Here is a 144,179-nt window from a genome sequence, read left to right on the forward strand (position 1 = left end):
CGGCCAGTCTCGGTCTCAGTCTTCAACAGACCTGAAGCCAGAAGTGAGCAGCAGGTGAGCCTCTTTTCAAACCAAAATGAAACCCTGTGACCGTAACATTGCTCACAATTCTGTGCTTAAGTTTGTGAACCTTTTGCCACTTGCCCCTTTTTGTGATAAGGCCACTTGTTCATAAGGTTTGTTTTTCAACACCTCAGTAACCCTTATTTTATTTTCAGTTGTATTTATCCTGAACACCAGACCATTTTGAATCCTTGTCTGGTGAAATACTAACGTGACCATTTCCACAGGTCCCTTCAGGACTCTCCAGTGTGACCACTTTATCCGCCTTCAATATTTTTCTGTGTAACATGGAATTTAAATTTGGGAGCACCAGTGTGCGAAGAGAAATTAAGGGTTTTTAGCTTTATTACCTGAGATTTTTCATAGTGCTCCTACATTTCTGTGTGCCTAGATTTTTAAACTTGAGGGATGGGTGTTTATACGATCTACACCTGTCAGGTTGTCTCGGTTCCATGTCATTCTCAAGCTTCTCTATGTTCTGATTTTGACTGCTCTGCCCCTGCATCTTCCCCAGACCCTATTGCCTGTTGGTGAGGCCACTCTTCTAACCCGGGGGTTCCAGACCAGCGCTGTCTCCAGAGACATCGACACGGCTGCCAAGTTCATCGGTGCTGGAGCCGCCACAGTGGGAGTGGCTGGATCAGGGGCTGGAATTGGAACTGTGTTCGGCAGCTTGATCATCGGCTATGCCAGGTAACTGATGAACGAAAAGGAGTTCAACCCTTTGTGGGAGTGAGCAGATTCAGAAGCAAAACTTGATGAAAAAGAATAGTTGTGATTATGTGGGTGGTAGAAATGCTAACGTTTTACCGCAAGAGTATTGATGTGTGTGTGTGTGTGAGCCTGTTCATATAATTAACAATTTGCTACTGGTGCTGTCGTCCAGCCAAAGCTTAACTTCCAGTCCTCGTTCTCTTGTTGACAGGAACCCCTCCCTGAAGCAGCAGCTCTTCTCCTATGCCATCCTGGGCTTTGCTTTGTCCGAGGCCATGGGGCTCTTCTGTCTCATGGTGGCGTTCCTCATCCTGTTCGCTATGTAATTTAGTCACACCCTGTTCCCATCCCTGCCCCGTCACCTTTCTCCCAGGGAATCGAAGCTCATGAGGCCGTGGCACCGCCATTCCAAACAAAATCTACGACTACAAATCCTGCCTTTTTTATGTTCCCCTTTTTTCTTTTTTTCCAGAGGTTTTACGTAAGAGCTCACTTTGGTTTAGACGGTCTGTCTGAATAAATGGTTGGGATAACTAAACTTGTCAGTCTTTATTTTCAGTGTTTGGATGCTGGACTTCAAGATGGGGAAACTAAAAGTACTAGTTACATTATCACATTGAATGCAATATAAGCCAAATGTACTAGTACAGGGATGTGGAATTTCTTAGCAATTAAGTCTGGGTCTCAACTTGCTGTTGTGTATTCTATTAATTCTAACTCAAGGTGCAATTTCATAATGTAGATGTGTGTCAGATGTGACCCAATTCAGCCCATGTCAGCAAAGCATTTTTAGATTGGTAAATTATTCTAGGGACCAGCTATGTAAACATGTTCGCATCGCCGACCGGGGTGGGGCCCAGTTGATCATCAATTATCATAAACTCAGCAAAAAGAGAGGTCAACTGTTCAGTTAAAGCAAACTTAACCTGTAAATATTTGTATGAACATAAGATTCAACAACTGAGACAAACTGAACAAGTTCCACAGACATGTGACTAACAGAAATGGAATGAGTCCCTGAGCAAAGAGGGGGTCAAAGTAACAGTATCTGGTGTGGCCACTAGCTGCATTAAGTTCTGCAGTGCATCTCATTGTCTGCACCAGATTTGCCAGTTCTTGCTGTGAGATGTTATCCCGCTCCTCCACAGTGGCACTTGTAAGTTCCTGGACATTTCTAGGGGGGAATGGCCCTAGCCCTCACCCTCCAATCCAACAGATCCCAGATGTGCTCAATGGGTTTGAGATCCAGGCTCTTCGCTGGCCATTACAGAACACTGACATGCCTGGCTTGCAGGAAATCACGCACAGAACGAGCAGTACGGCTGGTAGCATTGTCATGCTGGAGGGTCATGTCAGGATGAGCCTGCAGTAAGGGAACCACATGAGGGAGGAGGATGTCTACCCTGTAATGCAAAGTGTTGAGATTGAGCTTGTCACTGCAGGCAGTCAGATGATGCGGTGACCCTCTGCCCCAGACCACGACGGACCCTCCACCTCCAAATCGATCCCGCTCCAGAGTACAGGCCTTGGTGTAATGCTCATTCCTACGACGATAAACGTGAATCCGACCTTCACCCCTGGTGAGACACAACCGCGACTGGTCAGTGAAGAGCACTTTTGCCAGTCCTGTCTGGTCCAGCGACAGTGAATTTGTACCCATAGATGCTGTTGCCTGTCTGAGGACCTGCCTTACAACAGGCCTACAAGCCCTCAGTCCAGCCTATTGCGAACAGTCTGAGAACTGTGATGGAGGGATTGTGCGTTCCTGGTGTAACTCGGGCAGTTGTTGCCATCCTGTCCCGCAGGTTTGATGTTCGGCTGTACCGATCCTGTGCAGGTGTTACACGTGATCTGCCACTGTGAGGACGATCAGCTGTCCGTCCTGCAGCGCTGCCTTAGGCGTCTCACAGTACGGACGTTGCAATTTATTGCCCTGGCCACATCTGCATGCCTCCTTGCAGCATGCCTAAGGCACGTTCACGCAGATGAGCAGGGACCCTGGGCATCATTCTTTTGGTGTTTCTCAGGCTGTAGAAAGGCCTCTTTAGTGTCCTAGGTTTTCAGAACTGACCTTAATTGCCTACCGTCTAAGCTGTTTAGTGTCTTAACAGCTGTTCCACAGGTGAATGTTAATTAATTGTTTATGGTTCATTGAACAAGTGTGTGAAATTGTTTAAATCCTTTACAATGAAGATCTGAAGTTTGGATTTTTACAAATTTATTTTTGAAAGACGGTCTTGATGGGTTTTTTTGGTGAGTTTAACTTTAAGCATTTGTCTCCACCCTATGGCAATGTGTAGAATTTCAGAAAATAACTTTTGTCTGCGCTGTCAGACACGAGTCATTGCGGCCCCTCGTGATGAGGTCTTTTTTTTTTTGTGGCCCCCGCCCCAATTAAAGTTGTCCATCCCTTTTAGTTTATACAGTGTAAAGAACATTAAACACCTTCCTAATGAGTTTTACCCGCAGGACGGCCTGAATTTGTCAGGGCATCGACTAGGTGTCAAGTGTTTTGGCCCATGTTGATGCCAATGCTTCCCACAGTTGGCTGGATGATCTTTGGGTGGTGGTGGACCATTCTTGATACACATGGGGAAACTGAGTGTGGAAAAACCCAGTAATGTTGCAAACACACACAAACCGGTGCGCCTGGCACCTACCATACCCCGTTCAAAGGCACTTAAATCTTTTGTCTTGCCCATTTATCCTCAATGGCACAGTCTTGAGGCTTTCGTCTATTTAACATGTCACCTTTGATCTACACTGAAGTGGATTTAACAGGACATGGAGAGGTTTCATCTGGTCAGTCGGTCATAGAAAAAGCATGCTTTGTACATTTGGTGTATATTCAATGTATTATGTCTGCACAAAATGTTGATATACAGGATTGTGTGCCACAATTACTTTGGACTTGATTCAAAAGCTGATTTGGGAAATTATCAGTTTTCCTAAGAGTCTTTGCAAGTTTAACTTCCCGCAGTCTAGTGGTCAACGATGCAATCCCTCAGACATTTTGAGTTGGAAGAGGATAGAATGGGGGACGCAAGGAATCAAAGGACTTCATCCTTGGTGTAGTCACGGACTATAGGTACTTCCCACTGACACCTGACCTGTCAATTGCTTTTGAATGCATGAGGGGGAGCCAATGGGCACACTTTGGAGGGAGAATAGGAATTCAGCACGGAAGTCAGCGTTGTTTCTGGACAACTATGGGTGAACCACATCTTTGAGCACTTGAAATTAAGTAAATTTTGAATTGGCTGTACACGCCCCTCATTTATTTGGACGGTGAAGCTGAAATGTTTTTCGCTTTATATTGGATTTGAGATCAAATGTTTCATATGCGGCAACAATCCAGAATTACACTTTTATTTAAGGATATCACCGTTTCGATTTAAGCCTTTAACTAGTGTTTGCAGTTTTTTGGTGGTTTCGGATTATGATGTGCCCCATAGAAATGAATGGTAAATGTATTGTCACTTTTATTGTAAATAAGAATAGAATATGCTTCTGAACACTTCTACATTCATGCGGATGCTGCCATGATTAAAGTTAATACATTGTGAAAGATTTGAGGTTAGCATGTTTAGGGCTATGATCTGTGTGCTTAACTTTCTCATTCGTTATTCATGATTATCAGTAATCACGGTAGTATCCACATTAATGCATTATTTACCATTTAATTTCTGGCATAATCCAAAGAACTGCAAATGCATCGAAATGTAGTCACAAGCTTGATTTAGTCATTGCGTGCTAGGAATATGACACAATACTAAACTTTTTGACTACTTTAATACATTAAGTGAGTTTTCCAAATACTAAATGACACCTTCAAATGGTGGTACTGGATGCATAAAGTGCTTTCATATTCTAAACGGTAAAACATGTCTGACAATACCCTCAAATAAAATGTGACGTCATGTACTGTTGCCTGATAAAACATTTGAGCTCAAATCCAGAATGCTGGAGTATAGCGCCAAATTCAAAGTTGTAGCTTCACGGTCCACATAAATACGGAGGGGAGTAGTTTTATTCGCTAGGTCAGTAGTTCCCAATTTATTTTGAACTGTGGCACAATTTGACGGGCTATAAAATTCTGACGCACTTAAATGTCCCTGTAAATGTTTTTAGTGGTAATGACCTCATCGAATTCATACTGCAATGATCGATTTTCTGTGACAAACATTTGTTTATAGATTAAGGTTTTATTACAAATAGTTTCATAGTTTTTGATAGTTCCTTACTCATGGTTCATTTGTGTGTAGCCCTTAACTGCATCTCACCAATCTGGGCGAGATTTATTTAAATGTTTAGCTCAGTTAATGTAGGTCTTTAGTTTTGAACGGTTTGGGCTACAGAGTGGTTTTCTGCATTTTAAAGGCGCAACCACAGACAAAGTAATGCTCCGTTTGTTTCTATGGCAGCCGCTGTTCTATAGCTTAGCCCAGCCATATTAAGAAATGTTTCTGACTTAACCTAATCAGACTTGCCTGTACTGGTTTTTACAGACAAAGTACAATTATACAAATGACTGCTCGTGGTGCGCACCCCTCAAATACAAATGTAACAACCCTCTGAGCACACTGGAAACGGCGTTCTAAGGCACTGCTTCTCAGTGCAAGAGGCGTCACTACAGTCCCTGGTTCGATTTTAAAGCTGTATCTCATCCGGCTGTGATTCGGAGTCCCATAGGGCGGCGCACAATTGACCCAGCATCGTCCGGGTTTGGCCAGGGTAGGCAGTCATTGTAAATAAGAATTTGTTCTTTACTGACTTGAAAGGTTACACACACACAACCATACATATGTAGCCATTTAATGTATTGTGACCATTTAATGTATATGTGGCTACTTTGAGATTTCCACCTTTTTTAATGGGGTGAATGTTCTCTAATCGGGTGTGGACGCAGAGTGGAACTACAATGCTGAAGATCGCCGCCAGGTGGCAGTAAATGTATTCTGTGTTGTGGAGAGGACGTGGTTATTGAAAACCGAAGAAAAAAGCTAAGCGATAAACAGGCTGAAACCGCAAACTGTGTTGGTTGACTGGTAAAACTGAGAATGTGACGGGTAATATATTATAGCATGGATTTTTCGACGGACAGTTTGTAAGTTCTTAAGACATAGCTAAACACGATTAGCTACTTTTGGAGGTGAGAAGAAAGGCATACAATGCCGTGGGAGCGCCTTTTGTCATCTTCGGCTCTCCTTGCTCTTCCTCATTTACCGACTGCGTGAGGACGGACTCAAAACAAGAAACTACTGTATCGATAACTGAAGCTAGCTATAACCTGAACACGTGCTAATTTACAATGGCGGATAGCGTAGGAGAGGTTGCTAATGGTGAAATTGGGTTAGGTGTTGGTAGTCAGGGAAATGGAGCTCCGCTGTTACCGAGTTTGGGTAATTCTCTGCCGGGCCACTCGACGAGTGGAGCTAACCCTGCCTCGCCATCCCCAGCAGCGGCTGCGGAGACTGGCCTAGCCGTCATGGCCCCTGGAGCCGCAACTACCTCAACCATGGGGACTGGGAGCGGGTTTGGAGGTGCAGGTGCTCTTAGCGCGGTAGTGGGCTCTGCCATTCCAATACCCACCTACTCGGCCACCAATGCTCTGCCGGGCGGTATCGGTTTGGGGGTGGCCGGAGCGGGCCTCTTGTCCCAGATTCACGCAACGTCCTGGGACCCAACACTAAGTACCGACTGGGACAACGAGAAGACGTCCCAGCAATGCATTCTCCGAATCAAAAGGTAATAATTTGAGTATGCAGATATACACTGGTGGGCTTGCCTGTTACAACATATGGGATGTGGCTCCAACTTCAATGCTGTCTGAAAACGAAAGAACCACACCACACGTGTATTTCTGTGAATATAAACGCGACTTTTCTACAAACACCAGTGTTGCACTACTGTGTTTATATAGCTAGACGTAGTCTTTGATCGTGACTCTCAATTCCTTGACCATACACATGAGTCATTGGACGAAAGGCGTCTTCTGTATTGGAGTTTTGTTTAAGAGCCCTGACACTCAATCTGAACGTTAACACTCGTCGCTTGCAGTACGGTTTTGGAAGCACCTTTCATATCAGGGGGAAATAATTTTCACATTTAAAAAAATAATTGATACACCTTCATAGGGTTAGTGTTCCCACACGTCCATATCGCCATGTTACAGTGATTGTTTAATCTAGCATGTTCCGAACACCTGTGTCTAAGCATAACTCGGAAAGTGTAGCAGAAGTGTAGTTTCGTTGGATGGAGGCACCCATAACTGTATGGATCTCTTTCTTTTTTTAAAGGATTATTTCCCGTTGGTGAAAGATAGGGGCGGTATGTTTCGAAAGCCCTGTCGCAAACGATGATTAATTACGTTTCTAAACGTTAAAACAGCGTCAGGATTGTAGTTCAAAATATGTAGTTTTGGGCGACGCTAACAGCTGAAAACTAGGGAGAAGGCAGCATGCCGCCTAGAGTTGGAGAGCTAGGACTGACAGGATTTGTGAAGAGCAGAGTCAACGACCTCTGCATAATCAAAACGGTTGCTTTGTGAGGTGTAAATTCCAGCTGAAAAGTACCAGAGGCCTGCCTTTGGTTCCAAGCGAGAGCGGGTCCATCAGAGCTATGACCCAGTGAGACACTGATGCTGGCCCGCATAGATGGGAAAGAAAAGTTTGAGCCTTTTTGGTGAAACACGGGGGTAATCCTGTAGGGCACATTTTCCTAAGAAAATGTTTACTTAGGCTACTAGTTAGGCCAATAGTTTGTATTAATTGGTCAGAGTTACTGATATCATGTGTTAATCCATTTGCGTACGATGTGACTCAGTAATTAATATAATGACCTTATGAAACATAAGAACACAACGTTGTCAACATTACATTGTTGACATAAAAGGTGCCCCGAGTGCCAGTCTGCTTGTGCTTTCATGGGCGGCAGGTAGCCTAGTGGTTAGAGCGTTGGACTAGTAACCGAATGGTTGCAAGATCGAATCCCCGAGCAGATGAGGTAAAAACGTATGTCGTTCTGCCCCATGAACGAGGCAGTTCCTAGGCCGTCATTGAAAATAACAATTTGTTCTTAACTGACTTGTCTAGTTAAATGAAGGTTAAACATAAAAAAAAAAAAAAATGTTATTCCAAGTTGGCAAGAGCACAAACAGACCTGGGATCAGGCTACTATCCTTGTATTTGCATATTTTCTTAAGTTTCTCTTCTTACTCTTTCCTCAGGGATATAATGTCCATCTACAAGGAGCCTCCCCCGGGTATGTTTGTAGTTCCTGACCCTCACGACATGACTAAGGTAAAGCTCACAGACTTCCAGAACCTAGGTCCACGGGGTCTGTCCAGACCACCTTACTGTTGTACATTGAGCTAGCCAGGCGCCTTCCCCCAACAACTCCTATCCCTGGCTCAAGTTGTGGTTGGGAGGATCCTTCTTGAAAGAAAGTTAACATAATTTAGTCAGGCCACAATTTACTTAAGTATTTATCAGGTAATTTACCCTGGTTTGTCTTCCAAATTATAACACAGACTCAATGTTTGTACTAAGTCAAAAGAAAAATGAAATTGGACTTACTAAACAAAATAATACAGTCTTGAAGAACTGTTGCTGTGGCAAGAGGAACAACAGCCATCTTGGAATTTATCTTCTGCACAACTATTATGAGGATTATGGCAACCATGCGAATTATGGAGATATTCAACGCATCGACACCCTCCCTATATATTAGTCCTGACTCTAGTCTTCCCTCCTCAGATCCATGCCCTCATCACAGGACCCTTCGACACGCCCTACGAGGGAGGCTTCTTCCTCTTTCTGTTCCGCTGCCCCCCGGACTACCCCATCCACCCCCCACGGGTCAAGCTCATCACCACTGGCCAAAACACTGTGCGCTTCAACCCCAACTTTTACCGCAACGGCAAAGTATGCCTCAGCATCCTCGGGTAAGCCAGGGTCCTGCAGCTCAGGGGAAACCTGCTGCACCTGAGCAACCCATACTTCTATGCCCAGTTCCCTTTCTAGCTAGGGGATGGGGAGAATAGGGGTTGAAATGGGACAAGGCATTCATAAGTCTACCTATTAAACCCAGGCCCATAGAATAGCATCTCTTACAAATTATATACTTGGGACACTGTGTAATGAGACCTGCAATCAATATCATGATTCCACCTAATTACACACACGAGCATGGAAAACCAGCAGACAGTTGTGCCCAATAGTTGCAAGTCAGTCTGTATTATTAATGCCTGACCTGGTCTGACCACAACTGTAAGGGGTAGATTCAGTTAGAGGCCATTCTTTGGCTGAACATGCTTATTTATGGCAGCTCTCTATGTAGAGACGCAGATAATTTCTTGCATGTCAGCACTTCTTCCCAGACTTGGTCCAGATCTCCCCCTCACTGTCTGTGTGGGTGACTTTGGCCCAGAGGATGTGATGCCATCATTCTCCTGCTTTAAATAGAATATATTTGTATTTTTCTTGGAATAACGTTGTTTTCTTGGAATAACGTTGTTGTGTAGGACTTGGACAGGGCCAGCATGGAGCCCGGCCCAAAGCATCTCCTCAGTTCTGATCTCCATCCAGTCTCTGATGACTGAGAACCCTTACCACAATGAGCCAGGCTTTGAACAGGTAAGCCTATAGCCCACTGGTAAGTTGGCCTCTAATTTAGCTGGCAAGCCAAACCACAATCCCCAGAATGCAGTTTAAATCCTACAGCCTTATGGGGAATGTGGTTCACTGAAGAAATGCACCCATTTTGATCAACAAAGCTACTGTTCTTTTGGCATATATTACGTCACAATATCATAACTGTCTGACTTACAGAAGTCTTCAGCCGGTGTTCTATTTGTCTATTTAGCCCGTTTGCCATTTCTTCCCCATTTGTAGAAGTTTGTGTAAACGTGTGTGTGAAAAGCGTTTTTTCTGTCAACAGCTACAGACTGACCATACCAGTGTGGAATGTGTCACTTTTTGTGTCTTGAGAATTGTCCCCTTTACACCTGCTCCCTCTGACACTCCCTTTGCCAGGAGAGACACCCAGGGGACAGCAAGAACTACAATGAATGCATCCGCCATGAGACCATGCGCGTGGCTGTATGTGACATGCTGGATGGGAAGGTGCCCTGTCCAGAAGCCCTGTGGTGAGTTCGTCTTGGATTGTTCACTCCAAAATAAAAGTTTGAGGCCCTTTTGAAAACTCAAAAGTGGACTGATGTCGAGATGAGTCAATGTTCCACGGCATTTATTGTCTAGATCCAGCTACAATGGCTTCAGAAAGTATTCGCACACCTTGACTTTTTCCACATTTTGTTGTTACAGCCTGAGTTTAAAATGATTACATTGTCATTTTGTCTCTGATATACACACAAAACCCCTTAATGTCAAAGTGCAATTATGTTTTTAGAAATTAATAACAAATGAAAAGCTGACATGTTTTGAGTCTAAGTATTCAACCCCTTTTGTTATGGTAAGCCTAAATAACTTCAGGAGTAAGAATTCGCTTAATAAGTCAGATAATAAGTTAATAAGTTGAATGGACTGTGCAATAATTGTTTTCACATGATTGATGACACAGATGCTAAGCTACAGGACTGTTTTGCTAGCACAGACTGGAATATTTTCCTGGATTCTTCTGATGACATTGAAGAGTACACCACATCAGTTACTGGCTTCATCAATAAGTTAATCGATGATGTCATCCCCACAGTGACCGTACATGCATACCCCAACCAGAAGCCATGGATTACAGGCAACATCCTCACAGAGCTAAAGGGTAGAGCTGCCACTTTCAAGGAGCGGGCCTCTAACCTGGACACTAATAAGAAATCCTGCTATGCCCTCCGATGAACTGTCAAACAGGCAATACAGGACTAAGATTGAATCGTACTTCACCGGCTCTGAAGCTTGTCTGATGTGGCAGGGCTTGCAAACTATTACGGACTACTAAGGGAAGCACTGCCGCAAGCTGCCCAGTGACACGAGCCTACCAGACGAGCTGAATAACTTCTATACTTGCTTTGAGGCAAGCAACACTGAAGCATGTATGAGAGCATCAGCTGTTCCGGATGACTGTGATCATCCTCTCCGTAGCAGATGTAAGACCTTTAAACAGGTCAACATTCACAAGGCTGCAGGCCCAGATGGATTACAAGGACTTGTACTCTGAGCATGCGCTGATCAACTGGCATGTCTTCATTGACATTTTCAACCTGTCCCTGACCATGTCTGTAATAACATGTTTCAAGTCCCTGTACCCAGGGACTCCAAGGTAACCTGCCTAAATGACTCCCGACCCATAGCACTCAACGTCTGTAGCCATGAAGTACTTTGAAAGGCTGGTCATGGCTCACAACACCTTTATCCCAGAAACCCTAGACCCACTCCAATTTGCATACCACCCCAACAGAGCACGCCCCCATTCTGATCGACAGGGCTGTAGTGGAGCAGGTTGAGAGCTTCAAGTTCCTTGGTGTCCACATCACCAACATACTATCATGGTCCAAACACACTGTCCAAAGACAGTCGTGAAGATGGCACCACAGTGCCTCTTCCCCCTCAGGAAATTGAAAAAATTTGCCATGGGTCCTCAGATCTTCAAAATGTTAGACAGCTGCACCATCGAGAGCATCCTGCCCGGTTACATTACTGCCTGGTATGGCAACTGCTCGGCCCCCGACCACAAGGCACTACAGAGGGTAGTGTGTACGGCCCAGTACATCACAGGGGCCACGCTTCCTACCATCCAGGACCTCTATACCAGGCGGTGTCGGTGGAAGGCCCTAGAAATTGTCAGACTCCAGCCACCCATGTCATATACTTCTCTCTGCTACTGCACGACAATGTCATGTCTTTGGCTATGCCGGAAGAAGTGATATGACATGCTATTCTATAAAATCATTTCTCTGTAATTAATATCACCTGATTGAGCTAATCATGTTAATGTAATTAACTAGAGAGTTGGGGCACCGCGAAAGAGTATTTATAGAGCTGTTATCTTCCGAATAAACTCTTAAGGACCTAGTAATATTTTACATCAATAGCAGTCAATATTAATCGTCACCTTAATTCGGTCTCATCTGAAAGTTGTAAATTCTTGGTAATCTTCACGAACCCTGGCCAACAAGTTGAATCAGCAATACAAAATTGGGTTTAATTATTTATTTACTAAATACCTAACTAATCACACAGAATTACACACAATTAATTATAACTTCATTACGTCATAAAGTAAAACGTCCCTAGCGGGCGGAACAGATATGACAGCTTGTTACACAAAAGGGTCTGGGTTTGAGTGAAAGAGCGGGAAGACTGAGGAACAAAGGGCGACGCTGTGCTATCGTAAATACAGTATCTTATGTATTCTAAATTACCGCACATTTGGAAAAGGAAAATGCAATAAATATTTACTCTGAGCTGCGCTTCAGTAGGCGGTAGTTGGAAGGGCGTGTTTGAAAAGTTTTATAGCCCATGTCCCTTCACAGGGGCGGGCCACTGATTGAGCAGAGCCCTAACCTTATGAAAACGCATTTTAGAAGCTAAAATCACATTTCTCCCATCACGAATAATTTCATGTTCAAACATTTAAATTGAATAACAATTCCATGTGAATCCGATAACTGTGTAGACTTTCCACTGTAGAGTTTCATCTTATCATTGATTGTGTTACTTACTTGCTATATTGTATTTACTTTGCCACCATGGCTTTTTTTGCCTTTACCTCCCTTACCTCACATCATTTGCTCACATTGTATATAGACCCATTTTTCTACTGTATTATTGATAGTATGTTTATTTTACTCAATGTGTAACTCTGTTGTTTGTGTCGAACTGCTTTGCTTTATCTTGGCCAGGTCGCAATTGTAAATGAGAACTTGTTCTCAACTAGCCTACCAGGTGAAATAAAGAAATGGATGAATGTCTCAGATGACAACCGAACTGACATCATATTCATTAAGAACCATTGGTCAGATTACCAGAATATAGTTAATTTCCCCCCACCTTCTGATGTTCCCAGAATCTCTATTTTAACCCAGGGGTTTTCAAATGTAACATCAGTAGGGTAGAGAGAGGAAAAAGGGGGGAAGAGGTATTTATGACTGTCATAAACCCACCCCCAGGCCAACCTCATGACAACCAGCTGTACTGGAGTGCCACATCTAACAGCTTCTCCCTCCCCCCCCCCCCCCCCCAAGCCATAAGACTCCTGAACAGCTAATCAAATGGCTACCCGGACTATTTGCATTGTTCCCCCCACCCCCATTTTTACGCTGCCTCAAAAAGGGCACCTATTGGTAGGTGTGTATAAATAATTTTAAAAAACAAACATTGAATATGCCTTTTGAATGGGGTAGTTATTAATGACACTTTGGATGGTGTATCGATACACCCAGTCACTACAATGATACAGGCATCCTAGCTCGGTTGACTGAGAAGAAGGAAACCCCTTAGGGAGTTCATCACCATGAGGCCAATGGTGATTTTAAAGCAGTTGGCGTTAAATGGCTGTGATATGAAAAAAAACTGAGGATGAATCAACAACATTGTAGTTACTCCACAATGCTAACCTAAATGATGGAATGAGAAGAAGCAAGCCTGTACATAATAAAAATATTCCCAAACATGCGTCCTGTTTGCATAAGGCACTAAAGTAATACTGCATACAAAGCATTATGTTTGGGGAAAATTCAACACAACACATCACTGAGTACCACTTCATATTTTCAAGCATGGTGGTGGCTGCATCATGTTATGTGTATGCTAAACGCAGGTGAAATCCTAGAGGGAAAACCTTGTTAATTCTCCTTTCCAACAGACACTGGGAGACAAATAGACCTTTCTGCAGGATAATAACCTAAAATGCCAGGCCAAATGTACACGAGTTACTTACCAAGATTACATTGTGTGTTCCTGAGTGGCCTAGTTGCAGTTTTGACTTAAATTGTCTAGAGAATCTATGGCAAGACTTGCAAATGGCTGTCTAACTTGACAGAGCTTGAAGAATTTAAAAAAGAATAATGGGAAATATTGTACAATCCAGGTTTTCCAAGCTCTTCGACTTACCCAGACACTCACAGCAATAATCGATGCCAAAGGTGACTAACGTGTTGACTCGGGGGATTGAATACTTATCTAATCAAAAAATAGTTTTATTTTCCATTAATATTTAGAATTTTGTGTAGATTGTGCTCAAAAATGAAAATGTAATCCATTTCAATCCCACTTTGTAGCACAACAAAATGTGGGAAAAGTCAAGAGGTGTGAATACTTTCTGAAGGGACTGTATATGCCTGAACTCCAAATTAAGGCTACAGGCCACGTCTAATCTCCTTATTGTACATGAGGCATATTGTTGACCCTTAACAGATTGGATTACAAGAGACATGTTCAAAGCCACTGACCCACAATGCATTTTTAGAACGAACACCACTTTCAATGGCGAGTCATTTTATTTGGTAGTCGTTTTAGCACTTGTTGTTGGTGGTTAATTAACCTCATGGATGTTCCTGTGTTGCAGGAGTGTGATGGAGAAATCATTCCTGGAGTACTATGACTTCTACGAGGGGGTCTGCAAAGAGAGACTACACCAACAGGGACAGAACATGCAGGTATTGCCAGAGACCTCATTCTCGCTGTGTCTCTCTCTGTGTGTGTACATGTTTATTCTATGCTCATTGGAGAAGCAGAACACACGGGTAATAATGCATCACACATCCTGATGACTAATGCACTGCACCTTCCCTGGGGTTAGAGCAGGGGTCCCAAACTAGGTCCTCGGGACCCCTAGGGGTGCACGTTTTTTTGATTATTGCCCTAGCACTACACAGCTGACTCAAATAATCAACTAATCATCAAGCTTTGATTATTTGAACACAAAACTACCTCCAACTTCCTTCATAATGAAGGCAGAAACATAATGATATCCACGAGCAGTAGCAGTGCGTGTAACAGTTACATGGTCAAGCAAGTTAATGTTTCCAACATTTTTGGACTACTAAACAACTATTGATTTAGAACCACAGTTACCGCAAGTCGCAAAGAAAACAGGAGCTGCCTCCACTGTACCACCACCATTTCAACATCATCAAATCACCCATGCTTAGTCTAATACGGTGACAACTAAAATATACCAAAAACAATATAAAATCATGTGGCTGTCCATGGTTCTGATTTTGTGGACGTGCAAGTAGAAAAAAAATATATTGACTCACCCGCCAATGCCATCCTCTCTCATGTTGATGATCACTCTGTCATACAGTACACGCTTTTATTTTTTTGTTGTCCTAGACTACCTGGCTAAAATGCTTGCTTGCTCGCTAGCTTAACTTCCTTTCGTAGGCAATGTTAGCCTTCTACTTATTGAACTCTCAGGCCAGGGGCACAACAATATATGGTTAATTAATGGTTGGATTAGAATCACTGTTATAATCATTGGCCAGTAAGGAGAATTAAGTAAAACCACAAGTCCAAATCCCTATCTCCATCCATGGCTAATTTAGGAAAGGCACGATTTTTGCTAGCTAGCCACCGGAGGAGCACAACAAATGTAATTTCAGTTGTTTCTATCAGTGATGTGTGCTGTTGATGGGATTTGATAGAAGTTCTGCAAAATGCAAACTGGCTTCCATTGACACTTTTTTTGTTGGTCTGCCAGGACCATTCACAATTGAGCTCACTCAGTTTAGCTTAACCTTTTAAAACTAGGGGGCGCTATTTTAATTTTTGGATGAAAAATGTTCCCGTTTTAACTTCTTGTGACTCCAAACCCGTATCCGGGAGTGTAATTATAGCCTCAAGCTCATTACCATAACACAATGTTTCCTATTCATGAAAATCACAAATGAAATGAAACAAATATATTGAAACACAAGCTTAACCTTTTGTTAACACTGTCATCTCAGATTTTCAAAATATGCTTTAACCAAAGCTACACAAGCATTTGTGTAAGAGTATTGATAGCCTAGCATAGCATTAAGCCTAGCATTCAGCAGGCAACATTTTCACAAAAACAAAAGCATTCAAATAAAATAATTTACCTTTGAAGAACTTTGGATGTTTTCAATGACGAGACTCTCAGATAGCAAATGTTCATTTTTTTCCCAAAATATTATTTGTGTAAGAGAAATAGCTCAGTTTTGTTCATCACGTTTGGCAAAGAAAAAAACCAGAAAATGCAGTCAACACAACGCCAAACTTTTTTCCAAATGATCTCCATAATATCGACAGAAACATGGCAAACGTTGTTTAGAATCAATCCTCAAGCTGTTTTTCACATATCTAATCGATGAAAAATCATTCCTGGCAGTCGGTTTCTCATCAGAGGCAAACGGAAAAATACTGCAGCTGGAGATTACGCTGGGTTTTTTCTGTAACATCAGTTCTGTTGCACTCACAGACAATATCTTTTCAGTTTTGGAAACGTCAGTGTTTTCTTTCCAAAGCTGTCAATTATATGCATAGTCGAGCATCTTTTCGTGACAAAATATCTTGTTTAATGCTGATTGGCTATCTTATACTTTTTATTTTATTTATTATTTTATCAAGGGAGGCCAAATGCTCACTGGCTTCCCTTGCATTCAATGCTACGGACTGCAACAATGTCATACTATTTTGGACCAGACAGCATACAGAGACAGAGGGGTGCTGTTTTGCTCGCTCATGCTTTCTCCGGTGAGGTACATTGCGCCTCTTGTGAATTTTTCAGATGTCCCAATCGCACTCCACACTGCCCTTTTCCACCTGGACAAAAGGAACACCTAGGTGAGAATGCTGTTCATTGACTACAGCTTATTGCTAAACACCATAGTGCCCACAAAGCCCATCACTAAGCTAAGGACACTGGAACCTAACACCGCCCTCTGCAACTGGATCCTGGATTTCCTGATGGGCTGCCCACAGGTGGTAAGTGTAAGCAACAACACATCTGCCACGCTGATCCTCAACATGGTGGCCCCTCAGGGGTGCGTGCTCAGTCCCCTCCTGTACTCCCTGTTCAGCCACGACTGCTTGGCCAAGCACAACTCCAACACCATTAAGTTTTCTGACAACACAACGGTGGTAGGCCTGATCACCGAAAATGATGAGACAGCCTTTAGGAAGGTCGTCAGAGACCTGGCAGTGTGGTGCCAGGACAACAACCTCTCCCTCAACGTGAGCAAGACAAAGGAGATGATCGTGGACTACAGGATGAGGAGGGCCGAACAGGCCCCCATTGACGAGGCTGTAGTAGAGTGGGTCGAGAGTTTCTTGTTGCACCATTGAGAGCTTCCTGACCGGTTGCATCACCGCCTGGTATGGCAACTGCTCGGCATCCGGAACCCGTAACACGGAACCCAAACCGGCTGCGCGCGTGCGCCATCGTGCATCAATTTATTTTGTCCACCCGCACCAAACGCGATCACGACACACAGGTTAAAATATCAAAACAAACTCTGAACCAATTACATTGATTTGGGGACAGGTCGAAAAGCATTAAATATGTATGGCAATTTAGCTTGCTAGCTTTTACATGCTAGCTGATTTGTCCTAGTTAGCTAGCTTGCTGTTACTAGCTAATTTGTCCTGGGATGTAAACATTGAGTTATTTTACCTGAAATGCACAAGGTCCTCTACTCTGACAATTAATTATTAATCCACACATAAACGGTCAACCGAATCGTTTCTAGTCATCTCTCCTCCTTCCAGGCTTTTTCATCTTTGAACTTATATGGTGATTGGCATCTGAACTTTCATAGTATTACCACGACGACTGGCAAAAGTTTTTATTTTAATCACCCACGTGGGTATAACCAATGAGGAGATGGCACGTGGGTACCTGCTTCTATAAACCAATGAGGAGATGGGAGAGGCAGGACTTGCAGTGCGATCTGCGTCAAAAATAGGAACGACTTCTATTTTAGCCCTTGGCAACGCAGACGCTCGTCGGCGCACGCAAGCAGTGTGGGTGCAATAATTGAATAACGTTAATTTCTACATTTATTTTGCATCACGCACGCGACGTGTCCGTTCTGGTCAGCATGTAAGGTGCTACAGAGGGTGGTGTGTACAGCCCAGTACATCACTGGGGCCAAGCTTCCTGCCATCCAGGACCAATATATAATATATAGGCGGTGTAAGAGGAAGGCCAAAATAATTGTCAAAGACCCCAGTCACCCAAGTCATAGACTGTTCTCTCTACTACCGCACGGCAAGCAGTACCGGAGCGCCAAGTCTAGGTTCAAAAGGTTCCTTAACAGCTTCTACCCCCCCCCCCACCCCCCCCCCCCTGCTGAACTATTAATCAAATGGCCACCCTGACTTTATTTGTCATGTGCACCGAATACAGCAGGTGTAGACCTCTAACCAGTAGTGCAAAAAAAGGCATTAGGTGAACAATGGGTAAGTAAAGAATTAAAACCAGTGAAAAACCGTAGCGAGACTATAAAAGTAGCTAGGCTACATACAGACACCGGTTAGTCAGGCTGATTGAGGTAGTATGTAGATGTGGTTAGTGTCTATGCATATATGATGGAACAGCGAGTAGCAGTAGCGTAAAGAGGGGTTGGGGGAAGGGCACACAATGCGGTTAGCCAATGTGCAGGAGCACTTTTTGGTTGGCCCAATTGAGGTAGTATGTACATGAATGTATAGTTAAAGGGACTGCAAATATGATAAACAGAGTAGCAGCAGCATAAAAGAGGGGTTGGGGGGTGTGCACAATGCAAATAGTCCGGGTAGCCATTTGATTACCTGTTCAGGAATCTTATGGCTTGGGGGTAAAAACTGTTGAGAAGCCTTTTTGTCCTAGACTTGGCACTCTGGTACCACTTGCCATGCAGTAGTAGAGAGACAGTCTATGACTGTGGTGGCTGGGGTCTTTGACCTTTTTTTGGGCCTTCCTCTGACACCGCCTGGTATAGAGACCCTGGATGGCAGGCAGCTTAGCCCCAGTGATTTACTGGGCCGTACGCACTGCCCTCCAGCGCCCTGCGGTCGGAGGCCGAGCACTTCCCGTACCAGGCAGTGATGCAACTTGATGCTCTTGATGTTGCAGCTGAAGAACCTTTTGAGGATCTCAGGACCCATGCCAAATATTTTTAGTTTCCTGAGTAACACTGCTATTACTCACTGTTTATTATCTATGCATAGTCACTTTACCCCTATCTACATGTACAAATTACCTCGACTAATCTGTACCGCTGCACATTGATTCTGTACGGGTGCCCACTGTACAGCCTCATTGTTATTTTATTGTTACTTACTTTTTTCTCTTAACTATTTTATTAACTGTATTGTTGGTTAAGGGCTTGAAAGTAAGCGTTTCATTGGTACCTGTTGTATTTGGCGCATGTGGCAAATAAAATTTGATTTGAAGGAGATTTATGAAACACAAACAAGATATTAATATTTTTCTTGGTCAATTATTTTGGGAAGCCTGGCCTCCATGACTGCATGCCACAAGTTCATTTGACTCTTCATTGCCAAAGTAATTTGTCCCGGTTTATTTACAGACGGTTCTCTCTACACATGTATAAATACATTATTTGTACACTTATACAAAATAAATTTAAACAACACAGTATATACTTCTCCCACATGCTTTAAACCTCCACCACAGTGGAAAATATGAGATGTTGAAATATGAGCTGCATATCCCACACTCTTTCTCTCCTTACATACGTCAAGGACCCTTTTGGAGAGAAGAGGGGTCGCTTCGATTACCAGGGCCTACTGGCACGCTTGAGTGCCACCCAGAGGCGCATACGGGAGAAGTGCCCACCGGAGGACAACGATGAGCACTCGGACTCGGACACCAGCTCCTCAGGCACAGACCCAGATAGCCAGGGCAGCTCCCAGCCTTAGCCACCAGATGGTGCCACACTACCTATATTTTTCTGTTTCTCCCTTTCTGTTTTTGCAGGATGGTTTTGGCACAAGCGAGATGTTGGAGGGGGGGAAAGGCTTGATATCAGGAAGCACTTATGATACAAAGGCAGGGGATAGCTAATGACTGTTTTGATTGGTTCTTTTTCCTTCCCCAGCAATCATAAGTGCCTTTTGATTTATTTGTTTTTATTTTTCCAACTGTTGTAAGTAAACAATGCTTGTGTTGGGAGAGTTTGGCTTGTAGAAATGGACACTAGTTGTTTTGAAAGCAATTTGTCATATTCTGCCTTTAGTTGTCTTTTGTTTTCCCACACCTGATTGGATTAGGAAGTGGAGGGGAAATCTGAGATTGCCCATTCTCAATATTCAGTCAGTACAACCACATCGATCGTATAAATCAGATCACCAACTTCTGTTCTTTCATACATCGGTACATACATCTCAGACTATCCACTTCTAAAGTCACATTGTCTCTTGTGATCTTTCCTTAATCGGAACAGTACTTAATACAATTATGAACAGTCATAATTACGTTATGAATTCATAATGAATTGCATTTGTTTAAAAAAATAATTTAAACTCCACTAATGCCTAGTACAAAATATGTACAGTTGTGGCCAAATATGTAGGCACCTTTGCACTTTACAGTGGAACAGATTGTACTAGTGGTTAAAGCTTTGAGGCCAGTAATTGAAAGGTTGCTGGATCGAATCCCCGAGCTGACAAGGTAAAAATCTGTCACCCCCCCCCCCCCCCCCCCCCACCTCTCTGATTCAGAGGGGTTGGGTTAAATGGGGGACACACATCTCAGTTGTACAACTGACAAGGTATCCCCTTTTCCCTTTAATATTTCTTATTTTCAAAACTGGTTGGGTGGCTATTTTTTACCCTGTAGGCACTTGCAATTTATAAGTGAGGAAAAATTACACATCACTTGCCTCCAACCAAATGTATTAGAATTCCAATAATGTCACCAAGGCCATATTTTGACTTAAATCAAAATGTCAGTTTTGATAAAAACATGTCTTGGTCCTGTGCAGATGTAAATCAAACAAATATAGGTGTGAACTTATTTGATAAGAAAATAGTGAATCGTTCAAGGGTGCCAATATATTTGTCTGTATATGTATATGTGCGCACAGCGAGAGATTTTATTATGGTCTGTGGGCAGTGTGTTCAAATAATTTTCTGTTGACTGAATGCTAAAGCCTGCATGGGAAGTTTTTTTTTTCTTTTTTCTCCCCTATGCATGACAACACTGCTCTCTGAATCAATGTTTGATGTGTATGATTATCATTGAGCTATAGTGTTGTGGGTTAAACTTTCAAGATATGTTTTTTTTTCTCTGATGCTAAAATGCTGTTAGAGACTAATAGGAATGCCAAGAAAGCCAGATTTGTCATTTGACCTGTCCCATTAAACCAATGCAACGTTTTCCATTGCATTTTTCATTGGAAGGCAGTGGACTGGTGCCTCTTCAGCTCCATTTAGCAGAGTCGGCCGTTAGACCTCCATGGTGTCACCTTTTCAGTCATCTGAAAGCCACGGGAAATGTTTTATGATGGTAACAAGAAATACCGGACACCTGCTTCAAGGCTGTGTGAACTTTCTTTCTTTTCGAGTTTTCGCCTGCGATGGGTTTGTGTAGATTGGTTTGTAGAATGATCTTATGTTGGTTTTGGCCATTTTTAAGCGCTAAAATGTTTTACGTTGGCTTACATATATGGTGTCAGAAGTGCGTTCCACAGGTTGACACAGTCTAAGGTACACGTTCTATATAAACCTAACCTGGCAGTAAGATTGACAACACAAACGGAAAATGGACTTCAGGTGACCAAGGAGGATGAAAAAATGTTTTTTACGGTAAACCGAATGACCCGTTAGAACCAGTGGTCTTGTCTGCTGTAAGGGGTAGATCTTATTTTTTCATATTGATGTGGAGTTGTTATTCTTGCTTTGAAAGACATAAAGTCAGATCCCCTTTTGAGACTTCTGCCCGAGCCACAATCGTTTGTCTCTTGAATCGTCCCCCTTCAAAGTGTCACGAAACTTTGCCTATCAGCCAGTGCAGCTCACCAATAACCTCTGAGGCCTCAAAGGCTCTTCATCTTTCTGGTTTTATCAAAACTGCTTAAACGCCTCTACTGTGTCACTTGGTTTGTAATCCTATCTAGCAAGGTGCAAAGAATTATACATTTGTCTTCAGTTCTTATTGCATTTTGAAACTACGCACTCAGGATACAACAAAACCTCTTGCTTTGTAATGGACTGTCTGGACCACAATATACTGTCTAATTGAGGGGGCCAGCTCCAGTGAAGATTGGCACCCAAAACAGGACCGGACCACACCCTTTTTCTTTTCCTTCTCATGGACATGTTTTTCTATTCCCTCCCATCTGGGTGCATTTCTGCTCAGTTCTCTCAGTCGATTGGGACTTCCTCTCACAGGAAATAATGTTGGATTTAATAAATCTCATGTTTGAGATAATACTGCTAACTTTGTTTGTGAAGTTTGAAAAAAAAAATGTATGAATCTACTGCAAATGAAACTATTCAAGCAAATATCCTACTGGCCAGCTCCACTGCAAATGAGTAGGTGTGAGATGACACTTCATGCTAAATATAGCGACCAGTCAGTTTGAAGCCTTGTTATGGTTTGGTGTGTATATTCCTGTATCATTCTGATGGGACCCTTCTATTGTGTCCCTTGTCTGATGGTTTGCGCCCCCAACCCAGAGTATCGATCGGAATCCCTTTTACTAAGGCATCCTCAATTGATAATGGTATTTGCATCTAGGTGTTTTCAGGAAGTGAAGTATGTAAAGTGTAGAAACTTCTAGAATAAATGTTGTCAAGGCCATGGGCATAATTTAAAAAAATAATTAAAAAGGGAGAACTCATCGATCTCAATGAGATAAGTAACATTTGTATTGAGGCCCATTGCGTTAGATGTCTCTATCTCCTAACCTTCAATCTATGTCATTTTTTTATGAGATGAGAGTGATACTAAAATATACTGCATCTTTTCCTCAAGATTGAATTAGAACTTGGGATGGTGTAGAGTAGACCACATTGCTTCTTAGCTAGCTACCAGCAATGTACAGCGCTGCTAAAACTAGCTGCCACATAGAGCTGTTGCTCTCAGGGTTTCCCCAACACGGTCCTGCCCCCCCCCCCCCTCCCCCCCCCCCCCCCCCCCCCTCCCTTGGTGCACATCATGTTTTTTGCCCTAGCACTACACAGCTGATTTAAATAACCAACTCATCAAGCTTTGATTATTTGAATCAGCTGTGTAGTGCTATGGCAAAAAAAAAACAATACGTGTCCCCAGGACCATGTTTGGGGAGACCCTGGCCTAGCAGTACATTCCCACAGGGGCGCTCAACACTCTAATGGCCATTCATTCTCAGTCAAGGGTAAGTGAATGGTTTACACTTTTTGAGTTGATAGAAGATGTGGGACCCATTTTAGGCCTTGACTCAACGTTCCAGGCCAAGGCATTAGTCCCAGGACGTTCACCGCCAAGTTTATGCAAGACTATTTTCATCTGACTTCATCTCTGTTTTCATTATATTGTGTATGTAAAAAAAATATATATAATAAAATATACCAATGGCTATTTTAATCTGTGGCATTCTGTTTCAGTGCAAGTGTTATATTGTTAATAGTGTCAATTTTATAGGCATTCAGTTGAGGGCTTCAGCCCAGCCACCTTTGTGTTGGTAATGCCAAGGAGGACTAAGGACCATAAACCCCATATATTATCAGTTCCAAGATTATTGGCACTATTGATAAAGATTAGCAAAAAAGACTGTATAAAATACATAATACCAATACTGAGCTATATTTTATGCTAAAAAATTGGGAAATTATATTTTATATTGATACGATTTCTCAGGTAAAGAGACTTTGTTTAACAATATCTTTTTCTATCAAAAACATAGGGGTAAAAATTATTGGCACCCCTGTTTCCAATACCTTTCAGTACCTCACCTTGCCAGGATAAAAAGGCACTGAGCCTTTTTCTAAAATGTTTTATGAGATTGGAGGGATTTTATACAGAATCTTTCCAGATCCTTGGTATCTTTCATCTGCGCTTATGCACTGACCTCTGGAGATTGAGAAGGCCATTGCAAAATGTTGAATTTTGTGGTCAATTAACAATTTCTTTGTGGATTTTGATTGGTGCTTGTGGTTATTGTCTTTGCTGGAAGATCCACTTTTAAGTCAAGTTTCAGCCTCCCGGCAGAGGCAACCTTGCCTGGCTAGCCAACCACATTGCTCTGGGCCAACGCCTAGCCACGCCCACAAATGTTTCGCGATCATAAAGCAGAGGAAGAAATCAGTTTGAGTCGTCAGGCAAGAGTGCCTTCGCCAGGAGATTGAAACTTGGCCGCAAGTGGATCTTCCAGCAACACAATAACCCCAAGCACACAAATTCCACAAATCAATTGTTAATTGACTACAAAATCTTAATTGTGCCATGGCCATCTTAGTCTCCGGACTTGAACACCATTGAAAACGTGTGGTGTGAATTAAAGAGGGCAGTCCACATGAGCAGAAGGATATCAATGATCTGGAAAGATTCTGTATGGAAGAATGGTCTAAACTCCCTCCCAATGTGTTCTCTAATCTCATAAAACATTGTTTTAAAGGCTCAGTGCCGTTATCCTTGAGTGAGGTGAGGTATTGAAAGGTACTGAAAACAGTATTACTTGTTAAACATCTCTTTTATCTGAGCATTTGTATTAGTATAAGCTAAAATAATATATTATTTTTTTTGCATACAAAATACAGTAGCTCGGTTTATTTTATGCAGTCTTTTTTGCTAATCTTCATCAAGGTTGCCAATCACCCCCGCCCCCCCCCCCCCCCACAGTTTTATCATTGCAATATGATACAAAACGTGACTGCGGTGTGCTTTAGGATCATGCTGACACCTCCGACGAGCGGTTGGGTAGGCTGTTTGGAGTGTTTTTCCGACTGGATAAAATAATTATTATTTTTATGTTCCCCCCCACCACTAATAAAACCAAGGTTGCGGCCCTGCTTGGCATTAGAAATGCAACAGTGACTGTTTGCCTAGAACCCCTGACAGTGCTAAACCTAAATTACACCACTCTTTAACTTCCCTTTGTATATCAATACACCGGAATTACATTAATCTATGCCACATGTGAGACTTACTTGACTAAGATAAGAGCATTCCATCATGTGAGATAAGGGACTACTGGAACAATGTTGAAATGTTGGCTATTCTGAGGGTGACCTGCTTTGGACTAGGTTAAACTTTTTATGGATGCATCATTTTCTTTCTCAGACTTTGGGCAATGTCGTGTGCTTGTCAGGCACAGGCAGTAAGGCTTTCATCTGTAAGAGTTTGACAGATTTTATTGATTTAATTTATTGATTCATTCTAATTATGTTTTTCTTTGTAGTTATATTAACAGTTTAAACGAGGGTGAAAACATTTAATTCAGAGAAAAAAATAGGACTATTGATCTCAATTATTGATGAAACTATATAGAAAGCCACAACTTCATGATGAAACATTTGTGATTTATATGCTACTATCTTCAGCGGGGACATTAGTTGGTGACAGCTTAATGTGAGACAATTCTCTCCAGTTGTCTCTATTGTTCTATAGGCCTATATAATTGATACATTTTAAAACGACTTTTTGACATACGTTTTATAGAGTATTCTTGTTCAATATTCCCAATGTTGGTTTAGTAAACGCTCCTACTTACTATCTGACGGTCCAAATAGCTTCATTCTATCGACCCTCCCTCAAACACAGCCTATGATTGAGATGGGCGGGACACGCTTTCTTTCAACTCAACAGGTAGCTAGCTGCATCCCAACCGACAACAATTTAGAGAATTGGTATGAAAGAATTTAGTCATTTTTAATACAGGGAGCCAGTATGTTTTTGTCATTTCGAAATTGTACAAGATTCAATATGACTGATGGTTTTCCAAAGCATAACTTCGAGGTAAATATTCCGTTTAAAATTCAACACACTTGACATATGAATAATTACAAAACCTCTCAAGAGATTTGATCAGTTACTACATCGAAAAAAACAACTAACTATATGGAGCATATTTGTTGTTTTTGTCGATGTTTTTGTAACTGATCAAGTCTCTTGAGAGGTTTTGTAATTATTCATATGTCAAGTGTGTTGAATTTTAAACGGAATATTTACTGCAAAAAGTAATCGTTAAGTTAGTAGGCAGTAGGCAGTCTTGACACCCATTCAGTCTATCGTAACCTATATAATTCATATTATTTGTATCCTATTTTTCATATTATTATCATTATTATTACTACACAATTTATACAATAGAAAATCATGGAAAATAAAGGTGTATTCAATGACATGTTCACATTTACACCTGGAAAGCTATTTCATATAATGTTTTGCCATTGTGACGGTCTGATTTCGTTTAAGGTGAGCGTTGATTTGTAATTATATGCCTTTTCGAGAGCTTTTCGTTTGTGCTTTCAGTAGAACTTTTGATGAGAAATCCGAAGAATTGTTCTATCGCTCCAAAACACGAGTTAACAATTTTATTACACAATAATTAACGATGACTCAAACAAGATTCTGCATAATAGCTTCAAACAAATTGAAGACATTTAACAGTTAAAAAGACAAAGGGATTTAGTTCACTACAGTTCATTCTTAAATTTGTTGTCAAATGTTCCCGTGAAAATAAGCTAACATCATTGCAGTCACCAGGCATGCCTCTTGTCATGTTTGATCAAATACAGGCTGCTTCGACATGCTGAATAAATCCTAGTTTGGCTTTAGCCAGCATATGTAACAATGTAGCCTATATGTGCATGCATTTTATATATTTGATTTTATATTGTTTGGTAGGTTATTGTATTTAAAATGTTTACTTCGCCTCAGAAGCCTGCATTCAGTATAAAAAAAAATATCTTAATTTGAAAATAAAGTGTAGCATTCTATGATTATTTTATAATTTCCCTTACAGGCCTGTTAGCGGATTACAGTTTAATGAAGGATAATACAACATAAAAACTCATGTTCATGGTGGGAACATACATGAACCATTTTAGTTCATGTATGTGCACATGCGATGCGTTATCTCAACGTGTCCACTTGGTGGGAGTAGCTACGAGCAGAACAATCTTGGTGGGTGAAACGTCTAGGACCACCTCTTAATCAATCATTCTTCTGAACACAGAACTGTTTTATGTTCTCTCACAGGTCTTCTGTAGCAATTGATTAGTGAACGAAATCTTGGGCAGATGTACTGATATTGCTAGATACTATGACAAACCAACACTAAGTTATTGATGAAGTAGCAATCAAAATCACATGCACTAAAATCCTAAATCAAAACTATTTGTGATTTTCAGTTAAATATTTCAGAAAGTTCCAAATTGATTGAAAGTAACTATTGCAATTAGGCTACCTAAAACTTGGGGATAATAACTGAACACTGTTTATTTATTTTAATATTCGTTCCTGGAATAACTCAGTATCATCTTCAGCGGTATATTTTTTTCCGTTCCTGTTGGCGCTTTTCTCGTCGGAAATAACTTCGCTCTCTCCCCTCCCCTCCCTTCCCCTCCCCTCCCCTCCATTTTGAGCATTGACTGAAACAACAGAAACTATCGTATCAGAGAACGACACATGAGCCATTTCTGAACAAGTCAATGGTAAGAATTACTAAGATTTTCAATAAGTACATTTTTTAAACGTTTCATTTACTTTATTTGGACGCGGGTCTGTTTCGTAACCTGTTTCGTAGCCTTTGAGCAAACGTATTCATTTCTAACTTGTCTTTCTTCCTAAAAGATCATATAACAATGTTTTGATCACTGACTAACATCTCTCATAGAGAAAACAATAACCTCAAATAATGTTTTGATATTTATAAATTATGTAAGAATTTATTTGGTGAATAGTAATATCCAGTATATAACCTATAAAGTCTCGAACATTATTATTTTGAATACAATTCAATTACAAAATACATCCCTTAATGTTTCAAAACACTTTTTTAGTAACTGTTTATCTGCCAAAGTTTTTTTTCTTTCTGAAATTAACAGAATTATAAAGTATTATAAATAAGTATTTGTTTTTCTGTATTTTTGTTACAAACATGGGCCAAGTTGACTTGAAATGGTTTTGGAGTTTTTACAGTTTTTCCTGTCATGAAATTGAGGTTGACTTAAACGTTTTCACAAAAATTTGGTTGTAAATGTTTTATAGCCTACGAATCAATGTGTCAAGCAGGAAGCTTTACCTTCATAATGTTGTTGTTGTTATTGTTGTTCAACTTCTGTCTGAATTTACTGTGAACTTCTTGCACTTACTTGCCTAAATATGTGCATTGCAAAATATATACACTACCGGTCAAAAGTTTTAGAACACCTACTCATTCAAGGGTGTTTCTTTATTTTTGACTATTTTCTACATCTTAAAATAATACTGAAGACATTTAAATTGCCACCCTTTGCCTTGATGACAGCTTTGCACACTCTTGGTATTCTCTCAACCAGCTTCATGAGGTAGTCACCTGGAATGCATTTCATTAACAGGTGTGCCTTCTTAAAAGTTAATTTATGGAATTTCTTTCCTTAATGCGCGTTTGAACCAATCAGTTGTGTTGTGACAGCCCCATTTGGTAAAAGACAAAGTCCATATTATGGCAAGAACAGCTCAAATAATCAAAGACAAACAACAGTCCATCTTTACTTTTAAACATGAAGGTCAGTCAATACAGAACATTTCAAGAACTTTGTAAGTTTCTTCAAGTGCAGTTGAAAAACCATCAAGTGCTATGATGAAACTGTCTCTCATGAGGACCGCCACAGAATGGAAGACTCAGAGTTACCTCTGCTGCAGAGGATACGTTCATTAGAGTTACCAGCCTAAGAAATTGCAGCCCAAATAAATGCTTCACAGAGTTCAAGTAACAGACACATCTCAACTGTTCAGAGGAGACTGTGTGAATCAGACCTTCATGTTCGAATTGCTACAAAGAAACCACTAGTAAAGGACACCAATAAGAAGAAGAGACTTGCTTGGCCCAAGAAACATGAGCAATGAACATAAGACCAGTGGAAATTTGTCCTTTGCTCTGGAGTCCAAATTGGAGATTATTGGTTCCAGCCGCCGTGTATTTGTGAGACGCGGTGTGGGTGAACGAATGATCCCTGCATGTGTATTTCCCACCGTAAAGCATGGAGGATAAGGTGTAATGGTGTGGGGGTGCTTTGCTCGTGACACTGTCTGTGATTTATTTAGAATTCAAGGCGCACTTAACCAGCATGGCTACCACAGCATTCTGCAGCGATATGCCATCCCATCTGGTTTGAGCTTAGTTGGACTATCATTTGTTTTTCAACAGGACAATGACTCAGCACACCTCCAGTCTGTGTAAGGGCGATTTTACCAAGAAGGTGAGTGGTGAAGTGCTGCATAAGATGACCTGGCCTCCACAATCCCCTGACCTCAACCAAATTGAGATGGTTTGGGATGAGTCGGACTGCAGAGTGAAGGAAAAGCAGCCAACAAGTGCTCAGCATATGTGGGAACTCCCTTGAATGAAAACCCTTGAATGAGTAGGTGTTCTAAAACTTTTGACCGGTAGTATTAGTTTTATGTTTTAGTGCCACAAATGCTGTATCAAGTAAGACAAACTTTTGAGCAATTGTGTTTATACACCCACGCCTGTTTCCGGCTAATTGAAGAACAGGAATGTATACCCTTTTAGCCATAACTACTTTGTAACATTACAAGTTTGGTTCAAGATTTTAAAGCTGATTACTTTTTAGGACAGTATTCTCACTTCCAGTTTGATTTGATTTATCGTGTTACATTCAATTTGGGGGGGGGGGGGGGGGGGGGGGATGCCATGTACTAAATCTGGCTACATTCTCACTTAACCCTGTAATTCCCTAAATGGGTAGAAAGGTAAGTCAGCTTGGAAATGTAAACTGCACTAGAAATGTTGTTGAAAGCCCACTACCATGTATTCATATTACATTCATGTCGCCAACCTTTACTTTAGGAAGTGTGTAGTACCACACAACCTCAGAAGTAAGAGTGACTGACAACCAGAAGGAAAACACAAACAAGAAACAACACTTAACAAACAGCACCCTGACCCACTGATATCCTATACAAGCCTCTGAAAAGGTAGCACACTTTAGGACTCTTAACGAGTCCTACTGTTCCCTGAGATAAGTACATCTAGATTAGGATGGGGGTCCTCAATATAACACATTATGTCATATCTATGCAGGCAGCAGAATGGCACCCTATTCCCTATACAGTACACTACTTTTGGCCAGGACCTATATGGCTCTGGTCAAAAGTAGTGCACTATGTGGGAATATTTGGGACATAGCCCAAGACTGTGATGCCAACTGAGAGAGATGAACATCCTCAATACCTTGTGCAGATCGAACCAATTCACAGACATAGACTGTCTAAACTACCTTTGGAATCCTTAGTCGTATGTATCTATCGTAGTTGAGAGCGTATATGAAAATCCAGGGTTACAATGCCAGTAAGAATGAAGAATGAAGTTTTCTTTTTTTCTTGGAATATTTTGGCTGTGTAGGCAATGCCATCATGCAAACACTCCACCTCCAAAGTCAGTCAGTCAACCTACTGGTATCATAAACAGCCATCACTCTGATGGTAGATATGGCACATTCTCATTGGATGTTTCATGTATCTTCTCCAAAGGTGGAAATGATAAATACAAGATGATGTGTTCTGTGACAATATTGGATAGATGCAGAATCAATATGTTCTCCCCTCAGGTGTTCTGCCTAAATTGCACACAATACTGTACATTCTAAAATGTAATACCATGTTTGCAGTATGCCACTAACCTTCCGGCTCTTGATTGTATCTTGCATGTCAACAATAGTCCCTCGTGGCTATTTACAATAATGCTTCATTCACTATGTTCACTACACGTCTCTTTTCTCCGTCTAGGTATCAATCTCTTGTTACGATTATGCCACTTAAACAAAAGTGTAGAACAAACTCTGAAGACAAACTGACAAACAGTTTTGGGCGGCCGTCCGGTATTGCCTTTTAGGTAGAGAGGCAGCAATGTAGCCTAGTGTCGTTGTTGGCATGCAGTCTCATCTTCATTGAGAAAATTGCATTGGAGTTCTCTTGAGCTGTGTTTTTGTTATTTTTTTAAAACTCAGTAGTAAACCATTTTTACATTTGATCCTTTATTTAACTAGGCAAGTCAGTTAAGAATAAATTCTTATTTACAATGACGGCCTACCGGGAAACAGTGGGTTAACTGCCCTGCTCAGGGGCAGAACAACAGATTTTTACCTTGTCAGCTTGGGGACATGATCCAGATACCTTTTAGTTACTGGCCCAATGCTCTAACCACTAGGCTACCTGCTACCTGCCACCGCAAAAGTACACGTTATATTTTGAATGCTCAGGCAAACAGCAATATGGTCGCTGCCGCTGCTTTTAGTGGCCCGACATTATAGATATTATTACAACTATCACTTTACTGGAATTGCTCATAACTAAACTATTCTATCATTCTTCCAAACCTTATCTTTGTTAACTTCATCACATCTTCTTTCCCTTCATTTTCATTAACTACTACTATCACCTTGTGTTTTGATGCCTCTGAAAACGGTACTTTGAACTGTTTTATGCAGAGGTTATGCAGTGGTAATAAAAAGTACTAAGTTGTCATACTTGAGTAAAAGTAAAGATACCTTAATAGAAAATGACTCGAGTAAAAGAGAAAGTCACCCAGTAAAATAGTACTTGAGTAGAATTATTAACGATCTGGTTTTAAATGTACTTAAGTTCAGTGGTGGGAAAAGTACTCAATAGTCATTTTTGAGTAAAAAAAATAAAAGTAAATGCTGTACATCAAATTTCTTAAAATAAGCATACCAGATGGCACACTTTTCTTTTTTTTTTTTTTTTAATTTACGGACAGCCAGGGGCACACTCCAACACTCACTTTGTGTCTAGTGAGTCCACCAGATCAGAGGCAGTAGGGATGACATGTTATATATCGATAGGGGCATGAATTGGACCATATCGCTGTTTTGTCTGAGCATTCGAAATGTAACTAATGCGCAGACATTTGTTACATTCCTTTGTGTGTCAGGGAATATGTATGGGAATAGAAAGTACATATTTTCTTTAGGAATGTAGTGGAGTAAAAGTTAGTCGTGAAAAAATATATAACTACTAAAGAAAAGTAGAGAGACCCCAAAAAACGACTTAAGTATTTTTACTTAAGAACTTTACACCACTGAGGTTATGTTATGTGAGCCCAAAGGTTTATGCTGTAGCTTATGAAGCTATATTTTCATTAAATGTAACAAGAAAAAGAGAGAACATCTTGGTAAATAGAATATCACCAACACCATTTAACCATTGAATAGAAACATAATTAAATGGAAACATTATTACTCGTGTACCATTGATGCCATTATACCAGTGTAAGAGTGGGAACTCGGTAAGACCTTGTACGATTGCTGAACTCCATACAGCCTGACCCACTGAGTATATTTCATGCAGCTTCGGTTTTAGTTCCCTCCTTAGATGTCTGTATCACTCAGATATCAAATGGAGAATACAGAGAAATCAGCAGTGTTCATAGAAAGGGGTTGAGAGTACATCACTTTTCAAGACAGGTGGAGTGACAAGGATAAAGTTAGTTCAGGTTAGAAACTAGCTGCCATGTTAGATCTATACAGATCTATACTTTGTTTCATCTCCATTGCTCCATCAATGTTGCTCAAGGTGTTATTTCCACCCACAAAGTTATCCCCACAAATATGTTGTGTGTTAGGCACTGTAACTTGTAAATGGGAGTCTCACCCTTTAACTCAACAATATTACGTTTGTGTTGCAAATTCACAGGGACTTGATATTCTGAGGGTATTCCACCATGATTTTTTGAGGATGGTACACCTAATCATTCCATGGTATTTTGAGGGTATAGCAGCCAACCTAACTAGTGGCTCTATTTTTTTTTTTAAAGCAGTCTGGTGTTCCATCAGGCAAAAGGTGGTGAGACCCTATTCTTCTACTTCTGCATTCCCGCCCAATATAACCCCTGCTTATCCTAACCTCTTGACCTCTTTCTTTGCACCTCCCCCAACAACATACACACACAACCACCACTACCAGTGAAGAAGGGGAGGTGAGCTGATTTGGTGAAAGTCAAAGTAGGAAGTGGGTGTTTTTTTGTCTTTTGGTTTGCACAGCATGTCCATAACTCTCCCATATGTGTAGTTTTTAACCCACAATGTAAACAGCAACCCACACACCACCCTTCGAATTCCATATATACAGTACCAGTCAAAAGTATGGACACACTGATTCAAGGGTTTTTCTTTATTTGTACTATTTTCTACATTGTAGAAACATAGTGAAGACATTAAAACTATGAAATAACACACATGGAATCATGTAGTAACCAAAAAAGTTATTCAAAGTGGCCACCCTTTGCCTTGATGACAGCTTTGCACACTCTTAGGATTCTCTCAACCAGCTTCATGAGTAATGCTTTTTCAACAGTCTTGAAGGAGTTCTCACATATGCTGAGCACTTGTTGGCTGCTTTTCCTTCACTCTGTGGTCCAAGCCATCCCAATTGAGTTGAGGTCAGGGTGATTGTGGAGGCCAGGTCATCTGATGCAGCACCATCCCGCTCCCTCTTGGTCAAATAGCCCTTACACAGCCTGGAGGTGTGTTTTGGGTCATTGTCCTGTTGAAAAACAAATGATAGCCCCTCTAAGTGAAAACCAGGTGGGATGGTGTATTGCTGCAGAATGCTTTGCTAGACATGTTGATTAAGTATGCCTTGAATTCTATATAAATCACAGACAGTTTCACCAGCTAAGCACCCCCACACCATCACACCTCCTCCTCCATGCTTCAATGTGGGAAACACAAATGCTGAGATCATCCGTTCACCTACTCTGCGTCTCACAAAGATATGCCGGTTGGAACCAAAAATTGCAAATTGACACATAGATGTGGTGAAATGTGTTGTTTTTACAGGATCAGCCATGGAACAAATTAGGGTTAAGGGCCTTGCTCAAGGGCACATCTACAGATTTTTTTCACCTTGTTGGTTCAAATATTCAAACCAGATACTTTTCGGTTACTGGCCCAACCCTCTAACTGCTAGGCTACCTGCTGTTGTTACACAGACATTCATGTTGCTGGTAGACCAGTGAGCTAGCAAAGAAGAAGAATGAGGCTTTGGAACACACAACAATGGACGCCCTTATGATGTGCCATCAGACATCAACTGACATAACTGTTTTTGTACGTGGAAAAACCTTTCATTGGGGTGCCAGAGTTAGTAATCGGCAGTGCATAGCACTGATTGAACAGCATTCTCTGTTGTTACCTCTATAACAAAGTTATCGTCAGTGTCCCCCTCACTCATATAGCAGCAGAGAGATGGTTGAAAAGCACAAATAGGGGATTCTGTACATCAAAAGCACCAGTGCTCCTGTATCCTAGATGCCGCCTCCTGCAGTTGTGCACTTGAGCAAGGCACTTACCCCCTTAACTACTATGGCCGACCCTCTGCTTTAACTTCGCCACCCTCTGTGTGTGTGTAGGCTATTGGTGTCTTTCGAAAGGGGTTGGGATAAAGTACAACACACATTTTTTGGTTGAACATTCGTGGACAATGGACAATAAAATTATCTTGATTTTCAATATGTTGGCTACATAATCCAGAGGATCTTGACTGGCTTGGCATTCGAAAACAAAAGCAATGTTTGGTATGTGAATGATGGTCATGCTAAGGCAAACAAGCTATGAAGGGAAATAAGTGGCTAATGTTTACAATATTTTTTATTATTTAATTAAATGTTTTCCAAAGTCCGGAGGTACTGGTTCCCCCGAAGATTAGTGTGTAAAAACAATTGTATATATTTTATTTCGATTTTTTGTTGTTGTAATAAACTCTTAAAAGCTAAAGTCTAAAATAAAAACATTGAAACATAATGGCATTGCACATCTCACTATTAATATTCTCACTATGATGAGGTTTGATATAAGATCCCTCTTTTAATTTTTGCATCACATAATTTCCATGATTTAGAAAATGCTAATTTAGGTACCATTGACTTGCATTGGATTGCCGGGGGACAAGTTGCCCTATTGTGGAGTGGGACAGTTAGCCTCAACACACTTACCTTAAATTTGACTGTTTTGTTAAAATCTGATTACAATTTGTATCTCTAAACAAGTGGATTATGTTTCTACCCCAAGGGGATAGTTTTCCCACATTACCCTACATATTACCTCAACTACCTCCTACACCTGCACATTGACTCGGTACTGGTATTCCTTGCATATTGCCTCGTTATTGTTATTTTATTGTTTGCTTTTTTTCTTATTTGCACATTTTTTCTTTTTTTCTTCTTTTTTTTTCTTACTTTTTAACTCTGCGTTGTTGGGAAAGCGCTCGTAAGTAAGCATTTCACAGTAAAGTCTACACCTCTTTTATTTGGCACGTGACAAATAAAATTTGATTTGATGATGAAGTTATTAGAACCTCATTTGTTTCATAAAGTTATCAAACCTTCTAGCTAGGTTCAATGTATGCCATTACCAGTGTGTGTTTTACATACCAGTGATCCCATACAGATGTAGGATCTTAATTTGAGCCAGTTTGGTACAGCAGAAGAATTATACTGCAGCAACAGGAAATGTGAATTATTATGTGGATTATAATTAATTGACATTTTTATAGAGGTTAATACATTTTTCTTAAGGGAAAATCCAGTCCGAAATTTCAGTGGCAAACTTCAAAAGCCTTTTTAAACCTCCTGCAATAGAGTGATCAAATTAAGACCCTGCATCTGTACATACCAGTTCCCTATCAAACACAGTTGTGTGTGGGTCTCCATAATAACTCTATTGATCGTTGTAGTGAGTGCAACATATTGATACAAAACACAATGTAAGACATAAGCAAAAAAACATGACTTTGTAACCTTTCCATTTAGACCATTACAAGTATTTAGAGTTATTCATTTTGTTGTCCTCAGGGTATTTTCTGCAATTGATGTTAAGTATCTTGTAAATTGACCTAGCAACCTACCGGGTTACAACTTCAATTCCCTAGTGACTAATACTTCCACACTGTGCCAGACTGAAGACTGAATAGCCTGTTTACAGTGGGCAATGGTCTAAGACTCTGCATCTCAGAGCATTATAGTGCATTATAGTACCTGGTTCGTATCCAGGCTGGATCACAGCCGGCTGTGATTGGGAGTCCCATAGAGCGGTGCACAATTGGCCCGGCGTCATCCGGGTTTGGCCGTCGTTGTAAATAAGAATTTGTTGTTAACTGACTTGCCTAGTTAAATAAAGGTACAAATTAAATTTAAAAGTGTGATAGTATAGGAACCAATTAACCTTTGACGTGACAGTTTGTTCTAGAATGTACTACTTTTTGCACCCAACAAATGACATCAACGAAATAACACAAAACATGCACTTGTTATTTGTGGGTTGACTCAATATTGAGTGACATCTACCATTCGTTTTTTTGAGTGACTGGTGCCATTGGTCATGGCTTTCAACATACACAGTGTATATACTATTACAGTGTTGCTAAAACATTATATAGGGTGGGCCAAAGGCTGAGGCAGTTCCTCCTTACATTAGTCTTTGTGAATCTTTATAACCTGGTGTGAAGTCCAAGACCTCATTATCAACTCAATTAGCCCGAAGTGTTCATTATTCCATTGTTTTAGGTATTATTGTAAGTGTTTGCCTATGTTCTTCCTCTAATGTTATAGTATGTTTTGGCCATATGCACGTTCACAATGTATGTTCCTTTTGCCTTTTACAGTTAAAAAAAAAAATAATCTTATAACTGACTTTTATTATGTGCATATGTGTGTTTGTAAAACGTTTTTTAAAAGATAAAAAGTGAACATATATCATGTGGTTACATGGAATTTCAAGGTCTTGGTATAATAACTATGCAGTACCTATTCTATAGGCTTACTCGTGGCTAATTTGGAACAGAATCTGGTCAGTTTCCTTTCAGTACAATTCGGCCATTGTTCTATCTGCAGCTACTGTGTGAAGCTGAAGAGGAATAGGCTATAGATGATGTTATTAATATCTAACCGGTTCTATAGTATGTAAGTGAAACTTAGGTTTTGTCTTAATTTGTAATTAATACAAAATAAACAATCAATTAGCATACAAATAATTTTGCTGTTGGTTCTCAAGCCCACGACTTGCATGTTTCATATAGCATTAATTACGGTGACATTATTGTCAGTTCCATAACACATGTGTTATAACGTGAGTCGTTGCCATGTGTTACAGATAATACAATTGTTGGAAGATTTTGAGTTTTTAACCCTCCAACGTCTGTAGGCGAGCCATTTTACAACTAAGCGACAGTATGCCTATATGCCACGTTGAATACAGTATATTGCTGCAGTCTCAGTAGTCAACCTAATGGCTCAATGCAGCTTCATTGTCGCATGATTTATTCAAAGTAAGCGTTTTGTCTGTAGAGATAATTGCATGATTATATTAAACACACTTAACTCACTATAACGTAAGTTCGTGACTGTTCATGATGAAATACACGACTTTCGATGGAGCACACGAGGCACACTGACTGCCTCAGAAGCTCTACCATTTCCCCTTCCAATGAAAAGCTGCTCTTTGCGCTTTTTGGGCCTGCAACACTGGATCCTCCATTTTGCGTGCTGTCAGTTTCCCCAAAGTCCTATGATGAGGACAGAAGAACCAAAGATCTTCTTTGGCTTTGATGGCCTATTTCGCCGAGTTGTGTTACCCAAGAGGCTTGGGCGTATTTGCATACCATGACTATTGTCATTCACCCACTTGTAAAGGCTGTCTAAATGGCCAAAGAATAACCTCAAACCAAGGACTCGTTGCTCCAGCGAGGCCTTCTAGTTTCAGACGAATGCAACAATGTTACGAGTGCTACAATGAACCCAAACAATTTCCTCCCACGCGGCAGTTTGTTACAATGTATCTTGCTTGACTGCTGTTGGCCTCGTTGCCTATGTCACAACCTTTTGTTAGAGCCTTTTCGAAAATGACTTAAAGCTCATGATTTTACATTTATGTAACATCCTCCTGGCGACCAAATTCTTTACCACAATGCATTGCATTGGAGAGGCGGGATGACTTTTGGAGCTGGGCTGAAGAGAGAATGTCATGACCAAATGGTATATGAGCTAAGAGCTGATATTAAACTACGGAGACCACAACTCGCACACGTCCGCCACCATAGTCATACATTGTGTTCCTATCTAGAACCTGCGAATTATTTATATATTTGTAAAGGACAAAACACACATCCACATCTTGAAGGAAGTCTCCCCTCCCGGTGACTGATATTCCGCACACAAGCCCAGCACACTCGCGCATGTGTGGGCTACGTATGCATAAAGCCTATACGCACACAACACGGTGGCATAGCACGAAGGCTCGCTGCGTACACTCATCTGGGAAGCTACGCGGCCAGGAGGCTGGCCCTTTCTCTAGCTACTCGAATACCACGTGGTTTCCTCGCTGCAAACAAAAAAAAAAGTGAATTCGAGTCGGTTAAGAGGCGGTGCCATCGCCAGGCAGAAGGATCTGTGACAGTGCAGAGTACAACTCGAGGTTGAGGGGCAGAGAGAGGAAAACATTTCTCCCGATCCCGCCATACTTCTACCACTATTCCACCATAACCACCATCAAATTAATTCAAATTGATCAATTTCTACATTGTGCGATACATTCGCGTGCGTTGCTGCAGTCAAGGTTTCTCCACTTCAGTATTGGACTTAATCAGACTCCAACATTACATTACCATTACTTTAAACTTTTTCCTCTTTCTTTAGTTTTACTTTGAAAATAAATGTCTTTCGTTTTCTTTTACTGCTTGTGGACATTTGCAAGTGTTTTCAACCTGTGATCATCCTGGGTAGATCTATCTTGTTGCGTTTTCAAAGAAAAAAAAGTTTTGTTGCTCTGATTTTTTTATTTCAATTGGAGGACCTCTATTTTTCAACATGAACAAGCTATACATTGGAAATCTCAATGAAAACGTGACTGCGGAGGACTTGGTTAAAACCTTTGATGACAACAAGATTCCATACTCTGGGCAGTTTCTTATGAAAACTGGCTACGCGTTTGTTGATTGTCCGGACGACCAATGGGCTATGAAAGCCATTGAAGCATTTTCTGGTAAGTAATTGAACGTAAATGAACGCTTCAATAGCGTCTTACCTTTTATGTAATTTAATTCAATAGGGAAACCACCAAGGCTCAAATATATAAGGGCTTGCCCACTCCCCTCACGCGTCCCAATGTTAATGTCCAGTAGAAGGTATGATAGAATTAAGAGACACTTCGAAGAAAATATATTCCATGGGCCTATAATAATCGACGAAAGGTTTATGAAGTGCTTATCCGAACAACAAGATACTCAACTTTTACAGGGAGAGGGGGGCCCATCACATAGGCCTACCTATTTGAATGTGAACATCAAGATATCCAGATTTCTCGAATCGTATTCTATTTTAGGTCCATTTACATACACTAAAACCCATGTTTAGTCCTGGATATGATAGCCAAATGCCTATATTTCGGCCTTATGGCCACACGCTTTTATTGTACTTACCGAAGCCTTGCTCTCTGGTGCCTTGTATGACTAGGTTCTGTGTACTCGGTAGAGCTATAGAATTAAATCTTCCACCTCCCCCTTTTGGCGAATAGGCCACTATAGCGATTGTAGGTGTAGTTTAAAAGCATACATCGAAACTATTCTTTCATAGATTAATGGCTTTGATTGCCTTGACCATTACATTGCTAAATTACTCTCCCATTCTTCTCACAAGTCACGAACGTGCTTGATTTCCTTAAATGTATCTTCATGAGTTCCTACATATGTAGCATGTGATGTGTGTTCTATATAGCACGAAGGACGCCATGCTGCTCGTGTGTTAAGCCTGCAATTGATCACTAAGAACACGCAAACGTGTATCTTCAGCTTTTAATACATGCCTGACAGTGTCCTTTTCAAATGGACTATTAAGTTATACGTGTTATGTTTTACTGTGTATGAATGAGTTGTAAAATACCAACAATGTGTGTACGTGATATAGGAGTTGATGAGTTAATACACAACGCAATTTTTGAATGGCTTTCCAGTTGAGCCAGGAGGGTAACTTCTTGCCCATCATCTTTGAATGACAGGCCTATTGCTTTATTAGACCCTAACTACTAATCTTGGACATTTATTCGTGCACATTAGACAACATGAGACACAATTAAGGAACACACAACTCAGTCACATGGTAAATATTGTTTCCATGTGGCAAATAAATACAATACATTTTCTACACTCTGAATGGAGGACATGGCCTCGTTTTTTCAACATAAACATTTATTTTACAGGTAAAGTGGAGCTCCATGGGAAACATATTGAGGTCGAACACTCTGTCCCTAAGAAGCAAAGGTATTTAGCACCCTCCCCCAATAACACTTCAATTGTTGCATCTGGTAATGTATGGATTTTGCTGCAGAAGGGACATGTTGCTATTTAAGTTAATCCACGCATTAGATGTCGAGTTATATGCCTGGTGTGTGGGTGTAGTAGTAAGACTCGCAAATCCAATATTTGAATGAAGTTTTTGTATTTAGGCTACTCTTTAATTATATTGCTGTGAACGATGTGGCCTACTCATGTGTGGAGTATGTGGTGTCACGAGTCTTGTCTACGTATGCACTAAAGACTACTCTTAAAACGAAAATGATGAATGCCCATTAACTATTGGGACACTTATTTGTCACAGAGAATTTCATATTGATTGCAACGTCATCACTTAAATACCTCATGTTCATTTTACTTCCCGAAGGCCTTGTCATAGGCCTAGGCCTTCCTGTGTGAATAATTATTTATTTATATGTGTAGGCCATAGCTACTTTTCACATTTTAAGTGTCATGTTCTGGAGTTTAGTGGCATTAGTTACGTGATTACATTGTGTATGTTGGTAATTTATTTTCATGCACAGCCTAGAGACAATCGATTTGCTATGTCAATATGTGGGATTGAAATGTGTTTAATACACGTCCCGGCAACTACTGAAACTTCAGTAATTTGTTGCACAGCGATTATTCATTATGAAGAGTGAAGTCTTTTAATTACGTTTTTGCTTTTATTGCACACGAACGTTGTTTTGGTGTTGTCTGGGCGATGTTTTATTATGTCGAATCACCAATAAATTTGGTCTCTAGGTTAGAAATGTGAAAAATACTGTTTCTAATCATGAAGTAGGCCTGTAGAAAATGCATGGTTATATGTACATGCATAGGCAATGCCTATTCTTGCTCTGGTCTAATTCGTATTTTGTCATTAAACATACATGTGTATGGAAGTAAACACATATTGTGCTGAAATGTAATGCAATACTCACAATACTTCAATGGACCGTTCGATCAAAAATAATTTCAGTAGCCTAGGTTATTTATCCTATCTATTTAGACGCTATAACAAAATGGGGACATTGAGCCCTCCCTCCATTACAGTTGACCCAGTTACATATTACGAAAGTTTAGCTTAGTTTCAAAAATATTCACTACCATTAACCTTTTACCACACTTAGGTTATTTTTTAAATTATTAGTCTAGGAAAGAGCGGGTTTGAGATTAGGCTCTAACAGTTGTGAGGTTTGGCTAACCGTTTTTAATTCAGGTGTAGGCGTACCTTTTTTGTGCCTTTTGTTTTAAAAAACGACATTTAATCAAAGGCAATTTATTTTGATCTACTAAATATATTCAAACATATGTTAGGCCCTATCTGTAAAAGTGTTATGTATGTAGGCTGATGTAAACGTATAGACTACATACAAGTCTGTAATAGACGGTAGCCCTGACAAGGAAAAGTCATAGCTGTATTGCAATAATAATATCAATATGTTTTATAACCTACCATTCAAGTGTCATTCATTGGTGGATTTTTTGGCCTATAAGTGAAAAACAATTATAACACTAATTGATGCCTATAGGAATCGGATATATAACCTTTGTCTGAATAACAAATGCACGGATATGCATGGGCCTATGGGCAATTTGAACGAGGCTATATGTCTTAAATTACCAACCTTGAATGGCATAGATAAATATAGTTGTGTTGAGGTTTTCGCCCATGAAATAGCCTACATTTCAGTGTTACTGAAGGTGATACACAACACGTGGTCACCCCCACTGAGAGAAGTCATCCAACGTCACTTGAGTGGGAAAAATGGCGAGCCTCATCCTGAATGGCAAAGGGTGCCCTTTTTCTTTCGTTCGTTCATTCACAGCTGCAAAGCACTCACTCCTCTCTAAGAATGTAGCAAAACTGTTTAAGTGTTCTATTCTGATGATCTTAGGCATCTGTAGGCTTTACCATGAAGTTAAACATAAGCTTAAAATGAATGTTTCGACTAGGCCTAATATCTTGCTGACACTCAAAATGGCCGCAACAACTCAACTAGCGGTGGCCAAATTCTGTTAAAACAAGCATTAGGAATTTAAATTCAGGCAAATACATATTTATAGTTCCCTCATTGTCACCCGAACATATAAATAGGCCTATCAATTATTTGGGAATTATGTAAACGCTACTGCAGTAGCCTATGCCGAGTTGTGTTGTTTTAGATTTCCAATGAATATGCTACGCAAAGCCTCATTTGATTTTGATGAGAAGCCCGGGCATAGTAGTTTTACTGGCAAACATCATTTGAAGAAAGTGGTCATTTTATGAGGTATTAGAAAATGGTTCAAACTCTGCTCATTTGGCTCAGTCCTCTTCTAGAGCAACCACGTGACTTGAGTGCAACACCAACTCGTTGTTCCACCTTATTTCGCCTACTGTAAAAACACTAATTTGGACAAATAGGCTATTTGAAGTCACTTCAACATATTATCTTGATCTCGTTTGTTTTCTGCATACTGGTGCTTAAATTAGACTACTCTCAAATATTCAAGCTAGATTGTGTATTTATGATTGCTTATTTGTGTTGGCTTACGTTGCCACCCTTGTTGATTAACACAAATATATATCTTCACAAGTCGTGTTCTTTCTGCAGCGTCCTAAGTATTGAGGTGGGCTAAAGCCCGCGAGTGACGTAGAACCTAGAGTACGATGTAGAGTTGTGGTTGTGTGTCAGAGAGAGAGGGAGCGAGAGAGAAAGGTGAGAGGGGGAGGGGTGATAGAGGAAGGATCTTCAGACGTCACTCTGTCCCTCCTGACATAAGTACATACACTATAAATTAGAAATGTATTTACGTTGAAATGTCCTACCAAATCAAATGTTATTTGTCACATGCTTCGTAAACAACAGGTGTAGATTCACAGTGAAATGCTTACTTACTATGATAATGAAGCTGTTGTGACAACTCCTAGCTTGTATCTGATGTTTTATAAGAAAAAATGGGAGACATTGTTTGAGATGAAGTTAAAAGTGCAATATGTAGAAATCGCTCCGCCATTTCCTGGTGGCTAAAATTCTAATAATTCATCTGATTTCAGTTTATGAGACAAAACAAGCAAGTGTGGAGAATCATTGTACCATCTAAACCGCTATTAAATATATTTTCATTAACAAACAATATTGTATTTTAAGCTGTTTGGAGCTGGTGTACAAAACCCAAAAGTAAACAACCCAGAAATTAAACTTAAGAATGGGAAGCATAGAAATAGCGCACATAGAACAAATCTACTGCTTCTTAGACTTGCTTTCAGTGAGAATGACAGATCTGTTACTCACATTTCTCTGTGAATTTCGTCGGGTCACCCAAAAAGTTAAAAAGTTCCATATTGCAGCTTTAAATATTATCTATTTTTGGTATAGTTTGCCACAACTCTTAAAAGCAACTGTGGAACATTATGTTTTTTGTTGTTGTGAATTTTCAGATTTAAAGGAGTAGTTCACTATTTTACAACTTGGTGTTAGATGCTTCCACACCCTGAAAGTAGTCTATGGGCCAGGAGAAACTGTAATCCATGGTTCAGTTTTCTTTATTAAACAGACACTACAAACTTCAGCTAACTTTAGCCACCACAAGCTAACAATCAATGGAAGGGATAGGAGGATGTGAGCATTTTTAAATGGCCAAATCACCTTTAAGGAACATCAAACCAAATATGGAGTTGATTTAGTGTTGTAGAGTTGTAAAATAGTGAACTACTCTTTTAATGTGGGTGTGTACAGCTTTTGTGTGCACAACACCTCTTCCACTCACACTTGCACACAAACTCATGGCCCTGCTTCACTGCTTTAAGCTTAATGAGGAATGCTAAATTAGCTCGAGCATGGCCGTTTGCAATGATGTGGTGGGCCTATTATGATGTGCCTACACTTCTGAGAGACGTTGAAACAAAGGGACGTTCCAGACCCCCTCTTAAATGCCAGGTGCTGGTAAAAAAAAAATGCCTACTACTTCCCCCACATCACACCCCCCTTTAGTATCACCCAAAACCACCCTGAGAGAACCTGAAACAAAAAAAAAGAAAGGTTGGCGTCCTATTGTGACATCATGACCAGTGTTTGCTGGCCTCCAGGCCACTTGTCTATGCCCAGTGGAATGCAGCGATTGGCAATTGAACGCTTTGGGCACAGCTGTATTTGGGGAGCAGGGTAGTCGCTGGAGTGCTTTGTGAAAAAGAAAGCATACCCCCTGTACTCCTGATTGCGTTCATTACTGTAAATATATATGTATATTTTTAACTATTCCGTAATTATCTTCCCATTTGCCTCCTATCCATCCAGTATGGCTTTCTGTTACTGTTGCGCTTATGTGAACAAAAGACGTTGTCCTCTGGGTTTTATAGATTTGGAACTGATTGTATTAGTTGTGTTCGTCCTCTTATTGGTTGCAAGAAACATATTTGCATATTTACAGTTTTAAAGTTGGGTGGTGTTCTTTGTTGTTATATATAGGGTTAAATGGGGAGGTTACAAGGGGGATTTTATTATGAGGGAAAAGCCCAGTAATATGATTATTCAAATAATGTTTCACAAAGTTTAATTGAAAATGTTTGAAAATACTTTGAAATGTACATTGAAAGAGGTAAAAAAAAAACAGGTCCTGTTGTTTTTTTTTTCTTTCCCGCGTTGCAAACAAACTTCCTTGAAATATGTGTTACGTATGAAATGTCCTTGATCTGCATCAATCAAGCCCCCTAGTAGTGCTGTAGTATTGCTCCCATTGCCTGTCTCAAGCCAGCAACCAGCAAACTCACTGTTTCTTCCTCTTACGATTGTTCTACTACAAAAGGCGAGGGCGGGGGCGTTGGGAGAGAGGGGGTGCGACCAATCAGCTGGCTGGAACACCTGTGTGCAGCGCCGAGAGGCCGTTGACGCTGCAGCACACAAAAAGGCAGTCCCTCGCTCCCTCCCTTTCCTTCTCTCTTGCTCTTTCTCACACACACACATCCACTCACAGCTGGCACACACACCCAACCTCTCACACACCCAGAGTAGAAAGACATGTTCTGCACTCTATTACATTCCGGATACACAACTTTTTGCCAGCCAGGCAGAATGAGAGAAAGAGTGCGTGCGAGCATCTGAGTGAGTGAGTGAGTGAGTGAGTGAGTGAGTGAATGAGAAAAAGTGAGACAAAAAAAGAGAGAAAGAAAGAGAGCTGTCGCATACATGAACGCGCGCTCCTCTACAGGGTCATATGATTAGCTGCTCGCTCTCTTTCCGGGGCATCAGTTGCCGATTATAGTGGAGGGAGGAGAGGCAGGGACGCTGCATGGAAGGACTTCCTTATGGGCTTTCAGAAGGAAAGACAATCCAGTTGGGGGTTTGTGTGGGTTGTGGAGATGGCGAGAGAGACGTGTCCATTTCTGTGTGTATGTATTGGAAAGAGGGAAGGGATTCTGTTGGAGGGGTCTAGCTGAGGGAAAATGTGCACTGTCCCTTTAAGAAACCCCCAACCCCTTGCTAATGTGTCTTCTTCCCCCTCTCTGGTTTGGACCATCTGTCCTGTTTTTAAAGGGGTTGAGTCCTACTCCCTTCAGATCTTCTCGCAGCTTTGGACTTGCCATGGACACCACTAGCCTCTAAATCCACCCCAACCCTGTCCCCCTACCAACACACACACATCAACCAACCATGGCTGCTGTGGAAAAAATGCAGGGGGATTGGCAACGTGTCTCATAAATCTTGGTAAAAATGTGAACCGTTGACCTGGATGAAGCCAAGGGTGAAAAGAAAGAAAGGCAGAGGGGAGAGGACAGAAAAAAATAGGATATCTTTGGGTTTTGTGTTGAATGGGAGAGCCTATATGGCGGTGGAGCAAGGAAAGGAGCGATCCCCTCGGTTGGGGTCAGTGTGCAGCCAAATGGATTTGTCTCCATGTGTGAGAGTCAGGCTTTTCCGAGCTACAATTGAAATGCAAGGGAAACCAACCCTTCCCACCCTTCGCGCGCACACGCACACGCACACACACACACACAGCAGGGATGCCCCGGGGTAGAGTTGAGTTGTCCCTGTGTAGACGGACGGAGGCTCGTCCCACTCCACTCCATCCCACCCATCCAAGGGCACGTCACCCAGAAGAAGCCTCCTTGAGAGTGTATTTCTCCAGGGGTGGCTCTGCACCAAACAGCTGGATAGAAAGGGCAGTTGACGGGGCAGATAAGCACAGAATGCACAGGTTAACTATAATAACAAATTGGGTGGGAATTTATGATGCATTCTTTAAATGTGTTTTTCATGGATTGGTAGACGGGTTGACACTTATAGTTCAGACACTGTGGTAGGCTTGTCAAACATTTGCCTTCAGACAGTAATTAGCACCTCTGAACAGTGTTGCCAGTCAATCACTTTTGTGTTCATCCAGCAAAGACCTTGAAGTTGTCAGCCACTCAGCCATGTTAAAATACTCCAAACCAGAAGGTGGCAGTAGCGTTGTTTGGCAATACATGTCTGTTTGTGTTGCTTCTTTTATGGTCTAGATTCCAATGTTAGCTAGCTATATAGCTATCTGCGCTAATGTTGCTATTTTATAGAAAGCCATAGCTAGATAACTACCTAACAAGATGATAAGATCATAATCCCCTACTGCCAGTGCCAGCCCATAGCCAAATATTTAGCTAGCTAATGTTAACATATTCTCTAGCTAGCACAGCATAGCTAGCTAGCTAGTTAAGCAGACTGACCTATCACGGCAGCTAACACAGGCAGCTGTTTCATGTAAACTAATCCATTGTGATTTAATTACAGTGTCTATACTAGTTATCTAGCTTGGAGGAAGTGTTTTGTGTTGTGTGCATTGCACTAGTGCATTTCGCTAGTTACCATCCCATAAGCTACATTGCATATGAAGTGTGATTGGCTCATGACATTTAACCGTGGATGTAAAATGCCCTATTTTTTCCCTTTTTGTTGTCACTCCTGTTGGCTTCCTCACGTGGGGGTTTATGCTCTCTGATTGGCTTAAAGTCAAGTTGTTGGCCACTGATGAGCATTACGATTCTACAAGTAGAAACGGCAGGTTCATTGCTACCGGTTCGGCACGAAGCAGGTACCAGTTATTTCCAAGCAAGAAAAGGAACAGCCTCCCACAGTGATACAATTCAGTCTGATTCATGCTTTAGGTTGTGCCCATACACTTTAAAGTACTTTGTTAAGTTAAATCAGGTCCTTTACTCTCCTTTATGATATTATACAGACTGTTCAGTTTGGTTTGAATAAAAACATCAACGTAGAGTTAAATAAATGCCAAATAGAACATTTATGAATGGAGTAGAACTGAAAGTAAGCGTGCCTTTTGTGATGTCTGGCCTGAATCTGAAGAGCTTACACGACTAAGGGGTGTTGGTTGATTTGTTTTTAGTTATCACATTTATTTACTCTGTGTAACACAGTCAGCGGATGTTTACTTACTTACTTCACCGTTCCTGGAATACAAAGTCTTCAGCCTCGCTCAGTCTAGCAGAACGTGTGTGTGTGTCTGTCCGTCCCCCCCCCCCCCCCCCCCCCCCCCCCCCCCCCCCCCAACACACAAACAAAAAAGTGCTTCCCTGTGTTAGGGGCCTCCTGCCCCCTCACCCCTGACCTTTCTTTGTGTGCCTTGTGAACCGGCCTCTCTGGAGGCTCGGATGGGTGAGGAACACAGTAAACACTCCCAAAGTTTCCCCCGGGGCAAAGCGGAGGAGGAGAGGGGTGTGTGTGCATGAAGGGGTAGGAAGACGGCAGGCACTGCCCCTTAGACCTAATTGCTTAAAAATATATTTTGCAATAGGAGAAATTTAAGATCAAGGAGCTATAGTTTTTTTTATGTCAGTGGTTCTTGTGGCAGAGTTATTCTGTGTAATTGAAGTCCCTCTCTTGCTATCCATGTGGATCTTTTCAAACCTGAAGTTGACTGCTGTAAAAATGTAAGTGCTCTATCGTTATTATTTTTTTTTTTTTGCTTTTTTAGAGTTTTTGCAAACTTCACAGGAAATATGTGTACCAAGGGCACATGTCAAAGGCACATTTTTCTGAAATATTCTTTCTATCATATAAACTGTTGAGGTTGGGAGATGTCCTCTCTTTAAGTTGTCACATATAGCTTCTGCTCCAATATGATGCGGCTTTTTGTAAATAAGTTAACCTGACACAGTAACAGCTAGATCCAACTGACATCCTCGTATTTAGTAACTTTGTATTAAAATGTATTACACTATCAGTACGTTTGCTGTGGTCTGTGGAAAGACCCATATGTGGTTGTCTTACCTAGTTGAATGCAGTGACTGTAAGTCTCTCTGGATAACAGTGTCTGCTAAATGACCAAACTGTAAAAATGTATTCAAGGACAAAGGCTCCTTTAACACTGAATGCCATCTCCCCTCTAAATGTGGAGAAAATTAAAAGATGAATAGCGTTATGGGTGTGCATCTTGTGCAATCTCCTTCATTTTTGTGAGTTTGACTCATCAAATTGAATCCGTCTGGAGGTCAAACATCCTTATTGGATTTCTTCGAGACTTTGGCTTCCCAAACTCAATGCAGACAAGCTTGTCTTGTTGCCTTGTTATGATGGCTTGTTATGAAATTGTCTATCAGTGCTATGTCTATCACGCCTGTTCCTTTGTATCCTTCCGAGTTGATATGGGAAAAAAGCAAGGCCAGAGGGAACAGGGCAGAGCCTCTGTATTATTCTGCATCTGCAAACCCAAAGGAAGCTAAGATAAGCCTCCGGGTTGCAGCTCTAGACGGTATACAGTACTCCGCATCTCTCAGCATCTCTTGTTCTGACAGTGGCCACAGTCAGAACAAACGACTAATAGACAGTCATAATATGCATCCATTGCCACGTGTCTTGTTTCATTTCACTGTGTGAAAATTCCAACTGGATACATTATTACAAAAGGTGTGACTGGTTTTATCTTTAGTTCTGTTTATTAAATCAAAGGATATTGAAGTAATGTTTTCATTGGGGAGAAACTAACATCTTGTTAAAATCTTATTACCATGTTATTACCACTTCATGTGCTATAATATATAGTGCTGCAGAGTTTTAATGTAGTCACATTTGGGCATCATCAAAGGATTGCTGGATATTTTTCACATGTAATTCACGTTAAGTTCATGGCCCACATTGTAGACAGAAACACTTGTTTTGCTTGAAAATTTAAATGACATCATCGCATTTATTTTCTCAAACCTTTGCTCTTAATTTATCTTAACAGTTGAATTTAAGCATGAATTACTTCACAGTTTGAATGGATAAATGTTGTATGCCAAGATGTTCATTATTCCTTTCAAAGTGACCAAGATATTCTTTTATTTTTTTTCCCACTTTTTCATGGTATCCAATTGGTAGTTACAGTCTTGTCTCATCACTACAACTCCCATAGGGACTTAGGAGAGGCGAAAGTCAAGAGCCATGCGTCCTCTGAAACACAACCCAACCAAGCTGCACTGCTTCTTAACCCAATGCCCACTTAACCCGGAAGCCAGCTGCACCAATACGTTGGAGGAAACACCATACACCTGGCGACCGTGTCAGCATGCATTGCACCCAGCCCACCACAGGAGTCACTAGTGTGCAATGGGACAAGTACATCCCTGCCGGCCAAACCCTCTTCTAACCCGGACGACGCTGGGCCAATTGTGCGCCGCCCCATGGGTCTCCCGTTGAACCCAGAATCTCTAGTGTCACAGCTAGCACTGCGATACAGTGCCTTAGACCACTGTGCCACTCAGGAGGCCCTTCCTGGGCTATTCTGATGTTGCCTATTTGTGTAGTTTTTTTTGCTTGAGTATACATTCATTAGTTCACAAATACGTTTGAATGTGTTTCCACATTTTGAATGGATAAATATTAAATGCCAAGATGTTGATTATTCATTTCATAGCCAACGATGTTGACAATTTGTGTAGTGTCAACGATCTTCCTCTCCTTAGATTTGGTTCACAGCAGGAGAAGAGTCCCTTTTCACTAGCTCTGTTGCATTTAATCACCTCTTCTCATAAAGGACCCAAATGTTGTTTGTCATGAATGTGCTTCATCATCCACCTGGTTGATCAGCTAGGGCAGCCATTTTGTTCCAGAGTGCTCCCTGTGCACTTGGACACCAATGAGCAGAGAGCCTAGTGGGCGGAGCTTCCCCAGTCAGTCCCCTTGCTGTTCTGCTCTGCTTTAAGAGGTGTTGCGTCTCCTCGTGTGGATTTAGCAACTCTCTTCCCATCTCCTTTCTGTGGGTGTCACAGTCGGTCTTGGGTGCTGGAATGTGGAAGGTTTCGTCCGGGAGAGAGAGGGTATTTTTTGCTTGTCTTCAGAAATCCGTGGCCCACTTCTCAGTGGTGTAGACCATAGGTTCCATAGTAGCGGAGCTCTAAATTGTCAGCCAAATTCTATACATTTTCAACAACATCAAAAATCATAGTTTGTATGTCTTAACATCCAAATCCTGTTTCATATGAGTGGATTCCCACTCAGAGCCGTGCTCTCATCATTGACTCACAAGGGGGTTTGCAGATCCCAGGTGTGGAAAGCATAGGTGCTGTAAACTTTGTTAAGGACAAGCAACAGATTCAATTCCAGTGCACATCTTGTATGTACTGTACAAGGTCATTAAAGAGCTGAGGAAGATAAAGCTTTTGTGGACAGCATGTCCTTTGGCAAGTTGATTTCTACATTTTCTAAGTTAATGGACTGTTGAGAATTACTTCCATTTTCATAATACATTTTGAATAGCTCAATGAAGTTATTGAAAGACTGTCTGCAGCTTGAAGTGGGAACGTGATAGGATTCATGGTAGTCGCCGTAGTAGCAAGATCTAAGGATTGTGGAGTTGTGTGGGCCAAAGATTCATAATTGTGTTATGTTCTGATATTAACTTACAATGGGGTTCTTGGATTCTAATCAGAATGTTTACCTTTTTGTAAGGAATAACTATTGATTTATGAAATATTGTTTTCATATGAATAATGATCTAATGCTGGTAACATGTTTGCGCTCAATGGAGAAGTCGTTGGTACTTTTTGAAAACTGTCTTCAAATGAATGAAATCTTAACGACATTTTTCATAGTATTGAATTGAAAAATAAAATATGTCTTTAAAGTATGTAATATGACATCACATATAAAAGTGTTACTGAGCCTTACTAAACTATGGTTTATAAACTAATTATTTTGCTGCATCACAGGTGAGAAAGCGTTGTTATTTTAGACATCCAAAAATGGCCAATTATTGAGACAACGAAAATAATTGTGACTGAACTGAGTAAAGGGTTACGGGTCATTTATCTATATTTTAAAGTATGTCTTTAGTGACCAAATAGCTCTGTCGTTCACGGGTAAACACTCTCGGTATTGCCATGCTCTGTCAGTGCATAGAAGTCATCACCATTTTCCCAACTCAACTAGTTACTGAATGACCGGACTACTTCATGTAAACCTTCCCATACAGTTAAGAAGGTTGTGATGTAGCTGGGGCACATGCAAGGATGGCTTGATATTTGTTAACAGTGATGTGTTAATGGGGTTTCCTTTACCAGATCCATTGACCTTGGTGACAGTTAGAGTTTTTTTGTAGCCCTTTCCTGCAGACTAAAGACCTAATGGCCTCATGGGTGGAATGTTATTCATCTTTGTAATAACTTCATAATTAATAAACATGTATTATATTTTTTTTACCGCCAAAAATCCAGTGTTTCTATGTCAAACGCTTTTCTTTTATTTCAGTCTTCTGTGATTGTATATAAAGTGTAATATTGGGATGCAAACTGTTATACAATGTTATACACTTCAAGACATTAACTGAAATTGTACAGGTCTTCTTCTTTTTTTAAGCCCATAACCATGTGTATACTTTTGCTTCAAAGTAGATTTGTTTAAGACTACCAAGAAACACTCTGTGTGACCCTGATTTAGCCTACTGCAGTATTAAGGAAATACTTGAATATATACAAAAATAAGCCTATGTCAAGCTTTAAAATGGGTTGAATTAGAGGGCAACATCAATGGAAAAAGATAGAAATAGTCTCATATCAGTGAGGATGATTACTTTAGATGTATGAAGATAAGTGTTCGGATAAGTTGATATAGACATGTCTCTGCTGCAATTCAAATGTGGATATAAGGTGGTAAGAAGTGGGTGTGTCAAATGATGTGTAAGTATTTTATTATTATTATTATTCTCTTATGAGGCCTTACAGAGCCCAGTGAAGACCCATTTTCTCCCCTCCATTCTTTTCCCCTCTATCGCTCCTTCTCCCTCTTTCTCTTTCTCGCTCTTTCCCTCAGTCTCACAGCTCTGACTCTGAATCAGTTAAAATGGAGCCTCCAGGTCACATGTCTGCCAAACAGGCATGTGCTGGTATGGCCATGCTATACCCTTGCGCGCGCATACACACACACACACACACACACACACACTACAAGGCAGAGGGAGCGAGGGCAGCTTACAAACCTACACCCTTACTCAACCCCCCTCCCCCATACCCTGAGTGAGCCACATCATACTGGGAGTGTGTGCCATGTTACACACAGGACACATGCTGACATGGATGTAAGTGTGGTGTTGGATTTCATGATTGAGATGTATTTGCTGAGTTGCTGAGCACATAGATCGAGGAGCGATGAGATCTAGATCTATTGAAATATGTTCCATATTGATTTAATTTTGTCCAGCAAACATGTTTGGTTGCTTTGCTATTTGAGAATGAACGACTGTATTTTCCCTCCCCAGTTGTGGTCGCAGGCGTCATTTCAGTCTCATACGAAAAAGGATGAGGTTGAACACACTCTGACCGATGTTATGAATAAAACTTGTTTTTGTAGGGTTTTCATTTAAGGGTCTAATTAAAATGACTGGCATGTTGGGATGCCATTGGGTCAACATTTAATCCTCGTCTTCATTATCCATATACAGATAACTCCCGAAATAAAGGAAACACTTGAGTAAATGAGGGTTCTGGCGGCTCGGTTATGGAGTGGGGTGCATTTTCCTGGCGTGGTTTAGGTCCTCTCATCCCCTTAGAGGGAAAGGTAAACACCAATAAATACACAGCCCTTCTGTGTGATCACCTTCAACCTATGGTGAAGCACTCCTATCCTGATGGGAGTGGCCTCTTCCAGGATGACAATGCCCCCATCCACAGGGCACGAGAGGTCACTGAATGGTTTGATGAGCATGAAAATGGTGTAAACCATATGCCATGGCCGTCTCAGTCACCACATCTCAACCCAATTGAACACTTATGGGAGATTCTGGAGCGTCAGCTGAGACAGCGTTTTCCACCGCCATCAACAAAACACCAAAATATTAACATTTACATTTTAGTCATTCAGCCGACGCACTTATCCAGAACGACTTATATTTAGTGCATTCATCTTAAGATAGCTAGGTGAGTCAACCACATATCACAGTCATAGTAAGTACATTTTCCTCAATAAAGTAACTATCCACAAAGTCTTGGAACAGAAGTATTACTAGAAGTGAAGAGGAATTGAAACACGTTTCAAATCACAAAATAAAGGAAACACCAACATAAAGTGTCTGAATAGGGTGTTGGGGCCACCACAAGTTGCCAACACCTTATTGAGACACTTTATGTTGGTGTTTCCTTTATTTTGGCAGTTACCTGTAGGTTTGATAACCAAGGTGTTGATTGATCTCTGCATAGTGAGTTTGAATGTGTTTCAATTCCTCTTCACTTCTAGTAATAATTATGTTACAAGACTTTGTTGATAGCTAGTTTATTGAGGAAAATGTACTTACTCTAACTGTGATATGTGGTTGACTCACCTAGCTATCTTAAGATGAATGCACTAAATGTAAGTCGTTCTGGATAAGTGCGTCGGCTGATTGACTAAAATGTAAATGTTAATATTTTGAGTCTGGGAATTTGATAGATTCGTTGAACGTTGATTAAACACACATGTACAGAGACTCCCTGCAGTTTGTATCATTTCTTAGAAGGACTTCTGATACCTCAAGTAAATGTGAAAAAAAGATTTGCAATCTACCTGAAACAATACAATGGAATTATGACGTAGTGTGTCCTTGCGTCAATGTTCAAGTATTGAGCAAAATGCTTGACATAAATGTTATTTGTCAACTAGTTTATAACTAGTTTAGTTGTATTCGTTTTAACTCGTTATTTCTCTCCTCTAGTGCTATGTGGACTGTACCAAACATAACAAATAGTTAACAGAGTTGAGCTCTAGTGCTTCTTAAAAATGTATTTTTTTTTACTAGAATCCAGAGCCCAAATATCTTTGCCATGTTGATCAGCAATGATCATTACCTGACATTCCTCTATCAATGATCATTACCTGACATTCCTCTATCAATGATCATTACCTGACATTCCTCTATCAATGATCATTACCTGACATTCCTCTATCAATGATCGTTAGCTGACATTCCTCTATCAATGATCATTACCTGACATTCCTCTATCAATGATCATTACCTGACATTCCTCTATCAATGATCATTACCTGACATTCCTCTATCAATGTTTTGGGCAGCAGCCATGGCGTTGTGCTGTGTGTTGGAAGTTGCACATGAGGAGGGGACAAAACAGAGGAAGGACGGGCGTGGGTGGGGCGCCTTGGCTGTTCCTAGGAGTCAGTTGCATATAGGGTGGACTGGCCCCCACATTCTGGACGTTCTATAGGTACTTGGGGTTCATTGATTCAAAACAAAGTCAGGGCTGACGTCACACCCTCCGAGGAAGAAACCACCCTCTTGTTTTTGAAACACAAGAACATTGTGGCTCGAGTTTGCTCTCTCTCTCTCTCTCTCTCTCTCTCTCTCTCTCTCTCTCTCTCTCTCTCTCTCTCTCTCTCTCTCTCTCTCTCCCTCTCTCTTTCTCTCTTAATCTCTCAAAGTGAACTTTGAAGTTGGAGATGCTTGTTACATTTAGCAGATTTTTCAAGTAAGATTATGAGAACTGTTTGTGGTCATCTTGATGAATATGGATATTTTGGTCGATGTTTTTCGAGGCAGATTTTAAGTGTTTATTTTTGTTCATCTGTTGATATGTGACTGGGGAAAACAGAGGTACATGGGCATTGTAGTCAGTGACTACCTCACACGTTGTTACTTTTTGATCCAGGACTCTAAATTCTCTGAAAGTAGGACAATCTTATTTAGTCCAAATCCTTATTTGCTTTTTTAAAGGTAAATTGGAAGAATAACTTCTCTGTTCTTCTAAAGTGGAACTCACAGAAGGCTTCTGGTTGGACCAAGTTTAGAGTTAACTAAAGATGATGGTGTTGTTGGCATAGAACTTTGTGGTCAATTGGATGTCACTTACCACGACGTGTACTTGATAGAAAAGGACATTCTGGCAAAGGACAGGCTTTACCCCAATGCTGACCGTTTGGACAGGGTCCTATAAATTGAACTGGAAATATTACTGTATAATTGAGTATAATACAATACAATTTCTGTTATTACTATATGGATATGAATTTGTTATTCAATTAATTTAATTTATGTGTAAAGATATGTAATAACTTTTTTGAGTATGATATGTTAATTAGTGGTAAAGGTTTCTGGGCTTAATTGAGATGTAAAGGAGTGGTTTTGAATTCGGGAACATTGCAGTGGTAACATTGTGATTTCATTAAGGTGTGGGCACAATGGTTTAATACTGTCAGATTTAAGACAACTAGCTTTTCATCATGTTTTCATTTTTCTAATTTAGGAGTAATGTTTGTCTCCTCTCACTCTCTATTCTCACGTATATTCATGTTATTCACTGTGCATCCTAAAGTACTCTGATAGTTGTTTAACATCGGAGTTAAGCCGAGAATATAATGTATCTTGATGTATAATAAAGCAACAAAATGATAATTTTGTTACATCAACTAGTGCTGTTCAGTTTTCCAAGTTTATTTTTTAAAATTTAAGTTCAGACAATTATCAGTGATTGATATCAGATTTATAGCAGTAGGCCTAGGTGTATATCAGTTCTCTCAGAATCTGAATCACCTTCATTCTCCAAGTGCATTTACACATACTCGGAATGTTACTTGGTGATATGGTGCTACTAGTGATTGCCAGCATTTAGAGACAGAATACAGAAATCTGAGTTTAGACAACGTTTACGTACTGTAACATCATATACAACTAGGTAGAGTGAGCAAATATACAAACGTTCACCAGTGTTTTCGTCATGTAATTGTTTCTTGTTTCTTCGGTGTTAATGCTTTATATTATTAGTGGGGAAGAATTGTTTATCTTAAAGAATTTTGTTTGGAAATATGTACATTTCTCATTATAGAATTCAAAGATTTCGAAGTTCTGTTCATAGTGTAGATTAGATAGCAATGAGTTGACGACACTAAAGTTGTTACTCTGGCAAAACAATGTGAATAAAATTGACAATTGTTGCATTTTATTTGGGTTTATATAATACAGATGTTAACACGAATTCGTTCAACTAGTACGCATTCTCCCTTAGTATTTAATTATTTGTTTGCGATCATTGGCATGATGCTTGCATGCAAAATGAGTGAGATTCCCCTATGAATGCTCTAACTTTTGACAACACAGATCTAAAGTTTGGATCCAAATGGAACATAATTGTTGTCATCTTTATGCTACGTTATGGTTGCAATTAAGAAAAACATTTTGCACGTTTATGAGGACCCATGAGGCTTTGATAATTAATGTATAGGCTATAATGCATATAAAATACAGGCTAACCATTTAAACACTCCCTTAATCTCGATCTCTTTAGAACCAGCAGTCATGTCGACATCAAATTAAAAGCGAATGTAAGGATGTGCGGTTAGGTTTCTGCTCCATGAGTCATGTCAAACGTTATAGAAAAGTAGCCTACGTGGTTCTATTCTGCACGCTATGAGGCTTGGCTTCTCCTGAACAGTGCAGCGACGAGAATCAAATCGTCCACGTCAACTGTAGCAACGATTCATCTGGCACTCGTCGAAAACAGTTCACATGTATCAGAAATGTGTCACTGCTCGATATCACTAGCATAGCCAAACCCTTGCTATATACCCCCTGTGTGCGTCAGGCGTGCTCTCTGGCATACATTGTAGCCACACTCTCCCTCCTTTCTTCTATCCAATGACTGCTTCTATCTTCTCCCCCTCCCCTCCCTTTCTCCTCTCTATGTGGGCGGTGCAGCTACTCGGAGAACCGCCTCTTCCACGACGCTGTAGTACTCTCGAGTAGTTTACAGACTTTATGAATGAAGGCAGGTTTTCCTCCTAACAGCAGCGCTAGGCTGTAGAGCGAGCGCTAGCAGCTGAGCGAAGGGGGGGAGGGGGTGGGGGGTGCCACCGCACCGGCAGACAGAGAGAGGAGCAAGAGTGTTTGCATCCCCAGTAGAATGTAATAGACAGTCCTTGCTTTCGAATGAAATATAGCCAGACGTGCATTCATGATATGTAGATTTACAATGTTGTGCATGCCTTCGACTATGGTTGCATAGCCTATAAAACTGCTATTGTTTAACCTTTAAACAATAATGATACAATGTCAGCTGTTTTTTTTTGTGTAAGTTATTAATAATATATTATCTTTATAAGCGTTTGTTTTACCCATACAGGAACATAGCCACCAATTCTCAACGTGACACTCATCCATATACATTTTTTCAAAAGGTGACGCCCAGATGAATTGCGCTGTCTGTCACTGATGTTTCTAAATGTTCTGGTATATTCTGCTCTGCCACATGTGACTTTTTCATTGTGGTAATTGGGCGTTGTCAAATAAAAATGGCTGCCAACTTGCTGGCTCACATTGTTCAGACTTATCCAGGGTGGTGTCATTCGCAGTGAACTAGAAAATCCGGCTTTACCGACATGTGTGTGTCTAAGAGCCCTGTAAGTGTTTATTAACTGCCACCGCCGCAAGTTATATGCAGTGTTTTGGTTTTGTTTATATTCTAAACATATGCATTCTCATTAACCAAGTGACCGCGAATTCATCCCAATATCTGTCTGATTCAGATGTTTACCCGCTGGGTTCTTGCATGGTAAATATGGAATATGGACAGAGTCAAATAAGGCAAATAGCCGTCGGTTCTGATTATGAGTTTATAGACCATATAGCCTAATGAATGAGGAATGTTTAGGCCTACGGCCTCAGTCAAGTATCCTAAATCTCTCTATTGCTTTTTGGACACTCGAGATTATTGTTGGCGACAAGTAGTCCTGTGCCAATGCGAAAACTGGATACAGGTTTCTAAAGACGTTTGTCTTTAGACCATCAGTTGATTGAATAAACTGTTGAACGAATATACATTCTAAACCTTATAGCAGTGTTTTTTGTTGATTTTTAGATCAATAGAAATTAATTGGCAATCATTTGGGCATTAATATTGCATAGAAATATCAAATCAATAGGTCTATATGGGCATAGGGCCTCAGGTGATATGGCGGAGCCTGTCAAATTGGGTGGGTTACCGAGAAAGGGACAACGCTTTGAAAGATAAATAGATGCAAGGTCATCCACCTAGGTAGCATGCTCCTACCAAAATGAATACATTTTAATATATTTGACCCGCCTCTTCTTAATAACGTCAACCCAAATCTGAGTGACACCTTTTTTCTAATGATCAAACTGTAAGTAATTAAACGAGTAGCCTATAGTAGTATACTAGTAGACTATTCTTGAGCTATAATATCATTTCAATCAAAGTTAATAATTTACTTTACATGCTGTGAAGTGGACATGCCTTTCTCTCGAACCCATGCAGTGCATAAAATGTAGGCTACTGTTGCGCACAAAATGGCGCACGAGGGAGTGGTGAGCGAGAGGCGCAGGCAGCATCAAGGCATAGTTGTACTACGTAGTGTGCTACAGTAGGTTCACTCTCCGTTCTCCTAAAGTGGTCTATGTTCACCGTTTTTCCACTCAACCTACTGACCATATGCACAGGGCATAAAGTGACCAGACTCCAGTAGCACATCTACAGTGTAAAGAAAACATGCATTGGAATAGTATTAACAACTGTCATGCATAAATATTGATTTATTATTCCATATCGTATGTTGGAAACAAATAAAGGCACTCATCGCCCTGCATGCGTAGGTAGATGGGTAGATTCTCTCAACCTTGCTCTTATCAGAATGGAAATATAGGCTATATAAGTGTTTTTTAGTCATCGGAATGGTATAACAGAAAATAGATATTCATAAGTTACGTGTTAATAAAGTGACAGTGGCTACATGTACTCGATGGTGATCAATGTCTCGCCTACAACGTGGAGATTACGCAATGTTAGGCTACTGTGCCACACAAAATGGAGATCTTGCGGCTGCCATCCTCTCATGGCGAACGGGTCATTGTGGAGAAAAGCATGAACTTTGAGCCAGACTGAAGGCACGTCTCTCCGACTCCACTGCTAAATGAACTCCAGAGTTGTTGTCCTCGCAGGTTCAGCTTCTCCCAATACCAGCCACCGCAACGAACACCCCACGTATTCCAGGCATTGGCGCGAATGCGCTCTCTACTGTGTAGGCCAGACCTGTAGAGCAGACTCATTTCACCAGTGAAGGAGAAGGTCCTTGGCTGCGATTCCCATCATTGATTCATGTGCACAGTGTATTAATTTATGTAGGATCTTAATTTGAGCAGCAACGGGAAATGTTAATTATTATGGGGATTATAATAATGGCCATTTTTGTAAGGGACTAATACATTTTTCGTTAAGGCAAATCGAATCTGAAATTTATAAATGGAAATTTCAACCGTTCAATAACATTTTTAAAACTCAAATAGACTATACGTTTGCATTTCCTGCTATGCAGGAAAATTCTCAGCATCAAACCAGTGATCAAATCCTACATCTGTACTTCAGCATTTTGCAATAGAATAGGATTAGTGTATGCAAGCCACAACTCTGTAATAAAGTGGCGAACGCACAAATGGGACTCAACTACTCTGAAAATGCAACAAAACGCCTGCATATCAGATGCTATCAATCTCAAGCTTTCGGGCGATTGTTGGTTGAGGTGTGGTTTTTTGTGTGGTATTTTGATTCAAGCAATTACGTAAAATCTCAAATATGATATCCATGTATAGCCTATTAATATATATGATGTCATGTAAGAGGAGTGCCAGAGGCAGCCGTGAAAAAAATGAGCCTTAGTGTGCAGCTGACTGTCTGATAGTGTTCCACATACCCTGCGCGGGCTATTTTAAGTCAGGGGAAGCCCATCCCCCGCTATGGCGGCTGTACCTCAGCTGAAGCTGCGGCCCATTTGAACAGTACAATTGTTTGCAGCTAGTGCTACCCCCTGACCATGCCAGCCCTCTGGCCCTTCCTAAACTCTTAAACTACAGCTTTCCATAACCACTCCGGAGTCAAGGGTTGCGGTGTATGGTTCGGGTCAAACCGCTATTGCTGCGATGGAATGAGCTAGGATCGAAAACCTAACCAGATTTGTTTTGGGCTCGGGAACTGTGGAATTCGGCGTCTGGGATAGGGAGGAGTGAGTGAGTGAGAGGAGGGATAGAGGGAGGAAAGGAGGAGGGAAGAAGGTGGGGCTCCTAACGTGATAATGCAGGAGAGGACCTGTGTGCCCTCCCCTGCTGGTTGCCATGGCAGAAGCCCGACATTCCTCAGCTGAGCAGAGCTTTTTTTCCTCAGTCCACCCGTGTGTGTGCGTGTGTGGTGCAGTACTGTGATGCGTGAGAGAGATGACACCAAAAACACAGAGGCTTCCAGGGGCCTCAAACTGTCAGGACTGACTGCTCCACACACACACACACACACACACACACACACACACACACACACACACACACACACACACACACACACACACACACACACACACACACACAGATATATACACAAACGTTGAAGACCAGGCTTTATTGTTTACAGCAGCATAATAGTCAGTAACACCTTACCGTGACTCTATTTTAGAAAACATCCAAAGTTGACTCATAAGCAGTAAATACACATGATAATAAACAGCTGCATAGAGTTTAATTTAAGTAGGCATATTATTTAATGGTTAAGTTACATAATTTACCTCAACAGTAATGTACACTATTTTAATCATATTGTAAAAGTGTATAGGCAGCATTAATAACTGGGTGGTTCGAGCCTGAATGCTGATTGGCTGACATCTGTGGTATATCGGACCATATTCCACAAGTTTGACAAAACATGTATTTCTACTGCCCTAATTAGGCTGGTAACCAGTTTATAATAGCAATAACGCACCTCGGGGGTTTGTGGTGTATGGCCAATATACCACGACTAAGGGCTGTGTCCTGGCACTTGTGCCGTGCCTACAGCCCTTAGCTGTGGTATATTGGCCATATACCACACCCCCTCGTGCCTTATTGCTTAATTATAAACCTACCATTGGTCATTAATAATTGTCCTTGTCATGAAGTGTTAGGCTATTAATGCCTAATAGAATTCAATCAAGCGATTCAAAAAAACTAGAATGCCATTGGGTGCTTGATTGCAAAGAAAATAGCATCCTTTACCCGAGTTAAGATTTGGTTATTTTCTGGAATTGATTGAGTTTTGTTTTCGATAAATTCCTGGTTAGAAACAAATCTTATCATGCCTTGGCATATTTGGGATCTCCAGAGAAGAGGAAGCTACAGTGCCTTACAAGTACAGTGCCTTGCAAAAGTATTCAGACCCCTTGGATTTATTCACAATTTATTTGGTTGCAAAGTGGTAATAAAATGTATTTAATTGTAAATTTTTTGTTGTCAACAATCGACAGAAAATACCCTGTAGCCTAACGTGGAAGAAATTTTTTTTCAAAGATTAATTGAAATGAAATAACTAGTATATAGTTGTTGCCTAAGTATTCAGCTCCCTGAGTCAATAGACGTTAGAAACACCTTTGGCAGCGATTACAGCTGTGAGTCTTCTTGGGTAAGTCTATTAAGAGCTTTGCACACCTGGATTGCCCATGATTCTTTCCACAGTTCTTCAAGCTCTGTCAAAATGTTGGGTATCCATGGCTAGACAGCTATTTTTAAAATCTTGCCATAGATTTTCAAGCAGATTTAAGTCAAAGCTGTAGCTTGGCCACTCAGGAGCTTTCACTGTCTTCTCGGTAAGCAACTCCAGTCTAGATTTGGTCTTCTGTTGTAGGTTATTTTCCTGTTGAAAGGTGAATTCCTCTCCCATTCTCTGGTGTAAAGCAGACTGAAGCAAATGTTCCTTTAGGATTTTGCCTGTGCTTTGCTACATCACACTTTGTTTTATCTTGAAAACCACCCCGGTATTTGTTGATGACAAGCATACCCATGCCATGATGCAGCCACCATCATGCTTGAAAATAAGGAGGCAGTTACTCAGTGATGTGTTTGATAGATATTCCCCAAACATACTGTTTTGCATTTAGGCCAAAAAAATGTATTCCTTTGCTATTGTTTTTTTTTTTGCAGTATTACTTTAGTGCCTTGTTGCACTACTTGTTGCAAGTATTCTGTATATTTGTTTGTATTCATTTTTTTCACTCTGTCATTTGAGTCATTATTGTGGAGTCTCTACAATGTTGTTCATCCATCCTCTGTTTTCTACCATCACAGAACTCTGTATCTGTTTTAAAATAATCATTGGCCTCATGGTAACATCCCTGAGCAGGTTCATTCCTGTCCTGCAGCTCAGTTCAGAAGGACAACTGTATCTTTGATGTGTCTGGGTGGTTTAGTATATAATTCACCGCATAATTTAATTGTTAACTTGACCATGCTTGACCATGTATCCCCAATAAAGAGATATTGAATGTCTGATTTGTTATTGTTGCCCATCTACCAATCACTGCCCTTATTTGAAGCTTTCTAAAAGGTCCTTTATCTTTGTAGTTGAATCTGTGCTTGAAATTCAACGCTTGACTGAGGGACCAGACAGATGTTGTATGTATGGGGAACAGAGGAAGGGTTAGTCATGAAAAAATCATGTCAATCACTATTATTTCACACAGAGTGAGTCCATGTAACTTATTATGTGATTTGTTAAAGCCACATTTTTACTCCTGAACTCATTTAGGCTTGTCTAAACAAAGGGGCTGAATACTTATGCAACAACTATATTTGAAGACCTTTAAGTTGATTAAAACATCTTTGAAAGAATATTTCTTCCAATTTGACATTACAGAGTATTTTGTGTAGATTGTTGACACACAGAAAAAAGGGCAATTACATCTATTTTGAATCCCACTTTTGAACACAATAGAACGCAATGAAATCCAAGGGGTCTGAATACTTTCGCAAGGCACCGTATATTCAAACAAACAAAATACGTTGTTTTGTTTGTTTTTGATCCGTCTTTAATCGTGAATCATGAAATACTCATATGCGAAGGGAGCAGGACCAGGCCAGTGCCAGGGGAATCAATCCTCTACCTTCAACCACTGCTCATCACAGTGCCTTGTCAGCCCATCCACCGATACTATACGACCACAGAGGAAATGTGTTGTGACATATCAATACATTTTTGATTAGAAGAGATTCATCCCTCTCAGCGGGTTTTCTCGGGCCAATGAGGTTGCCCGAGTCTTTGAACTCCCCCGGCGATTCTTGCTACTGTAGTGTCTTTGTAAGGCAACGATTCATTGTCTTTTCATTACGTAATACTTATCCACTTGCTTTGGGCTGGGTAGGTGTGCACTTGTCGTGAGTACCAGGACCTTGAATTTAGACTCAAACTCTGTAGAATATTGACTCGACAATCTGACTCCAGTACCTGAAATTAGTACTGGCACCTATTTAATACCAAGCAGTGGTATCCCCAAGTGGTATCCCCAAGTGGTATCCCCAAGCAGACTGAAGCTCAGCGTGTGTAAAGAACATGTCATCCATGCTGCAAGTTGACGACTGCATACTGCCAGTTGACTGCATACTACCAGTTGACTGCCTGCTGCCAGTTGACTGCCTGCTGCCAGTTGACTGCCTGCTGCCAGTTGCTGCCAGTTGACTGCCTGCTGCCAGTTGACTGCCTGCTGCCAGTTGACTGCCTGCTGCCAGTTGACTGCCTGCTGCCAGTTGACTTCAAGAAATCTCACCAAGTGCTTGTGAGATTTTCCTCTCCCCTGCCACTCTTTCTTTGAGCTCTTCTCCACCCCCACTCTCGTTCACAACCCCCTCCCTCTCTCCCTCCCTCTCTTGCACACCCTAGCTATTTAAAGCATGAAGTACAGTATTACATCCACAGAAGGGTTCATGTGTCTGTCTTTGAATGACACACTGAGGAATATTGTCACTTCAGGCTCTAGCAGCTAGATCAGTCGAACCAGCGTACACTGTCACGATATTTGGTTGCCTTTGCACCTTCACATTAACAATGAAATATTCATCTCTGATTTTATGCTTGCTAGATAGTCCCCATTAAATATTTACTTATCTTCTTGTCTCTCATACGTAATAGCTGCTCCTGTAGCAGACATTGTGGGTCTTTCATATTTTTCAATATGTGTTTTTTTGCTTTCGTTTCTCCCTCACTCTGTTCTCTGCTCTTTGAAAAATGTGAGTTAGCGTCTTAGTAAGAAACATTTCAACGAGCATAACCAATCCATGCAAGTGTAGTTTTCAGTCGGTTAACAACGTCAGGCCGTTGCTGTGGAGCCATATTGGAAGTGTGATCTCGCTTCTGTACAATCCCTGGTTTGTTATGCAAATAATTCTACATTGCAATTCATGTGATGCATTTCTATCAATCATTTATCAAAACAGTTGTCAGCTCCTCTGACATTCGTGTAGCCTATCTGTTACTGATGAGCACAGAGCTCCAATCATCTCTTAGTGCCATTGTTTTTGCTCTTGTACGTTATTTGAATTTGAGATTGCATCCTCGAATAGGATTTTCAAATAGTGCGTTTCAGTTACAAGTTTTGTGTAAGGAAGTGCGTGGTTCCTTCTCCACAATGCAATACATATAACACATAATCAAATATAAGAAGACGAACATAAAGTAAATCGCAGTAGAATATCATACATCATACATTTTTCTTTGCACAAGTATAATACAGGAAGGCACAATTTATAGTCCAATATTTACACGTGTATTGGGGAAAGTGGGTACGTGTATGAATTTCGCAGTTTAATGACAGTATGGTAGCAGCAGTTGTGGTGTGTGTGTGTAGCATGAATGTATATGTACTGTATGTGTGTGTTTGTATGTGTGGGTGTGTGCGTGAGTGAGCGCATGTGTGCTATGGTGCGAAGAATCAGAGCAGGTGGTCAGTCCAGTTTGACTGTTCAGCAGTCTGATGGCTTGTAGATAGAAACTGAGTGGTGATGACGTGCATATTTCAACGAAAGCCAACCATTTATTGTGTTTGAGTGCCTAGAGATGATGGACGATTTTCGGGTTTCCCAGTTTCGCTTTCTGACTTTCAATTTTCTTTGATTCATACCTGGAAAGTGCCCATCTCCTTCCTTTTGGGCATAGTGTGAAGATACTTTTGAACTGACACAACCCACTGGGCACAGCACGTCATTTCAACGTGGACATGTGGGACATGTTTGGTTGAGACATTAATCAATGACATTTCAACCTTTATTCACCCACTCAAAAAGAGAGCCAGACGTGTGTTCAATTCCCAATATGTTATCACTATGCTCTCAACCATCTAAAAGCACAACTAAGTTCCAATAAAAAAAAAACAATGTCTCATTTTTGGTGTAGTTGTCATCTAAGGGCACTTTCAACCATTTCAAAGTACAACAAAGTTGAAATAGGAATACACTCTCAGATATTTTGTATTTATACAACAACTTAATGGGTTATCACCGCGCTTCATCTAATAGCACAACCAAATGGCCTGGATTGTAGTTGAGATTGCATTAAAAGTACATTGTGAAAATCTCCACAGATCCTGCGACCTTTGCATGCTGTCTTGGACATGCATATCTTCTGTGGTTCCGTAGATACTTTTATAGTTACAGTAACCTTAAAACGTGGCCATGGATGATTCGCTAATTTGAGGTTGAATACAGACTGTTACATTCGTTTGTAAGATAGCCTTAACTCGAGGCTATTTACTGTGTTACAAAAGTCATGTCGAATTGTGTTAGGTTGACAACGCAAATATCAACATTTAAAGGAGATTTATGTAATGCTTCCATTAGTTCCATCTGAGCCACTGGCTTAATCCTGTTCTTTAACATTTATTTTTTGGTTTAGTTGGAGACGTGAAAACAACATAGCCTATTAACTTGTCGACAAGTTAAAAGGCTAACAAATTATATTTACATAATAGCAAAACTGATACTGAATTGTGTTTCATTTTCAACACAACCAAATATTTGCATTTGAAGATGTATATTTTGTGCCACTGACTTAGTCTGACTTTAATTCCAGTTTGTCTACAAATTAATAATTGATATATTGGATTCACATTCCCAATCTCAACCAAAAGTCAAAGTTAAAGAATAGGACTAAATCAAGTCAAATCAAACGTTAAATGCACTTCAAATAAAGTTTGGTTTGATTTAGTCCTATTCATTAACTTTGATTTTTGGTTGAATTGGAGATGAGAATCCAACATATTCATTATTAACTTCAAGATTAAATTTGACATCAAACAAAGCTTGAAATCCTAGGCCTATTTATTGTGTATTTTTAGTTGAACCCTGGGTTGAATTGAAACAATAGCTGTTGATAATTTTGCAAATGCTACACTGAATAAAAATATGAATGTAGTGTTGGTCCCATGTTTCATGAGTTTAAATAAAAGATCCCAGACCTTTTCCATACCCACAAAAACCTTATTTCTCTAAAATGTTGAGCACAAATTTGTTTACATCCCTGTTAGTGAGCATTTCTCCTTTGCCAAGATAATCCATCCAACTGACAGGTGTGGCATGACAACAAGCTGATTAAAAGCATGATCATTACACAGGTGCACCTTGTGCTGGGGACAATAAAAGGCATCTCTAAAATGTGCAGTTTTGTCACACAACACAATGCCACAGATGTCTCAAGTTTTGAGGGAGCGTGCAATTGGCATGCTGACTGCAGGAATGTCCACCAGAACTGTTGCCAGAGAATTTACTGGTAATTTCTCTATCATAAGCCACCTCCAACATCATTTTAGAGAATTTGGCAGTACGTCCAACCGGCCTCACAGCCGCAGACCACGTGTATGGCGTTGTGTGAGCGAGCGGTTTACTGATGTCAACGTTGTGAACAGAGTGCCCCGTTGTGGCGGGCGGGTTATGTTATGGGCAGGCATAAGCTACGCACAACGAACACAATTTAATCTTATCTATGGCAATTTGAATGCACAGAGATACCATGACGAGATCCTCAGGCCCAAAGGTTGTGCCATTTATCCGCCGCCATCACCTCATGTTTCAGCCTGATAATGCACGGCCCCATGTCGCAAGCGTCTGTACACAATTCCTGGAAGCTGCAAAGGTCCCAGTTCTTCCACGGCCAGCATACTCATCAGACATGTCACCCATTGAGTATGTTTGAGATGCTCTGGATCGACGTGTACGACAGCGTGTTCCATTTCCCACCAATATCCAGCAACTTCGCACGGCCTTTGAAGAGGAGTGGGACAACATTCCACATGCGACAATCAACACTCTGATCAACTCTATGTGAAGGAGATCTGCATGAGGCAAATGGGTGTCAGACCAAATACTGACTGGTTTTCTGAAAAAGAAGCCCCTACCTTCTTTTTAAGGTATTTGTGACCAACAAATGCGTATCTGTATTTCCAGTCATGTGAAATCCATAGATTAGAGCGTTGTTTATTTATTTTTAACTGACTGACTTCCTTATATGAACTGTAACTCAGTAAAATCTTTGAAATTGTTGCATGTTGCGTTTATACTTTTGTTCAGTATGTATAGGCCTAAATAGTATCATTGATGACATATGACTAATAGAGAGTATGACTACGTTTTATTTGCTCTGTTAAACCTTCCCTTTGGAATGACTTCGATGGCAACAGTGAATCTATTTGGTTATTAAGAGATCTCTAATTAATCATTATCATGATAGCACATTAGTAGTAGTTAGTGATGAATATATAGTTAAGCAAGGCTGGGCTTGGTTAAAAGCCTAGCTGGGAAACCAAATTCATAGCTGTAGTTAGATCAACTCTCCAGTAGGAGTTGCTGCCCAGCTTAGTTTTTCTTTCTCGTAGTGGATATAACGTTGAAGATCTGACGTTGTTTCATGTACAAATTCAACATATTTTATAAAACGTTTGTCTATGTTGAAAATTGGTTACCATAATGACACAATTCTGTGGTTGAAATTTCACCCCCAAACAAAAGTTGATGACTTTTTGCAAATCCAATGTATTTTCCACGTAGGTTCTACGTCCCAATACGTTGACAAATTACGCTAAAACCCACGTTGATTCAACCAATTTCTGCCCAGTGGGAACTGTCTCTTTTATTCATATAGGCCAACTACAGTTCACAGTTGTAGCGTTTGGGATGATTAACCATTTCCCCAAGTCTTCCCACTCGGTAGTTTTTTCAATTGGTTCTATATAAGTACCGTTAGAGCACCCTGAGAAAATAAGACTGCTGCATGCTATTTCTCCCCCTTTTGCTGTTCTGCAATTCTCTCCACACGGGCAAATTTGGAGCCTCTTTTCCACGACGGCTGTTTTTGAAGTGTAATGCACCAGGTGAAGATTGTAATCGTATCGACAGTGACAGTCTTTCCACCAGCTCTCTGTTCTCTCTTCATGCAACAGACTCTACCTACTTATGAATGATCTCCCTGTGTTTGTTTTTTGTTAGCATGTCAGGTTTTGGGCATTTCCATATGACTCAAATCCCTATAGGTTGCTATTTGAAGGATTTCTGAGAAATGATGAAATGGAAGAACAGATTTCTTCCCCCCTCACAGCAACTTGCAGTCAAGCGAGGAGAAAGAGAGACGAGTGATTAAAAGAGTATAGCTTTATGTTCTAGTAGTAGGGTCTACTGTAGATTTAGGTGAATACGAGCAGTAGGCAGGAGTAGGCAGTGACATGGACAACCTGCTATAGCAACAGAAAGGTCCAACTCTTTGTGTGTGTGGTGGCTCTTCCCCATCAGAGTCCATTGCACATTTGGGGTTAATGTTGCATCGGCGCCTCCTGATTGCCTGGCTAGCGGAGTGACCTTTCACCCCGTTGTAGGGCAGGGCGTGGAGCAAAGAGAGGAGGGGGGAAAAAGGGAAGGTGTGGGGCAGCTATCAGGTATTCTAAGGGGGAAGGGGGGAAGGGTGGTCAAGTGGGGGGAGAGGGAGGGGGAGGAAGGGTTGTAAATATACGGTGTAGGGGAGAGTGGGGTAAGTTGAGCCAAAGGGGTAAATTAAGCCATCCTTGTTTCTAGGAAACCATAAACAAAATAAAAAACTTGACCAAATATTTGAGAAGACGTCATCATTTCATGGAGTCTATGAAGCAAGAAACCACATGGAAAAAGCGGTAGGCAAGATATCAAAGTAGATAATTCTAAGACTGTTCGGTTGGGGTCTCTATAAGCTTCAATATGAGGTCCTTAACCTAGCATGAAAGTGCATCCTTGTAGATGTGTGGGCTAATATAGTCCACGTGTTTGCCTTCCGGTAAGTTGAGCCAATGGTTGAGCCAAATTGAAGTGTTTTCTTCCCAGGTGTAATGCAAGGCCTTATCTATGGGCTATGAGGTAACAACAGAGCCTGGCCTATGTTAAAAGTGTTTTTAAAAAGTAGAAAGTGTTTGTTAGGTGTTAAGCCTGTGTTAAAAGATGCATAAAATGATTAATAGACAAAAAAAGTGATTGTGATTGTGTTGAATTGTGTTTGGGAAATGAAGATTGTCATGGTTTAAAAAAAGTAGTGATAATATTTCATTCAGTACAGAAATTTGTAGGCGGCTCAACCTACTCTGTCCTGTGGATCAACTTACCCCATTCCCCGGGTAAGTTGTGCCAAGAGACCACTTTTTTTGGACAAGCTATGTTTTTAAAACTGTAATGTTTACATGAATTCTGATAATTTCCAAGGATACCCACCACACTGAAATATATGTAGATATCTTTGTTAGAAAGAATACTATATTTCGCTTGACGGAGTGATGCTGAATGTAAAAAATGGCTCAGATTACCCCACTCTTGTCTCATGTCAGTGCTCATTGCTTGCACTTTATGTTGATGTAGTCATTTAGCCTCCATGCTATCTTGAGAGCTTATTGGGTGGTAGTAAGCCTTTTTTTCACAAAGAATTGTGATAAACACACATCCACTGCTTCACGGTTCTCTCCAGACAATATTGTCACTGTCCATTCAACCAGTGGGGTTCTCCGTCCATCTCGCGGACGAGAAGAAAAAAACTCTATGGGGAAAAAGAAAGGCAGGTGGGGTTTGTTTCATGATTAACAAAAGACAAACTAGCCAAATTTCAAAAATATGTCCGTAAACTCTCGAGCCAACTGGTTTGCACATGCTCTGAGATCGCGGTTTGGGATGCCCAGACGGCATCGCAAGCCGCGATCTCAGAGCATGTGCAGACCAGTTGGCTCGAGTGTTTACGGACAAATTCAATCTCCATATCCCAGTCTGTTGTCCCTGTGCTTCAAGATGTCCACCATTGTTCCTGTACCCAAGAAAGCGAAGGTAACTAAGCTAAATGACTATTGCCCTGTAGCGCTCACTTCTGTCATCATGAAGTGCTTTGAGAGGCAGATCACTTCTAACTTACCCGACACCCAAGACTCACTACAAATTGCATACCTCCCCAACAGATCCATGGATGTCGCAATCACAATTGCACTGCACACACTGCTCTATCCCACCTGGACAAGATGAATGCTGTTCAGCCTTCAAACTCATCACTAAGCTCAGGGCCCTGGGTCCTCCTTGTGCAACTGGGTCCTGGACTTCCTGACCGCCTACCCAATGTGGTGAAAGTAGGCAACAAAAACTCTGCCACACTGAACCTCAACACAGGGGCCCCACAGGGGTGTATGCTAAGCCCCCTCCTGTACACCCATGACTGCGTGGCCACACACGTCTCCAACTCCATCATCAAATTTGCTGAAGGCAAAACAGTGGTAGGCCTGATTACCAACACAGATGAGACAGCCTTCAGGGTGGAGGATGAGAGCCCTGGCAAAGCGGTGTCAGGAAAATAACCTCTCACTCAACATCAACAAAATGAATGAGCTGATTGAGGACTACAGGAGACAGCAGAGAGAGCACACTCCCATCCACATTGATAGGGCCGCAGTGGAGAGGGTCAAAAGCTTCAAGTTCCTCAGCGTGTACATCACTAACAACCTGAAATGGTCCCTTCACAAAGACAGCGTGGTGAAGAAGGCGCATCAGCTGAAAATATTTGGCTTGGCCCCTAAGACCCTCACTAACTTCTACAGATGCACCATTGTGAGCATCCTGTCTGGCTGTATCATTGCCTGGTACGGCAATTGCGCCATCCACAACTGCCACCCGCTACCATCTAGAAGGAGGAGACAGTAGAGGTGCATCAAATCTGGGGCCGAGAGACTGAGAAGCAGCTTCTATCTCCAGGACATCGGACTGTTAAACAGCCACTACTAGTCGGCCTCCACCCAGTACCCTGCCCTGAACTTAAGTCACTATTCTAGCTGGCACTGAACACTTTGAACACTGAACACTTTAATAACGTTTGCATGCTGCTTTAGCCACTTCATATGTATATACTGTATTCTAGTCATGGCTCATCATATATCATTTATGTTTATGGATTATGTGTGTATCGTTTTCTTTTTAAATATCTAGGTATTACTGCACTGTTCGAGCTAGAAATACAAGCATTTCGCTGCACCTGCGATACCATCTGCAAATCTGTGTACGCGACCAATACATTTTGATTTGTGCGTGTGTCTGTGTGTGTGTGTGTGTGTGTCTGTGTGTGTTTGTGAGTGTGTGTGTGTGTGTGTGTGTTTGTGTAAAGGTGGTTGTTTTTGTGGTGTCGCTCGCCTATTCCCATTTTCACCAACAGCAAGGTGGACACTGATCCAATTTCTTAACTAGGCTTTGTGTTGTGGTTTTCATTTACTTCTGTAGTCCGCTCATAATCTCTCTCTCTCTTTCTCTCTCTCCCTCATTCGGTATAATCAGCTTAGAACTTAACCATTGGCCTGCTATCCTGCAGATTCCCAGCCCACCCCATAAACACAACACACAACGCACAACACACAGCACACAGCACACAAAACACACACACACAATCAGCTTTCTTGACCACCATTCCCAGGATGGATCGGCTGTTGACCGTATAGTGTATACAGGATCTTAATTTGATCCAGTTTGCTACAGCATGAAAATAATCCTGCAGCAACGGGATATGTGAATTATTATGTGGATTATAATTAAAGGCCATTTTTGTAGGGGTTGATGCCTTTTCAAGTCTGACATTTCAAAGTGGAAATGACAAACTTCTGGAGACTTAAACCTCAAATGCACTCAACGTTTAAAATGTCCTGCATTGCAGGAAGGTTCTCCTGCAACATGGTGATCAAATTAAGATCCTACATCTGTAGGGCTCTCCCGAGGCCTGCTAAATCAATCACTACACTTTGGAGAAACAGCGTGAAAACAAAAACATTCATTTATAACATGTTGAACTTCGTTAATTTTGCTGAAATAAGAGATGAATGATTTGAAGTATTTTTAAAAATAGATATTTGTTTGTATCCCTAACAATACTACCGAATCTCAATGTATGATTGTGTAATAAGCCATATCTGCATTTGTCTTACTATTCCATTACTATTAACAAGTTGTTGGTATTTTTGTGTAAAATGATCATAAAGAAGGTGCAACAACTGTGTCCACCAACCAAATTGATGTAATTTGGGACAATTGAAGGATGAGTGTGGAGCTTTAGGGTGTACGTTGTATGACAACCTAACATTACTGAGGTCAATTATGGGAATTAGCTTAGCTTTTCAATTAAGTGATTGCAATTCACAATTAGCGCTATCGTTCTCTCTGAGCACAAGCTATGGTGCTGCCAGGCTACATCCTTTGCTATTGTATGGCCTTGTTGTAATAGTTATTATCTTGAGCCTTTGAGCGTTGTATGGTGAGAGTGGATTTGGTTTCTTTTAGGGTTGAAATTCAGGCTAGAGTTCTGTTGCATCCCTGTGAAACACTGCTACCTCTTTTGAAGGGCGTAGGCAGCAGAGAATGGCTATTAGGGATGTGAGGTGTATTCAGCTAAGCTGAAATGTTGAACGATCGCTCAAAACAAACACAGAATTGAATTTAACGTTTGATGCTTATATTGAAACGGTAGGCATTCTGAATGCACCGTTTGTAGAATACACCGTTCGAACAGACTGGTTATGGGTACAGCCCTAATAATTGTGTGTTGAAATAATTTCTTAATGTCAATGTTGCCAGGCGGGTCTTTTTTTTTTTATGTGAAATCAAAACACGAATTCATTAATACATTTTTATTTTTTATTTTAATAATCATAGTAATGTTTTCTTGTCAAATTCACCGGATAGTTGCAGTGAAATAAGCATTTGGTTGTAAAAGAAAACCCGGATAAAGTCTATGCGTTATGTTGTCTAAACGCATAAGGCCCATCACAGCTGTAGGAAGAAGACGTTAACATTTTGACTGAAGGGCTTTGGCAGTTCGCTGCTTAATCTCCTTACCCAACTGCTCTATACACGCTTAGAAAAAAAGGTCCTATCTAGAACCTAAAGGGTTTGTCGGCTGTCCCGATAGGAGAACCCTTTGAAGAACCCTTTTTGGTTCCTGGTAGAACCCTTTTGGGTCCAGGTAGAACCCTTTCCCAGAGGGTTCTACATGGAACCCAAAAGAGTTCTGCCTGGAACCAAAAAGAGTGTACATAGGAGCCGTTAATCAGTAGCCTGTTTTTGTATTTTTTTTAAGAGGCACCTTTTTGAAGTCTCCACCCCTTTCCCTTCCTCCATCTCTCGCCCCTTCCCTCTGCTCTCCACATGCATTGAGAGGAAGTTAGCTTTGAGTGGGGGTGTGTGCATGTGGGGGAGGGGCGCAGTGCACAGAGAGAGAGAGAATGCACGCTGCTGTCTTTGAAGCCTATTGTTTTTTATTCTCTCTCTATCTCTCTCTCTCTCCGCATTTCATTCCCCACTCCCCCATCATACTCAGAGCTTGGTTGCTGATTGGCCAAGCCACCGACAGGGTGAAATTAGACAGGAAGTAGCTCTGGATAAAAAGAAAATGCAAAGTGGGGCTACATGACTGAGACTTCCTGTGTTCTCCATTTCTTGCTTGACCTTTCACCTCGCAATGGGCCACACATAGTTCATTTGGTGGGATTTGGAAGTCTGCAGCTACCCTGGTGTGTGTGTGTGTGTGTGTGTGTGTGTGTGTGTGTGTTAGCGTGTGTGTGTACTTCTTTCATTCTGCTGAGTGGGTTGAGTTGTCGTGGGCCCCTTTGTGTAGTAGACTGTATATGTAATGCTGTTGTGTTATTGTCACAATTCTACGGCTACGCCATCTTCCCTAAAACTAATTTGGCCTCCATTTTCAAACCTCCATGGTCTGTTGTAGTTATACTCTCAAATGAAAAGGACAGTAAGGGTTGCTTAGGCCAACCACCCACTGACTTAAGTTTAAAAGTGAATGACATAATCACAGTTTGTATGTGTGTATTTGTGTTGGTAGGCGATTACAGTATGTTAGTATGATCATGAGTATTTTTTTCTATGTGCCCTTTTATTTTCGCTAGTGTGTTCGAACCTACATTTATGGTGTGCCTTTGTTTGTTTTTGACTGTATTTTGTAAATCAAGGGGCATCTACAAAGTCTGTATGCACTTGGTGCGTGTGGTGTGGGTGTGTTGGTGTTTTCAGAACACAAAGTGTGCGTATGTGTGTTCAAACGTGAATGTGTGGCGCCTAAGTGATTATGTGGCTGTTAATTTGTACTTAAATTATTATTATTTATTTTTTTACAATATTCATTCTGATGTATGTTCAAATGTGTACATGTGTGGACGAGTGGGTGTGTTTGTTTTTAATCTGCTTGGAGGGTGTGTGACTTGGTGTGTTTTGTGTGGGCGTCTGGGTGTGTATTTATGATTATGGGCTATGGAATGCTTCTCATTGTTTTTCCTTCCACCGGGAGGACACCCGAGTCCTCCAGCGCTGCTGAGACTGGCCCGTCATGCATCGGTGAGCCACCGGTGGGGGGCGCTCTAGGGACCATTCCAATGCTAAACAGACGGCCTGATGGGAAGGGGAGGCGAGCCACTCAGGGCGACTTGCATGCCTGTGTAACAGCTCACTGTGAAAATCGCACCTCCTCTGTGTATGCGTGTGTGTGGTTGTGTACATCTTACCCCCATGTAAAATTACCTGAGGGTGTGTGTGCTATGCAATTGAGCCTGATTTTGGCATGGAACGGGCTTTTTTTTTAATACATTTGTGGTTCAGTATGAAGTTTCTAGTATTGTAGTTGTGTTTGTTTATTAAATGGTGAGATGACACTGTAGAGCAGAGTTCTCCAATAAGCGACCCACAGGTGATTTTATTTTTGCCCCTAAGGTTTCTGAGCAAAATAAAAAATATAATAAATAAATATACAGTACCAGTCAAAAGTGTCAAAAGTGACACACCTACTTATTCAAGGGTTTTCCTTTATTTCTACTATTTTCTACATCATAGTGAAGACATCAAAAATATGAAATAACACATATGGAATCATGTAGTAACCAAAAAAAGGGTTAAACAAATCGACATGCAAAGCCACCCTTGATGACAGCTTTGCACACTCTTGGCATTCTCTCAACCAGCTTCATGAGGTAATCACCTGTAATGCATTTTAATTAACAGGTGTGCCTTCTTAAAAGTGCATTTGTGGAACTGTTTTCCTTCTTAATGTGTTTGAGCCAATCAGTGGTGTTGTGACAAGGTGGGGGGGGGGGGTATGTAGAAGATAGCCCTATTTGGTAAAAGACCAAGCCCATATTATGGCAAGAACAGCTCAAATAAGCAAAGATAAATTACAGTTAACTGCACCGCAGATTGCAGCCCAAATAAATGCTTCACAGCATTCAAGTAACAGACACATCTCAACATCAACTGTTCAGTGGTGACTGTGTGAATCAGGCCTTCGTGGTAGATTTTCTGCAAAGAAACCACAACTAAAGGACACCAATAATAAGAAGAGACTTGCTTGGGCCAAGAAACATGAGCAATGGACATTAGACCTGTGGAAATATGTAGTTTGGTCTGGTGTCCAAATCTGAGATTTTTGGTTCCGACCTCCGTGTATTTGTGAGACGCAATGTGGGTGAACGGATGATCTCCGCATGTGTAGTTCCCACTGTAAAGCATGGAGGAGGAGGTGTTATGCTGTGGGGGTTCTTTGTTGGTGACACTGTCTGTGATTTATTTAGAATTCAAGGCACACTTAACTAGCATGGCTACCACAGCATTCTGCAGCAATACGCCCTCTCATCTGGTTTGGGCTTAGTGGGACTATCAATTGTTTTTCAACAGGACAATGACCCAACACACCCAGGCTGTGTAAGGGATATTTTTACCAAGAAGGAGCGTGATGGAGTGCTGCATCAGACGACCTGGCCTCCACAATCCCCTGACCTCAACCCAATTGAGATGGTTTGGGATGAGTTGGACCAGGGAGTGAAGGAAAAGCAGCCAACAAGTGCTCAGCATATGTGAGAACTCCTTCAAGACTGTTGGAAAAGCATTCCAGGTGTAGCTGGTTGAGAAAATGCCAAGAGTGTGGAAAGCTGTCATCAAGGCAAAGGGTGGCTACTTTGAAGAATCTCAAATATAAAATACATGTTGATTTGTTTAACCCTTTTTTGGTTACTACATGATTCCATATGTGTTATTTCAAAGTTTTGATGACTTCACTATTATTCTACAATGTAGAAAATTGTGAAAATAAAGAAAAACCCTTGATATGAGTAGGTATTTGAAAACATTTGACAGGGAGTGTGTATAGTATATATTATGTCATTTTCGTTATTGGATATACAATTTCAGGAAATTATATTGAATGTACATTTACATTTTAGTAATTTAGGACACGCGCTTATCCAGAACGTCTTGTGAGTAGTGAGCTCAAAGTGATTATAATTTAGGAAACGTGTTCCCAAATATTCCCATGCATAAATAGAGGGATATGTGATCATATCCCAAAGTCTGTTTAGGATTTTTGCGGACCAATTTGCAGTGTACAATTATTTATAACTACGTTCCGGCCCCCTGACCATCCGCTGAAAAATCAGCCCACAGCTGAATGTAATTGGGTACCCCTGCCGTGGAGGCCTATCCTTGAGTGAAATGTTGCAGGAGAGATCTTCAAAGGAGAGGTACAGTGGAACCAAAATTGAGGACATGAGTATAATGGATGACAGAGGGTCAAGCCATTCAGTTAGGACCTTTCGAAACCTCCTTCAAGTCAATTTTCCCTTACATAACCAGCCAGTGTCTGTACAACATATACACACTTACATACATACAAACACACCTTCGTTCTCCTTCACATGTCTGCACAAACGTGCTCCCTCACACTTTCCCTCTTCCGCATTTTCCCTCTTCCTCATTTTCAACCATGTTTATGGATCTCCTCTCTCTCTCTGTCTCTCTCTCTCGTGCTGTGCTTCTCCCACGCCACCCTATATTCCCTGACCATTCAATTCTTTCACATGGTAAGCTAACACCTCCATGCCCCTCCTATGTGACAATGCTATGGTCTCACCCCCAATAGAGTCTCCTGATCAGACTAAAGACATTTGCTTTTGACCCCACCAGCATAAAGCTGTAGGCTTGAGGCTTCTAAGCATCCAGGCCCCTCTTCTTTCTCCCATTGTCCTGTTGGTACCAACACTAGCTATGTACGTTAGATGCTACCTCAAATACAAAGTCAGTAACACAGACATAAACATTCATTAAGCTTCAGCTGAGATTTGTTTTTCAGGAATTTTAAATGTTTGTTCATTTTGGAGTATTTGCTATGTGAGGTTGGGAGCATGTGGAGGGAAGACCACCCTTGAAGGGAAGAACAACAGCATATGAACGGGTGCAACCATATTGTCTCCTCACCACTCATCCATCTTCCCCTCCCCTCCCCTGTCGTCATGGCGTCAGCCAATGAGATGCCTGGGAGTCGGCGTTCAGTGTTGTCTAGGTTAATTTAATTTCACAGTTGGTGTGGGTGTGGGGCTGATGGTTGAGGGGGGTTGAAGGGGCAAATGTGAGTTAAGTGTTGGGTGGGGGGCTATGTAGATGTGGGGGTTGGGTGGATGGTTACGTCTATTGATGTATTGATTTGCGGGACAGAGACTTTGATGAATGAAGAAGGGTTTTCGCCGAGGAGGAGAAGTACCAGTTCAAAGGCCCACCCGTCCCCCTCACTTGCTCCCCTCACAAATAGCCTACCGTGGGCGATGAAGCCTGAAGCACGGCCATGATGTTGACTGTTAATTTGGTGGCTTGCACAAGTTTCCCCAAAAACGGACAAAATCATTTGTTTTCAAGACTGTGGTGACCTTCGAGTAACTGAACCATTCTATGTGGCTAAATAGTCAGTAGTGCTTTAATTGTTACAACACATTCAACACGTTGCTGAACTACCATCCAACGGTGTGGCACAGGAAACAGGAACATCATCAAAAAGCCCTGAAACCTTTTGGAATGTTTCTGCTCTTGAAAACAACATGTGCCATGATTGTATTGGGTTGCTTTATGGTAATATATGTGTAGAATGTCATTTACCTGAGGCCCATGAGCTTAGATTGGCCCTTCCATATGTTTTGTTGCGCAGAGCCCAAGAGGCGAGGCAGGGAATTTTTATTGGGTTGTGTCTCTCCTGGGTGTAGAAACTTAGGTTCAGAGGTCACAAGGGGATTCCAACATGTTAACCCTTTACAAACCAGCAGAGCTGTGCGCTGCCCCTCCCTTATGACCCCTGGCGCCCGTTCTCTCCTCCACACACACAACACACACACACACACACACACACACACACACACACACACACACACACACACACACACACAAACACACAACCCCTCACCTCTCACATAGATCATTAGAGCTCCCTCTAGAGTTTAAAATCAGGACGCTGGCAACCAATTGCGAGCTCTGTGTTTCAGTTGCCCTTAGGCACACAGATCTAGCATCAGCTTACCCTCTAAAATCTGGTGGGAAATGCGAAAACTGACCGTACATCTAGAGGCGACATCATTCTACTCCCAGTCAGAGATTCCAAGGGGTTGAAGCAGGAACATTTGATAGGCTACTATTACCTACCTGCTACCCCTCCTCACTATGTTCCCCCAATCTCCTCCACTTTGCCTTCTCTGTGGCCAAATCTTTTGAATAAATCTGTAAATACTACTTTGGTACTGTGTGGTTCAATATACAAGTTATTCAACTTGTTTGTTTATTCTTGTATTTTGGGGAACCTTGATGTTGTTGTTATGGAGATTGTCCTCCCCCTGCTGCAGTTCTTTCTCTCTCGCTCCTGTTTGCACTCTGTCACACTCTGTCCCTTTCTCGCATGCGTTCCCCTGCAGTCAACTCTCTCTCGCTTAATGCCAACCTCACACGCTCTCTCCCTCTACTATACTCCCTCATAGTTTTTCTCTTTCTCTTTCTTTCGCTCTCTCTCTCTTTCTCGCTCTGTGCCCATGTGTTGGGAACGTTCCAGGGCAGCTGGCAGAGTACTAAATCTGTCGTCAGTGTCCGGTTTCAATATACCCATTCTTTCTCCCTACACACCCCTCAGTCCATCCAACCCACACAAACACTCTCTCTATCTCTCTCTCTCTCTCTGTCTCTCTCTCTGAGTCCAGGCCAGCAACAGGCAGCGGGATATGCAAGCTGGCAGATGCTGATGAGCTGAGACACACACACACACTTTCAGCGTCGCTCATGTGTACTGAACCAGGATGTTAAGACCTGAAACACAAGACTGCCAACCGTGTGTGTGTGAGTGTGTGTGTGTCTGTCTGTCTGTCTGTCTCTGACAGCTTGTCATAACTTTCAATGGTGCATTGGCGGTCAGTACAATGGAGCTCATCGTTTTTTTTTATGGTCACAGAATTCTCAGTCGAGAGGCTCAAAGTATTGGAGTTGTACCTGTGAACTAGTATAAAACATATGGAGTAGTGACACCGATGCTCTTTCCTCTCACAGTCGCTGCAGGCAAACTCTGAGATACACTGGTATTTTACGATGCTAAACCTCGAACCAGAGAACCCAATCATGCTTCTGATTCAATGAAATAAAGAATGAGGTTTGACCAAAAAAGTATTTGGTAAATTTCCATGTAGGTTTACAATAAAAAAAGTTTCAGAATTGGATGGTTAATTAAGTGATAATGCCCGAGAAGCTGGTGTTTGGAGGCTATATTGGCACGGGTGTTGTTATTACCAATATATCCTCCAAACACCGGCTTCGAGGGTACTATCACTTTTATCCAAAGGGTTACCAACACATTCAAATAATGATTTACATATTTTCCATAAAAACATTATTTTGATGAATTTAGTCATACTATTTCATACTTCCACAAGATATAGTCCCGACACAAATCTGGGGTTGTTACTCAAGCCGGCTGGTGGTTCGGTTGCCAGAGACGCAACCCAGCCATTCGTTCTAAATGTTCCATTGTCATACTGGCTGGCAACGTTCTTATCCCTTGCTTGCTAGCTAGCCGACTACGGCTAACTTACAGTTACGGCAAAAAGTGCAGCCAGAATAACAGAATAGCTGCATTTGCATTTGTTTAAGCTGTTTTCTAGTGACATTGATTTGGATGCATCCATAGCAATGTGCTAATGAGGCACGATTTCGCCTGGCATAAAAAAAAAAAACGTGTTCACTCGTCAGGACACTGTTGTTCAGCGGAGCTAGACAACAACACAGCTAACACAATCACTTCAAACTGTAAAGACTGCAAACCAGCTGCACTTCATTTGACCTTATTTCAATTGACGGTTGTTTATATCCATCAAAATGATGCCAGTTGATTCATGATTTCGACTGGCTGTGAAACGCTGCCTGCTTGTCTGTCTTGTCCGCTGTTGAAAACTAAATGTTAGTCTAAAAGAAATGTGAGATAATGTCTAGAGGCTTTTTATAGTGGAGATCCAAGTTTATAAATTGCCTGGCTGGGGAGATGAGACAGTGGATTGCACAGTCAGATGGAACAGAGTAAATAGGCATTTTAACATCATAGATTTAGCCGGTGGTAACTTGTGGAATAGACACTGGCTGGGATGTGGTTTTAACCAATCAGCATTCAGGATTAGACCCACACACCAGGCAATAGTTGGACCAAATCCATTTGACTGCATGAAGTATGTAAATGTTTTACGTCCATGTTTGAGTTTAATATTTTCAAATAGTATTTCTCTCTTTCACTCTCTTTTAGGACCAGGAAACTCCAGATCAGAAACATTCCTCCACACCTGCAGTGGGAGGTGAGTGCCCCTGGTTTGACCATAACATAGTTTCACCATATCAAAATGTATCAATGGGTCCGTTAGTGTCTCTCAGTCAGTTTTAGATGGAAAAAGGCATAGGTTAGTCCCTGCTACAACAGAGGTAAGTAATCAGGAAAAATATGTTCAGAACATGATGTTCTGTGTAACCATCTGAGATGTGAGTGAGTTAGGGGAGTAAAAGGCATTTAGATTGACTATGGCTGCGGACATGATTGTGTGTGTTCGTATGTGTATTTGTGTCTTTATTGTGGGGCGGCTTTATTTTGGGGGCGGCAGGTAGCCTAGTGGTTAGAGCATTGGGCTAGTAACCAAAAGACTGCTAGATTGAATCCTCGAGCTGACAAGGTAAAAATCTGCTGTTCTGCCCCTGAACAAGTTAGTTAACCCACTGTTCCTAGGCCGTCATTGTAAAGAAGAATTTGTTCTTAACTGACTTGCCTAGTTAAATAAAGGTTTAAAAATAAATGGTGTGCGTGGGTGTTGAGCGCTGCACGCTACCGCTGACAGCTGGACGAAGACGGGCCACATGTCTCTGCTAAGGCGGGGGGGGGGGGCTCTTTCGCTTTCTCTCTCGCTCTCCACTCCATCCTGCCAGTGCTCGCGTGCAACGCAGTATGTCCTTCCCTAGCTGGCCACACGAGGGTAACGTTTCTCCATCCATGTTATAGCCCTGAACATGAGCCAGAAGGAGTTTTTAAAAAAAATAGGCCCAATGTCAGACTAAGAAACCATGTTGAAGACACAATTCTAACTCATTACATCAGAGCAGTCAAACCAAGCTTCTGGATGGCCAGATATGCCTTTTATCCAAGCGTCATACCAGTGCATAAATTATACATATGGGTGGTCCCGGGAATCAAATCCACTATCCTGGCATTGCAAGCACCATGCTCTACCAACTGAGCCACACGGGACATCAGTGTCTGATTTAGACCAGGGAAGTGTCTCTCTCCAGTCAGTAACACTAATCAATGAAGTGGGAGGTTGAAATGATGCAGACACTTTGGCCCTTGAGGACTGGAACTGCTTTACACTGATGTAGGAAGTGAGGCAAATAGGAGAACATTGGAGAAACTCGGTTGAGGTGGAAATGTCGAAACACAACTATAATGAAATTGTGTTCTCCCCTCCCTAGGTGCTGGATGGTCTGCTGGCCCAATATGGGACCGTTGAGAACTGCGAACAAGGTAAGATACTGAAGTTACCTCTGGGGCAAAAAATTAAGTTATTCTGTTCTATTCATAGCCGGTCAGACTTTGCTCTGAACATCTGATCTACAAATCCAATGATAAGGCTTCCTTTACACACTCACTGGGCAAGATTATAAGGAGATTCACAGTATTCTTTGCACTTTGCACAATGCTTTTGCACTACAAAAATGTCACTCACTCTTTTCTATCGAGTCCTGACCGGATCTGCTTTCCCAACCCATCTGAGCTACAAAACAAAAGCATATTCATAAAGCGTCTCAAAATAGGAGTGCTGATCTAGGATCAGGTCCTACCTGTCCAGGTAATCTTAATCATTAAGAGGCAAAACTGATTTTAGATCAGCACTCCTACTCTGAGGCGCTTTATGAATAAGGGGCGTGATCAGAGTTCTGAGAGTCCTTCTGTCGTCCAAGCACCTCCCTTTGTGAATGCAGCTCATTAAGAAATAGCTTGAGTATACCAGTCTACAGGACACCCTGCAAGAGTGAAGTCTTTATGTCAGTGGTAAATCGCTGCTTCTCAGTCCTTCTCTGTCAGCGAATCAGATTTGATCAATGGGATATCCCATGCTCTGTCATAGGTCAATCAATATCATTAACTCTCAGAAAATGGGTCTGACAAGGAGGTGGGTTTATATCCTCTGACTTATGCAATCTCCCCTCCTCCCTCTCTCCCTCTCTCCTCCTCTCTCCTCTCCTCTCACTCTGGCTCCTTTTCTTAGTGAACACAGACAGTGAGACTGCGGTGGTCAACGTCACATATGGAACTCGGGAACATGCCAGACAGTAAGTCTCCCATAGTGCATGATCTTTTCTACATCTCTACTTCCAAATGTACCCAGTCCATATCCTTTCACACCTTGCTTATCTGGATGTGTTTGTGTCCATATAATGTATGCCATTTAGCAGACTCATTTATCCAAAGGGACAATCATGAGTGCATACATTTTACAAAGGGCTGGTCCCAGAAATCAAACCCACTATCCCTGCATTGCAAGCGCCATGCTCTGCCAACTGAGCTATGCAGGACCATATGAATGAAGCGTATAGGGCTAAATTACACTACCGTTCAAAAGTTTGGGGTCACTTGAAATTTTCCTTGTTTTTGAAAGAAAAGCAATTTTTTTGTCCATTATAACAACATCAAATTGATCAGAAATACAGCGTAGACATTGTTAATGTTGTAAATTACTATTGTAGCTGGAACCGGCTGATTTTTAATGGAATATCTACATTGGCGTACAGAGATCCATTATCAGCAACCATCACTCCTGTGTTCCAATGACATGTTGTGTTAACTAATCCAAGTATATCATTTTAAAAGGCTAATTGATCACTAGAAATCCCTTTTGCAATCATGTTAGCACAGCTGAAAATTGTTGTGCTGCTTAAAGAAGCAATAAAACTGGCCTTCTTTAGACTAGTTGAGTATCTGGAGCATCAGAATTTGTGGGTTTGATTACAGGCTCAAAATGGCTAGAAACAAATAACTTTCTTCCGAAAGTCATCAGTCTATTCTTGCTCTGCGAAATGAAGGCTATCCCATGTGAGAAATTGCCAAGAAACGGAAGATCTCGTACAACACTGTGTACAACTCCCTTCACAGAACAGTGCAAACTGTCTCTAACCAGAATAGAAAGATAATCAAATCCAGCTTTCAATTGGCTCATTCATCCCCCTCCTCTCCCCTGTAACTACTCCCCAGGTCGTTACTGTAAATGAATACGTATTCTCAGTCAACTTACCTGGTAAAATAAGGGTAAAATAAAAAAAATACAGAATTACAGTTGACCAGGGCAGCTAAAGCGGGGCAGAAATTTGATGAACTGACTTGTTGGAAAGGTGGCATCCTATGACGGTACCACGTTAAAAGTCACTGAGCTCTTCAGTAAGGCCATTCTACTGCCAATGTTTGTCTATGGCAATAGCATGGCTGTATGCTTGATTTTATACACCTGTCAGCAACGGGTGTGTCTGAAATCCACTCATTTGAAGGGGTGTCCACATACTTTTGTATGTATGGTGTGTATATCACTCGCTTGACCTCTAGTGGTATGATGGTAGGACTGCAGTTGGGGATTGCTCTGCCCTGCAACATGAAAAATGATCAAGGATATTAAAGATTAACTTACACACATGCAGCCGATGAATTTGGCCATAGTAGAAGGTTTCACTTAAGAAAAGCATTGTTTTGAGACATTTGGCTTTCGAGGTCCAGGTAAAAAACCTTTGGGGAGTAAAAACAGATAATCCTTATAGAAAGCTATTCAGAAAACCTCATGGGTGAAAGACACAAACCACGGGAACTCTTTCCTTCTCTTTCGTCATCCTTACAAATGACAATTTCTAGTTTTGCTGGTATTGTCGATGTATAATTAAATGTGAAATCCAACATCTACCCGTTTCTCCCAGGGCTATCCAGAAGCTGAACGGCTACGAGTTTGAGAACAATTCCTTGCGTGTCTCCTACATCCCAGATGAGACGTCGGATGTCGACTCCCAACACGGCCCGGACAATAGTCGTCGCCCCGGTTACGGGCCCCGCGGCCCCCGTGGCGGTTCCCCGGGCTCAGGCATGCCCTCAAAACACCAGCACGCCGACATCCCCCTCCGACTCCTGGTGCCCACCCAATACGTGGGGGCCATCATCGGCAAGGAGGGTGCCACCATCCGCAACATCACCAAACAAACCCAGAGCAAGTAAGTACCAATATGAGTTGACCAATATAGTAGTAACAGTGCCAGTGAACCAGATCAAGTAAGTGCAAGTCAGGCCATACCGGTGACTTGTTGCTAGAATAGACAGAGCCAATCCATTACTGAAATGAAGCTTTACTACATCCCATCTTTGTTATTAAGGCGTTGAAAGTGATTATGAAAATGTACTGGGAGCGTTGCACAACCCAAAGGGTCTTCGATTGAATTTGAACAAACCAAAAGTGCCCAGCCCACCTGCTTGTGAACACAACACTGTATGGCCAAACGGACTTTCCTGCGTTTTCTGTCCCTGCTGCTAGAATCGACGTCCATCGCAAAGAGAATGCCGGCGCAGCTGAGAAGCCAATCAGCATCCACTCCACCCCCGAGGGCTGCTCCTCTGCCTGCCGTTTGATCCTGGACATCATGCAACAGGAGGCTAAGGACACCAAGACGTGAGTGCAGTGTCCATGAAGCAGCTGTCAAACCTGCACAGTGTGACAACTTTAAAGTGACCCTCCAGCTATTTCGTAACTTTTCCCATAAAGAAAAACGGTATCTCCGATTGTGCTAGGGGAGGACGTTTATGCATGCAGTTAGGAAACGGTACATTTGATTTTCTTCTGTGTTCAATCTCATACTGTGTTCTCCTTGTCCTCTCAAGTGCTGAAGAAGTACCCCTGAAGATCCTGGCACACAATAACTTTGTCGGCCGACTGATCGGCAAGGAGGGGCGCAACCTGAAGAAAGTGGAGCAGGACACCGACACCAAGATCACAATCTCCCCGTTAGTCACACACATCTAAAAACATACAAACACATCAACACTCATCGTGAAACACACGGGTCCCTGGGTATGTTTATGTAGAGCTGCCATGGTCAATTAGGAAAGATCATGCACCGTGTGATGGAAACATATGACTATATCCAATGACTGATTAAAGTGATCAACTGTGGTTGATTAACAACGTTCCTTGTTATTTTTCTCCCTCTGCTCCTCTCCTCATCACCTTTCTGCTTCTTATTTCTCATTCTACCTGCTCTTCCTGTTTCTTATCGTTCTCTTTTTCCACCTGACCTCTCCCTCTTTCCTATTCTTCTCTTTCACCTCTCCCACCCTGTCTCTTCCTTCCCTCCACTCCTGTCTGAAGACTCCAGGACCTGACTGTGTACAACCCAGAGAGGACCATCACAGTGAAGGGACCCATCGAGGCCTGTTGTCTGGCCGAGACAGAGATCATGAAGAAAGTGCGCGAGGCCTATGACAATGACATGGCCGCCATGAATGTGAGTCAATGCTCAATAAAGTTACTGGCCTCCAATTCTCTTGAAAACACAATGGTCTCTCACATAGATATTTCTCCTGCCCCTGGCACTTTAGGTTTCCACCTGTATTTGTTGACTTTCGTAGGGAGAAACGCACATGCAGTCATTGTCACATGCACTCAAACTATCATGCACTCTCAGATCAGTTCCTTTGGCACTTACCTGCTTCTTGTCTCCAGCAACAGACTCATCTGATTCCCGGACTGAACCTTGGAGCGCTTGGACTTTTCCCCCCTTCCGGTTCCATGCCCCCTCCCCCATCAGGCAACTCTGCATCCCCCTACGGCTCTTTTGGGGTAAGTGCACAGGCTTCTATCTAAGCTCGTTGGGTTCCAGTCATTGAGCTTTAGTTGAGTTAGCTGTGTTTGCAAACGCTGATGCTAGCTTTCACAAACATTACCTCGATCTGCCTCAGGGTTGGGTTGTGGTGTGGTAATAACCTCTAGATCAGCGGGGTCAGATATTGGTTGGGCTGTGGTCATGTAGTGATACAGTTGTAACTGTTTCATGTCACCCTACAGGCCCCTGAGCAGGAGACAGTCCATGTGTACATCCCGGCCCAGGCGGTAGGAGCTATTATTGGCAAGAAGGGACAGCATATAAAACAGCTGAGCCGCTTCGCTGGAGCATCAATCAAGGTGAGAGATTTACTGGTACACACAGACATTCACTCACACACGGAAATTGGTCAATGAGGAAAGATAATGCACCAAGCGGGTGTAAATAGTGCATTTCATCACTGCTCTGAAACTGATTTGAGAAAAACAATGACTTTTTTGAGACATCTATACTTGTACATATCATGTCTCTGTAAAGGACGTCACACTGCTTGCTTAGTGAGTACCACTTCCTTCTGATTCGGCCCATACCTGCCTCAAACTAGGGACCTCTGCTTCGCTAGCACACGTGACCGCCCTCCTTAAGCGTCTTGCCGGTCGGCGCCATGTGAAGTAAATTTTGCACATCCCCATGTGCCAAAGACGCCTATCTATGTGGTTTACGTTGACCTTCATATCTTTTCCCCTCCAGATTGCCCCAGCGGAGGCTCCTGACTCCAAGATGCGAATGGTCATTGTAACTGGCCCACCTGAGGCCCAGTTCAAGGTACAGTAGAATGGGAGCATGATCAGACAATCTCCTTTTCAGCCCCTGTTTGTCATAGTGTTCATATCAGTGTCCAGAACTGGGAGCCCTCTTCTTGTTGTTTGCATCTTTCTTTGTGTGTGGTCTCTGCTTGCCTGTCCTGCCTTCTCTTCCTCCATCCATTTCCTCTTCTCCAACCTGTATTATCCTACTTTTAGCCTTACACTCTTCCTCTCCTTCGTACTCTCTTTTTTTCCCTCCAAATCCCTGTTGAAGTCACATGTCAAGCCATAGGGTGTAGTTACTTTTCGATGTCAAACTGACGTTTGACTCTTTGTCGCCACCTCAGGCTCAGGGCAGGATTTATGGTAAACTGAAGGAGGAAAACTTCTTTGGGCCAAAGGAGGAAGTGAAGCTGGAGACGCACATCAAGGTAGCTGCTGCCGCTGCCGGCCGAGTCATCGGGAAAGGCGGAAAGACGGTGAGTGTAGAGGGTCTTCTCTGAGTCCTTCTCAGGTTCCATCCCGTTCTCTTTTTAGCAGAGCTTGTACCCTTTATTACAGTCAATTCTGTTCCTATATTTCCTTGTGGCAATCCTCTCCTGAGCTAGAACAACTGAGCATAGGACCACGACTCGCTATAAACAGTCATGTTAGTTTTAACTAAGTGCAAATCACTAACAAAACATTCTTATTCCTCAGGTGAATGAGCTACAGAACCTCACTGCAGCTGAAGTGGTGGTCCCTCGCGAACAGACCCCCGACGAGAATGACCAGGTTATTGTCAAGATCATCGGCCACTTCTACGCAAGCCAGGTGAGGATCTCCTAGTCCTCACTCTCTTTCATAAGCTGCCTATAGATATAGAACCTACCGAGATTTGAAGAGGCCCCAACCTCTCCTCATAATTTCCATCAACAGTTTCTCCAGTACTCTCCCGTCTCCTCACTTGCTCACTCATATGTTGTTGTCTCTCTTGCAGTTGGCCCAAAGGAAGATCAGGGACATTCTTACACAGGTCAGGCAGCAGCAGAAGGGAGGCATGGGGGAGCGCCAGGGGGAGCGCCAGGGGCCACACCCCGGCCCGGTCTTGTCTGAGATGGGGCCCTCCCAGGGACTGGCACAGGAGCCCCGGCCTCAGAGAAAGTGACGGGGCAGAGGGACCTTACCGGACGGACAGACAGACAGAAAAACGGACGGGGGATAGATGAACAGACGGATAAAAGAGAGCGACACACGGACCCAGCGATAGACAGGGAGAGATGCGAGTCAAACTAAGTCGGAGAGAGGAAACGCCTGAGAGATGACAAAGTTTAGAGAGGGGAAAAGTAAACTTAGAGAAAACAGAGACCAGATGCCAGGCCAGAGCGACTGACTAGGAATGGTGAGTTGTTTGGAGGATGTGGCAGGTAGAGGCCTCCTTTTGTGTTTCAGAGAGGGTCTCTCTCACACCAATGGGGGGCACTTGGTTCTCCTCATATGGAGAGCGACTACTCTCCCTGATCACACTTGGATGTGCCAGCCTACTTGATACTAAACCCACACTGAGCTCTTAACCATCTCCAGCCAGTCCTATATTTTAAGGGTGTTTTTTTTTTTAAGATAAAGATATATGTATAGAAATGTTTATTCAGAGGTATTATTAATAGAATGCAGTGATCGGGAACCGGGAGAGGGGGCAGGGAAGCCATTGCAGTGAGGGCGGTGTCATGGATTAGGTGACCCTTCGTCAGCCAATGAAAGTTCAGCAGAGGGGCCGCAGTTGTTAACACTGCTCTTTGACTCCTTCGTAGAAAACTACGAAAGAAAAAAAATAAAATATGAGGTTGTAAATAGAATCTTCATGAAATGTAATGAAATGCTGCCCTCGATCGCCTTGCCTTTTGGGGTCGCCTCAGGTCTGCCTCGTTTCCGAGGCACTGTTTGTTCCTGAGGTCCCGATAGGCGTCTGGCGGTCGGAGCAGTGAGAGATCAGTAAGTGCGTGGAGGCCGCGGCTAGTCCTGCAGTTCTATTGCAGAGGCTTAGCTCCGAGACGCGGACGAGAACGACCGTTAACTAGCTAGCCATGCTCGCTGGCGAGCGGCCCACGCCTAAACGGCATATTTTATATATATTATATATATATGATATGTGAGTTAACCCGGTCCCTCGGGAGAATGAATTGAGGGCAAGGAGAAATACTGTGGACAGTTGAGCCAGATATGTAGCAGTCCTGCAATGACTGACAGACAAGAGGTCTTATTTGATTTTGCTCATTGCCTTTTTCATGCTCAGACCCAATTTAGACCAAAACCGGTTCTTTGGAATCTCCTGTGTGTTCTGGATTTTGTTTTATTGGATCTACAAAAACTAAATCCATTGGTTAATTTGATACCAAGCAGGATTGAACCCATACTTACTGTGGTCACAAACTAGTTAGGAGACCAGATGGAATCAAAAACAGTACACACAGTCTTTGAGGACCACGACTGCATGGGTCAGGTGAGTTGATCCACAGTCCTTTCCTCTAGATGGAAAGGTAATAACAGTTAGTTGGGAATGGCTTCTTCTCGCTCTCTCTCCCCTCCGCTGAAGGCCTGCTGGTGACGCTTCCAGACCCCACCTAATGAAGGAGGGGTAGAAGCATGGGGCGCTCTCACCGTTACTAGAAAAGATTAGATAAAATGAAATAAAAAATAAAAACCTACCTCAGGGTATTGTTACCTCAGTATTCCTAACTTCTTTTTTTTTTTTTGCTTGCTGGTGTTTTATATAAAGCTGATAGTCCTGAATATTTTTTATTTTTTTAAGGAAAGAAAAAAACTTTTTTTAGGTTTTGTCTTGTTGCTTTGGTTATTTTTTTCTGTTTTTTTTTTGTGTGACTTTTATTTTGAAAATCAGAATGACCCAGAGGTGATGCCCCAGATGAAAAAGTGAAATCAGCCAACAATGGCCAGGTGATAGAGGACCATGTCATGTGTTGTCATGCCTGCTTTGGGGGCAGCCTCTGGCTCTTCTGAAGTATGATTGGAGCATTCGGTCTTTAAAATCAGAGTATTGGCCAATGGGGAATGGCGCTGTTAGTCAAGAGGGTCTCTGGGCACATTTTGGTCCATACCACACCATGGGGGTGGGTTATGATCAGGTCCCGGTAATTATGTTTTTGACATGGTCAAAAGGTTATTTATGATTATATATGTTTGTCATACAAGCTATCATTTGTTTTACTGCTGAACTAGAATACTGACAGCATGACAGGACAGGTTTTTGAGGCAGAATTCCCATGATATGACTTTGACCACTGTGTATCCGAGGCCCTCTTGTCTGTTTCATGATGACATCAGCTTAATGCGCAGAATGTTTACTTACATGTTGCAGTCCATCTTTTGTGCTGTGCCAGAGAAATGTTGATGTAAGACTGAAGGGCGTTCGATCTGTCCCCTTACTCTGAAAACACTGAATGTGAATATTTATTAGCTCTGTGCACTGACCAATAAGCCTCAGCCCTCCCCATTTCTCATGATCTTGATCTGTGAGTGTGATCGTGTGTGGGTTTGGGTGTGTTAGTGTTTATTTTTATTTTTTTTATTGGTTTTAAGTGTTACATTTTTTTGTGGGGGAAGTGGTGGGGTGTAAAAAAAAAGCAGAAAAAAAGTAGAAAGAGAACCTATGGACTCGGTTGGTCTTTTAACAGACAGAGGGGTGTTCAAAAACCTTTTAAAAATGGGAGCAAAAAACAAGGAAGTTGAAAAAAATGCATAAAATAAATAGATTCAACCTGTTCATAAGATGTAAAAGGAAACCGATCACCAGACTTTTGTATTTTTTGAAATAACTATGGAGGGAAAATGATGAAGGAATGATGGAAAAGCCGAAGAGTAAAAACTTCCAGGTCACTGATTGACACTGCCAGATAGCATCATTTCCACAGCCTGAGCTACTAATTTAACACATCCAGTAGACTGGCCAGCGGCATTGAAACATACTTTCTTACCATCGACAGGTGAAAGTCTATTCTACTGTTTATGCTTCCATTTTTTTTTTTTTCAAGAGACGGGCAACTTCTTGTTTTGCCATGGCAAGAGCTGACTTGACATGTTTAGAGGTCTCCTTGGCAACGAGCATATGACTCCATCATCATGTGGGGTACAAATGCTCCTCAGAAGTTTCAGTCTCTTTCCGACCCATAGAGCTCTGTTCACAAACACCAAGACACACTATTTTGGATTATTCAGACTGCAGCCATTTTTTTGTATCTTTTTTTTGTATTCAGCAAGCTTTATTTGGACATGACATCTGGTTAAATACTGTTACACTAATTGAATAATGTAAACAACTAAATATTGAAATGACAGAGAACCTCCAGGGCTTTTTAAAACTTGATGCAATTTAGTAACGGAGGCGTAGACGAGTAACAGGAGATGGGCCAATATTTTGTGAAAAGCGGGGGAGGGACTTATCTACCATGTCAGAGACTGACAGACAAATAGCGTACCCTTGTTTGACATACAAGAATTGCCTATTTATGTTTGGTCACTGGAAATGCAACTGTATACCATAGTCCAGTCAAAGTAGACTTAACATCACACACTTAACCTCCTCCCCCCTAGTCTTCTTTCACTATTTCACCACCCTGGTTTAAGATCCTTCTACTCACACTCTTACTACCAGGATTTTATTTGTACTTTTCTGTACTTCACAGGACTAGGAGGACCTTTTTTTAAATCATTTCATTTTGGGGAGTTAAGGGGAACTACAGAGTCCTCCACCCTCTCTTACGCTGGCCTCGATTGTGTTTGTTTTCTCACTTCTGTTCAGATGTTTCTAGATGTATTACATATACTTTTTTCAATTTGTTTCCATTGCTTTAGTTTGGAAAAATTGTTGATTACATTTTTTTCTGATCATGTTTTTTAATGCACAGTACTCTTAAACAGCTACTAAATAAATACAAAATACTAACATGTAACACATTACATGATGTAAGTAATAACTGTGCCAAACACAAGTTTTTGTACTCAAAAAGAGAAAGAATGAGAATTTGGTTTTATCTGTAATGGATGACACCTGGTCTGTTCACTGAGTGGCTTACTCTTCAGCCCTCACACTTTGAAGCACTATAACATGAAATCCATGCTCGTTGTCTGTGGCAAAGCGAATGGCTCACTATTGTGTCCACAAACAAAATTCCTCTCATGTCTGAACTGAAGTCCTTTTTTATGCAATTTGAGTGATATGTTGACAAGCTATATTCATGGTCAACATTTGGCATGTGGACTGTTGATTATCCACTTACAAAACAAACCCACAACAATATGACAAAACTCTTTTGAAACTTCCCATCAAAGCTTGTAGCTTCGCATATTGATGACAGATTCAATGATGGCTATGATTATTGAAACAAAGATGCACACCGCAATGGTTTTTTCCTCATTGGTAGACTCTGGTCTTCACTTAAACGAAACATCATAGATGGGTGCTAGAAAGATGAAACAAACCTCACACATAACTGGGAACGCTACCTCAAGACTTAGCCATAAGATTGTTTTTTTAATCAACCAGACAAGAGCAAACAGTGCATGTTACAGTATTTTCTTTCCTTCACTTTAATTTATTTTTTTTATTTTCATTTTACCTCTCCGGCTTATTGTTGGGACTGTAAAAATAAAAATAAATACAGAGGGTGAAGTGGGGTGCAGGAGCAGGGAGGGAGAGGACTATGTGTGGGGAGTGACTGGGTTTATTATGGGCATCCCCATAAGGCCTGGGACATTTTGGTTTGAGTGATAAGGGGGCACTGAGGATTGGAACAAAGTGAATACATGGGAAACTAAACCCTTTGTGGCTCTTCTGGTGGAGCAGGGTTATTCGGTCTCTCTTGAATGAGAACCCGAGGGCCCTGAAATTGCTTCTGTCCCTCAGTCGATACACCACACTCTGTGCCTGTTCCACATTTCTCCGTGTTCCCGTCGGATAACCAGCTCCCCCATGGGCCCTCACCTTGGGGCCCTGAGACCCAGTGTCCCACCCTCCTCCTCCCACAGTCCCCTCTCTAGCTCTGCCCCTCTTCCACCATCTCTCCCTTTGTCTTCACTTCCGGAATCAAGGGGCACGATACCTGTAACCCTGTAAAAAATAATTGATCTACCTCTTCAGAAAAAAAATAGGTAAAAGGTCAAATTAAAAAAGGAAACAAAAAGTTCAACATTTGAAAATGCTGAAATAAAGAGTAAGTAAATGAATAAATAACTAGGTAGCGGCATCTCCATATACTGCAGCTCAGTCTATTAAAGAAATTACTTTAAATTCTTCCAAAGATGATTTTGTTTTCTCTGTTAGTTGTTTTGAAAAGATTATGAAATGGAAAAATTCAAGGGGAGAGATAAACGTAAGTATTTTTTCTCTCCAAAAAACAAGATTTAATTATCCAGTTGCATTTTTGTTCTTCATTAGACGTATGTTTTTAGCCTCAAATTCTTCATCTTTTTTTTGTTTGATTTATTTTCTGATTGCTTTTTCAAATGACATAGGATTGTATTTCTTGTGTTTGAATGCATTAGGATTCTCTCTCTGTGAACTGCAACACAATAACACCCAGTGAATCCTTTTCAGAGCAGCATGATGTCTAAACGATTGAATTGTTTATTTTAATTTTCAATGATTCATTTGAAAAGAAAGGACCGGTTTAGCTGGTCAGTCTCCGGAGGAGCTGGAGGAGGAGGACATGTAGAGCGAGAGGCCCATCTATCGGGCTCTGCTCTGCTGCCAGCCCTCCTCCACCTCTGGAGACTTGGCCTTTCAACTTCTGCCTGCCTGATTTCTTTAGTTCTCATCAAGACTTGTTTTAAACTCCTTGTAAACAAAACAGAGCATATAGATACGTGTTATTAAAAGACGAGAAACCGGAACCCGCTTCTGTCTTGTGTTTTCTGTGTTGTCTTTTAACTATACAGTGCCTCCACCAGTGCCTTCTTCACCCACTGTGGTCTTTACAGAAAAACTACAATTTAACCACAGAACTAGAATAATGTATTATATTTCCATGAGTGGAACACTGTATCATGTCACATCCGATACCTCGATCTAGAGTTTGAAATTCCAATCAAAGATATTGATTAAGAGTCTAGGAACTCCATGACTATATCTGCATTTTCTGCAAATATTTGCAAAGAGGATGCACTTTAGGTATTGAAATTTCTTGAAATTTCTTAGAAGCAACCTCAAACACTGTTATTAACAAATATACTTAAGCCTATATCTGGAGACACTCAGCAGGAGTTTACCAAAATGCTTTACTCTCTGAGGAAATTACACAGAATAATTGTATCATGGGTACACACTTGGCTAGATCAAGGTCCTATAATTTTTAAAAATTTGTTTTACAGTCTATGAATTTAGCAGTACCCCCCTCTTGTTAAAAAAAAATCCCCAGGTAGCACATAACGTTTTGAGAACCATACATTTCCTAGAGCTTGGTGAGAGCATGTTTGTTCTATGGTTATTTTGCATACAGCCTTCCTACAACTTTCTGGGCACAAGATACCCAGCTAGCACATAACGTTCTGAGAACCATAGGTTTCTTAAGTGGGAATTTCAACTTTTTCCCTCATGGTTCTATTTGAAATTAATGTTCTCAGAACATTAAGAACACTTTCCATAAAAACCACAAGAAAATATTAGTAACGTTCAAAAGAAGTTCTAATAATGTTATTTAAAAACATACATTCCATTCTCAGCTCCAACAAAACTCTCTCTATCCTCGGTCTTATTAAGTGTGTTTACGTGTGTTGGCTGAGCACACTAATTGGTGACACCTGATCTTAATGAATGCTTGTTTCCATTGAAATGGGGTCTGTTAGAATACACATAGCATGCTCGCTCCATCCTCGTGGCGCTGTGGACTAATTCCATGGATAGAGAACAGAAGATCATAGGTTTGAGCATCACTGAAAATGAACATTTTTGCATGATTAATGCCTAACAAAATAATTTCCATGTGTCCTATCTGTGCTTGGAGTTCAAAACAGTTAACCCAAACTAAGCTAGCAGTGTCATTGAAAGTTAAGGAAATTATTCTAAAACCTCCAAATAACCTATAGCTTCCACTCTCAGAGCGTTAAGAAAACCTCACAGGAAAACTTTCAGGAAACCATGTAAAACATTGTCAGAACCCGCCTGCAACCTAAAAATGAATGTTCTCACAACGTTTAAAACCTTTCAATTTTACCGGTCAGGAAATGTATGACTTTGTTCCCAGAACCAATGTGAAACCAAAAACTTACATTCCCACAGCTTCCAAGGAACCAAATGTGCTAGCTTGGTAGTTTCCTGATTGAAATGTCACTAATCATACCTGTTTAAGACCATCACTGTGGTGTGTATTTATGTCTAAAGTACTGTTGAGTTCGGTAGTCAGGAACCTGTGCTGCTAATAAATACTTTGGAAAATGAAAAAGCAGACCATTTCTAGGCTTTTACATAGACGTCCTTATAAACGTTGCCTTTTATGGCTATGAGAGAAGCCGCTCCCTTTTCCATCACACACGGACTACTTTCAATCTAATTGGACAATAATCTATCCAATCACATTCCACGTTGCACGGCGGCCGCTCAATTTTGAAAACCAAAATGGCTACTGAGGCTGTTCAAGCGTAAGTTGCCTAAGCATTTTTATCAAATGGAATACTCTTATGCAATGTATTTCAACCTTATGCCATAATATCGTGCCTTTCGTTAAATTAGGCTTCATATAATAGCCTAACGTTAGTTAATTATAAATCCCTAAAAATAACTGTCAAGATGATGTGAGTGGTTAGACAAGCAAGCACGCAAGCTAGCTAGCTAGCTGCTAGTTAGATAGCAATTCGGAGTTTGACTCTGAACCATCGTTTTCAGGTTACTTGAAAGATGCGACCATCTACATTTGGAATTGTACGATGTGGCAGAGCATCAGGAGGGTGGGGAAGCGGAGTTGATGGTGCCCTACCTAACCGTGAGTAGGTTAACACCTCACCCACTTTAGACACTTTGAAATGCTTGGCCAAACAACTCGTCAAAATGTTGGAGATGGTCAAAGAAAACATATGCATTGCAATAATTACGTTTTATAATTACTATCTGTGTTGTTGTTCAGGAAAGTCGTAGCAAACAGAAGATTTTGTGCAGACAGTTGTTTGTGCTGGATGACATGATGCAGCTTCTGGAGAGACTGGAGACAACTGACCAGCTGTTTAATGAACCCTGCCCCCCAAACCCCGGTAACACACAGAGACACACCCAACACATAATCAGCTATCATGCTACTCAAGATATCCTTACTTCCATGGCCTCCGAGTACCATGTAATAGTATTTGGAGGGGTCAGGTCTACCCCAGTGTAGTACTTTTGCAAATGACTGGTCTGCTGTGTTCAGGCAACGAAGCTCACAGACGCTGGAAGGTCCTGAAGAGTGAATATAAAGAGGGAGTCCAGGAGGTGGAGACACTTATTAGCACCTTACAGGACAGGATGGACAAACTGCACCACAAACGGGACAGACTGACAAACCTGGTCATAGCACTAGAGAAGAAGGTATACACACACGCACTCATGATGCACACTCATGGACACACACACACACTTTAGTCTGTACAGTGACTTTCCACATTTAAAAAAAAGAGAGCAACAGTCCTCACAATTTGCAGGCATTTGATGGATGTGGTCTTTCGTATGGTTACTTTGTATAGTCATGTGCCATGTTTTGGATGTGTAATGTCTTTCCACATCTCTCCCATAGAAAGATCTCAGCCTGCAGATGGGGGAGTCCCTCAAGACGGCCCACAATGCCTTGCGTGTATGTGAGGTGCAGCTGGCCCAGCTGAGGGTGGAAACAGACGCCACACTGGCCCGCTCGGCTGACTGGCAGCACCTGAGAGATGTGTGAGTAACAAGCAGCTCTATCCACCAATCATACATCCTTGCAGAGACATGTCCTATTTCTACTCTACCACCACTAATTTTCCCTGACTTTAGTCTTGAGCTACCACACTTCCATGTTGTTGACTCAGGTATTAGAACTCTCATTCAATTTACCATTTCATAATGAACGTGAGAGAGAGATGAAAATTTGCCCAGTCTAAAATCAACCCTTAACCTAGACCCTTGGTAATTCCAAATTAGGATGGGCACCTGACTGCCCTGCTCTAGTCCATACTCACCTCTGTCCCCTGTTGTCTCCCTTCCCCAGCCTGCAGGGCTATGTGGAGGAGACACAAGGGGTGATGCAGTGTAGGCTGTTGTCAGTGGGGTCCTCGGAGCTGTGTGTGGAACTGAGGCCCTGCTCCTGTGAATCCTCTGGCCAGCTGGAGCCTCTCAGACTGACTGTCACTTGGAGCCCTGATGACCACTTCCACCTCCAGGTAAACAACACAGCTGACTTCCGACCAGGTTGTTATTCACTCTGAACCAAACGCTAGCAAACAAAATGTGGAGGGACCTTCCTGAATTTGTCCAATAAAAACTCGTTTTAGTTTCAAAAAGTTTTCCGCTTAGAGTAATCGGTTTTCGTTGTAAAATGTTTTGCTACAGTGAGTGACTAATGAATACACTCCTGGTTTGGTTTCCGGTCCCTACAGCTCTTTTCCATAGCTCCTTGTCTGGTTCCATCCTAGTTCCTACAACTCTTCTCTTTAGCTCCCTCTGAGCCGCTTACCTGGCCCTGTCTCCTAGATGGTAATCATTGTTTGATTTAGCCAAGTAAGATATTGATACAATATTTCTCAGTTTTTGGCACCTATTGAGAAAAGAACAACATTTTGACGCCATTAGTCACAACCCCCACTTTGTCCCCTGTCCCTCTCTCAAGGTGTATCAGGGTACTACAGGGCTGTTAGTGGAGTCCATGAAGGGTCGCCTTTCTCACCTCAGTGCTGCCCTGCTGGAGGTCATGCAGTGCTACATCAGCCAGGGAGAGATGCTGGCTGAGGTCCAGGCCCTACACTCCAGGTATATATACACACACACACACAGTGCCTAAGAAGATCAGTCAGCGATGATAGAAGTGAGACCCTTGATCTTCAATGATGTAGAATGATGTTTCTTTCTGAGACTGAATCCTGTAACTGTTTGAATTGCCTTACCATGTGATCTAAAGCATTGAAAGCAGCCGTCTGACTATATCCCACTGCCTCTCTTTTGGAGAGGGATCATTGAGACACGCGCTTACAAAAACCAATGTAAAACAGTTGTATACAGTCAATCAGATCAACAGAGATTTCTACAAACGAAAACATGCAGAGTAGCACTCAAAAACCATAACTACCTCAGCTGAGAACCCATCAAAGACAATGTTTTTAATGACCCCCGATAGTATATCTTCACAATATTACTTCTGAACTACTCAGTTCTACTGAAGGTGAGTAGAAGTTGTCAGCCAATATTGAGTACCTTTCGCATGCATTCTCAATCACACGAGAACACTGTTTATGTTCATAACGTTGCTTATACTCCAACACTTCTAAGCAAGAATTACACTGTGTGAGAGGTTATTCATATCTGAGGACTTTTTTCATATTTCAAGCACAATGACACGTGAAGTTTTCTAACGTCCAATCTGCTTGCGGTCTTAAACACCTGTTTTTGACATGGTGACAATTTCCCCTGTGTGTAGGTTTGCTATAGACTGGCGTCCAGGCCAGAGACTGCTAGTGTTCCTGAAGACTGCCTCTTCGGTGTGCAACCTGGAGGTGGAGGAGGACTACCCTTCCAGAGGCACAGCTACACTCATCTCTGTACGCAGGGACGGCAAACTGGTCGACAACGCTGTCCTACAGGTAAAACATTCATCGCCATTACTTGTTTATTGATATATTGAGGCCCATTTGAGTCCCATTGAAATGGTATTAGGAAAAACTTTATTTAGCAAAGATGGAGAACTGCCCTTGTTCCTCAAGTTATTATCTACGCTTAAACATGAATTATTTAGTTCTTGAAGTTATTTACCCTCTGGGGTCTTCTTTTTTATTTATTTTCTAATCCACAGCTACAAACAACCATGTAAGTGATGTTGATTTGTACATTCTGTTCTGTTATAATGTGAGACATGTATGTTTGAATTTGCAGCCTCCCCAGAAGACCCCCTCTCTGACAGAGTGGCTGGAGTTCCTCTCCTCCAGTCCGTACGTCTGACCATCTTCTCTCTAGTTGACACAGAGGAAGTGGCTGTTTCTCTCCATGGTCACCAAAGGGGCGCCCTTACCTCTAATATGTAAATATTAGGAATGTAACAATTCAATATGCATTGATCCTGGTTCAAATGTTGCTAGTGCATTGTCCCCAAACCAATCCAAATTTAGCATGCATCGGTCAGAAAACCGATTTTCAAACGTTACAATCGCCAGTTCTTTTCGCCAGTTCTTTTCACTCATTGTTTTATCCCAAAAATGCCTCTTATGTGTTGTGACTGAGTTGATGCATCCTCTCCTTCAGTTCAGTAGGCTATTGAACTTTTATGCGTGTAACTGCACATGACTGTCAGGTAGACACAGCTGCTTGCGCCGACTAGAAGTAGGCCTCTCCATGTTCTTAATGGGCTGTCCGGACATCACCGCGGCACCTTCAACATTCAGAGGCTTTGAAAATGGCTTTCTCAGTGTCATTTCGTAGGGTCTTACTAGTTGAGTGACAACCAATGCAATTTGCCGGGTCATTGTTACCAAATGCGCTGTAGAATTGTTTTTTTTACTGGGGTTGCGTAGTCTACCGGAGTGCACACAACTCGCATCGACCTGCTGAGTGGGGTTTTCAATCACTCTGATTTTATTTTGATTGTTCGGGTCCCCATAATAAATAGTTTGTTTAAAGAAAAACTATCCAATCAGTGTATTTGGTCATTTATACATGAACAGGGTCATTTCATAAAGGATGCGCATGGTCACATTCATTGGTCAGAGCAGGCTAAGCGCTCCAGAAAATTCCAAATGGTCTAACCCATTTGCTTTTGAGTAGGATAACATCCAACGCTGCATGATATAATAATTGCCATTATATTAAATGCCATGCTAATTTGTAAAAATAATTATTGATGAAGTACAAGCTCAACATGTTTTATCTGACAAAATGACAAGTTAATGAGTGGGTAATGGTGATTGCAGATAATAGTCTGATGATAGTGGGTTGGTAGATGTCTGCCCCATGGCTCAGCTCATGTGCCTATACCATTGACACACTAACAGAGGGCCTCTCAGTTTATAGAAGTCAGCTCAGAGGCCCAGCTCCTGTGTTCCAATCATTATCAGATATGACTTTAAAATGGAAAATGTAATGTGTTTATGCAACAACAACAGAAATACTGTATAGAACTGAATCCCATCAATTAATTTCCATAATCCAGGTATTCCTAAACTGGGGTAAGCACAATGCCATTGGGGGTTCGCCAAATGAAAATGTGATTCACATTTTAAAAAATGAATGTACATTTTTTTTTACAAAATATATATGTATTAAATTCTTCGCTTTTTTAAACAATCCATTTATATTTTCCAACAGGCCTATACATTTGGGTGAGGTTTTTCTCTCACCTGAGTAGCCTCGTTTCACTGCCAAAAATAAAATGAAACAGTCTACTATTCAGCGAAATAACAACACAATGTCAAATACAGGTAGCCTAGTCAAATAATTAACATCCAATCACATTAACCTTTACGCTCTCGTGGGAATTCCACTAACTGTCCGTATGTAGCCAAACGTAGCTGCTGCTCATTCCAATTGCTCAAATATTGATAAATGGTTAAAGAAGTAAGGCCCGCATACCTAGACACATACCAACTCTACTGGTAGTACTGCTACTACCAGCAGTACTACACCTGCACCTGTCGACGACACAAATTGTTCTGTTTCCACGAGCACATCCAATGCTGCCATCAGTAATTCTACATTTGTTGTCAGCCCAGCTAGCATGGACACTGACAGATGTGAATCTGACAGTGCCGAAGAGCTACTGCCCCCTTACCCGGGAAAGCACCGAACAACAGACAGGGACGTTGGACCATCGAAGAGGCGCAAATATGATGAGCACTACATTGATTTGGGGTTCACTTATATTTGGAGTAGTGCCTTTCCTCATACACAGTGTGTAGTGTGTGTGTGAAAAAGTACTATCTCACTACTCTATGAAACCTTCACTGTTGACATTTAGAAACAAAACATGGCAATTTGAAAAATAAGCCATGGAGTTTTCTGAGCAAGAATTAAGACGACTTTTGAGTAGTAAGACATGTATAAAAGCAGCAGATACCATTAATAAGAAGGTGCTAGAAGTGTCTTATATGGTGAGCTACCGAGTGGCTAGGACAGGCAAGCCCCATACTATTGTGGAGGACTTAATTCTTCCTGCTGCTGCGGATATGGCTGGGACAATGCTGGGGGAAAAGGCCCAAAAAACTATACAGACAATGTCTTCATCAAACACTGTTTCGTGATGCATCAGGGACATGGCAGGAGATGTTTTGAAACCATTTCTGCTTCGCATACTAGCCAGTGAATTCTATGTGTTACAGCTGGACGAGTCAACAGACGTGGCAGGCCTGGCACAGCTCCTGATATATGTCCATTACGTTTATGGGGGTCAATTAAGGAAGACATCCTCTTCTGCAAACCGCTGGAAACCAGGACAACAGGAGAGGAGGATTTATTTTAAGTGCTGGACAGCTTTGTGACATCAAATGGACTTTGGTGGTCAAGATGTGTTGGTATCTGTACTGATGGCGCAAAAGCCATGACAGGGCGACATAGTGGAATGGTAACGTGTGTGCAAGCAGTTGCTCCCGACTACACTTGGGTTCACTGCAGCATCCACCGAGAGGCTCTTGCTGCCAAGGGAATGCCTGACAGCTTGAAATACGTTTTGGACACTACAGTGAAAATGGTTCACTTTGTTAAAGCAAGGCTCCTGAACTCGTGTTTTCTGCACTATGCAATGACATGGGCAGCGACCATGTAACGCTTTTACAACATACAAAAGAGGTGTGCTGGTCATCAAGGGGCAAAGTATTGACACTTTTTTTTAAATTGACAGAGCTTAAAGTTTTCTTTATTGACTATAATTTTCACATGTCTGACCCCTTGCATGATGATGACGTTTCTCACATGACTGGCCTATCTGGGTGATGTTTTTTCTCGCCTGAATGATCTGAATCTAGGATTACAGGGACTATCCGCAACTATATTCAATGTGCGGGACACAATTGAGGCTATGGTTAACCCTTGTGTTGTCTTAAGGGTAAAAAATGACCCGCCACTATGTTCAACAGCAGAGAACCTCCCTTGATATTTTTTCAACTTGACTTTTCCTAGAGTGACCCCAACATTAGAAAAAGTGAAACATCGCCTTTGTTCATATTTCCATGAAAGCTGTTCACCACCAGGGTACAAAGATTGTCTTAGGGTCATTTTTGACCCGGCAGTTATAGAATCATTTACACACCACAAAGACAGACACACACACACACACACACACAATGAGAAATGTAGATCATTTGTGTTACTTATTGAACTCAGACAAAACTAAAACTTTCTTGTGCATGTGTAGCATCTCCCCTCCACGACCACACACATATCTCAAGTTCACAGACAAAATAAAAACAATTTCGGACATAATAAACATTTCTTGACAGCATTGTTTACTAATGGGGAATGCAGTCAGAAGCTGTAAAGGTGCTGCAGATGAGTTCTCTCTTTACTGAAGCCATGAGTGTACGTTTCAGTGCCCAACAGGTCGTAGGTCAGATTTTTTTTCAGATGTCCAGGATGAGCAAGAGAACAATGATTTAGAACAGGTGATATCTGAGGAAGATAGGGAAGAATGCAACCCAAAGCACGATGCACCGTCTTCAGACGAAGAAGAAGAAATCCGCCAAGCTGAAAGAGACATTTTTGTCAAAGAACAGCAAAATAACATGGTCCTTGCCATCCTGCCCTGGTTGTCAAATGGTGTTAACACAAAATGTCAAGGATGACCCCAGGGCCCACAAGACATGCAGTTACACATGCCCAGGACATCGCCTCAACATTCTATATGTTCATCACACCAGCCATCGAAAAAAATCATCCTGGAGATGCAAATTTTGGAGGGTTTCTGTAAAATGGAGACAACTGGAAAAGGATGGATGAGATTGACCGGCGTGCCTACATAGGGCAGCTAATCTTAGCGGGTGTGTATAGGTACCGAGGCAAGGCTGCGTGTAGTCTCTGGGATGCAGGGAGTGGAAGAGTGATTTTCCGTGCCACGATGCCACAAAGTCTTTCACACTTTCTCAAGAATGCTATGATTTTGATAACCGTGAGTCAAGACGTGTCAGAAACAAATTGGCAGCCATAAGAGAGGTCTGGGAGAAGTGGGTTGAGCATCTGCCATACCTCTACAGCCCTGGGCCTAAAGTAATAGTGGATGAACAACTGGTTCCATTCAGAGGTACATTTTTATGTTCATATCTGTAATGTAACTGATTTTCACAGTTAATTTGATTATGTATTGCTGTAATATCATTGATTTATATGATTGTTTTCTGTGACACTAATAACTTTTGTCAAAAGGTCGCTGTCCTTTCCGACAGTATATGCCCAGCAAGCCAGCAAAGTATGGCATCAAGATATGGGTGGCCTGTGACGCACAATCCAGCTACGCTTGGAAGATGCAAGTCTACGCAGGGAAACTGACCAGTGGAGGCCCGGAGAAGAACCAGGGGATGCGGGTTGTGCTTGATGTGACAGACGGACTGAGTGGGTACAATGTCACGTGTGACAATTTCTTCACCTCTTAGGAACTCAGCGAGCAGCTCTTGAAGAGGAAGATCACCATGATTGACACAGTTAAAAAGAACAAGCCTGAGCTCCCCCCTGCACTCCTCGCAACAAAGGGGGGAGAGGCCTTCTCATCAAAGTTTACCTTCACCCCCACCTCCACTCTAGTTTCTTATCTCCCAAAAAGGAACAAGATTGTGGTCCTCCTGAGCACACTGCACAAAACGGCTGAGATCAGTGATCGTGAGGAAAGGAAGCCAGCCATCATCCTGGACTAGAACCACAAAGGAAGTGTTGACAACCTGGACAATGTGATTGGAACTTACAGCTGCAGGAGGCCCCTGGTCATCTTCCATAACATTGATGTGTCCTCAAACAATGCCTTCGATATGGAACATGATCAACCCTATTATCTTATTTTATTCTTATTTATTATTTATGCACCTTGTGGGTGGGTGCAATGGTTTTAGAAAATGGGAGAAGACTAGTATTTTGTAGTTGAATTCCTCATTGTACAGTATATAAGAATGTATCACTGTGTTGCCAAAAACATTCAAGACTGTTATTGTTTCCCTTCAATAAAATGCATTCAGAACTACTTTCTGCACATCTATTTTCTTAGGCTATACAAGTGCTATCTCTTGCAAAACAAATGTTTACACATATGCAGTACCTTAAGCAATAATAATAATACATCTCTACTTTAGAATATTAAACGATTATGGCAGGTGTGTTGTAATAAAAACGAGTGGTGTCCACTGATTAAATGCAATCTTTGCATTGTGAAGAGGGAAAACCCAGATATATACCCAAATTTTGTGATGAATGACCACTTGTTACTTCGTGTAAAATAGATTTGGGGTTTAAAATTCAATTAAGCTGCTTTATTTTAGGGGTTTAGTGAAGGTGGGTTAAAAAAATTACCCTTAGGACAAGGGGAGTATACAGAATGTTAAGACTACACAAGGGTTAAGAAGTTGGCTCAATTCTCTGTCTGTGTGAACAAGGACAACACACAGGTCTTTCCATCATTGTATGATTTTTTTGTGTGCAAATGAACTCAAGCTCACGAACAATGTCAAATGTGATATAGCGAAGCACCTGAGTGAGTTGGTTGCGCCATTACGCAGGTGCTTTCCCAAAATGGATGACACAAACAACTGGATTCATTATCCCTTTCATGCCCTGCCTCCAGTCCACTTACCAATATCTGAACATGAGAGCCTCATCGAAATGGCAACAAACATTTCTGTGAAAATTTTATTTAATCAGAAGCCACTGCCAGATTTCTGGATTGGGCTGTGCTCAGAGTATCCTGTCTTAGCAAATCGCGCTTTTAAGACACTGATGCTCTTTGCAACCACATACCTATGTGAGAGTGGATTCTCGGCCCTCACTAGCATGACAACTAAATACAAGCACAGACTGTGTGGAAAATGATTTTAGACTGAGACTCTCCAATACAACCCAACATTGCAGAGTTATGTGCATCCTTTCAAGCACACCCTTCTCATTAACCTGTGGGGGGTTATTCTCAATTTTCGATGAACAATTCAAGTTTTATATGTCAGATTTCTAAATAAAGAGCAAAATGATTGATTATTCTATTATTATTTGTGCCCTGGTTCTTAAGAGCTCTTTGTCACTTCCCACGAGCCGGGTTGTGACAAAAACTCACTCGTTCTTATGTTTAATAAATGTATCTTAAAGTGTGTGTGTGGCAAAAAACAAAACAAAATTGAGAGTGCGCTGACCCTGGTGCTAGAAGGTGTACACAGCTTGAGGTTGAATATTTGAAGGGGTACGGGACTTTAAAACATTTGGGAACCACTGCTAATCACACCAAATCATTTATGACTAAAACATATCGTTCCTGTATCATATCAGAGTCCATGTATCTAGATGCGTATCTAGATACATGGGCTCTCAAATTTACTAGGGAGCTGCACATCCCTAGTAAATATCTCATGGCCCTTTCTAATGTTGCTCTGTTTTGTCTTCTAGATATATCTGTTGTCTTGTCTATGTATTGTTGTAACGATATTACCACTCGCATGTAAATAAATAAAACATTTTCGGTTAACTTTTGTTCATTTGTTTTTCATAATATTTAGACTTAAAGAAAAGGTGAAAGTTGTGCACTCTACTCTCTATTATCGTAAAAAAAAATCAACCATGTTGTAATGTAGAGTGCTTCTTTTATTTCTTGATCAAAGTTTAGGCTCTTTTAGTCATCAGCACCCCTGTAAAATATCTTGTTTGTGTCTTTTTTCAGAATTTCACCACTAGAGTGTAGTAACTATGTGCACTGCATAGATCCTGTGGCTGGGCCTCTGTGAATTATGTTGCTAACTGAAGGCTGGTTAGATAATCTATGGGTTGACAGATTGAGCCTGTGGCTCTTGACAAAGTCAACCCTGAAGGCTGTCAAAAGCCTGAAGAGAAATAGCCTATCTAAGATGGGTCTTCAATGGCTTCCACAAGCAATGTGTTCAATTTCTTTCCACCTGCCTTTGTAACTTAACATTATAAGCTGTTTACAAAACTTGCACTCGTATTCTTGAAAAGACAGGCCCTTTGTCGGCGCTACTTGGCACTTGAGAGCCTGCTCTCCCTCTCACTTTTCATACTGTCACAGTTACCTTCCCTGCGTCATGCTTCACTCCTCACCAGTGGTGTAAAAATACTTAAGTCGTTTTTGGGGTATATGTACTTTACTATTTCTATTTTTTTGTCAGCTTTTACTTCACCACATTCCTAATGCAAATATTGTACTTTTTAATCCATACATTTTCCCTGACTCCCAAAAGGACTTGAAAAAGGTTCAATTCACACACTTATCAAGAGAACATCCCTGGTCATCCCTACTGCCTTTGATCTGGTGGACTCACTAAGCACAAATGCTTAATTTGTAAATGATGTCTGTGTTGAAGATAGCCCCTGGCTATCTGTAAATTAAATTAACAAGAAAAGGGTGCCGTCTGGCTTGCTTAATAGAAGGAATTTGAAATTATTGATACGTTTACTTGAGTCATTTTCTATGAAGGTATCTTTACTTTTACTCAAGTATGACAATTGGGTACTTTTTCCAACACTTCTCCTCACCAGCTGCATTTCAATTTGCTCCCTGGGATGCAGCAGGCGGGGCCAATGTCAGAGCTGTGAAGAGTTGGTTATACAGACCGTTTGACCCACTTCTGATCCATGAGGCAGCAGCTTCTGCAGCTATTAGGTTACATTCTCCTCTCTTTGCGGTTGAGGGGTAGGGTGGTTTGATAATTCTCTTCGTAGATCATATTCCACTCCACTGTGGACGCAAGTGAAAGGGATCTTGTTTTTCTGTCTTCAATGTCATCCAGTAGTCTCATCAAACAGCATCAGTCCTACTTTGTTTTTGTCCCCTGTTTCTAATGACTGGGAGCTCCCTAGCTTTCTCTAGGGCAGTTTTACACAGACAATTGCTTGTTGTTTATGTTATAGTGCATTCGGAAAGTATTCAGACCCCTTGGCTTTTTCCACAATTTGTTACGTTACAGCCTTATTCTAAAATGGATAAACAAAAACATCAATCTACACACACAACACCCAATAATGACAAAGCAAAAACAGATATCCAGTGTGCACCTTATTTACGTAGGTATTCAGACCATTTGCTATGAGACTCAAAATTAAACTCAGGTACAGTTGAAGTCGGAAGTTTACATACATCTTAGCCAAATACACTTAAACTCAGTTTTTCACAATTTCTGACATTTAATCAGAGTAAAAATTCCCTGTCTTGGGTCAGTTAGGATCACCACTTTATTTTAAGAATGTGAAATGTCAGAATAATAGAGAGATTTATTTCAGCTTTTATTTCTTTCATCACATTCCCAGTGGGTCAGAAGTCTACATGCACTCAATTAGTATTTGGTAGCATTTCCTTTAAATTGCTTAACTTGGGTCAAACGTTTCAGGTAGCCTTCCACAAGCTTCCCACAATAAGTTGGGTGAATTTTTGGCCCATTTCTCCTGACAGAGCTGGTGTAACTGAGTCAGGTTTGTAGACCTCCTTGCTCACACCTTTTCAGTTCTGGAGACAAATTTTCTATAGGATTGATGTCAGGGCTTTGTGATGGCCACTCCAGTACCTTGACTTTTTTGTCCTTAAGCCATTTTGCCACATCTTTGGAAGTATGCTTGGGATTATTGTCCATTTGGAAGACCCATTTACGACCAAGCTTTAACTTCCTGACTGATGTCTTGGGATGTTGCTCCACTATATCCACATAATTTTCCTACCTCATGATGCCATCTATTTTGTGAAGTGCACCAGTCCCTCCTGCAGCAATGCACCCCCACAACATGATGCTGCCACCCCCGTGCTTCACGGTTGGGATGGTGTTCTTCAGCTTGCAAGCCTCATCCGTTTTCTTCCATTATGGCCAAACAGTTCTATTTTTGTTACATCAGACCAGAAGACATTTCTCTAAAAAGTACAATATTTGTCCCCATGTGCAGTTGCAAACCGTAGTCTGGCTTTTCTATGGCGGTTTTAGAGCAGTGGCTTCTTGCTGAGCGGCCTTTCAGGTTATGTCGAAATAGGACTAGTTTTACTGTGGATATAGATACTTTTGTACCTGTTTCCTCAAGAATCTTCACAAGGTCGTTTGCTGTTGTTCTGGGATTCATTTGCACTTTTTGCACCAAAGTACGTTCATCTTTAGGAGACAGAACGCGTCTCCTTCCTGAGCAGTATGACGGCTGCGTGGTCATATGGTGTTTATACTTGTGTACTTTTGTTTGTACAGGTGAACGTGGTACCTTCAGGCGTTTGGAAATTGCTCCCAAGGATGAAATTTTACAAAAAAAAATTGTAGGTCTTGGCTTATTTCTTTAGATTTTCCCACGATGTCAAGCAAAGAGGCACTGAGATTGAAGGTAGGCCTTGCAAAACGTGCACAGGTACACCTCCAATTGACTCAAATTATATCAATTAGCCTATCAGAAGCTTCTAAAGCCATGACATTTTCTGGAGCTGTTTAAAGGCACAGTCAACTTAGAGTATGTAAACTTCTGACCCACTGGAATTGTGATACAGTGAATTATATGTGAAATAATCTGTTTGCAAACAAATGGTGGAAAAATGACTTGTGTCATCCACAAAGTAGATATCCTAAGTAACTTGCCAAAACTATAGTTTGTTAATTAACAAGAAATTTGTGGAATGGTTGAAAAACAAGTTTTAATGACTCCAACCTCAGTGTATGTAAACTTCCGACTGCAACTGTACATCCTGTTTCCATTGATCATCCTTGATGTTTCTCCAACTTGATTGGAGTACACCTGTGGTAAATTCAGTTGATTTGACATGATTTGGAAAGTCACACACCTGTCTATATAAAGTCCCACAGTTGACAGTATATGTCAGAGCAAAAACCAAGCCATGAGGTCGAAGGAATTGTCCGTAGAGCTCTGAGACAGGATTGTGTCGAGGCACAGATCTGGGGAAGGGTACCAAAATGTTTCTCCAGCATAGTAGGTCCCCAAAAACACACTGGCCTCCATCATTCTTAAATGGAAGAAATTTGGAATAACAGACTCTTCCTAGAGCTGGCCGCCTGGCCAAACTGAGCAATCGGGGAGAAGGGCCTTGGTCAGGGAGGTGACCAAGAACCCGATGGTCACTGTGACAGAGCTTCAGAGTTCCCCTGTGGTAGATGGGAGAACCTTCCAGAAGGACAAGCATCTCTGCAGCACTCCACCAATCAGGCCTTTATGGTAAAGTGGCCAGATGTAAGCCACTCCTCAGTAAAAGACAGCCTGCTTGGAGTTTGCCAAAACGCACCTAAAGGACTCAGACCATGAGAAAATATTCTCTGGTCTGATGAAACCAAGATTGAACTCTTTGGCCTGAATACCAAGCCTCACGTCTGGAGAAAACATGGCACCATTTTCAGCGGCAGGGACTAGGAGACTAGTCAGGATCGAGGGAAAGATGGATGGAGCAAAGTACAGATGAAAACATTCTCCAGAGTGCTCAGGACCTCAGATTGGGGTGAAGGTTCACCTTACAACAGGACAACGACCCTAAGCCCTCAACCAAGACAACGCAGGGGTGGCTTTGGGACAAGTCTCTGAATGTCCTTGAGTGACCCAGCCGGAGCCCGGACTTGAACCCGATCTAACATCTCTGGAGAGACCCGAAAATGGCTGTGCAGTAATGCTCCCCATCCAACCTGACAGAGCTTCAGAGGATCTTCAGAGAATAATGGGAGATACTCCCTAAATACAGGTGTGCCAAGCTTGTAGCATCATACCCAAGAAGACTCAAGGCTTTAATCGCTGCCAAAGGTGATTCAACAAAGTACTGAGTAAAGGGTCTGAATACTTATGTAAATGTGATATTTCAGTTTTATACATTTGCAAAAAATCTTTAAAAACCTGTTTTTGCTTTCTCGTTTCAGGGTATTGTGTGTAGTTTGATGAAGAAAAAAAACCCTATTTAATCCATTTTTGAATAAGGCTGTAACAAAAATGTGGAAAAAGTCAAAGGGTTTGACTACTTTCCAAATGCACAAATGCATACAGTAAATGACAAATTGCTCCCATTAATGAAGAACCCTGCGTCCATGGAAATGTTCCTACCCATACATATTCATTACATAATACAGTTTCTAACCTAAAATTTGTCTCCAGGACTGTATTTCATTGACTTTTGCAAACCAAATCCTCGTCTTACTTTTTAAACTTTTTAAATGTTGCTCATCAAAACAAAACAGAAACATGAGAAATATTTTGAGTGGTTTTATAAATGGGCCGTCATTGAAAATAAGAATTTGTTCTTAACTGACTTGTCTAGTTAAATAAAGGTAAAATAAATACCTGCTTGTAGTGTGTTCTATGAAAGTAGATTACATTTTGGTTTTCTGAAGAGAACATACTTTTTGGCCCTACACTGTCACTCAGAGCTGACACTCACATGGTCAGTTATGGTCATGTGGTCATATATATATATATTATTTAACCTTTATTTAACTAAGCATATCAGTTAAGAACAAGTTCATATTTACAATGACGGCCTACCCCAGTGATGCTGGGCCAATTGTGCGCCGCCCTATGGAACTCCCAATCACGGCTGGATATGATACAGCCTGAATTCGAACCAGGGACTGTAGTGACACCTCTTGCTCTGAGATGTAGTGCCTTAGACCGCTGCGCCACTCAACTGAAAATACCCCACTACCCTTCAAGAATTATAGACAAGACCATGAGCTACAACAATAATCTGTTACTATTGAAGGGGCTATTATTACTGTCAGCATGTCCTTTCAAATAAGTTCATCTCATGGTCAACGTGGACTGGGTTACTCAAACTATAAATGGATTCCATAACTAAGACCTAATCCAAGAAAATGTGCAGCCTTGGTCATTGGGACACTGTAAAGTCCATGGAGAACAAGAGCACCTCCTCCCAGCTGCCCACTGCACTGAGGCTAGGCGTCACGGTCACCACCGAGAAATCCATGATAATCGAACATTTCAATAAGCATTTCTCTACGGCTGACCATGCTTTCCTCCTGGCTACCCCAACCCCGGCCAACAGCTCCGCACCCCTCGCAGCTACTTGCCCGAGCCTCCCCAGCTTCTCCTTCATCCAAATCCAGATTGCAGATGTTCTGAAAGAGCTGCAAAACCTGGACCTGTACAAATCAGCTGTGCTAGACAATCTGGACCCTCTCTTTCTAAAATGATCCTCCACCATTGTTGCAACCCCTATTACCAGTCTGTTCAACCCCTATTTCCAGTCTGTTCAATTACCAGAGCTGGTCACGGGTGCACCTCAGCCACGCTCAAGGTACTAAACGATATCCTAACCGCCATTGATAAAAGACAGTACTGTGCAGCCGTTTTCATCGACCTGGCCAAGGCTTTCGACACTGTCAATCACCGTATTCTTATCGGCAGACTCAGTAGCCTTGGTTTCTCAAATGAATGCCTCGCTTGGTTCACCAACTACTTCGCAGACAGAGTTCAGTGTGTAAAATCGGAGGGCCTGTTGTCCGGACCTCTGGCAGTCTCTATGGGGGTACCACAGGGTTCAATTCTCGGGCCGACTCTTTTCTCTGTATATATCAACGATGTCGCTCTTGCTGCGGGTGATTCCCTGATCCACCTTTACGCAGATGACACCATTCTGTATACATCTGGCCCTTCTTTGGACACTGTGTTAACTAACCTCCAAACGAGCTTCAATGCCATACAGCACTCCTTCCGTGGCCTCCAACTGCTCTGAAACGCTAGCAAAACCAAATGCATGCTTTTCAACCGTTCGCTGCCCACACCCGCCCCCCCGACTAGCATCACTACTCTGGATCGTTCTGACCTAGAATACGTGGACAACTACAAATACCTAGGTGTCTGGCTAGACTGTAAACTCTCCTTCCAGACATATCAAACATCTCCAATCCAAAATCAAATCTAGAATTGGCTTTCTATTTCGCAACCAAGCCTCCTTCACTCACGCCGCCAAACTTACCCTTGTAAAATTGACTATCCTACTGATCCTCGACTTTGGCAATGTCATCTACAAAATAGCTTCCAATACTCTACTCAGCAAATTGGATGTAGTCTATCACAGTGCCATCCGTTTTGTTACCAAAGCGCCTTATACCACCCACCACTGCGACCTGTATGCTCTAGTCGGCTGGCCCATGCTACATATTCGTCGCCAGACCCACTGGCTCCAGGTCATCTTTAAGTCTATGCTAGGTAAAGCTCCGCCTTATCTCAGCTCACTGGTCATGATAACAACACCCACCCGTAGCACGCGCTCCAGCAGGTATATCTCACTGGTCATCCCCAAAGCCAACACCCCCTTTGGCCACCTTTTGTCATGTATTGTCATATTATGTCTTGTTCCTGTTCTTTCTCTTCACTCCGTCTCCCTCTGCTGGTCGTAATAGGTTACCTTCTCTTCCTCTCCTTCCCCCAGCTGTTCCTCATCTTCTCTAACTACCTCGTTCACCCTTTTCCCACCTGTTCCTTTTTTCCCTCTGATTAGGTCTCTATTTCTCTCTCTGTTCCTGCTTCTGTCTTTGTCAGATTCTCATTTGAGTTTCTCATGCCAGAACCAAACTATCGTCTTGTTTGCTTCACCCTTGTCCCGTCCTGTCGGAATCTGCCTGTTCATCTGATGCTACGTGTGATCAGGTACCTCTGTCCTCTACGACCCGCGCCTACCCAGAGAGACCAGCAGTCTGTCGCCGCTAACCCAGCTATTCTCCTCTGCTGCTAAGAAGGGGACTCTAACCCAGCTATTCTCCTCCGCTGCTAAGAAGGGGGACTCTTCTGTAAATATCAGAAGGACTTTATGATTCATTTGTCGCCCTCTCTGCGGGTTGTCTATTTTGCCATTATATACATCTGAAGAGGATCTATGTCTTCCCTGTGTTTTGACATTAAAGGACTCTGTTTTTGTTAAACCGCTTTTGGGTCCTCACTCACGTGCATAACAGAAGAATCTGACCAAGAATGGACCCAGCGACTTCGGATCCTCTCCACTCAGCCGTCGAGATCCAGGGAGCGATGCTAGGCAGACACGAGCAGGAATTGTCTGCTGCTCGACATGCCGTTGAGACCCTGGCCGCCCAAGTCTCCGACCTCACAGAACAGATTCACCATCTCCGCCTCGATCCACCGGCCACTTCCAGGGCTTTCGAATCTCCGGAGCCCAGAATCAATAACCCGCCGTGTTACTCTGGGGAGCCCACTGAATGCCGCTCGTTCCTCACCCAGTGTGATATTGTGTTTTCTCTCCAGCCCAACACTTACTCCAGGAGCACAGCTCGTATCGCCTACGTCATATCTCTCCTTACTGGACGGGCTCGTGAGTGGGGCACGGCAATCTGGGAGGCGAGGGCTGGGTGTACTAACCAGTATCAGGACTTTAAGGAGGAGATGATACGGGTTTTTGATCGTTCTGTTTTTGGGGAGGAAGCTTCCAGGGTCCTGTCTTCCCTATGTCAAGGTAATCGATCCATAACAGATTACTCTATTGAGTTTCGCACTCTTGCTGCCTCCAGTGACTGGAACGAGCCGGCTTTGCTCGCTCGTTTTCTGGAGGGTCTCCGTGCGGAGGTAAAGGATGAGATTCTCTCCCGGGAGGTTCCTTCCAGCGTGGATTCCTTGATTGAACTCGCTATTCGCATAGAGCGACGGGTTGATCTTCGTCACCGAGCTCGTGGAAAGGAGCTCGCGTTCTCCGTTGCCCCCCTCTCCGCATCACTACCATCTTCCTCCGCCGGCTCGGGTGCTGAGCCTATGCAGCTGGGGGGTATCCGCATCTCGACTAAGGAGAGGGAACGGAGAATCACCAACCGCCTCTGTCTCTATTGCGGTTCTGCTGGTCATTTTGTCACTTCATGTCCAGTAAAAGCCAGAGCTCATCAGTAAGAGGAGGGCTACTGGTGAGCGCTACTACTCTGGTCTCTCCTTCAAGATCCTGCACTACCTTGTCGGTCCATCTACGCTGGACCGGTTCGTCAGCTTCCTGCAGTGCCTTGATAGACTCTGGGGCGGAGGGCTGTTTTATGGACGAGACCTGGGCTCGGGAACATGACATTCCTCTCAGACAGTTAAGGGAGCCCACGGCCTTGTTCGCCTTGGATGGTAGTTCTCTCCCCAGGATTCAGCGTGAGACGCTACCTTTAACCCTCACTGTCTCTGGTAATCATAGCGAAACCCTTTCTTTTTTAATTTTTCGTTCACCTTTTACACCTGTTGTTTTGGGCCATCCCTGGCTAGTTTGTCATAATCCTTCTATTAATTGGTCTAGTAATTATATCCTCTCCTGGAACGTCTCTTGTCATGTGAAATGTTTAATGTCTGCTATCCCTCCTGTTTCCTCTGTCTCTTCTTCACAGGAGGAGCCTGGTGATTTGACGGGGGTGCCGGAGGAATATCACGATCTGCGCACGGTGTTCAGTCGGTCCAGGGCCACTTCTCTTCCTCCGCACCGGTCGTATGATTGTAGTATTGATCTCCTTCCGGGAACCACTCCCCCCCGGGGTAGACTATACTCTCTGTCGGCTCCCGAACGTAAGGCTCTCGAAGATTATTTGTCTGTAGCTCTTGACGCCGGTACCATAGTCCCCTCCTCCTCTCCCGCCGGAGCGGGATTTTTTTTTGTTAAGAAGAAGGACGGTCCCTACGCCCCTGCATAGATTATCGAGGGCTGAATGACATAACAGTGAAGAATCGTTATCCGCTCCCTCTTATGTCTTCAGCCTTCGAGATCCTGCAGGGAGCCAGGTTTTTCACTAAGTTGGACCTTCGTAACGCTTACCATCTCGTGCGCATCAGGGAGGGGGACGAGTGGAAAACGGCGTTTAACACTCCGTTAGGGCACTTTGAATACCGGGTTCTTCCTTTCGGCCTCGCTAACGCTCCAGCTGTCTTTCAGACATTAGTCAATGACGTCCTGAGAGACATACTGAACATCTTTGTTTTCGTTTACCTTGACGATATCCTGATTTTTTCACCGTCACTCCAGATTCATGTTCAGCACGTTCGACGTGTCCTCCAGCGCCTTTTAGAGAATTGTCTTTTTGTGAAGGCTGAGAAGTGCACTTTTCATGCCTCCTCCGTCACATTTCTCGGTTCTGTTATTTCCGCTGAAGGCATTAAGATGGATCCCGCTAAGGTCCAAGCTGTCATTGATTGACCCGTTCCTAAGTCACGCGTCGAGCTGCAGCGCTTTCTCGGCTTCGCGAATTTCTATCGTCGTTTCATCCGTAATTTCGGTCAGGTGGCAGCTCCTCTCACAGCCCTTACTTCTGTCAAGACGTGCTTTAAGTGGTCCGTTTCCGCCCAGGGAGCTTTTGATCTCCTCAAGAATCGTTTTACATCCGCACCTATCCTTGTTACACCTGACGTCTCTAGACAGTTCGTTGTCGAGGTTGACGCGTCAGAGGTGGGCGTGGGAGCCATTCTTTCTCAGCGCTCCCTCTCTGACGACAAGGTCCACCCTTGCGCGTATTTTTCTCATCGCCTGTCGCCGTCGGAACGTAACTATGATGTGGGAAACCGCGAACTGCTCGCCATCCGCTTAGCCCTAGGCGAATGGCGACAGTGGTTGGAGGAGGCGACCGTTCCTTTTGTCGTTTGGACTGACCATAGGAACCTTGAGTACATCCGTTCTGCCAAACGACTTAATGCGCGTCAGGCTCATTGGCCGCTGTTTTTCGCTCGTTTCGAGTTCGTAATTTCTTATCGTCCGGGCTCTAAGAACACTAAGCCTGATGCTTTATCTCGTCTCTTCAGTTCTTCAGTAGCCTCCACTGACCCCGAGGGGATTCTCCCTGAGGGGCGTGTTGTCGGGTTGACTGTCTGGGGAATTGAGAGGCAGGTAAAGCAAGCACTCACTCACACTCCGTCGCCGCGCGCTTGTCCTAGGAACCTTCTTTTCGTTCCCGTTCCTACTCGTCTGGCCGTTCTTCATTGGGCTCACTCTGCCAAGTTAGCCGGCCACCCCGGCGTTCGAGGTACGCTTGCTTCCATTCGCCAGCGTTTTTGGTGGCCCACTCGGGAGCATGACACGCGTCGTTTCGTGGCTGCTTGTTCGGTCTGCGCGCAGACTAAGTCCGGTAACTCCCCTCCTGCCGGCCGTCTCAGACCGCTTCCAATTCCCTCTCGACCGTGGTCTCACATCGCCTTAGATTTTATCACCGGACTGCCTTCGTCAGCGGGGAAGACTGTTAATCTTACGGTTGGCGATAGGTTCTCTAAGGCGGCTCATTTTATTCCCCTCGCTAAGCTCCCTTCTGCTAAAGAAACGGCACAAATCATCATCGAGAATGTTTTCAGAATTCATGGCCTTCCGTCAGACGTCGTTTCGGACAGGGGTTTTGCCGTTTGATTGGGGCTTTCGTCAGTCTCTCTTCCGGCTTTCACCCCCAGTCTAACGGTCAAGCAGAACGGGCCAATCAGACTATTGGTCGCATCTTACGCAGTCTTTCTTTTCGTAACCCTGCGTCTTGGTCAGAACAGCTCCCCTGGGCAGAATACGCCCACAACTCGCTTCCTTCGTCTGCGACCGGGCTATCTCCTTTTCAGAGTAGCCTCGGGTACCAGCCTCCGCTGTTCTCGTCTCAGTTCGCCGAGTCCAGCGTCCCCTCCGCTCAGGCTTTTGTCCAACGTTGTGAGCGCACCTGGAAGAGGGTCAGGTCTGCACTTTGCCGTTATAGGGCGCAGACTGTGAGAGCCGCTAATAAGCGTAGAACTAAGAGTCCTAGATATTGTCGCGGTCAGAGAGTTTGGCTCTCCACTCAGAACCTTCCCCTTAAGACAGCTTCTCGCAAGTTGACCCCGCGGTTCATTGGTCCGTTCCGTATTTCTCAGATCATTAATCCTGTCGCAGTGCGACTTCTTCTTCCGCGATATCTTCGTCGTGTCCACCCGGTCTTCCATGTCTCCTGTGTTAAGCCCGTTCTTCGCACCCCCGCTCGTCTTCCCCCCCCATCCTTGTCGAGGGTGCACCTATCTACAGGGTCCGTAAGATTTTGGACATGCGTCCTCGGGGCCGTGGTCATCAGTACCTAGTGGATTGGGAGGGGTACGGTCCTGAGGAAAGGAGTTGGGTTCCCTCTCGGGACGTGCTGGACCATTCGCTGATCGATGATTTCCTCCGTTGCCGCCAGGTTTCCTCCTCGAGTGCGCCAGGAGGCGCTCGGTGAGTGGGGGGGTACTGTCATGTATTGTCATATTATGTCTTGTTCCTGTTCTTTCTCTTCACTCCGTCTCCCTCTGCTGGTCGTATTAGGTTACCTTCTCTTCCTCTCCTTCCCCCAGCTGTTCCTCATCTTCTCTAACTACCTCGTTCACCCTTTTCCCACCTGTTCCTTTTTTCCCTCTGATTAGGTCTCTATTTCTCTCTCTGTTCCTGCTTCTGTCTTTGTCAGATTCTCGTTTGAGTTTCTCATGCCAGAACCAAACTATCGTCTTGTTTGCTTCACCCTTGTCCCGTCCTGTCGGAATCTGCCTGTTCATCTGATGCTACGTGTGATCAGGTACCTTTGTCCTCTACGACCCGCGCCTACCCAGAGAGACCAGCAGTCTGTCGCCGCTAACCCAGCTATTCTCCTCTGCTGCTAAGAAGGGGACTCTAACCCAGCTATTCTCCTCTGCTGCTAAGAAGGGGGACTCTTCTGTAAATATCAGAAGGACTTTATGATTAATTTGTCGCCCTCTCTGCGGGTTGTCTATTTTGCCATTATATACATCTGAAGAGGATCTATGTCTTCCCTGTGTTTTGACATTAAAGGACTCTCTCGCTTTTGGGTCCTCACTCACGTGCATAACACCTTTCCTTACAGTTCTCTGCTGCCAGTGACTGGAACTAATTGCAAAAATCACTGAAGCTGGAGATTTACATTTCCCTCACTAACTTTAAACATCAGCTATCTGAGCAGCTAACCGATCGCTGCAGCTGTACATAGTCCATCTGTAAATCAAATCAAATGTATTTATATAGCCCTTCGTACATCAGCTGATACAGTGCCTTGCGAAAGTATTCGGCCCCCTTGAACTTTGCGACCTTTTGCCACATTTCAGGCTTCAAACATAAAGATATAAAACTGTATTTTTTTTGTGAAGAATCAACAACAAGTGGGACACAATCATGAAGTGGAATGACATTTATTGGATATTTCAAACTTTTTTGACAAATCAAAAACGGAAAAATTGGGCGTGCAAAATTATTCAGCCCCTTTACTTTCAGTGCAGCAAACTCTCTCCAGAAGTTCAGTGAGGATCTCTGAATGATCCAATGTTGACCTAAATGACTAATGATGATAAATACAATCCACCTGTGTGTAATCAAGTCTCCGTATAAATGCACCTGCACTGTGATAGTCTCAGAGGTCCGTTAAAAGCACAGAGAGCATCATGAAGAACAAGGAACACACCAGGCAGGTCCGAGATACTGTTGTGAAGAAGTTTAAAGCCGGATTTGGATACAAAAAGATTTCCCAAGCTTTAAACATCCCAAGGAGCGCTGTGCAAGCGATAATATTGAAATGGAAGGATAATCAGACCACTGCAAATCTACCAAGACCTGGCCGTCCCTCTAAACGTTCAGCTCATACAAGGAGAAGACTGATCAGAGATGCAGCCAAGAGGCCCATGATCACTCTGGATGAACTGCAGAGATCTACAGCTGAGGTGGGAGACTCTGTCCATAGGACAACAATCAGTCAATGCACAAATCTGGCCTTTATGGAAGAGTGGCAAGAAGAAAGCCATTTCTTAAAGATATCCATAAAAAGTGTCGTTTAAAGTTTGCCACAAGCCACCTGGGAGACACACGAAACATGTGGAAGAAGGTGCTCTGGTCAGATGAAACCAAAATTGAACTTTTTGGCAACAATGCAAAACGTTATGTTTGGCGTAAAAGCAACACAGCTCATCACCCTGAACACACCATCCCCACTGTCAAACATGGTGGTGGCAGCATCATGGTTTGGGCCTGCTTTTCTTCAGCAGGGACAGGGAAGATGGTTAAAATTGACGGGAAGATGGATGGAGCCAAATACAGGACCATTCTGGAAGAAAACCTGATGTAGTCTGCAAAAGACCTGAGACTGGGATGGAGATTTGTCTTCCAACAAGACAATGATCCAAAAAATAAAGCAAAATCTACAATGGAATGGTTCAAAAATAAACATATCCCCAAACAGCAAGTAATGCAGGTGTAGAAGCACCTGCGTTGTTTGCTGTTTAAATAGCCCACCCAATCTACCCACCTCATTCCCATATTGTTTTTATTTACTTTGCTGCTCTTTTGCACACCAGTATCACTACTTACACATCTGCTCATCTATCACTCCAGTTTTAATCTGCTAAATTGTAATTACTTTCCTACTATGGCCTATTTATTGCCATACCTCCTCACGCCATTTGCACACACTGTATATAGACGTTCTTTTTTTCTATTGTGTTATTGACTGTACGCTTGTTTATTCCATGTGTAACCCTGTGTTGTTGTTTCTGTCGCACTGCATTGCTTTATCTTGGCCAGGTCGCAGTTGTAAATGAAAACTTGTTCTCAACTAGCTTACCTGGTTAAATAAAAAAAAAAAAAAAAAAATTGGGTCAGTACGAACTGTTATTCCCACTTTAGTGTTGTCAGCATCCTAAGTGAGTGTTGTGACATGTGGCTGACGGATACGTAGCACAGCCCTCTAAATGCTCGGTGATGTCTCTCCAAGCCAGTCCCAGACAGAAGTAGAATAACAAGATTGGTACGACAGGAAAAGATCACACAAAGGAATTCAAGTAAGTATTTTTTATATATATATATAATTCCTTCATTACATAAAACATTTTTGAAATACAAGTCTGGATATTGTTTTTCATACGCATACACTCAAATGGAATTTTATACATTTCTACCCACACATTTACAACTTTGCACCTTAAAGCATTTCATCTTAACAAAAAAAATATATATTATACACATTTTTCTAACATTTCAAGTAGGCCTATTGATGTTTGTAGCTAGATATTTACAAATTTGTACAAACTCAGTTTGCAGTATGAATAAAGTATACAACAATGCATAAATTTGACTAATTATTTACAGTCATGATAAAACAGAGAGCAAATGGTTTTAATATGTATCTAGCAGCCTCTTGGAAGGAACCAGGCCTAGCTGGACATGTGGGGTAGAAAAGTCCCATGCTGCTTTTGGTTCACCTCAACCGACAAGTGGTCTCTGGCCCCCTCAGACCAGCTGGTGTAGAGGGGGCACATGTTCTGGGCAGTTTTGAGCTGCGACCATCCCAACCTCCACCCAAAATAATTTATGTAGAGGGCTTAGTTTCCCTCCTCTCCACGGGTCTATTGGCCTTACCCCTATCAGTTGTCAGTCACTGTCTCTTGGCCATGTTATTGGCTGAAGCGCACATCAATCAGTCAACTCGGAGGCGGGCGGGTGTCCCTGAAGGGGGGGGGGGGGGGGGCAAGTGAGCAGGCGGAATCAGATCGCGTCACCTCCCCCAACTTGCCCCGCCCCTTAGCCGACCAACCACCACTGTCTGTGAGGTGGAGATGAGCGACGAGTCCAGACAGGTTTTCTTGTCATCAGTGGTGACATTCTTATGCGTCGATGCGGAAGGACAGCAGCTTCTCTGAGTGCATGTTGTTGAGTGTGCGCAGGTCGGGCATCTTCAGCAGCAGCTTGGTGAAGCGAGAGACGTCACAGGGGTTGCTCTTGCTGACCAGGACACGCAGCGCTCTGATCAGAGACTCCTGAAGCAGCTCCACTGAGTTAATGTTCTCGATGCCTGAGCGATCTGAAAGAGGACAGAGAAGAAAGAGAGCCCCGTTAGACTACTTTACACTTTAGTACAGACCATTACTATGCCATAATAGTGAGTGATTTTTTTTGTTTCAAGTGTCATCGTCAATGTTCCCCATCATTTTTTCCGGCACTAAGCAAATTTCAGGTCTGCTGAGTGCAAACTTGAACATTGTGGAAATTCTGTGCAACTTCCAGCGAGTATTTACTGTGAACGCTGAGGCTGTACCCACTTTAAGTAACAGTTTCAGACAGTGGTCAAGTAGGCTACTGTGGCTGTTTTCTCTGCTACCGCACGGCAAGCAGTACCGGAGCGCCAAGTCTAGGACCAAAAGGCTCCTCAACAGCTTCTACCCCCAAGCCATAAGACTGCTGAACAATTAATACAATTGCCCCTGGACAATTTACTTTGAACCCCCCCCCCCCCCCCCCCCCCCCCCCCCTTTGTACACTGCTGCTCCTCACTGTTTATGATCTATGTATACTTCACCACTTCACCCCCACCTACATGTACAAATTACCTCAACTAACCTGAAACCCCCGCACACTGACTCGGTACTGGTGCCACCTGTATATAGCCTCGTTATTGTTATTCTTATTGTGTTATTTCTTATGATTACTTTTTATTTTAGCCTACTTGGTATTTTCTTAACTCTTCTTGAACTGCACTGTTGGTTAAGGGCTTGTAATTAAGCATTTCACAGTAAAGTCTACACTTGTTGTATTCAGCGCATGTGACAAATAAAGTTTGGTTTAAGTCCCCCAGTAAATGGAAATGTTGATATCGTTAACTAACGGGGAAAACTCCAGAAAGTTGAGTTGAAGTTCAATCTCGTGATTCTCTGCGCGGGCTGTTATTTCTTCTGCGTGCAGCTTAGAGGGAACACTGGTCATGGTGATTTACTGGCAGGAGAAGTACAGTACCTTCGCTGACTGCTTAGATAGGTTGTTAAAAGTAATAAGGCTTCGCATTGTTCTTACCTGCAGACACTAGCACTACAGCAGTGAAGAGACCCAGCTCCTCGGCCGTGAGCTCCAGGGAGTTGAGTTTCTCGCTGAATTCAAACATGGTGTCTAGCAGGCCTCCCATACCCATGCCCTTCAGGGCCTCCAGGCTGTAGGTGGCACCAGAGATGAAGGTGACAGTCTGCTCCTTCACGTTGAAGAGAGAGGCAAAGCGCACCGTCAAGACCTGTAACAGAAGAAAGGCAAAAGTAAGTGAGTGGTGAGTCATTGAATCTTCTCAAGCTGTGAGTATTTTTGCTCATCCCTGTGTGAAGGGTCTTTGCATATCTGTGTTTGCACACATTTCACGGATGCCTACCTCAAAGGTGCCGGCCTTGAGCAGGGTGACTTGGTCGTTCTCAGAGAGTGCACTGAACCCTGGAATATGCTTGGCGAACTCCACCACCTCGCGCACAGCCGGCGTGAAGCTGAGCGAGAACTCCTCCCAGATCTCCTGAGGGGTCTTGTTGGGTTCGTCTTGGGGGCACATGTTCATTGGACATGCCTGGAGGAGCGAGGAGAATCGTAATCAGCATTTTCCTTTATGCTATGACTACCTGCCATTATTAATAACAATCTTTAACGTCAAGATCTTTTCAATGTTGCTACTCTGTTCAGTGACTCACCAGCACAATGTCCTTGTGGTTTTTCCATGGGAAGTTCTGCCCCTGGGGAACGCTGCTGGTCTCAATGCCTTGGTGGCACCCGAACAGGTTGCTGTTGTGGAACTGCTTGCCATTGTTCTGGTGATGTCTGTCAGACATGGCCTGGGAGCCATGGTGCTGGAGGCCCACGTTGTTGTTGTGGTGGTAGATTGTGTTGAGGCCGTTCTGATGGTAGCCAGCAGGGCAGTAGTTGGAGCCCCAGTTGTCCACCTCTCCGTTATGCTGTCTCGTGGACTCGCCCAGCTTGTCGTGGGCGTAGACAAAGGTCTCACGGTGCGCCCGGGCAATGGCCCTTATGGTGCAGTCCACCCCAGGGCTGGGGCACAGGGGTGGAGAGCTGGCCAACAGTGGCGGGCTTTGGGTGGTTGGTGGGGGCAGAAGGGAAGCAGGGGCTTGTGCTGGAGGACAAGGGGAAGGAGCAAAAGGCAGGGCCTGAGGCTGGGGTGCCACAGTCAGACCCGGGCAGGGGGAGGAGGAAGTGGGAGAAGGGGGAGAGTTGTGGGTCAGGCTGGCCAGCTGGAACTCGTTTTGCATGTTGTTCATGTTGTTCATGGCGCTCTGCATCTCTGCGAGCATGCGCTGCTTCTCACGCTTAGGTATTCTGCCAAAGCGAACAGCTGGGGAGAGAGAAAGAGACATGTAGAGACAACAGTCCTAACAGGGATGAGAGTGTAACAGATCTATTAGACCTTTTGTGGCTATATGCGTCATGTTTTAGCCTGTGAAGCTGTACTTACCGTCGCGGGACATGCCCACGGACAGACACTTTTTGAAGCGGCACTGCTGGCAGCGGTTGCGGTTAATCCTCATGATGGTGCAGGTCTGGTTCTTCAGGCACTTTTTGTACTGGATGTTCTGCTGGATACTGCGTCGGAAGAATCCCTTGCAGCCCTCACAGGCATGGACCCCATAGTGGAAGCCTGAGGCGACGTCTCCACACACTTTACACAGCAGCACCATCCCATTCAGTTCTGTTACAAACATAAAGAGTAGAACCGACAATGAGTCCAAATTCCAAAAACACTCAAAGCTGCAGTTCCAGCAGTGACAGATGGGGGTGCACAATCTGGAGTCATATAAAGGATTGTGGTTCTGGTAAGGTGGTCTACTCACTGGTAAGGCTTGCCACGGACTTGCTGGTGGAGCAGCGAGAGATGCTGTTGTCATTACGACCCCTAGGCCTTGGGGACCCTCCGGAGCCGGAAGAGGAGTTGCCATCATCACCATTGGAGGAGCTGGAGCTGCCGGAGTAGGCATTGGAGAAGCTCTGGGAACCATTGGGGGAGGGAGGGAAGGAGGCTCCGAAGGAATTCTCGCTGTACATAGACACCGGGCTGGTGTGATTCGGTGAGCAGCCACTGGAGCCGATGTAGGAGATCACGCCCCCTGGTGGACAAAATAAAAAGTGAGAGGACCACTTGTTAGAATGGATGCATGGTTTAAAAACAGTGAGATAATTTGATTTGTCACATTTGGTGCTCCGTTCTTTGACTCTCTAACCACTGTACATCAGTCAACTGACAGTGAGGACTGATGGAAACTAAAACAGAGGAGGTAAAGAGGAAGAGGGTTGGAGAGAGGATGCACACTGGTTAGGATTGATATTGTGCCCATTCATGTTCACTGACAAAAAACGAGGGGGCAGATGCAACTTTGTATCATTCTGTACATTCCAAATGTTCCCTTAGCTACCCAGGACAGTTATGCAAGGAAACTGTGGCAATGTTAGGATAACCATAGCAACAGGGTGGCTGGAGAGAGTCCAAGAAGACAAGTGACTGGAAAAGAACATTGCTTTCCAGGAAATGTTGGCAGGAATGGCTGCTTTCTGTTTATTTTTCTAGTTCAGAGGTCACCACTCTTACCAAAACAGAAGCCCTGACCACAGAGTAAATTTATAGGAAGCCATAAGGGCAAGATTGTCCTGCGTGGGTTGTGCCACGTGAGCAAGCATCACCTACAGAACGTTATTTACATTATGGAAGAAGCTATTGCAGCATGGAGAATGAGCGCATTCTTTTTGGATGCAGCCCAATAGCACAGGCAGTGCTATTGCTGTTGTGCAGTCTCATTGGCCAGACATAGCCACCCACACGAGTGGAATTAGATACTCTTGCTCTCGCTCTCTCTCTCTCTCTGTTGGAACTCTCCTGACAACTTTCACTTGCCCTACTTCCCTTTCTCTCCAACTCTCCCTTTTCACTCTCCGTGAAACTCCCTGTTCTTCTCTCTCCACACCCCCTCCCCTCTGTACTCTATCTTGCTCATACTCTGTTTCTCTTCTCCCTCTCCCACTTTCATTCTCTTTCTCCCTCCCGCTTGTTCTAATCCAGCTGTCTCGGTTTCTCCCGCTGTGAAGGCTAATTCTCACAAGTTCCGTCCAAGGATCACGTTTCGCCACAGCTGGCCACCCACACACCAACTCGTGCCCGGTCGCCCGGGGGGTGCCACACACAAGGCTACCGGGAATGGCTAATCGCTTTTTAAATGCCAAATGGTGTGCCCCGCCCTTGCCACTTACAGCGTCCCTGCCGAAACCCGAACCTACAAAGCATATGCCCAAGACTTTCTGCACTTCCTGTTGGCTCCAATTAACCTGTGCTCTAATACCAGATCAACTGTATTGTGTTGTTGTTAGGAGATAATGTGTTGTTGTGAGGAGATGACGTGTTGTTGTGAGTCGATAATGTGTTGTTTTAAGGAGTCTTTGATACCTTTGCAATACATTTTATTGGTGTTGTTGAGGCTTTCAATTGATGATGCCCTTGAAAACCGTCTTTATGATTTAATTTCCCTGCATTGATGGCAAGCTGCCCACCTACTGTATGTTTGGGTGGGGCCTATTGAAGGATGGGATCGTTGTTTTGTGCTTAACAAAACCAAACTCCATACTTCTGTTCTGTGAGCCTGACACAGGATGAATTCCAATTTCCTGATTGAACAAACAGTGAGAGAATGTCTGTCCTGTTCTGTTCTGTTCTTTTTGAGACATTCCAATCTCAGAGTCCAGCAAGCAAGGCAGCCCTGGAGGAGAAACATATTTCACTGTGGAAAGGAACATAAGGTCTTATAGGGTCACTGTGTCAGGTGTCACCACAACATCCACAACACGTGTACTTCCTTGTCCTGCATGTTTCTATAGTATTAAGGCTCCTCCCCCTCTCTCTCTCCACCTCGTGTTTTCACTCCCTTTCCTCTGTCTTCCACCTCCTGTCTTTCTATCTCTAAAAAAAAGGTATTACCCACAATAACCAATCAGTGAGTGGAAAATAAGATTGCTTGTGTATCAAAATCAATTACCTGCCATTTAAACCAACACTTGTACAGTCAATGTGAAAGGAAGAAAACACATCAATAGATATAGCTATGAATGTTGAATTAGTCTTAGTGAGTAAACATACATTCAGAGTGAAGTATTTGAAAGAAATATAATAATACATCGAAAGCTATGCATGGGAGAGCCATAGAGTGAAAACAAGCTGGGCTGCACACTTGTGTTGCTCGAGGAGCAGCACTAGAGCAGGCTGGCTGGAGTACATTCTAGTCACGCCCTTACTCAACGTGCGCGCTTCCAACTTCAGGTTACTCAACGAGACAGGCAGCCTAAAAAAAATAAAAAGACTTGCAACCCGACTGGCTGTGCAATACACGCAGATTGAACACACCAACTGTTTCTAGGACAGCCTCACGTTCCCTCCCGCTTAGCGCTATCCATGGTACCCAATAGACAGCCAATTCCCACAAGATATTCTCATGTAATTTACAATATACTTGCTGAATATAACCGAAAAGCTTGGTATCTATCTATGTTTTCACTTTGCTATGTTGTAGCTGTACAATATCATTTTATGTATTGAAAATGCATTTACTCTGAACCTATACTCAAATGAATGAACCACTAAATGCTTTATTAGACATACTATCGCCTTGCCCTAATACTAATATAATAAAGGTAAGCCCAATGTTTTGGACATCTTAGATAACGAAAGGGAATGTCCCAATCACCCTGCAAGTAATTGGTTATGCCTGTGTAATTATGTCAGAAACAACACATTATGCCTTACATAAATGTTCGTGTCCCACTTTTCAATATAACACGTGACTGAATGATGTCCGGATCGAATCGCAAGAATTACACCCGCAAGCTATCCAATAGCAGTGCACACATGGCATCCAAGACTGCGTCACCCATGGGACTCTGACGAGCAATTATGTAATGAGCTTGCTCTCTATACCAATGGAGATTGGTGGAGAACAGTGAATGAAAACAAAACGCACATGGCTAGCTTGGCGGGCCATGTGAATTGGGCAAAAACATGCGCGGATGTCTGCATCAAAGCGATGTCCGTCCACCTGACATGACCTACTTCCCCTCGAATTATTTTAGATCAGTTAATTCAAAATACGAGGAATAGAGGAATAGGCCTACTTCAAGCCTCGTAAATCAGGAACTGAGGTTTGGCATGAGGAGAACTGCACAGAGACCTATTGAACTTTACCCCATCTAGTGCATCACAAGGATGATTCCATCAACCACGTAAATCCCATACAAAATTGGCTCTACTTAATCGACAGGTGTACATCAATACAATACAACTCATCATTGATTTACGCATTGCGGACTGATAAACAACAAACTGTAAAGAGCTTCAACAGACTGCCAATAAACCAGGTAGCCAAAACACATTTTAACCCCAAACACGGTATCCATTACACATGCACAACAAAATAATCCAGAATATGTACCTGTATTGTTGTTATTTGTGTCCATTGCTGTTGTTGCCAACCTGAGCTCCAAAACATTCATATAGATATCAGTTCAAATAGAAAACAGTTTAGGAAATGATCATTTCCCTTCTGGCGAGGTTCTTGGCAAAAAGCAGGTCCTCTATTCTCTGTTATAACGATGTCATTAAGTAACTATAATAAAAGCTCTGTTTGAGTTCGAATACTCATTAAAATACTTAGAACCAGGGGTAATAAACTGTACCAAAGGATGCATCTGCTATCGAGCAAGTTCCCGCGTAATGTGAATCACTTCTCTGTGAGCACTGCCAGTGAAAGAAATTACGAAAAGCGTCTATGCAGTCACAGGCTCTATCCGTGTTGGTCTGAACAGCAGTTTCCAAGTCGGCCTGGTTTTGCTCAGTCTCCCTCATCCCTAGGAAAGGAACAAGGACGCACTGCATGCATGCCCGCACGGGGCTGAAAACGGGACCATGTGACCCCCGGGGAGTGCCTCGTGCCCCATTGACACACTTTTTTCTCCGAACACATTAGCTTTAAAAAAAAAAAACTGCACACATGGAGACGGTAACTACGCCTACGAAAACGCCTACGAAAAATGTGGGAAAATAATATTTTAGCTTTAGGGGATAGGACAATATTTGAATATCACCAAATTGCCCAACGCCATTGCGCAATGCCATGGCACATGTTCCATCCATCATTCAAATGATGTCTAATTTGTTTTTAATTGGACGTGCCATTATATACTGGCTCACAAAGGGCTCCCCTTTTCATGTCTGGTTGGAATGTGGATGTGACCACAGACATTCACTTGATACATTGAAAAGATTAGTGCGACCTGTTGTGAAGCGAGGAACATGCAATTTCAAACATCTTAATATCATCAAGAACAAGGATTAGCTTTTATTCAGCTTTTCTGGCAGTATTGCAAGCGATGGGAATGGGGTGATGGTGGTATAAAATACAACAAAAAAACTGTCCAAGAACTCTCCAGAATGAATGCAGATAAGTATCATAATACCTTATTTATTACCATTTTATTACCAGTGTTTTTGTAATAGGAAAACTCTGCAGGATCAAAAGTAGCGAACCATTTTTGCCAGAATGTTTACAGCGCCCCGCTCTATTCTACGCTGTGCACATTGTCCTCACACTCCCACATTGTGCTACTGTGGGTACATGTAAAGATGCTCCATTCTGCGACTACCCCTGAAAATCGAATCTGTTACACGCAGCTAGCACATTTGGATCATTGGAAGTTGTGGGAACGTAAATTTCGCATTCGTGGTTTGTGGTATCCCAACGAACCCATACGTTTCCAGACTGGTAAAATGGAATGTTTAGTAACTATTCTGTGAACTGAAGTGAAAAGGTTATGAGAACGGTTTACTCTGGTTTCTTGAATGTTTTTCTGGGAGGTTTTATTAACGGTCTGAGAATGGAAATTATAGAGGTTATTTAGAGTTTTTTTATAACTTCCTTAAAATCTTTAGAACCCATAGCAGCCATCGATGACCTTTCTTTGAAATACTATAGTGGTCGCGAACGGCCTTGTTTTTCTAACAATAATACACTATATATACAAACGTATGCGGACACCCCTTCAAATTAGTGGTTTCGGCTATTTCAGCCATACCCGTTGCTGACACGTGTCTAAAATTTAGCACACAGCCATGCAATCTTCATAGACAAACATTGGCAGTAGAATGGCCTTACTGAAGAGCTCAGGGACTTTCAACGTGGCACCTTCATAGGATGACACCTTTCCAACAAGTCAGTTTGTATCACTTCTACACTGCTAGAGCTGCCCCAGTCAACTGTAAGTGCTGTTAATGTGAAGTGGAAATGTCTAGGAGCAACAACGGCTCAGCCGCGAAGAGGTAGGCCACACAAGCTCAAAGAATGGGACCGCCGAGTGCTGAAGCGTAAAAAATAGTGTCTCCTCGGTTGTAACACTCACTACCGAGTTCCAAACTGCCTCTGGAAGCAACTTTAGCACAGTAAATTTTTTATCAGGAGCTTCAGGAAATGGGTTTTCATGGCTGAGCAGCCGCAAACAAGCCTAAGATCACATGTGCAATGCCAGGCGTCGGCTGGAGTGGTGTAAAGCTCGACCACCATTGGACTCTGGAGCAGTGTAAACGCGTTCTCTGGCCATCACTCTTCATCATCTGGCAGTCTGATGGACAAATCTGGGTTTGGTGGATGCCAGGAGAATGCTACCTGCCCCAGTGCATAGTGCCAACTGTAAAGTTTGATGGAGGAGGAAAAGGGGTCTGGGGCTGTTGTTCATGGTTCGGGCTAGGCTTCACTTAGTTCCAGTGAAGGGACATTTTAACTCTACAGCAAACAATGACATTCTAGACAATTCTGTGCTTCCAACTTTGTGGCAACAGTTTGGGGAAGGCCCTGTCCTCATTCAGCATGCCATTTTTATTTTATTTATTTAACCTTTAACGAGGGAAGTCAGTTAAGAACAAATGTTTATTTACAATTTTTTTTTATATAAAAAAAAGCACCTTTATTTAACCAGGTAGACTAGTTGAGAAAAAGTTCTAATTTACAACTGCAACCTGGCCAAGATAAAGCAAAGCAGTGAGACACAAACAACAACACAGAGTTACACATGGAATAAACAAACATCCAGTCAATAATACAATAGAAAAAAGTCTATATACAGTGTGTGCAAATGAGGGAGGTAAGGCAATAAATTGGCCATAGTGGCGACATAATTACAATATAGCAATTAAACACTGGAGTGATAGACGTGCAGAAGATGAGTGTGCAAGTAGAGATACTGGGGTGTAAAAGAGCAAAATAAATAACAGTATGGGGATGAGGTAGTTGGATGGGCTATTTACAGATGGGATATGTACAGGTGCAGTGGTCTGTGAGCTGCTCTGACAGCTGGTGCTTAAAGTTAGTGAAGGAGATATGAGTCTCCAGCTTCAGTGATTTTTGCAGTTCGTTCCAGTCATTGGCAGCATAGAACTGGAAGGAAAGGCGGTCATAGGAGGAATTGGCTTTGGGGGTGACCAGTGAAATATACCTGCTGGAGTGCATACTACGGGTGGGTGCTGCTATGGTGACCAGTGAGCTGAGATAAGGCGGGGCTTTACCTAGCAAAGAGTTATAGATGACCTGGAGCAAGTGGGTTTGGCATTGAATATGAAGCGAGGGCCAGCCAACGAGAGCATACAGGTCGCAGTGGTGGGTAGTATATGGGGCTTTGGTGACCAAACGGACGGCACTGTGATAGACTGCATCCAATTTGGTGAGTAGAGTGTTAGAGGCTATTTTGTAAATGACATCGCCGAAGTCAAGGATCGGTTTGATAGTCAGTTTTACGAGGGTATGTTTGGCAGCATGAGTGAAGGATGCTTTGTTGCGAAATAGGAAGCTGATTCTAGATTTAATTTTGGATTGGAAATGTGAGTCTGGAATGTGAGTCTGGAAGGAGAGTTTACAGTCTAACCAGACACCTAGGTATTTGTTGTTGTCCACATATTCTAAGTCAGAACCGTCCAGAGTAGCGATGCTGGACGGGCGGGCAGGTGTGGGCAGCGATCGGTTGAAGAGCATGCATTTAGATTTACTTGCATCTAAGAGCAGTTGGAGGCCACGGAAGGAGAGTTGTATGGCATTGCAGCTCATCTGGAGGTTAGTTAACACAGTGTCCAAAGAAGGTCCAGAAGTATACAGAATGGTGTTGTCTGCGTAGTTGGGTCAGAGAATCATCAGCAGCAAGAGCGACATCATTGATGGATACAGAGAAAAGAGTCGGCCCGAGAATTGAACCCTGTGGCACCCCCATAGAGACTGCCAGTGGTCCGGACATCTGGCCCTCCGATTTGACACACTGAACTCTGTCTGAGAAGTAGTTGGTGAACCAGGTGAGAGAGTCATTTGAGAAACCAAGGCTATTGAGTCTGTCGATAAGAATGTGGTGACTGACAGAGTCGAAAGCCTTGGCCAGGTTGATGAATACGGCACAGTATTGTCTCTTATCGACGGCGGTTATGATATCGTTTAGGACCTTGAGCGTGGCTGAGGTGCACCCATGACCAGCTCGGAAACCAGATTGCATAGCGGAGAAGGTACGGTGGGATTCAAAATGGTCGGTGATCTGTTTGTTAACTTGGATTTCGAAGACCTTAGAAAGGCAGGGTAGGATAGATATAGGTCTGTAGCAGTTTGGGTCTAGAGCGTCTCCCCCTTTGAAGAGGGGGATGACCGCGGCAGTTTTCCAATCTTTGGGGATCTCAGATGATACGAAAGAGAGGTTGAACAGGCTAGTAATAGGAATTTTGGCAGATAATTTTAGAAGGAGAGGGCCCAGATTGTCTATCCCAGCTGATTTGTAGAGTCCAGATTTTGCATCTCTTTCAGAACATCAGCTATCTGGATTTGGGTGAAGGAGAAATGGGGAGGCTTGGGCAAGTTTCTGTGGGGGGTGCAGGGCTGTTGACCAGGGTAGGGGTAGCCAGGTGGAAAACATGGCCAGCTGTAGAAAAATGCTTCTTGAAATTCTCAATTATCATGGATTTATCGGTGGTGACAGTGTTTCCTAGCCTCAGTGCAGTGGGCAGCTGGGAGGAGGTGCTCTTATTCTCCATGGACTTTACAGTGTCCCGGAACTTTTTGGAGTTTGTGGTACAGGATGCAAATTTCTGTTTGAAAAAGCTAGCCTTTGCTTTCCTAACTGCCTGTGTATATCGGTTCCTAACTTCCATGAAAAGTTGCATATCGTGGAGGCTATTCGATGCTAATACAGTATGCCACAGGATGTTTTTGTGCTGGTCAAGGGCAGTCAGGTCTGGAGTGAACCAAGGGCTATATCTGTTCCTGGTACTACATTTTTTGAATGGGGCTTGCTTATTTAAGATGGTGAGGAAAGCACTTTTAAAGAATAACCAGGCATCCTCTACTGACAGAATGAGGTCAATATCCTTTCAGGATACCCGGGCCAGGTCGATTAGAAAGGCCTGCTCGCTGAAGTGTTTTAGGGAACGTTTGACAGTGATGATGGGTGGTCGTTTGACCGCAGACCCATTATGGACACAGGAAATGAGGCAGTGATCGCTGAGATCCTGGTTGAAAACAGCAGAGTTGTGTTTGGAGGGCAAGTTGGTTAGGATGATGTCTATGAGGGGTGCTCGTGTTTACGGATTTGGGGTTGTACCTGGTAGGTTCATTGATAATTTGTGTGAGTTTGAGGGCAGCAAACTTAGATTGTAGGATGGCCGGGGTGTTAAGCATGTCCCAGTTTAGGTCACCTAACAGCACAAGCTCTGAAGATAGATGGGCGGAAATAAATTCACATATGGTGTCCAGGGCACAGCTGGGGGCAGAAGGTGATCTATAGCAAGCGGCAACGGTGAGAGACTTGTTTCTGGAAAGGTGGATTTTTAAAAGTAGAAGCTCAAATTGTTTGGGCACAGACCTGGATAGTAAGACAGAACTCTGCAGGCTATCTCTGCAGCAGATTGCAACTCCGCCCCCTTTGGCAGTTCTATCTTGTCGGAAAATGTTATAGTTAGGGATCGAAATGCCAAGGTTTTTGGTGGTATTCCTAAGCAAGGATTCAGACACGACTAGGATATCCGGGTTGGCAGAGTGTGCTAAAGCAGTGAATAAAACAAACTTAGGGAGGAGGCTTCTAATGTTAACATGCATGAAACCAAGGCTTTTACGGTTACAGAAGTCAACAAATGAGAGTGCCTGGGGAATGGGAGTAGAGCTAGGGACTGCAGGGCCTGGATTAACCTCTGCGTAGCCGAGTGATCATAGGGGTCCAGTGAGTAGCTCTGCGGGCTGGAGACACGGCGATTCAGACAGATAGCGGGCCGAGGCTAGCAAGCTAGCAGAAGGGCCTTAGAGGGATGTTGAGACGGAAGATGTCGGTTGTAGCCCCCGCGTGCTGTTACGTCAGCAGACCAGTCTTGATGGATCAGCAGGGCTCCGTGTGGTAAAAGGGTCCAGGCCAATTGGCAAAAGATGTATAGTGGCCAAAGAATTTGTCCAATGGGCCTCTTCAGCTGACAACGACGGCCTACCCCGGCCGAACCCTAACCCGGATGACGCTGTGCCAATTGTGCGCCACCCAATCATGGCTGGTTGTGATACAGCATGGAATTGAACAGGGTCTGTAGTGACACCTCTAGCACTGTGATGCAGTGCCTTAGACCACTGCGTTAATTAAGAGCCCCCTACGCTGCACCAATGCCCCCAGTACACTAAGCGAGGTCCATACAGAAATGGTTTGTCGAGATTGGTGTGGAAAAACTTGACTAGCCTGTACAGAGTCCTGACCTCAACCCCATTGAACACCTTTGGGATGAATTGGAACGCCGACTGAGAGCCAGACCTAATCATCTAACATCAGTGCCCGACCTCACTAATACTCTTATGGCTGAATGGAAGCCCCCAGAGCAATGTTCCAACATCTCGGCTGAATTTAAGGATAGAGTAATTCGTTTTTATATGTTGGGCTTAGGTTATATGTTTGTTAGGTGCAAATACAGTGACTTTTTCCACATTTTGTTACTTTACAGCCTTATTCTGTTTTTTTCCTCATCAATCTACACACAATACCCCATGTTCCTCTTGGTCAGTGAAAGTAAGGGAAGTGATGTGGAGAGTCAGGGCTCAGCAGGAAAAGGAAGGGAGGAAGAGGAGTTAGAGATTGGAGGGATAGAGATGAGGAGTGGAGGGGGGAGAGAGAGTAGAGGAAGAGAGGAAAAGGAGAGCGAATGAGAGGAGAGGGGAGGGAGAGGAGGAGGAAGAGGGAAAGGAGGAGGGAGAGGACAAAGCAGAGGGAGAGTACAAAGAAGAGGGAGAGTACAAAGCAGTGGGAGAGGAGGAAGCAGAGGGAGAGGAGGAAGGAGGGAGGGGAAGAGGGAGAGCACACCCGAGAGGGGAGCCTAAGTTTCCATGGATTGAGTCAGCCCCAAGTCCCACCATTCACCCTTGTACCACACGGCGTAGTGGCAGGGGTTTTGGAGTTGTTTTTAAAAGTGGTAGGAACTTATGTATTTTCCAGAGCTTGTAATGGATTACAACAAGAAAATGGGCCTGGTTGACCATCTTGACTGAGGATTTATTACGATGTTGGACGCACAGGCAGAAAATGGTGTAAGTATGTGTTTTGGGGGATGCTCAACATGAACATCATAATTGCGTACATTGTGTGGGGGGACCCTGCAAAAGCCTCTTCCTAGAAACCACAGGTGCTGGTCCCTGAAGCCATTCAAAAAGCAGCTAGTGCATTTACTTAATAATATGGCTACATTGGCAGGAAGAGGGGAGCCAAGAGGGTGTGTGGACCGAGTTGTAACTCATTTGAAAGCAGGTGAAGTCGGAAGGGCGCAAGAAAGGGTGGATGGTGTGCATCCGGAGTGGACGCTGGGCAAAGAGTGAGAAATGTGTAGAAACCTCCTTTGGGTGCTCTACGTGTTCTGTGCCACTTTGCAGGATGGGGCAGTGCTTCCAGAAGTTCCATGATATGTCGTAGGCTAAATGCAAACATTTTAAAGTGTGAAATATGAAATACTTGTTGCATTCACTGAATTGTTGTCGAAGTAGGCTACTATTTCTACATTTTGTGTCAGGCCCGGGCTGTACTATATCTTATTGAGAGAGGTTACCTACATTTTGAAATAGTCCCTGAATAGTTGTTTGCATTTTTACATTGTTACAGAAGCAAGAATCATTGTCAATCAAATAGCCTACTTTGTGTGTGTTTTGTAATACTTTCTGAATATTGTCCTCTGGTCACATTTTGGATCTATTTTTTTATTTATATGTAAATAATATTTAAGTAGAATTACAGTTCATAGAAGGAATTACAATTCATAGAAGGAATTCAGTCAACTGAAATAAATTAATTAGGACCTAATCTATGGATTTAACATGACTGGGCAGGGTTGCACTGGGGAGCCAGGCCCAGCAAATCGGAATGAGTTTTTCCCCTCGGCACCGCACTCCTCAGACAATGCCACAGGTGAAGAAGCAGGGTGTAGAGGTCCTGGGCTGGCGTGGTTACACATGGTCTGCTGTTGTGAGGCAGTTGGATGTACTGCCAAATTCTCTAAAATGACATTGGAGGCGGCTTATGGTAGAGAAATTAACATTAAATTGTCTGGTAACAGCTCTAGTGGACATTCCTGCAGTCAGCATGCCAATTGCACACTCCCTCAAAAATGTTGACATCTGTGGCATTGTGTTGTGTGACAAAACTGCACATTTTAGAGTGGCCTTTTATACTGTTTAATCAGCTTCTTGATATGCCACACCTGTCAGGTGGGTGCATTATCTTGGCAAAGGAGAAATGCTCACTAACAGGAATGTAAACAAATTTGTGCACAACATTTGAGAGAAATAAGCTTCATGTGCATATGGGAAATTTATTGGATATTTAATTTCAGCTTATGAAACATGAGACCAACACTTTACATGTTGTGTTTATATTTTAGTTCAGTATATTATACTTGCTACATTTTGAGTGAATCATTTAGTCAAATATTTTACAATTGAAATACTTTAGTTTTTTTGTGTTGAGTGTTAGTTGTTTTTTGATAGAGTGTCTTTACACAATGGAAGACAAAAAGAGTGGTATTCCTATCAACATGAATGTGGTGTCATATTAAAGAAGAGGTTGTGCTCTTTAAAAGTAAGTTCATTGTCATTTGTTCTTTGTTTTTGAGCTATGTCTGTCTGCTTGAAATGTGTGAGAAAATTACCTTTATCTTGAAAATTCTCAGTAATCTACATTAGCATTCTGGAATTCTATTGGGGCCTAAAGGGTTAAACTATTCACACAATATTTCAATAAGACTTTTAATAACACGTCTATCTTATTTTGGTCAACGTTTTTTAGACTCCAAGCACAGACATGGAAAACTATTTGACTTTAAAAAGAACTATAAGGAAACCTGGAGGAGACAGAATAATTCTTCCACAGAAGAATGTTGTTTATTAATGTTGTCTGAACTATTTGAGAACATTCCCAATGTCAAGCCATCTTGAAACTTTTAGAAAAGTTCTGTTAAAGTTATGAAATACCAAGATTTTTTTTTTCTTCAGGTTCCTTGAATGTGCTGCGCATGTGCCAAAGATAAGCAACTATCCTCACCATTCCCAGAAGTTGCGGGAAGGTTGTATGCAAAATAACCATAGGACAGCCATGCTCTCTCCAAGCTCTAAAAAACACATGGTTCTCAGAACTTTGTGTGCTAGCTGGGGACTGTTCTAGAATATTGAACAAAGGCTGTTACCACCTGCAGAGTTAGGCTACCTCCACGCATCGAGTAAATGCACTCCCCGTGATAAAAAGTATTTAAAACCCAAAATGAGGAGGCCTATGCTACCCGCTGTGCTGCTGCTGCATATAGCGCGGGAGAGAAAGTAACCCGAAAGCGGTTATCTAAGATCGGTAGACTCATTCATTTTCAAAGCTAGAATCCATAATTGAAACAATAACAAAGGGTCACCCCCCTGTGTTTTGGTAAAAAGCCGAGGCATGGGCCTGAACAAATGTAACCACCCTCAAATGCATAGACAGAGCTATGGATGCAAGGACACACCAAAATCAGGCCTATAGATTTAACTTTTTATTTTTATTTAGCCTGTTTTTAACCATGTTTTGTTTACATTTAAAGCAAGCTTGTATTGTGAGTACGATAGTTGAACTATGTTCATGAGGCATTTATAAGTTACATTCTTCAAGAAATAATGGTATATATAATTAATGTATAAGTCCAAAAATGGATGTAGCAACTATATTAGGATTCCAGCCTTAACTTCGCTGTACAAGTGTCGGAGAGCAATGTGATCCGAAACAGCGCATTACCAAGCAAGGGGAGGAATAACTTGATTATGTGTGCGTGCCAGCCTGTCGAGCAGACATGGGCGCACTTCTAAATATAAATTGTTTAGGCGTAGGTGTACTTACAAAGCAGTCACTCACTCATTGTCAAATGTAAATGTCGATTCATTTTGCATCCGTGGAGGTGCATGATAACATCAATATAACCAAACGAGTCATATCGACTTCATGTATCATTTCAGTGATTATTATGGCAGTTCATTAATAACACAAATGATGCATGCCAAGCACACGTGGCTCCACCGGTGACTATTGTTGTCTTACTTGTTATTGAAAGACTTCGTGGGTGTTGGTTTGAAATTCTTAGAAACTGTTTTACTGCATGCAGAAAAACATATCCAGTAGACTATTTATTGCCATGGCTCTTTAGAGCCCTGAGAACATTGAGCTTTCTCTACGGTGGTGCGTTTGATATGACGAGTTAATGAGCTGATGTAATTCATTCTGCAACTCAGGTAGACGGGGTGTAGATCAAGGCTGTTACTCGGACGACGCTCCGCCAATTGTGCGTCGCCTAATGGGTCTCGAGCCAGCATCTGTAATAACTCAGTTTGCACTGCGATGCAGTTAGACCGCTGCGCCACTTGGGAGGCTCCATCCTCAAAGTTTTTAAAGCTTATCAATTTCCTTGCACCAGGTATCAAAAGACTAAAATACTACACAGGACTCTTGAAGAATTTCATTTAAATGTTAATTGTGAGAAAATATGTGAAAATAAACAATGACATGTTAATTATATAAAGCAGCCTGTGTAAATTATCTGTCAGAGAGTAACCCCAATCGGCCTGAGCCCCAAGTAATACATTTGGGCCAGATAACTCACACCCAAATCGGCCCAAGCCCCAAGTAATATACACTGCTCAAAAAAATAAAGGGAACACTTAAACAACACAATGTAACTCCAAGTCAATCACACTTCTGTGAAATCAAACTGTCCACTTAGGAAGCAACACTGATTGACAATAAATTTCACATGCTGTTGTGCAAATGGAATAGACAACAGGTGGAAATTATAGGCAATTAGCAAGACACCCCCAATAAAGGAGTGGTTCTGCAGGTGGGGACCACAGACTACTTCTCAGTTCCTATGCTTCCTGGCTGATGTTTTGGTCACTTTTGAATGCTGGCTGTGCTTTCACTCTAGTGGTAGCATGAGACGGAGTCTACAACCCACACAAGTGGCTCAGGTAGTGCAGCTCATCCAGGATGACCATCAATGCGAGCTGTGGCAAGAAGGTTTGCTGTGTCTGTCAGCGTAGTGTCCAGAGCATGGAGGCGCTACCAGGAGACAGGCCAGTACATCAGGAGACGTGGAGGAGGCCGTAGGAGGGCAACAACCCAGCCGCAGGACCGCTACCTCCGCCTTTGTGCAAGGAGGAGCAGGAGGAGCACTGCCAGAGCCCTGCAAAATTACCTCCAGCAGGCCACAAATGTGCATGTGTCTGCTCAAACGGTCAGAAACAGACTCCATGAGGGTGGTATGAGGGCCCAACGTCCACAGGTGGGGGTTGTGCTTACAGCCCAACACCGTGCAGGACGTTTGGCATTTGCCAGAGAACACCAAGATTGGCAAATTCGCCACTGGCGCCCTGTGCTCTTCACAGATGAAAGCAGGTTCACACTGAGCACGTGACAGACTTGACAGAGTCTGGAGACGCCGTGGAGAACGTTCTGCTGCCTGCAACATCCTCCAGCATGACCGGTTTGGCGGTGGGTCAGTCATGGTGTGGGGTGGCATTTCTTTGCGGGGCCATGTGCTCGCCAGAGGTAGCCTGACTGCCATTAGGTACCGAGATGAGATCCTCAGACCCCTTGTGAGACCATATGCTGGTGCGGTTGACCCTGGGTTCCTCCTAATGCAAGACAATGCTAGACCTCATGTGGCTGGAGTGTGTCAGCAGTTCCTGCAAGAGGAAGGCATTGATGCTATGGACTGGCCCGCCCAGACCTGAATCCAATTGAGCACATCTGGCACATCATGTCTCGCCCAATCCACCAATGCCACGTTGCACCACAGACTGTCCAGGAGTTGGCGGATGCTTTAGTCCAGGTCTGGGAGGAGATCCCTCAGGAGACCATCCGCCACCTCATCAGGAGCATGCTCAGGCATTGTAGGGAGGTCATACAGGCACGTGGAGGCCACACACACTACTGAGCCTCATTTTGACTTGTTTCAAGGACATTACATCAAAGTTGGATCAGCCTGTAGTGTGGTTTTCCACTTTAATTTTGAATGTGACTCCAAATCCAGATTTTTGTGTGATTTTGTTGTCAGCACATGCAACTATGTAAAGAAAAAAGTATTTAATAAGAATATTTCATTAATTCAGATCTAGGATGTGTTATTTTAGTGTTCCCTTTATTTTTTTGAGCAGTGTATACATTTGGCCAGATAACTCACACCGGAATTGTCCCGAGCCCCAAGTAATACATTTTGCCCAGATAATTCACACCGGAATCGGCCCGAACTTAATCCCCGCATCCTAGCCATAAAACGTCGACTGAGTCTGACTCTCAGCCGAGTGCCCCAAATCTCAGCCGGAATCGGCCCAGATCCACTGTGCTAGCTGGGAAGCTGCCAAGCCTGCAGGCCTAATTGACTCGTGCGCGTTCCCTGCTGTCTCGTGGTGGCTGGCCAGATAAGTAACGTGATTAGTAAACGTGACGAAAATGTTACGCAATTCTCTAATCGCCCGACGAGTGATTAGTAAACGTGACGAAAATGTTACGCAATTCTCTAATCGTCCGAAGCCTCGTCAATCGGGGAGGGTTTTGTCCGGCCGGGATGTACTTGTCCCATTTCGCTGTAGGGACTCCTGTGCCTGGCCCGGCGCTTGCGCTCTGACACGGTCATCAGGTGTACTGTGTTCCCTCCGACATTACATTTTTTTTTGGTGGATGGGTATGATTTGTATGCATAAAATGTATAATAGTAATATTTAAAATGACAAAAGCAGGTAATTTTGTATACATTTATTTAAATTTGCATGGGATTCTGGTAAGATGCCGGCAACGTTCGCGGAATTCCGGTAGACCGAAACATCCCGATGTACTTGGGCCGATTCTGGTCAGTCATTCATTTTGATTCCAGGCTGAGTCCACACCCATTTCCGGGCGGATTCAATCAGTTCCGGCCCCCGAAAGAGGGCTGTGCCGATTCCTCATTGCTAGCTGGGTTACCACGGATGTTTTTAAATTTGTTTAAATAATTTTTTTATTTAACTAGACAAGTTAGTTAATAAGAACACATTCTTTTTTTTTTACAATGACGGCCTACCAAAAGGCAAAAGGCCTCCTGCAGGGATGGGGCTGGGATAAACATTTAAAAATACAATAAAAAGATAGGACAAAACACACATGATGACAAGTCATGACACCACAACACTACATAAAGAGAGACCTAAGACAACAACATAGCATGGCAGCCACACATGACAAAACAGCTTGGTAGCAACACAACATGGCAGCAGCCCAACATGGTAGAGGTACTAAACATGGTATAAACATTATTGGGCACAGACAACAGCACAAAGGGCAAGAAGGTAGAGACAAAAATACATCACCCGAAGCAGCCACAACTCAGTAAGAGTGTCCATGATTGAGTCTTTGAATGAAGAGATGGAGATGAAACTGTCCAGTTTGAAGGCATAGATCACTGTCAGAGAGGAAAGGGCTGTTGAGGAAATAAACAGAACCTATTCTATCCTATTATTTGCCATATGTGTTTACAATATACAGCCCTTCCAGACTGTTCCATAAGCTACAATAGCTGCATCAATGTTTGTACCATGTTTTGTGCTGCTACCATGTCGTGTTGCTACCATGTTGTTGTCATGTTGTGTTGCTACCATGCCGTGTTGTCATGTGTTCCTGCCTTGCTATTTTGTTGTCTTAGGTCTCTCTTTATGTAGTGTTGTGTTGTCTCCCTTGTCGTGATGTGTTTTTTGTCCTATATTTATACTGTTTTTATTTTTTATCCCAGCCCCTGTCCCCACAGGAGGTCATTAAAGATCCCATGACACTTATTGTAAGAGTAGGGGTGTTAACCCTGGTGTCCTGGCTAAATTCCCAATCTGGCCCTCAAACAGTCACATAATAATCTCCAGTTTACAATTGGCTCATTCATCCCCCTCTGTAACTATTCCCCGGGTCGTTGCTGTAAATGAGAACGTGTTCTCAGTCAACATACATGGTAAAATAACGGATAAATAAATAAAAGAGCAAGTCTCAAGTCAAGTATTTTTTTCTCTATTTATTGAGGCTACCAGACAGCCCTTTTCATTATTTTGGCTACAACACATTTCGATCATGTAATTGTAAAATATGGACTTTGTAGCCGTTCTATGGGCATTAAATCAGCAGAAGACAAGGCAGTTTGAAGTGCTAAGAGTGTATATTTCAAAAGCAAGTTTATTTGTCACGTGCGCCAAATACCTTACAGTGAAATGCTTACTTACAGGCTCTAAAAAATAGTGCAGGAAAGGTATTAGGTGAACAATAGGAAAGTAAAGAAATAGAACAACAATAAAAAGACAGGCTATATACAGTAGCAAGGTTATAAAAGTAGCGAGGTCACATACAGACACCGGTTAGTCAGGCTGATTGAGGTAGTATGTACATGTAGATATGGTTAAAGTGACTATGCATATATGATAAACAGAGAGTAGCAGTAGCGTAAAAGTGGGGTTGGCGGGTGGTGCGTGGGACACAATGCAGATAGCCCGGTTAGCCAATGTGCGGGAGCACTGGTTGGTCGGCCCAATTGAGGTAGTATGTACATGAATGTATAGTTAAAGTGACTATGCAATAATGATAAACAGAGAGTAGCAGCAGCGTAAAAAAAGAGGGGTTGGAGGGAGGCACACAATGGAAATAGTCCGGGTAGCAATTTGAGTACCTGTTCAGGAGTCTTATGGCTTGGGGGTAAAAACTGTTGAGAAGCCTTTTTGTCCTAGACTTGGCACTCCGGTACCGATTGCCATGCGGTAGTAGAGAGAACAGTCTATGACTGGGGTGGCTGGGGTCTTTGACAATTTTTAGGGCCTTCCTCTGACACCGCCTGGTGTAGAGGTCCTGGATGGCAGGCAGCTTAGCCCCAGTGATGTACTGGGCCATAAGCACTACTCTCTGTAGTGCCTTGCGGTCAGAGGCCGAGCAATTGCCGTACCAGGCAGTGATGCAACCAGATGCTCCTGATGTTGCAGCTGTAGAACCTTTTGAGGATCTCAGAACCCATGCCAAATCTTTTTAGTTTCCTGAGAGGAATAGGCTTTATCGTGCCCTCTTCACAACAATTTATTTACAGGTCTTGGTGATCCCATGTTCAAAGCACCATATCATACGAAATAAACACTGGCAATACCCCAAAAATAAATAACCTCTGTATCAGGCAAAACAGGGACACAGGTAGACACAGATAGAGGGCAAGACTGCACAGCCTCCCCTTGAGAAACCACATCGAATCTGTCAAACAGGTAGCCTACATACAGTGCATTTGGAAAGTATTCAGATATCTCCCCTTTTTCCACATTTTGTTACATTACAGCCTTACTCTAAAATCATTTTTTTTTAAATACTCATCAATCTACACACAATACTCCATAGTGGCAAAGTGAAAACTGTTTTTTTGATATTTTAGAAAATAAATAAAATAAATAAATACCTTATTTCCGTAAAAATTCAGACCCTTTACTATGAGACTGGAAATTAAGCTCAGGTGCATCCTGTTTCCATTGATCATCCTTGAGATGTTTCTACAACTTGATTGGAGTCCACCTGTGGTAAATTCAATTGATTGGACATGATTTGGAAAAGCACACACCTGTCTATATAAGGTCCCACAATTGAGCAAAAACCAAGCCGTGAGGCCGAA

The 144,179-nt window shown here is 42.5% G+C and overlaps 5 protein-coding genes across 10 annotated transcripts in view; 4 read left to right on the plus strand and 1 right to left on the minus strand.

Moving 5' to 3' along the window:
* LOC110486176 (ATP synthase F(0) complex subunit C3, mitochondrial) overlaps positions 1–1,315 on the plus strand; it is a 7,425-nt gene extending 6,110 nt beyond the window's left edge. For both annotated transcript variants that reach the window (XM_021557592.2, XM_036940839.1), the window contains exons 3-5: positions 1–54; positions 578–756; positions 989–1,315. The exon at positions 1–54 is cut by the window's left edge and continues 27 nt beyond it. In XM_021557592.2, the coding sequence (XP_021413267.1) occupies positions 1–54; positions 578–756; positions 989–1,103 (348 nt within the window). In that variant the 3' untranslated portion in view covers positions 1,104–1,315. The remainder of the gene's footprint in view (positions 55–577; positions 757–988) is intronic.
* A 4,427-nt stretch (positions 1,316–5,742) lies between these two features.
* On the plus strand, positions 5,743–21,081 carry LOC110486177 (ubiquitin-conjugating enzyme E2 Z). Of its 2 annotated transcripts, none has more exons than XM_021557593.2 (7): positions 5,743–6,525; positions 8,006–8,078; positions 8,535–8,722; positions 9,302–9,413; positions 9,813–9,925; positions 14,299–14,389; positions 19,446–21,081. In XM_021557593.2, exons 1-7 carry the CDS (start codon positions 6,089–6,091, stop codon positions 19,620–19,622), a joined length of 1,191 nt encoding a protein of 396 aa, XP_021413268.1. In that variant the 5' UTR covers positions 5,743–6,088; the 3' UTR covers positions 19,623–21,081. The 2 variants fall into 2 exon arrangements, with proteins under 2 accessions (XP_021413268.1, XP_036796736.1); XM_036940841.1 differs by lacking the exon at positions 5,743–6,525 and adding an exon at positions 7,229–7,474.
* Positions 21,082–37,960: 16,879 nt separating this feature from the next.
* On the plus strand, positions 37,961–94,796 carry LOC110486178 (insulin-like growth factor 2 mRNA-binding protein 1). Of its 3 annotated transcripts, none has more exons than XM_021557594.2 (15): positions 37,961–38,906; positions 40,119–40,179; positions 81,521–81,569; positions 82,729–82,780; positions 83,526–83,589; positions 85,216–85,503; positions 85,821–85,955; positions 86,165–86,287; positions 86,652–86,787; positions 87,006–87,122; positions 87,348–87,464; positions 87,856–87,930; positions 88,259–88,390; positions 88,611–88,724; positions 88,891–94,796. In XM_021557594.2, the coding sequence occupies exons 1-15, from the start codon at positions 38,732–38,734 to the stop codon at positions 89,056–89,058; spliced, it is 1,806 nt and encodes a 601-aa protein (XP_021413269.1). In that variant the 5' UTR covers positions 37,961–38,731; the 3' UTR covers positions 89,059–94,796. The 3 variants fall into 3 exon arrangements, with proteins under 3 accessions (XP_021413269.1, XP_021413271.1, XP_021413270.1); XM_021557596.2 differs by having other exon boundaries at positions 38,307–38,906; positions 83,535–83,589; XM_021557595.2 differs by having other exon boundaries at positions 38,309–38,906; positions 87,012–87,122.
* Positions 94,797–95,803: 1,007 nt separating this feature from the next.
* On the plus strand, positions 95,804–100,736 carry LOC110486179. Of its 2 annotated transcripts, none has more exons than XM_036940842.1 (9): positions 95,804–95,822; positions 96,784–96,880; positions 97,022–97,145; positions 97,301–97,458; positions 97,664–97,806; positions 98,114–98,285; positions 98,732–98,871; positions 99,536–99,698; positions 99,988–100,736. In XM_036940842.1, exons 2-9 carry the CDS (start codon positions 96,863–96,865, stop codon positions 100,051–100,053), a joined length of 984 nt encoding a protein of 327 aa, XP_036796737.1. In that variant the 5' UTR covers positions 95,804–95,822; positions 96,784–96,862; the 3' UTR covers positions 100,054–100,736. The 2 variants fall into 2 exon arrangements, with proteins under 2 accessions (XP_036796737.1, XP_021413272.2); XM_021557597.2 differs by lacking the exon at positions 95,804–95,822 and adding an exon at positions 96,394–96,539.
* A 20,218-nt stretch (positions 100,737–120,954) lies between these two features.
* Positions 120,955–128,867, minus strand: LOC110486180 (nuclear receptor subfamily 1 group D member 1). Its single transcript, XM_021557598.2, has 7 exons — positions 128,419–128,867; positions 124,786–125,058; positions 124,410–124,643; positions 123,634–124,289; positions 123,327–123,512; positions 122,984–123,194; positions 120,955–121,997 (listed from the first exon to the last, which is right to left on the minus strand). Exons 1-7 carry the CDS (start codon positions 128,477–128,479, stop codon positions 121,801–121,803), a joined length of 1,818 nt encoding a protein of 605 aa, XP_021413273.2. The 5' UTR covers positions 128,480–128,867; the 3' UTR covers positions 120,955–121,800.
* Between the last annotated feature and the right edge of the window lie 15,312 nt (positions 128,868–144,179).

Source organism: Oncorhynchus mykiss, chromosome 13 (assembly GCF_013265735.2).
Source record: "Oncorhynchus mykiss isolate Arlee chromosome 13, USDA_OmykA_1.1, whole genome shotgun sequence".
Lineage (NCBI taxonomy): Eukaryota > Metazoa > Chordata > Actinopteri > Salmoniformes > Salmonidae > Oncorhynchus > Oncorhynchus mykiss.

Bases quoted from the DNA above. Each gene is read 5' to 3' on its own strand.
- LOC110486178 (XM_021557594.2), top strand. From the start codon at position 38,732: ATGAACAAGCTATACATTGGAAATCTCAATGAAAACGTGACTGCGGAG. The intron at 83,590-85,215 runs GTAAGTCTCCCA...CGTTTCTCCCAG, and splicing joins ACTCGGGAACATGCCAGACA to GGCTATCCAGAAGCTGAACG. The intron at 87,465-87,855 runs GTGAGAGATTTA...TTTCCCCTCCAG, and splicing joins TCGCTGGAGCATCAATCAAG to ATTGCCCCAGCGGAGGCTCC.
- LOC110486179 (XM_021557597.2), top strand. From the start codon at position 96,517: ATGGCTACTGAGGCTGTTCAAGC. The intron at 96,540-96,783 runs GTAAGTTGCCTA...CATCGTTTTCAG, and splicing joins GCTACTGAGGCTGTTCAAGC to GTTACTTGAAAGATGCGACC. The intron at 97,146-97,300 runs GTAACACACAGA...TGCTGTGTTCAG, and splicing joins ACCCTGCCCCCCAAACCCCG to GCAACGAAGCTCACAGACGC.
- LOC110486177 (XM_021557593.2), top strand. From the start codon at position 6,089: ATGGCGGATAGCGTAGGAGAGGTTGCTAATGGTGAAATTGGGTTAGGT. The intron at 8,723-9,301 runs GTAAGCCAGGGT...GTTGTTGTGTAG, and splicing joins GTATGCCTCAGCATCCTCGG to GACTTGGACAGGGCCAGCAT. The intron at 9,926-14,298 runs GTGAGTTCGTCT...CCTGTGTTGCAG, and splicing joins CCCTGTCCAGAAGCCCTGTG to GAGTGTGATGGAGAAATCAT.
- LOC110486180 (XM_021557598.2), bottom strand. From the start codon at position 128,479: ATGAATGTTTTGGAGCTCAGGTTGGCAACAACAGCAATGGACACAAAT. The intron at 124,644-124,785 runs GTGAGTAGACCA...TGTTTGTAACAG, and splicing joins GTCCGTGGCAAGCCTTACCA to AACTGAATGGGATGGTGCTG. The intron at 123,195-123,326 runs GTAGGCATCCGT...CTTCTGTTACAG, and splicing joins TCAAGGCCGGCACCTTTGAG to GTCTTGACGGTGCGCTTTGC.